Below are 144,179 nucleotides of genomic sequence, written 5' to 3'. Positions count from 1 at the left end.
TTTCTCCAGCAGCAGTGAACAAGCTATTGAGTATAGCTAAATAGAGCATTTTGCAGTCACAAGTGAGAGTTCTCCTTGCCAAGAATTTTTTACACAGTGTTTGTAAGTTCATGTAATTTAGCAGAATAAGAACTAATAACTTCATGTGTTTAGAAAATTACAGTTTCTTCCAGTAATAGTCTACAAGCAATATTCATACCCTGCCCTGGGTGACAAGCTCAGCTATCAAGGGAAGAGGTCGGAACCCAGAGGATGAGTTCAAACATATTCCTCTCTCTGCAATGCATCTGCACCGTTCAACATCGCCTCCAGAAACCACACAGAAATATTTATCTGTTAGAAGCAATTTCTCAAGAAAAATTCTTCAGGGTACTCTAAGTTTTCTGATCTTCTGGGGGAAATGCTAGCACCATGTTCCACTAATCTATGCAGCAAGCATATTTTGTATTGGGTACTGTATTGAGTTCTGGGACTACAGAATATATTAAGATACAACCCTTCCACTGAGGATCTCCAGTTAAATGACCAATCCATGTTAAGGCTGTGCCAGAGATGCGCAAATAATTCAGATTATCTCATAAACAGGATGTGTTCATTTTGTTGAATGTCAGTAAGTCTTTTATTTATTTATTTATTTATTTATTTATTTATTTATTTATTTATTTATTTGAGACAGGGTTTCTCTGTGTAGCCCTGGCTGTCCTGGAACTCACTCTGTAGACCAGGCTGGCCTCGAACTCAGAAATCTGCCTGCCTCTGCCTCCCAGAGTGCTGGGATTACAGGCGTGCACCACCACCGCCTGACTGGGGTTACATTTCATATACAAGTCATACTAAAGACTTACTGACTGGGCAGTGGTGGCACACGCCTTTAATCCCAGAACTTGGGAGGCAGAGGCAGGAAGATTTCTGAGTTCGAGGCCAGCCTGGTCTACAGAGTGAGTTCCAGGACAGCCAGGGCTATACAGAGAAACCTGTCTCCAAAAAACCAAATCCAAAAAAACCAAAAAAAAAAAAAAAAAAAAAAAAAAAAAAAAAAAAAAAAACCAAAAAACCAAAAACCAAAACCAAAAAACCCCAAAAAACCAAAAAACCAAAAACACCAGAAATGTACCCCCAAAGGCTTGGTCCCTAGTTGGTAGTTCTTATCATCAAGAAGAGATTAGGTCAAGAGGGCCCTGCTGAACTAATCCATTTATTAATCCATTGATTCATGCTCTGATGGAGTTAGGTCAGAGGTCACCTGCGATTAACCATATGCCCTGTCCTTCCTATCTGGCTTTTGCTTCTTAGCTGCTAGATGCTGAACAGCCATTCTTGCTTCTGTAATTAATAGTCTGCACCATGGATGCACGGAGCCAGATTACTGTGGACGGAAGTCTCTGAAACCGTGGGCCAGGGTAAGTCCTTCCTTGCAAAAGTTGTTTTTCTCCAGTGTTTGTTATAGTGATGAAACTAACAAAGCGATAGCGACTTGGGTGTGGGCCATGGGCCTGAATCTAGAATCTGGGGGTATCCTGGGGTACCTCTTGTCTGCTCATAGGACTTTTGACCTATGATACAAAGCTGAGTTTACATTTCCTTCAAGGCAAAGGGAAACAGCTTTGTGAAGCTCTGCAGAAGGGAAGTTTGCTGCTGTGACAGGGATGAGGAGAGCCTTTGTCCCATGTCTCAGTATCAGGACCCCAGTGTGGTAAGGGAGTCGGGAAGGTAGCTGCGATTTCAGTTTCTTTAAGGAGTTTGAACCTGTTTATATCAAGTTGCTATGACCATCCCCCCACCTCATCTGCTTATATTGTACACTTATTTGTGACCCATAGGCTCTGCCGCCTGTCCTCGTCAGACCTACCAGTCATTTTGAATTGCCCACAACCAGGTGTCCCTTCCCACACCCGCAGGCTAAGGGCACAGTGACCTGAGCTCTGGTGGACTTCGCCTTTTCTGGCTTTGTGCAGAATGCAAAGCACACAGCCACAGCAGTGCTGTTCTGTGTGTGTCCTGCAGTCCAGGGACCCAGAGGACACTCTCCCTGCTGCATTCGTTCAAGGTTAAATGGATCTCTTTATTATGGAGTTACTTTTGTTTTTGCTTGGTATAAAATGCTAAAAGAAGTTTGCTTAGTAATGTAGTCTAAAAGTCACAAAGTCAAACTTAATCCTGATATTAATTTTCATCTCAAGGTCTGCTTCCCATTCTCCGCAGGCTGGTTAGGGTGTCGAGACAGGGTTTCGCTACACAGTCTTGGTTATAGTGGGCTTACTCTGTAGACCAGGCTGGCCTTGAACTCAGAGATTTGCTTGTCTCTGCCTCCTGAATACTGGGATTAACAATGTGCCTTCATGCCCCATAGTTTTTATTCTTTGGTAAACAAAACAAAACAAAACAGATTGAGAGAAACAGTTTTTCCTAGGAATGAATACACCAATTGGTTATCCAATCGGAAATGAGCATCCCTGAAAACATGTAAGTAACATTATATAGAATGAGCAGGATATATATAACACATATTGCAAGTATCAACAATTAATGAAAAAGGAGGCCATATGTTTGAAAGAGACTAGGGAAGGGCATGTGGAAGGATTTGGAGGGAGGAAAAGGAAGGGGGAAAGACATAATTATGACATCTCAAAACCAAAAGAAACAACAATAATAAAAGAATAATATAGAAGAACAAAAATAATAAAAGAATCATTTAAAAATTATTCTTTTAAAACTGTATCTTATTCCGCTCTGTCCCGGTTACAGAGCCACAGGGAGGTACCTCCTGAGCCTTGCAAGTTTTGGAAACTTCCCACAAATCTTACAACTCATCCTGAGCATCAATTTGTTCTAAAATTCTGGGAGGCATCTATCCCAGAACCAGAGACTTGCAGAATAGACTAAGTTAGGACACTAGTTCCGTAGCCATTATTCCAGAACGCTTAATCAGGGTGAGAAACGCAGCTGGAGAAGGTAGGGCACAGGGCAGCAGGAGGGCGTCTGGGCGGGTTTTTGTCTGGTGAATGCCTGAGCCCGAGGCCCTGTCTCTTTTAGCGCTCTTCAATGCTGACAATACCTCTCCTGACTCTGAGCGCGCCACCCACTGTGGCCTCTTTGCTAGAGAATAGTCCGGAGGACAGGAGTTCAAAGCCAGTCTACAAAGACCCAAGCAGATGAAAACAGCACGGTGAACCTTTGTCTTGGTCACGTTAGTGCGGACAGATAATCCCTCTTCACTCCTACAAGGAAGCCCTCAAGTCCCGAGGCTGCAGTGTGACCCCGCGCTCTTGGGAAGAGGTCCCTCACTGCCCCTCATTTCTTCCTCTCCAAACCTGGAGAAGCCACTCCGGGAAGCGGGGAGGGATCCGAAGCTGAGGTCAGACTTGGTGGAGGGGGTGGGGAAGAGCAGAGAGCCGCAGCCCAGAGGTTGGAGGGGGTCCGGTGGAGTCCTGGGAGGGGGCAAGTATAGTGGTTAGACAGCGGGCGGCAGTCTAGGAACGAGGGAAGTGGCGAGGCCCTGCGGAGAAGTGAGAGGCTTAGTCTTAGGGAAGAAAAGTGGAAAAGAAAGTGTAAAGGTGGCCAGGGTGGGTAGGTCCCAGAGCCGGGAGCGGATCCCACGCATGCTGGGACTCCCACGCGGTGCCCCGAGGCTGGTTTCCCCTCCCGCCGCCCCTCCCCCTCCCCGCCCCTGGAGCTGCGGAGCGGCGACCGGAGCTCAGGGTTGGCGATGGCGCGGGCGGCGGGCACGCGGGGCTGGTCTGCACGGTGCGGGCGCTGGCGGCGGGGCGCGCTCCTCGCCTTCGCCGCGTGGACCGCCGGCTGGGTGCTGGCAGCCGCGCTCCTGCTCCGCGCACACCCGAGCGTCCTGTCCGAGCGCTGCACGGACGAGAAGAGCCGGCGCATCCTGGCTGCGCTGGTAGGTCCCGCCGCCGCATTGCCCAGCGCGCGTCCGGGTCGGGTTCCCAGACACCTCCTCCGGGTCCTCGGTGTCCACGTCACCTGCGATGCTGCAGCATCGTAGCGACCACTCCATCCTGGGATAAGGGAATTGGGAGGGGGGGCACCCACCAAGGGGAGAGGAGGTCCCTATGCGCGCATTAAACACTAGGCAAAAAGCTGGGACTTCCCTATGGGCGATCGGGGCATCCCTCCTTTTTCTCCAAAATTAGTCTTGAGTCCCGGGACAGTATTCATGCCGGAAAGTTTGCAGGGCGATTCCTGGTCTGTGGTGCTCACATTCAGTTCAGGTGGCCAGGTTTGGATAAAACTCCTTAGGCTATCTCGCCCCTTAAGCCACCGTCCTTCGGTGATCCCACGGGGCTGCCGGATCACCCCCCACCCCCACCACCTGATCAAACCTCATTGTTTGATTGTTGCTTGGGCTCCTCCTCCTGGTGACCTAAAGACAAGGCCTTTAGCTGTTCAGGTCTAGAGGAACCGAGGCAGACACCTCCTAAGGAGCCCAGCGCCCAGGAGCCAGCCTGGTAGACCCTGTTCCGTGCCCTGCTGTGGTCCCCTAAAGAGAAAAGATCAGAGGATTTTCCTTAACCTGGCCGGGCTGTTGGAGATACAAAGAAACATCACATCAGGTGCTGAGTGGTCGGTCTGGCCTTTCCGCTACCAAGTAAAATGCTCTTTTCTTTCTTTCTTTCTTTCTTTCTTTCTTTCTTTCTTTCTTTCTTTCTTTCTTTCTTTCTTTCTTTCTTTCTTTCTTTCTTTCTTTCTTTCTTTCTTCCTTCCTTCCTTCCTTCCTTCCTTCCTTCCTTTCTCTCTCTTTCTTTCTTTCTTTCTTTCTTTCTTTCTTTCTTTCTTTCTTTCTTTCTTTCTTTCTTTCTTTCTTTCTTTCTTTCTTTCTTTCTTTCTTTCTTTCTTGATTCTGCTTAGGAATTCATGCTTGGGAGAGACTTGAGTACAGGCAGGCAAATCTCCGACCTCTAGAAAGTAGGAGAAAGTGGCCTGTATTTGCTCCCCACTGTGATAATTCACGACCTAAAATCGTGACTACCTGAGCATTGGGTTTGAAAACTCCAAGAAACTCTTGGGGGGGGGGGTTCAGTTCACTTGTTTAAAAAGGCATTTTTTTGTTGTTGTTTTCAGATTGTAAGAATTTTGAAACGGGTTAAGTATTAAGCATTGAGTATTTTTAAAGAATTTCCCTTCCACTCCTCCTGCTTCATCACTTCTACCATAACCTCCTCCTTCCTTTTTCCTCCTAATCCTCCCCTCCTCCCTCCTCCCTCCTCCCTTCCTCCCCTCCTCCCTTCCTCCCCTCCTCCCATTCTCCCTTCCTCCCTTCCTCCCCTCCTCCCCTCTTCCTCCTCCCCTCCTCCCCTCCTCCCGTCCTCCCTTCCTCCCCTCCTCCCCTCCTCCCCTTCTCCCCTTCTCCTATCCTCTCCTCCTCCCCTCCTTCCCTCCTTCCCTCCTCCCCTCTTCCCCTCCTCTTTTCCTCCCCTCCTTCCCTCCTCCCCTCTTCCCCTCCTCCCTTCCTCCCCTCCTCCCTTCCTCCCCTCTTCCCTTCCTTCCTCCCCTCCTTCCCTCCTCCCTTCCTTCTTCCCCTCCTTCCCTCCTCCCTTCCTTCCTCCCCTCCCTCTTCTCTCCTCCCTTCCTTCCTCCCCTCCCTCTTCCCTCTTCCCTCCTTCCTCCCCTCCCCCCTCCCCTCCTTCTCCCCTCTTCCCCTCCTTCTTTCCTCTCCTTCCTCCCTCCTTCCTCCCCTCCTCTTCTCCTTCCTTCTTCCCCTCCTCCTCTCCTTTCCTCCTTTCTCCCCTCCTTCCCTCCTTTCCTCCCCTCCTTCCCTCCTTCTTTCCTCCCCTTCTCTCCTTCTTTCCTCCCCTCCCTCCCTCTTCCTTCCTCCCCTCCTCCTCTCCTCCCCTCCCCCTCCTTTCTCCTCTCCCTCCCTCCTTCCTTCCTCCCCTCCTCCCCTCCCTCCCTCCCTCCGTCTTTCAAGGAGATTGGGAAAATTAAGCCACTAAAGCATGTTTCCTAACTAAATGTTGCTGTTGTCACCTTGTTAACTTGCTTCCTGGATACAGGGACACACATGTTCTGTCTACTGCTTAACTGAAGTTTCATCAAGTTTTAAATTGCAAGATTTAAACTCTAAAAGCACTTACTCTTCTTGTGGATGGGAACATTAATTTCCCCAGTAGTCATCTAAAAATCCCCCAAATAAATTTCTGTTTTGTTTTGGTAAAGTTCGCTGACTAAGACAAGACAACAACTTGTCGTAGTTCGACTAAGACCCAGCTCCTGTTTACAAACAATATAATCTCGTAGATTACAATAGGAAGCCAAGCCCAGTGTTTATTTATTTACCTTTGGTCATGCTGAAAGAAGCCTAATGGAAATTAAATTGCCTGATAGGATTTAAGTAATTGGTAGTCATAACTTTCTCTGCATTCCAGGCTGTAAATTAAAACCAATTCTGTTTAGAAGCTTTACCAGTACATCTTCAATGCAGCCATATGGGATCATTTTTAGTTTGACAGTGAGCTGAAAAGATTGATCTGTCTTTTACAGCTCTCAATCTTAACTCTTGCCAGATTCCCAAAGCTGTTTTCCCAGTTTGTTGGAGTGTCAGGTGACCCGCTGCAGGAGGCTGTGGCTGCTCTCTGTGAGTTGATCTTCAACTCCTGCAAGTGTCTCTCTTTAGGTCTTGACATGGCCTTTCCTGATACTTTCATTCTGCATTTGCTGAGGCAAATCTGAGAAAGTATCCCGACTCACTTTACCCAAGACCTTAAATCAGGGCAGACTAAAACGCAGTTCCAGCCAGGCAGCTGCCAAGCAGAGGTGGGCATTGTGGCTTCTGAGGACTGGCTCTGAATCGCGCCTCTGTGTCCTGGCTTCCCCGGCACTTTGCATTTTGCCTGGCTTTCATCCTACATAATAAAAGCGGTTGTTATTTTTCTGACTGGCCTCCAGATTCTCATTAGCTTTCATTCTGAGTACCCAGTGCACATAAGAAATTAGAGCCAAAGGGAGGTTCTCTCTGGCAGAGCCAAGAGTCCTGGTGAGTCTCCCATGCTGGCAGCCTGTGTTCCCAGGCCCGAGTGTCAGTGGCTTTGCTGGTAGTGGGGGAAACTTACCTGCAGAATATAGCAACCAGGTGGTAAAGAACTAGGTGAGGGTCTGCAAACCCCCAGGAGTTTCCAGCATCTGCAAAGACAGGAGTTGCTTAGAAAGCCAGCTTGACTTGTTTTGAAAGCCTCGAGCCCTGGGTGCTTTGGATTCCCCATTTTCCTGCTCCTTTTGTATGACTTATCAGCCAGTCCTCGGAAGGGGCCTCCTGGCTTGGCTGTGAGGTTGTCAGGGCCTTATTTCTCTGTGGAGCTGTGTTGAGGCTCTGCTGAGCTGAGTGGCAGGAGAGCATTAAGAGCCACTCCTCAGGCTTCTGCAGGCCGCTCACTGTAGAGAACCTGGAAAAGTCCTCTGCCGGGGCCTGTCAGTGTCCACGCTGCCCAGTAGCACAGGCAGTGCTGTCTCACTTAACCCTCTCAACTCTTACAGCATTTGCTGTTCTTGCAGATGGGAACAGTTAAGCTCATTGTCCTGCTTAATAATGTTAATATCTTGAGGATTCAAGACTCTGGACAGGAGAGACCCTGAGTTGAAAGCCTCTATACTGTAAACCCTGGACATCAGCTTAGGGAACTCCTCATCCTCCACAGCAATCTTCCCACAGATTGTAATATTCAGAAACCTTAAGTGCCTCCGACTAGTTAAGTGCTATGGAATTTAGCACTATTGCCTCGTTAAAGATTCTGGAGTTGTTTTTTCTTTAAACAGGGCAGATTCTTTTCTCTCTCCCTCGCTCCCCCTCCCCTCCCCCTTCGTGTGTGTGTGTGTGTGTGTGTGTGTGTGTGTGTGTGTCCTAATAGAAACTGCACAGGCTTCAGGGAACACAGCAGTCTGGGCATCTGCCCAGAAAAATTCCCTAGCAGTGAGCAGACCCTTTCTGCAAAGGATCTTTGCCACATTTGTAGAGGAGAGTTTGCATGATGGGACGATGCTTGCTGAGATTCTGCAAGACATTGTGTGGCTTCCTGGAGAAGGACTATTCGCATGAAGTCGGAATGCTTCATCTGTAGGAATTTGGTGCTTCTTTAACACTTACTAATCTTCTAGGTGATCCAGTCTCAAATGGTCAGCCCTGGACAGGTACACATGGGCAATGCCAAATGTACTCAGTAGGGTGTATATACATGTGATATCTATGTGTATATATATAATATGTTGTATATACATGTGATATAGATAATATATACAATATTATATATATCTATATATCTATGTATATCTGTAACTATACTATTGAAAGAAGAGGTCATAAATTTGGGAAGGGAACATGGGAGGAATTGGAGGGGAGGGGAAGGTGAGAAGGATGTGATAGTGTGTGTGTGTGTGTGTGTGAGTGTGTGTATGTATGTGTGTGTGCAGGTGCGTGTGTGTGTGTGTGTGTGTGTGTGTGTGTGTGTGTGTGCATATGAATGTGTATATGCATCCTATGGAGCACATATGGAAATCAGAGTGCAACCTTGGGTGTTGTACTTACTTTGTACTTTGTTTGAAAACAGGTTCTCTTTGTTGTTTACCACCATGTCTACCAGAGGAGAGGCTCCTGTTTGTGCTCCCACCCCCAATCTTGCCACAGGAGCACTGAGATTACAGACTAGTGCTAACATACCTTCAGGTCCTTATAGTTGTGCAACAAACACGTTACCTACTACACCATCATCCAAGCCCTGGAACGGTATTTTTGATAGACTCTTCCAGTCTGGCCCCAGGCCCTGGCTTTAACTGTCCTCCATCCTGAAGTGCCCTGAGTCTCTGGACACTTGTGCTTCATCATAATTTTGTCTGGGCCTAAACATAATCCACACATCAAATGAGGTACAAGAAGAAAGGAGGAGTGGCCCCTTGTTCTGGAAAGACTCAGTGAAGCAGTATTCGGCAAAACCAGAACGGGGAAGTGGGAAGGGGTGGGTGGGAGGACAGGGGAAGAGAAAGGGGCTTATGGGACTTTCGGGGAGTGGGGGGCTAGAAAAGGGGAAATCATTTGAAATGTAAATAAAAAATTATATCGAATAAAAAAAAATTTTGTCTGGGCCTCTGCACAGCTTGCTGTGACAGAACAACCCTCTGCTTCATTGTCCGATGACCAGGCTCCCTTCACTGTTAGCACAGGGGTCAGACCAAAAAGCCCTGGCCCCTCATAACCAGGTCTGGGAAGCTGGAGAGGAGAGCTTACATTGCTCAGGAATATTGTGCCATGGACTGTGCCTCTGACTTTGTTGGACATTGTGATGTCTCTTGTGACACTAGACAATTGTCCTCATCCTACATGCCCAGAGGCAAACCCAGCCTGACACAAAACCAATCCGTGTTGTGTTCTGGTCCTGTCTATGCTGTGCTGTGGTGTTAGTGAGAGGCCTGGGCAGTTGTCATCTCTTCTGTGAGCAGCCTGGGAGCTGCAGTGGGGAGGTGGGCCCTTGTGTACTCACTCACAAAAGCATTGATTTGAAAAGCTATCAGTGTTAATCTGTTTGTGTCAAGATGGGGACTAAACCGGAAGGCTTTGCTCTAGAGCAGTCTTGATGGGATTTGCTGGCTCTGGAATCTGCAGGTGTAACTCGTGACTGTGGCAGTGACAGTCACCATTTAGAGGAGGAGAGACAGCTTCACCTGCTACTCACACTTACTTTTGACTCATAAGCAAAGGAGAACAGCTCTCTGGCTGGCCGGGGGCCCAGCCAGGGCCCAGCTTGCGACCCAGCGCCTCTTTAGATTGCATCAGGCTTTGCAGCACTGGGAGATTATGCTGCCCCATCTTCTCCTCCACCACTCGGGCACTCACTCCTTTTTTCAGTTCTGCCCTGCACCTTGTGCAAGAGCATTCTCAAATTACCAATGCAGCAACATTAGAGAAATGCTTGTGGAACTGATCCAGGCACTTTTGGGTAACACTCAGATTCTCTCGTTTAATTTAAAAGGATCCCAAGGAAGTGTCACATTTTCCTATAGGGTTTATTATAGAGGTGTGGAACTGGAAACAGGAGACAAAGGTGGGGAAACACAGATGCAGACAATGGATAACATGAATGAATGATATGTGCCTACCATCATATGGCCACATCTCCTCACCCACTGCTTGTCTTAGTACCTACCCTCCCCAGGACTTTCTGGGAAGGCCTCTGAGAAGTCTGACTGGCTGTTTCTCATGTCGGGACGGATGAGCAAGGAGGGACTGGCACTACCTTCCCACACTCGCTTCCTGCCCCTGTGCCTTGGAAAGGGGTCCCAGAGCTAAGGTCAAAGGACAGCATTTCCTCCACATTCTGTCAAGTCCCAAGAACACAGAGCAGCACAAAAGCACAACTTCAATCAAGGTCGTTTACAACAATTTTACCTGAGTGGGTTTATACAGTTTCCTTATGGCTGCTGATTTAGACATAAAAATCAGCTCAAGGAAGTTAGGAAAATGTCTCAGACAAGGTGAAGTTCTTGTTGTACAAGCTTGGGGACCTGAGCTTAGCTCCTCAAAGAAAGTCAGGCATGGCTGTGTATGTCTGTACCCCAGCATGGGGGCAGGGCAGAGACAGGCAGAGCCTAGAATCACAGGCCAGTGGGTGGGGCCAAAGCTGTGAGTTCCCCGTTTATTGAGAGAGCCTGCCTCAAAAACTAAGGTAAAGAGCAACATAAGGAGAAACTCACTCTGGACACCTCTGGCCTCCATATGCACAGGCACAGACATACACTACCACCACCATCGGCCCTTCGCCACCACCACCATCACCACAACTGCCATCACTAACTACCACCACCATCACCACCATTACCACAACCACCATCACTAACTACCACCACTATCACCACCACCACCATCACCACCACCACCACCACCATCACCACTACCACCACCATCACCACCACCACCACCACCATCACCACCACCACCACCACCACCACCACCACCACCATCACCACCACCACCACCACCACCACCATCACCACCACCACCACCACCATCACCACCACCACCACCACCATCACCACCACCACCATCACCACCACCACCACCACCACCACCATCACCACCACCACCACCATCACCACAACCACCATCACCACCACCACCACCATCACCACAACCACCATCACCACAACCACCCTCACCACCACCACCACTACTACTACCAGCAGCAACAGCAGCAGCAGCAGCAGCAGCAGCACTAGTGGAATAGTGCTATTCTCTAGCTGGGAGATCAGGCCCAGCACTTTTTTCCTATTTTAAACTTTTATTTTATTTCATGTATAGAAGCCTTAAGTGCATTTATTTATGTGCACCATGTGTGTTTCTGGTGTCTGAGTCAGAAGTGGGTGTCAGACCCCTCCTTGAATGGAACAGATGGCTGTGAGGTGCTATGTGTTTTCTGGAAACTGAACTCAGATCCTCCATAAGAGCAAGAGGGTGGCTGGCTGAGCCACCTTTCCATCTCTGGGTCCCGCCTTTCCTTCTGCAGAGCTCTGCTATGAGGTTTGTCACATGGTGTTTGACTACTGTGATCCTCAGTGTCTCTGCTTCACAGAGATCTAAAGGGCATCACAACAGGAGAGACCTGTCCGCAGGAGCCAATGGGGAGGGAGGGGCAGCTTGGACCCTTGGCTTCAGGTTTTGAGACCACTGTGAAATCTCCATCTTAAAGTGCTCAGGCAATCCATGCACCACTTTCAAGTAAGCACAGGTGTGTTCTTTGTTAACAGGCCTTTTGAACACTCTCTCTTCAGTATTCATAAAAGTCCACAACTTCTTATGAGTACTTCATGGTTTGGAATGTTTGCACAGTACAGAGGAAGTGTGGTGTGTACATTATATTTTGCATGTGGGGCAGCACCAGTCACCAGGCAGATTAGGAATTCTTAGATGTACATTGTCAGAGTCAAGCAACAGTTGTAAACGCCCCGTCATTTCAGTCTTGCTTGACACCACACGTGGCCAAATGAGTCACATGAAAGCCTGTGGCGTCCAGACAGCTTTTGGGTTTGAAATTATTTGGGTCTAAGCACCAGGAGTTTATGTTCTTGGCTTTAAGGCACATCTTTTTTGTTTTTGTTTTTTGAGACAGGGTTTCTCTATGTAGCCCTGGCTGTCCTGAAACTTACTCTGTAGTGGTCTACAGAACTCAGAAATCTGCCTGCCTCTGCCTCCCAAGTGCTGGGATTAAAGGCATGCACCACCACTGCTTGGTCTTTAAGGCACATCTTATAATCAACTCAGGAACAATAAACCTGACTAGTGTGAAACTCCCTGCCTGCCTCTGCAAAGAACATGCTGACAGATCTGATCGTGGTTCAAAGGTCATCCGTTAGCCTGGCCCTGGGCATCCTTTGTACTTCCCTCATGTGTGTCTCATGGGGCTGTGTAGACACTGCCACTGTGCAAAGAAGACTAAACAGCTAAGATAAAGAGGAGGAATAGGAGGCCCTGACCAGGTCGGAGGCATGCTGAGATTGCAGCCCAGCAGTCAGACTGCAGGCTTATGGTTTTTAGTCCAGTGGTTTGTTTAGTGCGCCACACTGCAGAGTGTCCTCAGTGGATGTAACTGCCCACAGTTATGTCGACCGGGTTACTGGGTTACCTGGAAGGAAAGCTGGGATAGAATGGAGTGGCAGGAGAAGCATGGAGCCAAGACAAATTTCCAAATATATATAGGCAGGGAGTGGGGTGGGGGATGGGGGTGGGAACCCTTCCCCCAAAGGATGGAAACCGGTTCACTTGCTCCGCAGGTGTCTAGTGTTAGGTGGTTAGTGCCTCTCAGAAAACTGCAGGTCTTTGGAGAACAATGGGCTTCACCCTGGTCTGAGCACTCCATTCTAGGTGGAGGCTGGGATTATGGCTAACACAGGAGTTACAGCTCAAAGGCTGGGAAAGGAACTTAATCTTGGTCAATGTCAAGTTTCTGCCAGGTGGCATAGCACCCCAATACGACTCTCTACATCTCCTCCCTTTTTATTAGTTTTAAGATGAGGAGGTACCGACCAAGTGGACAGTCATTCATCAAAGGACAGTGGGTATTAACCAGGGAGTGGAAGTATTTACCTGATCCTCCTAAATATTTTATGGTGTCTTTTTATGGAGGAGAGGATCTAGGCTTTCTTGTTGTTATTTTAAGGAGTGCTTTTAAACACCAACCTCTATGCAACCAGGTTTGCTTCACAGGGGACTCAGAGGCAGAAAACACGGTCCTCCCCTTGCAGTGACCAGTGCCCATGTCAGCTTGTAAGCAGACACACATAGATCTGAACTCTATGTGGCTCCTGAAAGGCAATCCACTTGTGTAGGTTTTGATGCCGGAGAGTAGATTTGTTGCCAAACAGTCTGCAAGTGTCTTTAACCGACATGTCAGTTTTCAGTCCAGGTGATTGACAATTGTCAATCCTGGGTGCAGACAAGCAGTCTGCTTAAGATACAAGGTCAAGAGTTAGAAGCAGAACAGGATTACTTTGTATCCAATTCAGTTGCAAATTAGCAACTTTCAGACACAGCGCCTGACTTCCCAGTGTGGGAGAAGTGGCTTTGAGAATCTACAGCGACTGTTACTTCTCAGAAAGATGAGGACTGTATTCTAAATTAGCTCAGCTGGCTGATAAAGATTAGTAGCCATCTTCATAACTGGAATCTCCAATATTGGATTTACTTCTAGACCACTCCATGATTGAGTCAATTGATCACATTAAAGGAAAGAGAACAGTCATTATAACTCCTCCTTTAGATTAATTTTTCTAAGTCAGTTTTAACGGTCTCCATGTTCTGTCATCCAGGCATTTTACAATGGGCAAAACAGGGTGAGAAGACACTGGGATTTTTTTCCTGTCTTAGGGCCATGTAAGGAGTAAGGTGAAACAAATGTGGGTTCATGTGTTGCGGGTGTTTTTGGAGAGAACAGGGCCTGTATTTGCTGCTAGGGAGGGGTTCACTTGTGTGGTCTTAGAAAGTGTGCTCATCTTGTGATACACACAAATCCAGAGATTTAGGCCTCATGGGAAAGAGTGAAAATGAAATTATAGAATTTCTCGCTTACCCCACACCAGGACAGTCTTCCTAGGGATCTCTGGCACGGTAGGGACAGTCACCAGATTCCCCTCCCCCTGAGTGGCTCTATCCTGGAGCCCCATGGTGTTTAGAAGTGACACCCCATCTAAGGCTTCTGTGCTTTCTTCACTGCTGCTACAATTGCTGACTGTCTCCATGCTTCCAGAGTGTCACGAGACACTGCACCCTGCGCCTGTCCACAGTGTGCGCCAGGAGGCATGCTATCCGACATCCTGAGGGCTTCAGGAACGTAAGGACCTCATGTTTGAAAATAGCAAAGACAAGTGTGTTTGGAAGGGACAGTGTCGTGGTCACGCGGAGGGGCAGATGAAGGTCCGAGGCCTCATCCAACCTAACTGACTGTTCTGGAATGGGAATGTTAAGAGTCTCTGGAAAAGCCTCCAATGTGGAGTCAAAGATGAGTGTTGTACCTGGGTCTGTTCTTCCAGGGTTCAGATGTTCTCAGGTGCAGCCAGCTCTACTGCAGAAAATAAACTTTTGACTCTGGATGTGTGGTTTTGAAGGTCATGTGCCCAGCTAGACTAAGTGACATAATCCTGATGAGATTCTCACCAAATTAGGGTTGTCCATCAGTATATGCATGGGATCAGTTCTGTAACCTCCCTGGATAACGAAAATCAACCCAAAGGTTTCGATCCCTTCTCCACAGCCTAGTGTCTACATAGTGTACACCTTTCCCTTTGCTTTGAATCACCTCTGCGTTTCCTTTGATAGCACTACAATGGAGGTACTTACTATACTGTATAATAGAGATGTGACGGCTTGTGAAACAGTGCTCATGATCTGTGCAGATGCAATATTTAATCAATGTTTCCATATTGATTAAATATGGCTGGGGAACTCACAGGTTGAGATGAGCACCCGAACCCACCTCTCGGGTGGCCTCCCACATTCTTATGGGAATTTTTGCACCTCAGCTAATTACAAAGTCCCTTGTCCCCTAGCCTGCCCTGCCATGACCCTCTGTTCCCTGTGTTCCAGTGCCGGGACTACCGCGGTGGCTGGCTCACGGGCGCCCTGTGCGAGGACCTTTGTGTGGCCGGGGAGCTGCTGTACCAACGCTGCCTGTATTACGAGCGTGGGAAGAAGGTGCTGCAGGCCCAGTGGCGCGGCCAGACCGTTGTTCTCAAATCCAAGAGGGAGGCCTTCTCCAGCTTCCCGCCCCTCACTCTGCTGGAGGAGGAGGCAGGGCCAGGTGCTCCGGGAATCCCTGAGGCTGAGCTGCTCCTCATGGTGGCTGGGGAGGTCAAGAACACGCTAGGGCTGGAGCTGCCCAACAACAGCATAGCCCCGCTGTGGCCCGCCAGGCAGGGCCCTGGCTGGCGGCAACAGCTGGCCAGTGCGTGGTCACTGCTCCAACAGGAGGAATATGTGTACTTCAGCCTGCTTCCAGATCTGAGCCGCCACATCCTACCCGTGCTGGGATCCTGTGGTCACTTTTATGCAGTGGAGTACTTGGCTGCTGGTAGCCCTCACCACAAGGCTCTCTTCCCACTGGATGACGCTGGCCAAGCCCAGGCTATTAGCCACATTGCCCTCAGCTTCCTGGACATGGTGAGCCATTTCGACAGTGACTTTTCCCACCGCCTCCACCTCTGCGATGTCAAACCTGAGAACTTCGCCATCAAGAGGGACTTCACGGTGAGTGGAAGCAGGCTGTCATGCTTGTGGTAAGAGATTCGGGTCTGTGTGGGAGGAAGTAAGTTCTTGGCTTCCGGAAGGAAGCTGGTGCAACTTTGGGCAGCCTTGTGGTTCTCGGTGATTCCCGTTCCAGACCATTTCCTTGCCAGGTTGACACAAGGATTTAAACAAACGCATCTTGGGCTCCTAGAGCAGAGGTCCAGTCCAGTGAAGAAAACCACAGGAGGCAGAGTCAGGCAGGGGCGGAGGAGATGGTTCTCTTCCTTGAGGGCAGTTCCGGTTAGTTAGTGCTGCTACAGGGTCTGTGGTCCGCTGAGGGCGGACCTCCTGGGCTGCAGGTGGTGCAGCTGTTCTTCCAGGCCAGACAGTCTGTGGCCACAGCACTGTATGCTGAGAAGAGTCGTTGCCAGCCAGCAGTACTCTTCTGGAGAGATTCTAGTCAGTTTCAAGTTTGCACGGAAGACATCTAGAGAGACAGGCGAAGTTCTGGTGCCTGCTAGCACAGAAGGAAAGTCTGACCCTGCAGCTCTGGCCAATGGAAGGCACCCTTCATCCTCAACTCCAGGGCTACGCAGCTGCCTCAGAGATACACTGTAGTGGATAAAAAGTGACAGAGAGACCTGTGTGTTTTATAAGATAGTATCCGACCCCCTCCTTTCTTGGCTAAAACTGGTGTGTCAGGTTCCTGCTGTGTTTCCTACCCCTGGTCTCATTGCCTTCATGGTCGGGTGTTGAGCCACCCAGAGGTGGCAGGAGGCCTGTGATGTCACACACGCAGGGTGGGCAGTGGGGAGGGTTGAACTTTGGCCCTCAGGCCTGCAGCTGCTTTGTTCTTATGCTGCAGGTGCTACTCAGACCAGATTGCTCACTGTGGGGATTGGCTCACGGCAGAGGAATCTCCAGCCTGGTCAGGACATTGAGTTACTGTTATAATTATTAATAACAGCAAGTTATCGCTGGGCCATGGGACTTCAGGGCAGGCTGCACTGGATTGACACAGCCTTTTAAAAGCAGCATGGAATCTAGGAAACTAAATTTGCCATCAGTATTGTATGTAATCAAACTGCTGCCCTTGCTCTCACTGGGTGCCCCCAATGCCAGTCTGTGGGTGCCCTGGAGGGGCTAAAGACCCAGCGGGCAGCTTTAAATGGGAAAAGATGGCTGTGGAGGTAGTTCTGGGGGCTCTAGCAGTGTGGGCACACTGGGCAGGAAGCTGGGGGTGGAGCTCAGTCCTGTATTACACGTTGCTGTGAGTCCACTAACATCTCTCGGAAGAAGCCTCCTAATATAATATCCTACCAGCTGCTGTTTTGGGGCTGGTTGCCACTCTAGCTAAGGCTTCCCAGTGTAGTGAGCAGAATCACACAGGAGAAAGGCAGGCAGTTGCCTTCCACTTCTAAAAAGTCACTTGAGGTATGGATATAGCCACTATGACTCACGGATGACAGAGCCACCTGAGATGGGATATAATCACAGTCTTAGGAATGTGGTAATGTGGAATCTTGCCCTCTGGGCTTGACATAGTTAGCCGTTGTCCCCTTGAGCTCTCAGCAGCTGTGACTGCCTGCATGAGAGACATCAGGGCTGTTTGTGATCATAGTGGAGAGACGGAGGAGCTCACGAGGTACACACTATTACCAGGAGTCGGCTCTTTCCTGAAGGTATATTACAGAGCTTGCTGCCAATACAAATTCTAATTTTTGTTACATATACTTATTTATTCTGCATGGGGGGCATAAATGTCACAGCATATGCAGAGAGGTTGGATGTCGATCTGTGGAAATCAGTTCTGTCCTCAATGCCATGTAGTTTGGATTCAGGTCCTTAGGTTTGGTGACAAATGCCCTTACCTGGTCATCCTTCTTATCAGCCCAGCAATGTAAAATTTCATACTGCACCTCAGACCTACTGAATCTTAGACTTTGGACAAGAACAAGGCACCAACTGTGAGCCAATCCAATACTCAGACTAAGCAGGAGGGTGGTGATTTCAAGGCCAGCCTGGGATACATGATGAGATCCTGTCTCAAACAACATACACACACACACACACACACACACACACACACACACTGACAAACAAGGCACCTTCGACGGGATCTTTAAGAACCATTGCATTTCCTGCTTTCAAAAGGTGGGCTCTAGTTTTGACCCCTGGCTGACTCCTGCCCTGAAGAGAGGGAGGGCTTGTTATAGATGAGGCACAGGAACAGAAGATTCCAAGTCTCCCAGAGCAGGCCTTCGGGATTTATGAAGTATGTGCAAATGAACAGCTCGGAAAAGAAAGGTGATCCCCAAGCAGCAGACGCTACTATGCCACGTTGTACAGGATAAGTTCTGTGATTCTCCTGATGCTGAGAAAGGCTGTGAAGGTGCTCCCGTTTGTTTTGCTGCTGTTCTTATTTTAGGCACACAGGCGCTGCAATTTATTCTAGGCTATGCAGTATAAATTAAAAATGAATCTCTCACTGGGGGCTGAGAGGAGCAGTGCTATGAGCAGGGGCACAGAGTCTGCAGACAGTGCCAGGAAGCAAGGGAGGATGGTCCTTGCCCCACAACAAATGATCAAGACAGGTTCATTGGCACACCTCTCAGTCATTTAAAAAGTGAAAAACTATTTGATTGTTTTATGTGTATGGTTGCTTTGCCTGAGGTATGTCTATGTACCACTTAAAATCTGGGGTATTTTTTGTTGTTGTTTTTTGTTTGCTTTGTTTTGTTTGTTTTTTGGCAAGGGTTCTGGGGAGGAAGTTCAAGATAGAAGTCGATCTGTAGACTACGCTGGCTTTGAACTCAGAGAACCTCCTGCCTTTGCCTCCCAAGTGCTGGGGTTAAAGGCACGTGCCACTACCACCTGGCTTAAAATATTTTTTGATCTACTTTATTTTATGTATGAGTGTTTTGCCTGCCTGTGTGTATGTGAACCATGTGTGTATCTGGCGCCTATAGATGTCAGAAGACAGCATCAGATTCCCTGGAAATGAAGCTCTGGATGGCTGTGAGCCACTGTGTGGGTCCCGGGAGCCAAGCCTGGATCCTCTCAAGAGCAACAGTGCTCTCACCTGCTGAGCCCACTCTCCTGCTCGCTCTCCAGTTAACTTGGTTAAACACCAAGCTAAGCAACAAGATCAGTTCTTAATTTTGACCAAATAACAAGACAGGAGAGATTGATAGATTGTATAGGCTTGGGATGTAACTCAGGCATAGAATCATACCTGGCATGAGTAAAGTCCTGGAGTCAACCCTCAGCATCTCAAAAGGAAAAAAAAAAATCAGCAAAACACCCACTTTTAATTAGGATTGGGGTGTGGCTCACTGGCAAAATGCTTACCTGGCTTCTGTGATGTGTCTGGGTTCCCTGAAAATAACAAGAAAAAGAGGGGACAGGAGATGGTAAGGGGACATATTGGCAGATGTGTGTGGGGACGTGGGAAGGGGACATGTTGAGGGGGGTGTGTGTGTAAGAAGAGGACATGGTGTGTGTGTGTGTGTGTGTGTGAAGGGGATATGTTGGTGTGTATATGTGTGTGTGTGTGTAAGAAGAGGACATGGTGTGTGTGTGTGTGTAGGAAGAGGATATGTTGGTGTGTGTGTGTAAGAAGAGGACATGGTGTGTGTGTGTGTGTGTAGGAAGAGGACATGTTGTGTATGTGTGTGTGTGTGTGTAGGAAGAGGACATGTTGTTTTGTGTGTGTGTGTGTGTGTGTGTGTGTAGGAAGAGGATATGTTGGTGTGTGTGTGTGTGTGTGTGTGAAGGGGATACATCTGGGGGGTGTGATGTCAGCTGGTGTGTGGGGGACATAGGAAGGGAGATGGGGTAGGTATGATCAAGATGCTTGGAACATATGTCAATGACTAAATAAAGATATAATTTAAAAAACCCGAAAAAATTAACTCCCTCAAAACAAACGGACAGCAATGGCCGATTTGCTTGGACTGAGTTCATTATTAGGCAAAGATCATGAAAGAGGTTCTTGACACTTTACTCTCATTGTTCTGCAGGTTTTAAAATAGTTTAAGTCCCTTCTGCTGTTTTACTGATAATCCCCTTGGCCCTGAGTGAAGAGAAGAAACAAAGGTAGAAATGAGGAGCACGCCCCCAAATGACACCATGACCCTCTGAGATGCTCCCGGCTGGGGGAGGAGGACTGGCATTTTCACCGTGGCCTGTGGGGACTTGTGAGAAGTCACTTCCATCAAAGATGTCACAGTTTGAAACGACTTCTTATCTCAAAGCTATCAGCTGTTGGACTTGGGCAGACTCTAGATTCTTGCAAATTTGAGCTCACTTTTTTTTTTGTATGCAGGTGGTGGAGGAAAATCTGCATAATTTATAAGTTATTCTTTTTTCTGGTTTTGAAGCCTGTTTGGTTGAAAGCCAGAAGGATAAATCTGAAATTCCGGCAGTCTTCAAGTTCTTACCCTGACAGTGGAATTAGTGGTTGATGCCCTTGGCTCAGGGCTTTTTTATGCTGATCCTAATTTCAGAGCCATTTCCCCACAGCCCATCTGGTCAGTGTGTTGATGTGGTGCCAGATGTGCCATGGACAGCAGCCCGTGACTATTCATAGTCTTGGGGCTCAATTATGTATCTCCCACAGCATTTGAAATCCTCACCCGGATAGCTGTGAGGAAATGCGAAACTTAGCAGAGTCAAAATGGAATTCTCACAGCAAACATAAACAAGGTGGGGGGGGGGGAGTAGGGTGAGGGTGGGGAGGAAGGGAGGCTCTGTTCCTGAACCCTGAGAGTGAGCGTCACATGGACTCTGTCGAATCTACTGGCTTTCACAGAAGCCACCACAGCCTCGAAGAAGACACTTCTGTGAGGACACAAGAACATCCACCCCGGGGGTTACTGTTCATTGACCCTTGGACAGATGCCATAATTGACAATCATTGTGTTTTCCTTTCCTTTCCTTTCCTTTCCTTTCCTTTCCTTTCCTTTCCTTTCCTTTCCTTTCCTTTCTCTTTTTTTCTTTTTCTTTCCTTTCTCTTTTTTTCTTTTTCTTTCCTTTCCTTTCTCTTTTTTTCTTTTTCTTTCTTTTTTTTTTTTTTTGAGACGGGGTTTCTCTGTGTAGCCCTGGCTGTCCTGGAACTCACTGTAGACCAGGCTGGCCTTGAACTCAGAAATCCACCTGCCTCTGCCTCCCATGTGCTGGGATTACAAGCGTGTGCTACCACCGCCCAGCTTGTCAATCACTGTGACCAAGGACTCTTGTTTCAAAACCTCTGGTGTTAGTCTCACTTTTGCCTCATGTACTGGGTTGTTCACACTCGTGTGCGTGAGTGTGCCTGCCTGTGTATGTGTGGAGGCCAGAGTTATTCCGCAGGAGCTGTTCACCTTTAAATAATAACAATAACAACACAATAATAATGTATTATTACTATATTACTACTACTACTACTGTTTTGGCAGGACTTCCTACTAGCCTGGAGCTCACCAAGTGCATTAGGCTGGTTAACTCGCAAACCCTAGGGATCTATTGTTTTTGTTTCTACAGGTCTGGAATTACCATCATTTCTTTTTTTCTCCCCCCTTTTTTCTTTTAACATGGGTTTTGGGGATTGAACTCAGTTCTTCAAGCACACTTTAGTAACCAAGCTTTCTTCTCTGCCGCTCCCTTATTTTTGCCGTTAAAACCTTCCCCTTCCCCTGACCTCTAACAATGAACCTGTATTTCACCTGCACACGCATCTCACCCTGCCAGCACTTTGATTCTCAAGGATCAGGATTCTTTGGAAAACAGAAGAAAAAGATTATTTCTGTTGCTTATGTTGACAAATGTCATAGACAGTCAAGAAAAAAATGGAAGGCGCGGGCTGGAGAGATGGCTCAGTGGCTAGGGAAAAACCTAGGTCGGAAAGCTCACAGCCACCTGTCACCCAGCCTCAGGAGCACCAACATCCTCTTTCAGCCTCATAAGCATTTGCGCACATGTGGCATGCTTGCACACAAACACACACACACACACACACACACACACACGTACGTACGTAAGTACAAATAAAAGTTAACTTTAAAAAAGCAAGAGAAAGCTGGGTGGAGGTGGCACACGCTTGTAATCCCAGCACTCTAGGAGGCAGAGGCAGGTGGATTTCTGAGTTCGAGGCCAGCCTGGTCTACAGAGTGAGTTCCAGGACAGCCAGGGCTATACAGAGAAACCATGTCTCGAAAAACCAAATCCAAAAAAAAAAAAAAAAAAAAAGGAACAGAGAAATTAATTTTAAGGTATTGTACATATTTCACTTTTAAAGTTCAGAAAAGATCCAAAGATGAAAATTATATGGCTGGCTACAGTCCCCATCCTTGAGTTAGTTACATGAAAGAGCTTTTTTATGGTAAAACTTTAGGACATAATCTATGATAATAGCTTGGGTCAAAGGAGGCACTTGTAAATGCCCTGGGGAAGCAAGGTCATGAGCCTGGCATTTCCCCCTGACCGGGATTTGGTGGTTCACCCCGTGATGACCCCTTCTCCAGTCACCTGTGACCTACTGACCTCAGGACAGGAAAAGGAGCAGTGAGTTCTCCTGCAGGGCCCACGCTCTGATCTGATGGCTGGCTCTCCGTGCTGTTTTGATTTCAGGTGGTAGCTATTGACGTAGACATGGCCTTTTTTGAGCCTAAAATGAGGGAAATCCTTGAGCAAAACTGCACAGGAGATGAAGACTGCAATTTCTTCGACTGTTTCTCCAAGTGTGATCTGCGAGTGAACAAATGTGGAGCCCAGCGCGTCAACAGTAACCTGCAGGTGAACAGCCCGGGGAGCTGGGGATGTGACGTTTGTGTCGGTGTGCCTCTGGGTTCATTGCATCCTGGGGGCAGGGGGGGAGCTGTTCACCACACTTTGTTTCTTACTACCCGGGTGGTGGTGGTGCCTAAGAGACTCAGTGGGGTCGGGTGGGTGGAGCAGTTCCAACGCAGCCCCTGCGGGCTTACCTCTCTTTCCTGAAGCTCTGAGGCTGCTTCTGAGAGTTCGTTTGGAGATTCTAGCAGGGGAATGCACTTACTTGCAAGCCCTTGGCTGAAGAATAGTCTTTGTCTCCAGGAAGTTGGCCACTTAGAACAGAAAGCAGGAAGCACTCGGAATGCTGTAAGGAAGGGGACACTCGCCTCGCCAGCCGGATCAGCTCCGCTAAAGTTAGTGGTCCATAAGGAGGCATGTTCTCGGCCAACGTGTCCTCATACCTAAGGCGATCCATTCTTTCTGCAAGTGTCTGCCTCCCTGGCCATTCTCACACAGGGAGAAAGAGTGAGCGCTAAGTCCCTTTACCCTGTAACTTCTCCCTAGTAATTCTGTCATTCAGTTTGCTTTCCCAGCCACACCTCTCTCCAGTCCATCCTCCCGGGAGCTTTACACATAGGGTCTGATGGGAAGCCTGAGCTGAAGCGCTCAAGGCAGGCGCTCAGGAAAGCACAGTGCAGGACTTTCCTGTCATGAAGGAGAGTCCTATGCAAGAGAGCTGTCCATGGGGCGGCCCAGCCGAGGCCAGGCAGCACGGGCTCTACCACACAGATGCACAGAGCTGTCCATGGGGCGGCCCCGGCCGAGGCCAGGCAGCACGGGCTCTACCACACAGATCCACAGAGCTGTCCATGGGGCGGCCCCGGCCGAGGCCAGGCAGCACGGGCTCTACCACACAGATCCACAGAGCTGTCCATGGGGCGGCCCTGGGGGCTCTGCCACACAGGATCCACAGACTTCTGTGTCAAGTGCCATGGTCATTGGATGTTTCATCTTCGAGAAGGCTAATCAATGATGCAGGCTTTCGGGGTGCCATCTCAGCGCCTTCCGTGGGAGCTACCCCTTGATGGGCTTGTGATTCTGCTGTCTTTTTTGGGGGGGGGGTGGTTTTTTGGTTTTTTGGATTTGGTTTTTTCGAGACAGGGTTTCTCTGTATAGCCCTGGCTGTCCTGGAACTCACTCTGTAGACCAGGCTGGCCTCGAACTCAGAAATCCGCCTGCCTCTGCCTCCCAGAGTGCTGGGATTACAGGTGTGTGTCATCACTGCCTGGCATGATTCTGCTGTCCTTAAGCCATGCAGAGAAGATTTTTTTTTTAACAGAGTCTGCATCATCTCTGATATCATCCATAAGTCTTTGCATTAAGAGAAACTAAGGACTGTCAAAAATGGCTCTGTGGATTAAGTCTCTGGCCAAACTCAACACCTTGGTTGTGATTTCTAGAACTCACATAGTGGAGAGAACCACTCCTGCAAGTTGTCCTCTGACCTACATAAACATGCATGTAGACACAAACATGTATGCACACACACATACACATAGTACATGCACACACATGCCATGCATACACAAATACATATACATACATGCGTACACAGATGCACATATTACATGTATACACACATATATACAGATATACACATATACACACAAACACACACACACACACTTCTTACAGATTCACTGAGAAGCAAGGGGAACCTTGAGCCAAAGAAAACTGTCAGGAGAGGGCAGGGGTGATGAGACCCAGACGACAAATACAAATGATTGAGGAAGGATTTAGGAAATTATCTCATATCTCATCTCATCATTTAAAGACATAATTAAGTGATGTTAATTAAAACTCAACAATAATATGCTTTTGTCAATTGGGAATAGTCATTAAGATGCTATTAAGTGCCAGTTGAAGCTTTAGGGACTCAGAGGAGTGTGTCCACCCTTATGGTGATGTTATGTTGTGGCTGCAGAGTGGATGTGGACACACTCATCCCTGTGCCTGACTACTGTCTTTGAATACAGCTCCAGAAGTGAAAATGATCTTTCTTTGGGATATAATATAAAGCACTAAATGGAAAAGGTCAGCATTTGTAACATGCTCTCGTGTTTACTCGACAGTATTTTGTTGGAAAGGCAGATGTGCTTTGTGTGTTAGAGTTCATTTGCTGTGACAACACACCTGAGATGAACAGCTTATAATGAGGGAAGTTTGGGGTCAGTCTGTGGCCATCCTGATCCTTTGCTGTGGGGCCAGTGGTGGGGCACAGCCTCCTGGCTGGGGTGTATGGCAAAGAAGAACTGTTTATGTCAATGCGGCAGGGAAGTGAGAGAGAGGAAGAGAGCTCCATCCCAGCATCCCTTGCAAGGCACATGCCAATGACCTAACTCACTCACACCTCTTAACAGCTCCACCACAGGCTGGGGTTCAGAGGAGCCGTGGCCCCTCAGGGGAGCTCAGGGTTGGGGCTGACTTGTTACTCAGCAGCCCCTGCCTGTGACTCTGCTGTAGAGGACTGGAACCATGGTATATCTTTCTAGACACTCTCTGTACAGCTTCCTCAAGGAGACCAAGGAGATGTCAAGAATGAGTTGCTTCCATGAATTAACCTCTCACTCCTCCATCCTACCCTTAGGTCATCTGTGATAAAATATTCCGACACTGGTTCTCCTCCACACACGGGAGCCCGGCCATTTCCCCGCAGCTTTGGCTGCAGCTACAGCAGGCCGTCCAGGAGTGTGCTCAGGACGGGAGCCCCTCAGGGAATTCCTGGACAGCCTCCTCCAGTGTGTTCTGGAAGCTTCGATGGCTCTTGCAGGCCACTCTGAAAGAACTGCAGGAGGCGGAGAAGTAGCCTCTCTCTTGCCTTTGTCATCAGGAGTGGACAGAGGAAGTGACCTTTAAGTGACTCCTTCTATAGTTGCTATGCAAATGAGCTGTCAGAGCCTTTGGCGTGCTCTTCTGAGGTGTACAGCTGAACCCCCCTTCTGTGACTGTGACATGAACCTCTCTTGCTCCTGCCCAGCTTGTTTCGATCTGGTTTCGTGGTGACCTCTGGCCTGTCACTGCCTCAGCAGTGACCAAAGAGAGGAGTTTCATTAGAGTTGCCAGTAGGCAACCCTCTGAGGACTGTACACATAACCTTGCCATTAGAGTCAAGAAGCGGCTGCTCTTCCTTGTTAGCCACTAGCAAGCTAACACTGTGGACATACAAATGAATATGCTTGCAAATAATTGTGTGCATATGTGTGCACCAATGAGAGTATGAGTCAGTTTGTCTATATGAATGTATATTGTATATACATGAGTATGTTTTATGCCAATACACATGGGCTTTTGTGTACATGAGTGGTATTGCACATGTACCAATGCCACTTATAATTATGAGTGTTCCTGAGAGAGAGAGAGAGAGAGAGAGAGAGAGAGAGAGAACACACCCATGAACCAGTCATTATGCCTGTAAATCTGTGCTCATGGATGAATCAATATGAGTCTACCCAGAAATGCATGTGTGTTGTATTAGTCAGGGTTCTCTAGAGTCACAGAACTATGGTTCTCTCTATATAGTAAGGGAATTTGTTGGTGACTTACAGTCTGTACTCCAACTCCCCAACAATGGTCAGCAGCAGCTGTGGATGGAAGTCCAAGGACCTAGCAGTTGCTCAGTCCCACAAGGCAAGCAGGCAGAGAAGAGAGAGTAAAACTTTCTTCTTCCAATGTCCTTAGGTAGGTAAGTCTCCAGCAAAGAGTATGGCTTAGATTAAAGGTATGTGCCACCGCGTCTTTAATCCCAGGTGACCTTGAACTCAGAGATCTCCTTGTCTTAATCTTCTGGGATTCATAGACACTATACCTCAAGATCTCCATGCCAAGATCCAGGTTAGAAACTTGTATCTCTGGGCCTCCAGACTAGGATCACAGGTGAGCCTTCCAATTCCGGATTGTAGTTCATTCCAGAAGTAGTCAAGTTGACAGGCAGGAACAGCCACTGCATATGTGTACATCCAGAAGTGAGTAAATGGTGGGTTCTCAGAGCCTGTGTGGACGGGCGGCTTTTCAATGAGTCCCTAGGACTCTTGCCTAGCTGACGAAGAAGCACTAATTTTTTTTCTGAAATTAAATGCAATAAAATGTTGTGTCCTTGGGGGCATGATTTGCTTTGGGGAGGATGTGGAATGGCAGCTTTTTGTGGTTTTCATTTTCTGGGATTTTAGGGAGCACTTTACCATGCATCGCAGCGCGCCTTCCTTCTGAGCTGGACTGAGTGTCTGCCACGATGGAGACAGTTTATATAAAACGCTGCGTGGGCTCTGACCACAGGCAGAGCTGTGGAGCAGCACGTTTGTGCAGACTCACTGACCACCCAGCCGTGGGCGTCAGACTGTGGTGCCTTGTGCTCCTTGTGGACATTCGATGCCAGTCTTCTCCAGTGGCAGATTCACACAAAGCAAGCCAAACTGTACATTGCTCCCAACAGAGACAGAAGCAGCAAGCCTTATGCTTACCATCTTGCTTCTGCTCAGAACAAGGACCCAAAACTCTATAAGTCACCGGGAACGAGACTCAAGAACAATAGGGTGTCTCGGAGATAGGGAAGGTGCGCCAGTGACTTACTAGGAGGAAAAGACAAAATTCGGAGCGTAAAACATGTATGGAATGACAGAGCCTTGCCTTTTCTCTTCATATAAGACCTTTCCAGTGCAGAGAATTGCCTCTCTAACTCCTGTGGATGCGCTTCTCATCCTGTGCACGCACGCACGCACGCAGGCAGCATCCTGCCTACTCTGAGCAGTGGCACTAGGGGATAGAGGTCATACCAGTCCTGAAGCTATGATCCTGAAGGTCACAGATGTCTGTTTCTGCAACCCCATCCTCTCATCCCACCCACTAGCAATTAGTGAGATAAAGTTGAGTTTCTTAAAGGCTATTGTCCATCCTGAACTTGAAGACTTACTTTCTGTTTCTGTTCTTTGATGGGAGCCTGGTCAGGTCACTCTGTACCAGAATTAAGGGAAACCCACATAGGAGCCCAGGTCTAGGCTAGCAGGCTCTCACAGCTAGGAACACGGCCTGGCCTGGAGAGCAAGGCTCCCATTTTCCAGGCCAGGGACAGAGGCAGCTGAGTCTCTGGGCAGGTTCCACCAGGAGTGGAAAAGTCATGGGAAAGAAGGCAGATGGGTTGGGAAGAAGGTAGGTGTGAGATAGCCCAGAAGGGGGAGAGAAAGGAGAGAGAGAGAGAGAGAGAGAGAGAGAGAGAGAGAGAGAGAGAGAGAGAGAGAGAGAGAGAGAGATCTGGGATTCCTTTGGGGCTTAGTAGCTTTTCTGCCTCTGCACTGGGAGTCAAATGACAGACCTTCCTTAGTGGCCCCCTGGCTACTGACCAGTTTTTATTTGATTCTAAATGGAAATAAATGTTTTGTTTACCATGGAGACAATGTATGATAACCCAACATAGTAGCATCCCTTTCTGCATGTTTTTGGCTACACACACACACACACACACACACACACACACACTTTGCCTAAGGATGTATTTTAAGGCAGTGGTTCTTAAACTGTGGTGAAATTCACTTTTTAAAAATGTTTAAACCTTTTCCAAATACTGCTTTTATATAATACAATAAATGGACATGGTATTATCGGTATTTAGGCTTTTGGATTTTGTTTTGCTTTAGATGCTTGGGGCCAAGTAGTTTGCCTTGAGCAAACTAGCCCTGTGCAAACTAGCCCAGCACGATACCCTCAAGTATGAACTCAACTCCATATTAGACAGGGTCTCTCTGTGTAGATCTGGCTGTCCTGGAACTCGCTCTGTAGACCAGGCTGGCCACAAACTCACAGAGATCTTTCTGCCTCTGCCTCCCGAGAGCTGAGGTTAAAGGTGTGCGTCACTACCACCTGGCCATATTTAATATTTTAAATATGACAATTGAGAATGGTTGTTGCTGACCCAACTGAGGAATAGTCATACTCATGAGGATAAAAGATGTTTTAATAACACAACAGACAAAACACTATTTTCAAGGGTTTTTCCTTAATAAAACTGACTTTTTTCTTTTCATCTTAATCAGGGTAGAGTGAGAACACAGCCCCACACTACCACAAATTACGCAGCTTCCTGCATTTGGGGACTTCACAGGGGTCAGCACATCCAGACTGCAATGGATAAGGCTTGCCCTGGGAAAACCGCCTTTGTGATCATGACAAAACTGGCTTGTTTTACTGTGAATCTTTTTGTCACAAACCAATTTTCAAAGTTTATCCTGGTTAGCATTAACACGATCTTTTGATGTAAAGATTCTGGAATCACATGCCTGTTGATTTAGGGAGGACACATATGAACAGGCTTCCTGTTCTCTTGCACAAACCTCACAGGCCACGTGAGTTCCTGGATACCTGAACTGGTCACTGAATGGGCGTCTTGCCCATATCCCAGAACAGTGAGCATACAAACACTGCTGGCGAGGATGCACTCTGGCTCTCAACCAGGCCTGCCTCCTGAGGGGCCTACTGTGTGCTTACTCCCTGCTGGCTAGTCCTTTTGGAGTATCCAGAATGCAGGGTCAGGACATTGCTGTAGGTGTTGGAAGGGGGGACTATTTTAATACTTTATCAGGAAGTTCTTCCTAGAGCAGCTAGATGTGGTGGCGTTTGGCTATAATGTTCTAAAACCAACATATGAGGAAACTCATATTGCTGTCCTGGCAAATGCTAGTCTGGCTCTAAGATCTGTGAAATTCACGTGAGAAAGTGCCTTGGAAAGAGCATGCACCTTCACAGCATGTGTACACACACACACACACACACACACACACACACAGAGAGAGAGAGAGAGAGAGAGAGAGAGAGGAACACAGAAACACACAGACACATAGACACAGACAGACACACAGAAACACAGGCACACAGACAGACACACACACACAGACACACAGAAACACAGACACACACACACAGACACACACACACAGAGACACACAGACACAGACACACAGATACACAGACACAGACACAGACACACAGACCTACACACACACACACACACACACACACACACACACACACACACAGAAGTTCTTCTTACAACTGGTTTCCCTTCCTGGACATTTGAAGAGGCAGTCTGTGCCAAGAGCAGAGGCTGATGGAACTGGTAGTGATTTTTCACTTGAAAAACCACATCTCTCTGGTGGGTGTGGCAGTGCACACCTAGGTTCTTATTACTTAGGAAGAAGAGGTAGGAAGATTGCAATTTTGAGGCTAGCCTGAGCTACCTGGTGAGTGTGAAGCCCGTTTGAGCTACACAGCAAGTTCTAAGCCACCCAGTGCTGTACAGTCCATGCTTGGTGGGTGTGGTTGCCTGTGGCTAGTCAGCACTCGGAGAGAGCACAGGGCGGGGAAGCCTGAATTAGGGCCACGTGGGAGAGAGGGAAAGATGGAAGGTTCCAGTGTCCTTCTCTCTAACTAGTGCCACCTGCTGTGGGCATTTCCGACTCCTCCCAGGAACACAGGCAGCTGAGAATCAAGCCTTTCACACATGAGCTTTGAGGGGACATTTCATAGCCATCATACATAGCTTTGATGGCTTCCTTTTGAAACGCTGTAATAAAGGTATGTCTGCCTCCTGGGCTGTGTCCTTGAACGCTGCGTGTCTGGTTTTCAGTTTTGGGTAAGTGAGCACGGTCCTGAACCTTTCCACCCTCTGAACACGTTCTACCCTCTGGACTCCAAGCCCACCCAGAAGACACTTTATAGCTGACCCCGAGTCCCTGCTCCCTGCACTCCTCAGGGTAAGTATCTCTTACCCTCTAACAATTGCTGGAGCTGAGCTCCGTTACAATGCTATGGTGGAGCTGGTGAGATTGCTCAGCTGGTAAAGGCACAGGCTACCCAGCTTGCCTACAGGTTTTGATCCCTGGAACCCATGAAAACTCACTCTAGAGGTGCAAACCCATCCAGATGACAAACTATGTAGGCACAACCTGACGGTGGGGTTGAGGTATTTCTCCTGAAAAGTCTCTCAATGTGAGTTTTGCTTTGTTTCTTTTGATGTTCTTGGCTATTTGGTTGGTTTCACATCCAGAAATAAGACTATTTATTCATCTTATATTTTCCATGAAAATTGTAGTTTCCAATGGCTATATTACAGCCCATAAAAATGATCTTATAGGCCCCGGAGAGACAGCTCAGCATTTAAGAGCCCTTGCTGTTTCCACAGAGGATCTGGGTTATGTCCCCTGCACCCATGTCATGATTCAAAACTGCCTATAACTCTAGTTCCAGGGGGGAGACGATACTTTCTTCCGGAGACCTCCATGGTCACTGGAAACCACACGGTGCACATACATACATGCAGGCAAACACTATATATAAAATAAAAACAACATAGTTTTTGAAAGATTCTGTACATGTACTTTATATTTTTATTTGTGTATGCGTGTGTGTGTGTGTGTGTGTGTGTGTGTGTGTGTGATAGCACACATGCAGTGGTAACTTGACATGTGAGAATATGATTTGTGGATGTCAATCCTGCTCTTAGCATGGGCTCCAGCAATCATAGGAGGGTAGGCAGGTTGTCAGTGTCAGGTCCAAAGGAAACTCCATTTCCACAAATTCTGGGAGCTAAACAAAAGGCAGCATTCTCGGGAATTTGTGAAGCCAGTTCTGCCTACCAAGGGAACCATTTCTCTTATCAGTAGCTGTAGGGAAAATGGCCTGCTGTGGTTTCTATTAGAATATCGAAGCACATGCTGGTCTCTGGCTCCCTCCGATCGCAAGTCCCACTTACATATTTCAGAGTCCTTGCTGGCTCTTACCAGTTTTCCTTGTCTTCCCGCTGACCCTAAACTTCCTGGAGCCCAGAAGCTTCCTCCCACTAGGTTCCCATTCTCCTCATAACCCTGCTATTTCCCCCATGCACACTCTTCTGTCTTCCTCTCTTGGTCCTCTCCTCGCCTTCGTCTCACGCTGCCCCTGCACCCTCACCCCCCTCTCCTCTGCTCCTGCTTGTCTCCTGGCCAGGCCCAGTCTGCCACCATAGTTAGGGTACTGTTTTCTTGTTGTAGAAATATTTAATCCCAACCCAGGGTTTCTATCCTATCTTTAATCATTTAATTCCTGAATAAAGCACACACACACACACACACACACACACACACACACACACTTACTTTATATTTATAATAAGCTTTAATCAGCACAACAGCTGGGCAGATATCTTTCCTCCATGGGATTCTGTCATTTCCCAGCCAACAGTCCCAGTGTATAATTTTCCCTATTTTGTCATCTAGCCTGCTCTCAACTCCTGTTAGCCAACCCACACGGCCATTATTTTAAGATTCTCCCTCCATGGCAGTGTGTCCTTCCTCACTTTGTTCTCTCCCCTCATGGCCCTCCTCTGACCCCAGGCCTGGGAACCCTAACCCCTGCCTGTGTGCCGATGCCTCTTCTGCCAAGCTATTGGCTGTCGGCATCTTTATTCACTCTGGGATACCTTGGCAGGCAAGGTCACATAGCATCACCTGGGTCTAAGTGAGGTCTCTGGAACAACCAGTGTCTAACGTATCAAAAGACCAAACCTTAACGCTTTCTCTTTCTGCTCTGGACTCTTCCAAGATGCCTCTGGCTGTTCTCTTCCTCTACAATAAATCTACAATAAAAATCAGTTTAAGGTCAGCCTCCTCTACAGAGCAAGTCCCAGGACAGCCAAGGCTACAGAGAGCAAAACAAACAAACAAACAAACAAACAAACAAACAATCAACTCCCCCAAACCAAAAACCAAATCAACTTTCCTTCAACTATGCCCTGGAATTGTCATGCTTGTTACAGGATATGTGATCACACTGTGAATCCTGACATTGTGTTATTCACTGGAAAATCCTATTTCTAGTTGTGGTGTGGCTCAGATTTAGCACACACCTTTAATCCCTCTGGCCGGAATACAGACATGCCCTTTGTATTCACCTTTAACCCCAAAGAATAAAGATAAAGTTAGTTTGTAGAAGGAAGCACCCGTGTTTGAAGGCGACGAATTGGAGAAGGATTTGACAGAATCAGATGTGCCCAGCTCTCGCGGGACCAGGGAGAACAGTGCAGAGGACAGGGGGCGGTGTCCCTGGAAGAATCTTACAGAGACAGGTTAGAAAGAACAAGTTAGACACAGGCGAAGACAGAGCAAGCCGGAGTGTGAGAAGGATCCAGAAGATCAGAACAGATTGCAGAGCTGGTTTGAGGCCAAGCAAAGCAATTCAGTCAGAGGCCAAGAGAGAAACCAGATTGAACCGGTCAAGTGGGAGAGAAGTCTGAGCCAGAAAGATGAGCTGTCCAGCCAGCTAAAGTTCAGAAAGATCTAAAAAGAGTGAATTATTCTCAGAGGCTGCAAACATTCTAGGCCTAGGTTAGATTGTGTGGAGGCTAGAAGCTTCCAGGACTAGGCCTAGGTTAGCAGACGGAGGCAGTAAACCCCAAGAGACAATTACATCAGGCAAATAAAGATACGATCACACGCGTTAGCAGTTTATACAGCTAGTGAGCGGTTTTACCAGCTGAGTTGTCTTGCCAACTTTTCTGGGGCATCTCTAAGGAAGCTCAGCTTCAGAAATGTGCTAGAGTAGTAGACACTCCCCGGGAGAAGTACAGGGGCAGGACCAGCGCCGGTGCAAATAAAAACGTACGCAAAGAACCCTGAAACCACTTCTGCACTATTTATTATTTATTCATTTTGATAACTGGATGGCTTGGTTCTTTAGTGTGAACCTTTCCCTAACAACGTTGTGTCACGGGGACAAACGGCTGCGCACTGTTACAGGCTGCAGAGAACCCTAGTCCTTCTTAAGTCATCACATTTAACAGCAGATCTCCGGAACACTGCGGGGCCCTCGGGCAGCGGCAGGGCTCCTTCCGGAAGCTTTGTCCTTCCTCTTGCTGTGGTTCTTCTGGTGATGCTTAGGATGCTGGCGTTCCCATCCGACCCTCAGGCACCTCAGGCAGAAGCTCAGATCCCTCCCCGTGCTTTCCCCTGTTTCTGCCTCTGAGGGGACTCTGCTCAGGCCATCAGAGACCTGACTATCTTCCTAGAACAGGGACACAGTTTCCTCTCCTTAAAACCACATGTGCCAGGTGGTGGGCTCAGCTTTGACAGATCATCTAGGAATACGGAGTCTGCACTTGCAGCCCAGCCTCAGTCTCCCAGGCCTCTCCTCAGGCTCTTCCAGCATTCCAAGCCCTTGTGCGGTGCCATCTCCTTCTCTTTAATCAATGCCCCTTTCATCCTGTCTAGTGTCCTCGCATTTCTTTGAAGACAGAGAGATGAAACCAGAGCGAACAGTGTAATAAGAGGTTGCATAATTTTAAGAAAGCTGCACAATTTTTTAAAATGGGCGCTTTTGATCAGTGTCCCTGCTTATTGTAAACATCCCTTCTGCTGAATTGTAAGCTTGGCTATTTTTTTCTTAAAACAGTTGTGGGAATCATCTGCAGGCCGATTCCGCTCCAAATCTTAGTTCAGGTGTCTTAGTTAGAGTTTCATCTCTATGAGGAAATACCATGCCCAAGGCAACTCTTATAAAGGACAGCATTAAATTGGGGCTTATAAATCAGATGTTCAGTCCATTATCATCAAGGCTGAAAGCAGGCACAGCTCTGGAAAAGGAGCTGAGAGTTCTACACCTAGAACTCTCAGGAAAGAAAAGACTGGATCACACGGGCTTAGGCACATATATGAGACTTAAGCATATATATGAGACCTCAAAGTCCCGCCTCCACAGTGACACACTTCCTCTAACAATGCTATACCTCCTCCAATAAGGCCACATTTCCTAATAGTGCCACTTCTCACAGACCAAACTATCATACCAGGCACTGAGCCCTCACCTAGCCTCTACGTGACTTACACGGGCACCAAGGGGTGGACTTCTCATGGTGACAGTGAACAGTACCCTGGGAACAGTACTCCTTCCTGCAACCACCCTGTGCTGGGTTGATTGGCAATTCCCCTCATAGGCTCATAGATTTGTCAGCTTAGTCCTTAGCTGATGAACTGTTTGGAAAGATTAGGAAGAGTGGCTTTGTTGGAGTAGGTTGTCCTTGTTGGGGGAGGTGTGTCACTGGGTGTGGACTTTGGGGTTTCAAAAGCCCACACCAGACCCAGTGTCTTTCTTTCTTTCCCTGCTGCCTATGGGTCAGGACATGAAGTCTTCAGCTACTGCTCTGGGACCATGACTGTCTGCTTCCTGCTGTGGTGATAGTGGACTGACTAACCCTTTGAATTGCTAAGCTAGCCCCGTTAAACGCTTTCTTTAAGCAAAGGTCATGGTGTCTCTTCGGAGCAGTAGCACGGTAGCTAAGGCACACCCTCTGACCCCTTGTCCTGCAGGGTCCCAGGCCTTCAGAGTCTCCCTTCTGTAGAGTGTTATATGCTGAGAGTTCCATCCTCAGCTCCAAGTTCCAGGAAGGCCATCAAGAGAGCATGCAGATGCAGCCTATGACAGACTGCACTCTGTGAACTCCTGTGAGGATGCAGGAGGGCCTGGCCTCTGACAGAATTGATAAGTCCTTTGCCTTACAGAAGCTTTGCATTTTTGTGAGGCCCCATTTGTCTATTCTTGTTCTTGGATCATAAGCCATTGGTGTTCTATTTAGGAAATTTTCCCCTGTGCCCATGTGCTCAAGATTCTTTCCCACTTTCTCCTCTATAAGCTTCAGTGTGTCTGGTTTTATGTGTAGGTCCTTGATCTACTTGGACTTGAACTTTGTACAAGGAGATAAGAATGGGTCAATTTGCATTTTTCTGCATGCTGACCTCCAGCTGATCAGCACCATTGTTAAAATGGTCTTTTTTCCACGATGTTTTTAACTCCTTTGTCAAAGATCAAGTGATAGCTGTATGGGTTCTCTTCTGGGTCTTCATTCTATTCCATTGATCTTCCTGCCTGTCTGCATACCAATACCAAACAGTTTTTATCATTATTGCTCTGTAGTAGAGCTTGAGGTCAAGAATGGTGATTCCCCCAGAAGATCTTTTGTTGTGGAGAATAGTTTTGCTGTCCTGGGTTTTTGTTATTCCAGATGAATTTGAGAATTGCTCTTTCTAAATCTATGAAGAATTGATTTGGGATTTTGATGGGGATTACATTGAATCTGTAAATTGCCTTTAACAAGATGGCCATTTTCCCTGTATTAATCCTGCCAGTCCATGAGCATGGGAGATCTTTCCATCTTTTGAGATCTTCTTCGATTTCTTACTTCAGAGGCTTGAAGTTCTTGTCATACAGATCTTTCACTTGCTTCGTTAGAGTCACACCAAGGTATATAATATTATTTGTGACTATTGTGAAGGATGTCATTTCCCTAATTTCTTTCTCAGCTTGTTTATCCTTTGGGTATAGGAAGGCTACTGATTAGTTTGAGTTAATTTTATATCCAGCCACTTTGCTGAAGTTTTTTTTTTTTTTTTATCAGCTTTAGGAGTTCTCTGGTGAATATTTTGGGGTTGCTTAAGTATTCGATCATATCATCTGCAAATAGTGATATGTTGACTTCTTCGTTTCCAATTTGTATACCTTTGACCTCCTTGTGTTGTCTGATTGCTCTGACTAGGCCTTCAAGCACTATACTGAATAGATAGGGAGAGAGTGGGTAGCCTTGTCTGGTCCCTGATTTTACTGGGATTGCTTCAAGTTTCTCTCCATTTAATTTGATGTTGGTTACCAGTTTGCAGTATATTGCTTTCACTGTGTTTAGGTATGGGCCTTTGATTCCCGATCTCTCCAAGACTTTTATCTTGCTGGATTTTGTCAAAAACCTTTTCAGCATCTAATGAAATGACCATGTGTTTTTTTTTTTTCCTTGTTTGTTTATGTAGTGGATTACATTGATGGATTTCCGTATATTGAACCATCCCTGCATCCCTGGAATGAAGCCCACCTGATCATGGTGAATTATAGTTTTGATGCATTCTTGGATTTGGTTGGCCAGAGTTTGGTTGAGTATTTTTGCATCAATGTTCATGAGGGAGATTGGTCTGAAGTTTTCCTTCCTTGTTTGGTCTTTGTCTGATTTAGGTATAAGCATTATTGTGGCTTCATAGAATGAGTTGGGTAGTATTCCTTGAGTTTTTATTTCATGGAATAGTTTGAAGAGTATTAGTATTAGCCCTGCTTTGAAGATCTGATAGAATTCCTCACTATACCCATCTGGTCCTGGTCTTTTTTTTTTTTTTTTCTTTTTTTTTTTTTTTTTTTTTTTGATGGGAGACTATTAACAACTGCTTCTATTTCCTCAGGACTTACTGGACTATTTAGATGGTTTATCTGATCCTGTTTTAATTTTGGCAACTGGTATGTATCTAGAAAGTTGTCCATTTCATCCAGATTTTCAAACTTTGTTGAGTATAAGCTCTTGTAGTAGGATCTGATGATTTTTTTTTTTTGAATTTCCACAGTTTCTGTTGTTATGTCTCCCTCTTCATTTCTGATTTTATTAATTTGGGTAGTGCCTTTGTGCCCTCTGGTTAGTCTGCTTAAGGGTTTATCTATCTTGTTGATTTTCTCAAAGAAGCAGCTCCTAGTTTTGCTGATTCTTTTTCTAGTTGTTTTTGTTTCTATTTGGTTGATTTCAGCTCTGAGTTTGATTATTTCCTGCTGTCTGCTCCTCTTGGGTATATTTGCTTCTTTTTGTTGTAGAGCTTTCAAGAGCACTGTCAAGCTGTTAGTGTAAGCTCACTCCATTTTCTTTTTTGAGGCACTGAGAGCTATGAGTTTTCCTTTTAGCACTGCTTTCATTGTGTCCCATAAGTTTTGGTATGATGTGTCTTCATTTTCATTAAATTCTAAAAAGTCTTTAACTTCTTTCTTTATTTCTTCCTTGACCAAGCTATCATTGAGAATAGCATTATTCAAAGTCTACATGTATGTGTGTTTTCCATTATTTTTGTTTGAACTTAAGACCAGCCTTGGGCCATGGAATAATTTCACTATTTCCATATCTGTTGAGGCCTGTTATATGGTCAATTTTGGAGAAGGTACCATGAGGGGCTGAGAAGAAGGTATATTCTTTTGCTTTAGGGTGGAATGCTCTCTATATATCTGTTAGATCCATTTGTCCATAACTTCAGTTAGTTTCACTGTGTTTCTGTTTAGTTTCTGTTTCCATGATTTGTCCATTTTTGAGAATGGGGTGTTGAAGTCTCCCATTATTATTGTGTGAGGTGCAATGTGTGCTTTGAGCTTTAGGAAACTTTCTTTTATGAATGGGAGTACCCTTGCATTGGGAGCATAGATGTTCAGAATTGAGAGTTCATCTTGGCAGACTTTTCCTTTGACCAGTATGAAGTGTCATTCCTTATTTCTTTTGACAACTTTTGGTTGAAAGTCAATTTTATCTGATATAAGAATGGCCACTCCAGCTTGTTTCCTGGGACCATTTGTTTGGAAAATTGTTTTCTAACCTTTGACTCTGAAGTAGTGACTGCCTTTGTCACTAAGGTGGGTTTCTTGTATGCAGCAAAATGTTGGGTCGTGTTTATGTATCCAGTCTGTTAGTCTATGTCTTTTTATTGGGGAATTGAGACCATTGATCTTAAGAGATATTAAGGAAAAGTGATTGTTGCTTACTGTTATCTTCTTTGTTAAAGGTGAAATTCAGTTTGCTCTTTTGGGTTTGTTGAAAGCCGATTACTTTATTGCTTTTTCTAGGGTGTGGTTTCCTGCCTTGTGTTGGTATTTTCCACCCATTATCTTTTGTAGAGCTGGATTTGTGGAAAGACATTGTGTAAGTTTCCTTTTGTCATGGAATGTCTTCTTTTCTCCATCTATGCTAATTGAGAGTTTTGCTGGGTATAGTAGTCTGGACTGATATTTATGTTCTCTTAGGGTCTGTATGATATCTGCCCAGGATCTTCTAGCTTTCATAGTTTCTGGTGAGAAGTCTAGTGTAATTCTGATAGGTCTGCCTTTATATGTTACTTGAACTTTTTCCCTTACTGCTTTTAATATTCTTTCTTTGTTTAATGCATTTGGTGTTTTGATTATTATGTGAAACAAGAAATTTCTGGTCTTGTCTAGTCTGTTTGGAGTTCTGTAGGATTCTTGTATGTTCATGGGCATCTCTTTCTTTAGGTTAGGGAAGTTTTCTTCTACAGTTTTGTAGAAGATATTTCCTGGCCCTTTAAGTTGGAAATTTTTGCTCTTTTCTATACCTATAATTCTTATGTTTGGTCTTCTCATTGTGTCCTGGATTTCCTGGATGTTTTGGGTTACAAGTTTTATGCATTTTGCATTTTATTTGACTGTTGAGTCAATGTTTTCTATGGTATCTTGAGCACATGCGATTCTTTCTTCCATCTCTTGTATTCTATTGTTGATGCTTGCATCTATGTCTCCTGAATTCTTTCTAAGGTTTGCTATCTTCAGAGATGTCTCACTTTGTGATTTCTTTATTGTTCCTACTTCCAGTTTTAGATCCTGGATAGTTTTGTTCAGTTTCTTCACTTGATTGTTTGTGTTTTCCTGTAATTCTTTAAGGGATATTTGTGTTTCCTCTTTAGGAGCTTTTACCTGTTGACTCATGTTCTCCTGTGTTTCTTTCAGGGATTTTTGTGATTCCTCTTTAAGGTCTTCTGACTGTTGACTCATGTTCTCCTGTATTTCTTTAACTGATTTTTGTGTTTCTTCTTTAATGGCTTCTACCTGTTGACCCATGTTCTCCTGTATTTCTTTAAGGGAATTATTTATGTCCTTCTTGAAGTCCTCTATCAGCATCATGAGATGTGATTTTGAATCTAACTCCTGCTTTTCCAATGTGATGGAGTACCCAGGATTTGCTGTTGTGGGAGAACTGGGTTCTGATGGTGCCATGTTGCCTTGGTTTCTGTTGGTAATAATCTTGTATTTGCCTTTGGCCATCTAGTTATCTCTGGTCTTAGCTGGTCTTGCGGTCTCTGACTGTGGCTTCTCTATCCTTCAGGCCTGTGTATCTGTACTCCTGGGATTCCCTTTCTCTCAAATGCCCTGCATATAGTTCTTTCTCCAGGAAGTATCAGGAGATGAGGTCTTTCCTGTGGCTGACTTGACAAGGGTTGAATGCCCTGAAGGCTGCTGGTTCTCGAATGCCCTGGGTGCTGCTGAACAAACAGGGCAGGTGGTGGTGGTGGAGGAGGAAGGAGGGGTAGAAGGGACGGAAGGGGAGTAGTAATCTGGATGGAGGGTGGGCTTTGGTGGTTGCTGAGTAGTGAGTCCCAATCAGAGGCTCTGGGCCTCCACAGGTGGGGTGTGGTTCTTACCGAATGCCTGGGTGCTGCTGGTTGTCTAGAAAGTATCAGGAAATAGGGTCATCCCTGTGGCAGAACTGGTGAGAGTCTACCACATTGGAACAAATGGGGCAGGTGGTGGTGGAGGAGGGAGGGCTAGGGAGGCTAATTTTTACAGTGATAGTCAAGATGAAAGAGACAGAGCAAAAGTGGAGGTTTCACTTTGTACTTGAAGAGTGAATCCAAAAGCCCATGTTTTCTTGTCTTGGTGGCAGAGTAGACATGATGCAAAGTCTCTGCCACTTTACCAAAGGACTGAGATAGCAGGGAGCTTCCTGGAGACTGTAAGACTGCCATCTTCCAGAAGGGAGACTTAGTCAATGAGAACTCAATGCCATCATAACAAACCATGTCTATGATCTCAGGCAACAATTGCACTGACACATTGGGTGTGGAGGCTTACGCCTCTAAGCCTAGCATTTGGGAGAGGGAGGCAGGAGGATCTGAGATCAGACTACATATCACAGGCTGGTCTGCACTGTAGATCGAGGCTTTGTCAACAAAACAAAGCAAAACAAAGCATAACAGAAGACTTGAACATCCAAATCACCAGTGTTGTCATAAACAATGGACAGAGTTTAAAAAAAAAGACCTGTTTTATCTATGTTCTTATACTCACATGTATATACACTATACACACACACACACACACACACACACACACTTCTTATTGGCTGTTTGTAAGGCATTGGCTATTTGAACCAGTATTAGGTCAAATGTATCCCACTTAACAGACCTTGTCTCACATTGCTTGAGGGTCTAGCATGGACCTGGCATTTGAGTATGTCATAGGCACCCTGCCATCATGAATCAGTTCTGTACAGGAGAGATTATTGACTTACATAGGTCTCCAAGGGAATTAGCAACAGGACGCCTTGGCTTGAAGTCGTCAGCTCTGACAGAGTTGTCCCTAGAGTTACCCACTAGAGTGTTACCCACTCTGCCTTGTAACTTTCTGAGGCTGAGGTACGATTCCTGAGATGGCTCAATGTTATAAAGTTCTTAAAAGTGCAACCCACCCCACATCACACCAAAGACCACCACTATCAGGCTCCTTTCAAATTCTAAGGAGGTGGTGCAGTCCTGAGTGAGTGTGTACTGCTGATGGGGAACAGCCATGTCTATGACCCCTATGTTGATATGTGCACAGCCATGTCTAAGACCCCCATGTTAACAGAGGCACAGCCATATCTAAGACTCCCATGTTGACAGGAATACAGCTATGTCTAAGACCCTCATATTGTCAGGAGTACAATCATGTCTAAGGCCCCCATGTTAATAGATGCACAGCCATGTCTAAGACCCCCTATGTTGATAGGAGCATAGCCATGTCTAAGACCCACATGTTGATAGGGGCATAGCTATGTCTAAGACCCACATGTTAAGGGCTTAGACCTAAGGGAATGCCAAGGCCCAGGTAAACAATTGATCAGTGTGCACAAAAACCAGCAACCACAGCTTTTTCCCCCCCAGAAGGCTGCAACCTGAGACTACCCCTTCCCCATGAGACCTCCTACCACATTAGCTAAACCTGCTTCCTGTTACACTGATACAACAAACCTACCTCCTTGCCTGAGTTTGTGGGTTGCTGTTGGTGGTGATATGTCTCCATTTGAGTGCACAGACCACCCGATCCCAGCTTTTCTGTAGATGTGTCCTTTCTTTGTTCCCTTGTCACCCCAGTCAGGTGACTCCCTCCACCATCCAGGTCTCAGTGAAAGATGGTGAGTCTTCCTGGTGCTTTCCTCCAATTTTATAATTCTCCAGGGGGCAATCCCAGAGTTAGAAAAGCTACACTGACTGGAAACAAGTTTTGGTTCTGTGTCTTAAACCAGAGAAGCTGGGTTTCTGGGTGGCTCCTTCACACTGTTTGGAGGATCTGAGTCCCCAGCTTCTCCTGCCACCTTCATCTTCCGTAGCCTGTGCCTCTGCTACTTCAGGTGACAGAAGAGGTGCCACACAAACAACCGCCTGTCCCAGCTTCCAGGCACCATGCTTAGGGTACAGACCAGCCGTCTCATAGCTTAGACCAGAAAGGAGCTCAGAGCATGGAGCAAAGCCATGGGCGCCAGGACCTCAGATAGGGTCTGCCTGGGTACCAGGAGCATGGCTCCGGGGCAGAGCAGGGCAGGAGGGCAGTTGTGAGGTTTCATCATTCAAGCAGGGTATGGAGGATGTCCTTGGAGAGGGCAGGGCACGTAGAATGACAGGTTTAGACTGAAGACCAGGCAGGGCGTAACAGTGGGAGGAGACTCGGAGACTCCACTTTGGGTGCTATTGCCCACGGCTCTTAAGATCTTCAGGTAGGAACTGAGCAGCCAGGAGCTGACGCTGCACAGAGGCAAAGCCCTGCCTAACCAGGGGAGGGGTCATCTTGGAAAGAAACACCAACCCTCCCCTTAATTCTTTGGTGAGGAATGTTACAAATGTTTAGAACAAGAGAGGCTTGGGCTCTCGGGTCACCAGGGAAAATGGCAATGAGGCAAAGCTATTAATAAGACGTTGAACCCTTGCCTGCCTTTAAGATCTGTGTCTGGGCCTCACTCACTTTCGGTGTCTCAGGAAGCCCAGGAGATGGAGCACATTACAAATGCAACATCTTTCCTAAGCAGCTTGGAGCCTGGAAACAATCACAACGTTCTTTTAACAATACTGTAATTTATGCAGGCCCTTGAAGGCACATTGCCAAATTTAATTCCTTAATAGTGTAATGATGAACCACGTCATGAGTGCAGAACCTTGGCCTGTCTGGGTATATTTACAACCAAAAGAAAGTGCATTCCAGGCTGGGCAAGCTCACCAGCTTTCCTGGCTCTGAGGGAAGAACTTCTCACTGCAGGGCGGATAATGATACTAGGAGTAATGTACAGTGAATTAGCAGGGAGGGATGCACGGTAAGGCGTGCTGGGTACTCTGGGAAGAGGCAGAGTAGGAGAAATAGGAGGGCATTGGCCAGGAAACAGTACAACCTGCAGGAGATGTGGAAGAGGAGGCTGTCAGAGCAAGGAAAACTAGTGAGGCTGGCTCATCATGAGAGGGCTGCGGGAGGAGATGGATGTAACCAGCAAGCAGCTGAGAGAACGGTGAGGAACCTGGGCTTCCGCTGGGGTCTGGGCTTTTCCAAAACTCCAGGAGGTCGGGTTTAACAGAGCTGATGGCCACCAGGAAGATAGCATGGCGTTCTGATGGGACTTGCAAGAAGGTTCAGTGAATTGGATGGAATCTACTGACTGACCAGTGGTGGACAGCAGAAGTTCCAAGCACCAGACCCCAGGCACCAGAAACTGAAGGCTAGGGCTGCCCTTCCTGGAGACGTGGACTTTTGAGTGGAGCAGCAGCTAGTTAAGTCTTCAACAAATAGCACAGCTGGCTGTCCACGCCCAAGCACAGCATCCACGTTCCTGGGATGTGAACTCTGTGGGTCTATGCTGGAACTAAAGCAGCGACCTTGTGGCCTCTTTCTCAGTTTCCCAGGGAAACTTATTTTCAACTGTCCCTTTTAATAAGATTATGGGCCAAGGCCTTGGAAAAAAATTCTAGTCTATAAAAATCGAGGTTATTTTTGCTCTAGTCATCAGTGTGGGGGAAGCCAAGAGCTGCCCTCCATCCAAGAGAGCACCTAGCCTGGAGTGATGCTACCTGTGTTTCCTGCGACAAGTCTTCTACTGAAAGAGTTAACTCAGGAACTTTAGAAAGGTCAGAGGCTAAGGTCATTGACTCAGACCACAAAGGGGAGGGGGAGACCGACCTAAGGGTGAGGACGCATTCTGAAGGACTGACCACGGCATTGGCCGCCTCCCTCATCCCAATTAATTTAAAGGTAACACTGTTCTGCCAATCACGTTGTGCCTAATGGCGGCTACCCAAGAACAGTACAAAAGGCCTGTGCAGCCCAGAGTGTGGGTCGCTCTCTCTTCTTATGCAGAGTGGCCCTAGCATGCTAGTTTTTTTTTTTTTAAATAAAAATTCCTCGTGCATTTTGCATCTATTTCCGTCTCCGCATGGCCCACTCAGGGGGTCCAGTAAGATAAGACTGGTCAAGTCTTACAGTATGAGTGACCCTTCAGAACCAAAGCCTCTATGGTGTGCTAGGCTCACAGCAGGAAGAAACCCCCATATTTGAACCAGGTGCTTGTTCTCTGCATGGTATAAAATTTGAGGTGCTTCTCAATCAACTTACCCAAGTATGTGGTGTAGCTGGACTTTGATACTTCTTTCTGCTATTGTTTTTAAATTATGTTAAGTAGTTTTCTTTTTAAAGAGCACTAGTTTGTTCATGTGCTCTATGTGTGTGCTTGGGTGCATGTATGTGTATCACATGTGTGCAGTGCTCCCAGAGGGAGGACCAGAGGCCGGCCAAGAGCACGAGGTCCAGTAGTATAGGAGGCATTGGCAGCTGGCCACATGTGGGTGTGCGGGGCTGGGCCTGGGTCCTTTGTGGGAGCAATAAGTGATCAATTTTTTTTTAAAGATTTATCTATTTATTATATGTAAGTGCACTGTAGCTGTTTTTTCAGACACACCAGAAGAGGGCGTCCAATCTCATTACAGATGGCTGTGAGCCACCATGTGTTTGCTGGGATCTGAACTCAGGACTTCTGGAAGAGCAGTCAGTGCTCTTACCCACTGAGCTATCTCTCTGGCCTGCTGTAAGTGTTCTTAACAGCTGAGCCAGCTCTCAAGTCCCTGCAACGTAGTTTTATTGTCTACCCTTTTCCTCTGAGGGAAAGAAAAGTGGCTAACACAGAAGAGTGAGGCTTGGAGCCAGTGAGAACGCAGTGGGTCTGAGCGATAGCCGCTACGCCTAATGACCTGCGTTCAGTCCCCAGGACCCATATTGTGAAAGCAGAAGACTGACTACCATGAGGTGTCCTCCAAGCTAGACACACACACACACACACACACACACACACACACACACACACTGTGGCATACATGGATCTATACATACATGATATTGCAGATAAATCTATCTACTCTCACATACCATAGCCTCTAGAGTTAATAAATTAATGCAGTTTTAAACAGAGATTAATGGGGCTATGTCTTACATATAAGCTAAGTGTAAGCAGAAACGTGTGACATGGCTTTGACCATCTCTTCCTCCCTCTTCCAAGATGGGGCAAGTTTGTGGTTAATGGTCGCTGTTACAGAGAGACTGATCATGAACGTGGGGTTTCTCAGACTGTGTTCTCAGGCTTTTAAGATACAGGCAGAAAGAAAGTGCTGGCATGTCAGTCAAAGAAAGCCAATTGTGGACTTTCTGATGGTCGATTGCTGAAGTCTTTGGTGCTTGATTTTGATTTATCGGCCTGAGGACCCTGGAGATCGCATGTAGGTTTCGGAACTGTGAAGACAGCTGCAGTCACAGTGTGACCTATAGACTTCCTGTCCTAAGGAGAGGTGTAAGCATCACCCTTCCACAGTCAGCCTGAGCTGGTCTGTTGGATGTCTGCTTGAGCACATCTGTGTCCTGGCTCTACCTCTTGTTCTTGGATCCATCTTCTACCGAGTTCTCAGACCTTCCCAGGGCTATACGCTCTTTGCCAGGGGCCAAATGGGAGGGACTAGGGAAGACAGGAAGTGCCAGATGGTGACTTGGAATGTGTTAGGGTGGGGCCCAGAGAAGCTTCTACTTGAGGTCAAGGGTGTGATTTTCAGGTCCTTGGCAAGAACCTCAGAAGGCAGCTGCTCCCTCTGCTGCTCCTCAGGGTCCAGATAGGACCATAATAAATCCTAATGTGGATTTTCCTTGGAACTCACAGGTCTGGGACCGCTAATGAAGTTGTCAGTACAGCCATCTCTTGAACAGCTGGATGAGAAGAGCAAAGCTGGAGACAGGGAAGTCTTGGTGTGTTTAGGGATCAGAGGACAACTTTACAGAGTCAGTTCTGGAGATCAAACTCAATCAGGCACAGGTGGTGAAGGCCTTTACCTGCTGAGCCACTCAGTATCTAGTATATGAAACTGTTTTTGAGATATAACAAAGAGATGTTTACAGTACCAGAAGTGTCCAACCCTTTGACACTGTTACACGATATGTTCTACAAATGTGCTGAGCTTCATTTACAGCTGTCCTGGGAAGCATGAGGCTGTGGCAGTAGGATGGGCATGCCCAGGTAGACTGTAACATGGAGTAACACATAAACTGGAATGGGGGTTTCAGCTGGGTGCAGGGACCTCAGTAGGCATTAGAGAAGTCAACATGAAGATGGCTGGGCCAGACTGTGCTGGGCCATGACAGTGGAGAGCAAGTGACTAGAAGAGAGATCCTGGAGCAAGACATGCTTCACTGTTAGATGGCCCTCGGTCCCAAGATGAAGCAGGGAGCTGAGTCTCCCAGGCCTGTGAAGATGGTATAAATCTTTAGCTGCATCTTGGTTAAATAAAGGAAACAGATAATCTCAGAAATGAACCCACTCTTACTCCTTAATGGCCTGAAGAGGCATGATTAAAAGTGGTTTAGAGTGGTTTTGCCCAAGTGCTATGGCCAAGATGAAGCAGTGCTACAGCTCTATGAAGACAGTCAAGGCCTCAGGAACTTGGGAGATTAGGATATATTCGCATCCCTGGAGGCTGAGTTGATTCTGGTGCTTCTCACTAAGGGAGAGCAGACAGGAAGGTGAAAGTGTGTGAGTGCATGTGTGACTATATCAGAGCGATCGTGTGTGTGTGTGTGTGTGTGTGTGTGTGTGAGACAGCATGTATATGTGAGTGTTATGCACATGTGTAAGAGAGTACATATATGAATTTGGGGGTGATGTTTGAAACTGTGTGTGTGTGAACACGTAAAGTGTCAAAGTTCATGTGTGTTCAAGTGTATGGCCATACATGAAATAGAGTGCGCTTATGTACATACGTGTGAGTGTATATGAGTGTGTATGAGTATGTGTGTGAGTATGCATGTTCTACCAGTCAGCGCCAGCGCAATGTTGAGTGAAAACCAACACCTGGGAGAGAGGAAAAGTCTGAAGGAACGTAGGGGAGATCACACAGCCTAGACCACTCTGGCCCCCAGGCGGACATTCGAAAGGGGACTCCGGCAGCACGAAGGGTGCAGGAAACCCTGACTGTCTCCAGGTGGACGTGAGTGATGCCATTACAGTCTTGGCAGTTTTCTGTTGCCTCCTGGCCCTGTGGAGGGCTCTGAAAGGCACTGTGCCCTGTTTGCACTTCTAACCTTAGGAAAACCTACTCCCCTCCACGTGCTGGTGGTGTGGAGGTTAACAGGCTATGGTCACAAGTCCCTACAATTCTCTGCTAAAGCTAGGAAGGGTGCTAATGTGAGGTGAGAGGAACACCAGCAGAGGACTCAGGCAGGCCTGGAAGGGTCACTGGGCTTCACATTTAGAGTAGAATTCACCTAAGACTTTCTTGAGAAGACTAAGGTGGGATCCTCACAAGTCTGTTTAGCAACTGTGAATTGCTTCTAAATTGCTGAGATAGACAGTGAAGCTGTCAATTTGCAGTCAGTGGGAGGGAAATGAGGAGCGGATACACAACTGGCAGACAGAGGCATTGTTCTTCCCAAATGGGCTTCATTGGCTACTGGTGAAGCAATAATGGTATCCACAGTGAATGGGACAGCTGTGGGACATCAGTGGGAAGGGGGGCTTCCTGCCCCTTTAAGCATCTGTGGTCTCTACATACAAACCTGATAGAGGGAAAAATGACTAGTTTTACATTTACGTTTACATTGGCTCCTGCTTCTTTCTTGTACAGAAATCATATACCAAGTCATTTTGTTTTGTTTTGTTTGTTTGTTTTTTGTTTTTTGGATTTGGTTTTTTTTTGAGTCAGGATAAAAAAACCCTGGCTGTCCTGGAACTCACTCTGTAAACCAGGCTGGCCTCGAACTCAGAAATCTGCCTGCTTCTGCCTCCCAGAGTGCTGGGATTACAGGCATGAGTGTCCTGCCACTGCTGCCACCACCACCACCACCTGGCTTGCCAAGTCATTATTAATTGCTCAGTGTCAAGTTGCAAGGGAGCATTTGTTAGGATTCTCTCTAGGCTCCACCCCACCGTTACCTGGCAACAGCCAGGTAGGCCTGGCCTACTATAAAAAGGGCTGCTCAGCCCCTCCCTTTTCTCTTCTCTTACTTATCTCTCACCTCTCTCACCATCAGCTTCTCCCTTGTGCCCTCTTGAGCTCTTCTCCCCTCCCCCCCCTCCACGTGGTCATGGCTGCCTGCTGCTTCTCTACTCTCTCTCTCTCTCTCTCTCTCTCTCTCTCTCTCTGCCTTTCTCTGCCTCCACTACCCCCTTAACTTCCACCCTCTGCCCTGAATAAATTCTATTCTATACTATGCCGGTGTGTGGTGTGTGTGTGTGTGTGTGTGTGTGGTCCCTCAGGGGGAAGGAATGCCTTGGCACGGGCCCATTGAGGCACCCCCTTCCCCCCACACCTCCTTATACTTATTCTCTAACTTCTTTCTCTTTTGATGATCACAACAGTATTGATCTGAACAAAGCTCTTTTCTCAATTGCTACTAGCTTTTGAAATTGAAATTGACATTAGGACTTTGAATTCCTTGCAAGAAACAAATGAGAATCGATAAAAAGGAGGTTTCTTGATGATTAAACAAAGAAATTAGTTGGAAAAACTAAAACTAAAAATGGACACCCACAGAGTGGACAAGTATCCCGTGGCAGCCTTGGTCCCTTTCACATGAGATGGCATGTCTTTCCCAGTCCTCCGAGTGCTATCACTGCAATTGGAAACGCTGGTCTGAGACCTCATAATCAGTTCTAGAATCTCAAGTGGAGATGGTGCATGTGAAGAACTTGCCTCCTTCCTACAATCCTCAAGGCCAAAGGCTCCTGAAATGTGTAGTAAGTAAGACACTAAGTGTAGTGTCTTAGTTAGAGTTCTGTTGCTGTGAGAAAGCACTGACCAAACAGACTTGGGGAGGAGTGGGTTTATTTACAGTTCACAGTCCACAAAGAAAAGGAGCCGAGGCCGGAGCCGAGGCCGGAGCCGAGGCCGGAGCTGAGGCCGGAGCTGAGGCAGAGGCAGCTTACTGTTTGCTTCCTGTGCCTTGTTCAGCCTACTTAACTTTCTTTTGTTAAAAAATTATTTGTTTGTTTGTTTGTTTGTTTGTTGTATATAAATACACTATAGCTGCCCTCAGACTCACCCCAAGAGGGCATCAGAGTCCATTACAGATGGTTGTGAGCCTCCCTGTGGTTGCTGGGAACTTACCTCACAATCTCCAGAAGAGCAGCCGTGCTCCTATCACTGCCATCTCTCCAGCTGTCAGCTTACTTTTTTCTGCAGCTCAGGAGCACCTACCCAGAGGAGTCTCTGCCACGATGGGGCGGCCTCTCCACATCGACAGTTAAGAAATTCCTCCATGTACCTGCCTACAAGGAAATGTAATGGCAGCGAGTTCTTAATTGTTGCTCCTTTTTCTCAGATGACTCACAACTTATGTCAAGTTGACAAGAACTAGCCAACACAGTTGACTCCCTGTCAACTTGACACACAAATACATTACTAGTAAACCATAAACTTTCCTTTTCCCCCCCAAAATATAACATTAATATTAACATCACAATATAAAACATCATATAACTTTTAAAGTCCCATAGTCTTTAAACTTTTCAACATTTTTAAAAGTCCAAATTCTCTTTCTTTTTTTTTTTAAAGTTTTATTCATTTATTTAATGTATATGAGTACACTGTAGTTAGATGGATGATTGTGAGCCATCATGTAGCTGCTGGGAATCGAACTCTGAACCTCTGCTTGCTCCTGCCCTGCTTGCTCGAAAGATTTATTTATTATTATTTATGTAAATACACTGTAGCTGTCTTCAGACACACCAGAAAAGGGCATCAGATCTCATTACGGATGGTTGTGAACCACCATGTGGTTGCTGGGATTTGAAGTCAGGACCTTCAGAAGAGTAGTCAGTGCTCTTAACCACTGAGCCATCTCTCCAGCCCGGCTCCCAAATTCTCTTTCAAAGTCCAATGTGTCTTTTAAAAGTCTCTCAACTGTGGGCACCTGTAAAATATAGAAACAAGTTACATAATTTCTTATTTCAAGACAGAATAACCTGGGCACAGTCACAATCTGAACAAAGCAAAACCAAACTGTAACACTGTACATGCAGCGACATCCTTTCTTTGCTTCCTGCTCTGCTGGGTGTGAGTAGGTGAAGCAGAGCTGCAGGCTCCTGCTGGGAACCCACCACCCGCTGCCAGCCCACCACCCGCTGCCAGCCCACCACCCGCTGCCAGCCACCACCACAGCGTCCCTTCTACCAGGGACTGAACCCTCAAACTGTGAGCCTAATCACTTCTCCTACCTTAACTGCTTCTGTCACATGCTTGGTCATAGCCACAGAAAAGTAACTAATATGCATACACTGTATCACCCTTTCATGGTTGATGTAACAAATGCCACACATTTAGGAGCTTAAAACAACGTAAGTGACACTTACCACTCTGGTGGTCAGAGGTCCAAAGTCAGTGTCACTGGGCTGGGGTCATGGGATCATGGGGTTGGCTTCTTTGTGAGGCAGGAGGGTCAACTTTTTCCCAGTCTTTTCTGGTTTTGGAAGCTGTGTTTCTAGGATTGTGTTCCTACCAATCCAAAAAGACACAGTATCAAACTGCCTTTACATTCTTACCTCTTTACCCATAGATAAGTCTTTTGCTACTTTGTGGGTTGTTTTTTCTTCCACCCTTTTCTCACTCTTTCAAGTCCCTAGCACTAGAAAAAAAGGACAGACTGGAAAGAGGGCGCTGTTATCATTAAACTGCTTTCTGCTGGTTAGGGGCATAAGGTTCCCTGGGGAAGTTCTATCTTCATAGTCAGGATATCTAATTCCTTCTTCTTTCTTTTTCACATGCAACTATTTACAAACTACAACAGACAGCAGCAACCAATTCCCAACAACCAAACCACCTACTGGGGCTTGAGCATTTATATATGTTCTGAAAAGTCCCCAGAATTCTAAACATCAATTGCGGAAACTGTCTGTAGCTGGCAAAATCACACCCCTCCTAGAGCATGAGGCCAATCATAGTCAGCTGCTGTGGACAATCTGAAGCATCCCCATATCCCATAGCTGAGATTAAACTGAAAACACATTCTTTTTATTAGATATTTTCTTTATTTGCATTTCAAATGTTATGCCCCTTCCTCATTTCCCCTCTGAAACCCCCTATGTCATCCCCCACTACCCCTGCTCACCAACCCACCCACTCCTGCTTCCCTGTCCTGGCATTCCCCTACACTGAGCCATCGAGTCTTTTCAGGACCAACCAAGGGCCTCTCCTCTCATTGATGTCTGACAAGGCTATCCACTGCTACATATGTGGCTGGAACAATAGGTCCCTCCAAACACATTCTTATCTCTGCATGTGTGTGTGTGTGTGTGCGTGTTTTAAAGAAAACTAAATTCTCACATTCTCACTGCAGTTCAGTGCAGCTTTTAACTCTTATCAGAGGGTTTTGTTTTTTGCAGTGAACATTGATTAATATAGAGAGCTAGCTAGCCAGACTTCAGAGAGTAAGTGAGTAACTGTGCTCAGCCCCAGATGGGAATACCTATGTCACACACTTCACGTGGCTTAGAGAACATCGAGGACGAGGCTGGAAAAGGCGAAGAGCCAGAATGGCTATGAAGTGCCGTCTTCTGCACATAACAGGGCTCTGTCTACACACACGGATCACAGTGGCTCTGGGTGACCAAGCCAGTCAAAACTCTCACACAGGTGAAAGAGGGCCTTGGAAACCCCACCCATAGCCAAGAAGCTTTGGCACCTGAAGACTGCTGGTGTGGGGACAGCCAGTTTTCTTAAGGGAAGTGGTATCTGTTGTTGCCCATGCACATGTGGACAACCTTGATTGGACTCAGTGGGCTATTAAAGGAGAGTATGAAGTTGGGAAGGGGACATGGCAGGGAGGTCTGAGAGGGGAAGAGTGTGGGGTTGATTTGATCAATATACACTGTCAACCTGAACAAAACTCTCAAAGAATGAATCATGTATTTAAAACAGAACCTCCACTGGCTTCTCGGCCCTGGAATAAAAGGGCAAAGGCAGTTTCACATGACCTGAGGGCCTTCGCACTCCTCTTCCTGCGTCCCTTCTGCTTTTCTGGTCTCCAAGCTGGCTTTGGTCACGCTGGCCACCTTTTTCCTGTTTCCTGACTATGCCGGGCCTGCTCCGTCCTAAGCCCTCAGCCTACAGAGCCCCTCCGCGGGATTTCTCTTTCTTTCTCATGTCTTTACAAAATGCTGTCTTTTTTTGGTGATGAAAGGATAGAAAATACAGCCTAACTCTCTAAGGACCCCAAGAAGTCAGAAGTTTAAAAGGCTATCTCGCTCCAAGGAAGCTCTAACTCCAGCCTTCTAAGGAGCCCCAAACACTTCACATTCCAGAGCCTGCTCTTTGTTAGAAACTAGGTGAAAGGTCGCATTCCAGAGCCCACCCTTTGTTAAGAGCTAGGCAAAAAGGCCTAGAGTAGGTGATCCTGGCCCTGTAAGGTAACTGGAAATGTACTAATTATCTGCTTATCTTGCTTCTGTAAACTGCTTACATCATTACCCCCACCCAGGAGTTCAGGCAGCTATAGACCTCCAAGAAAATAGGAAACTAATTGGTCCACAGAGTGCGGGACCAATAATTTAAACTGATAATTTAAACTGATTGGCCTAAAAACTATGGAGTGGTACAAATCAATTGGCTCGCACTATGCGGGCTCTCGATGCTAAGGAATGATTGGTTTGTGATTCTCGGGCTTTGTTGTAAACTTATAAAAGCTGTCCCATTTCTGTACTTGGTGTCCACAGTCCTTTACCCCTGTGCGGTGTACGACTGTGGACCCCAGAGCCTCTGGAATAGAAATCCTCTTGTTATTGCATCAAGACTGTTTCTCGCGAGTGATATGGGTGTCGCCTTCTGAGGTGTGGGGCGCTGGGGCACCCTCGATTATCAGGTCTTACATTTTGTTGGGTTAAAGAAGCTCTGACTACTCCAGTTTTAGGGTCTCCCTATCACTCTCTACATGTCCTTCTCTGACTTATTTTTTCCTACTATTTTTACTGCCTTTTTTCACCACTCAGAAAGGAATTCATGTTTGCTTCATTCATGACTGGATATCCAGCTGTGGACCAGGCCTGCTTATTATGGAAAATAAATGCTTACTGAACACACAAAAGAATTCTCAGTCACATCTGCAAAGTGTCTTTTGCCATAAAAGCCTGCACTCGTGGGACTGGGACTTGGGCATCTTTGTAGAGGTCATTCATCAGCAGGCCACACACTTTAGTCTCAACGGATGCACAACAATGCACAATGGGCAGTTCACTTCCTGACATAACCAGGCTGAGCTGTGCAGAGCGCAGGGAGCTTTGCTGTCTCCATGAGGACTGCAACGCTGAGAAGGCCACTGAGCGCTTATGTGAAGAGAGACGGACGCTGCCTCGTCCTCTGAAGCCAGTGGACTACCCAGTCAGAGAAAGCGAAGATCATGTGATTGTCACCTGAGAGCAAGGGTCTCCCTCTGTCCTGCTTACTACCTCTGCGACTGAGCCAGACCCCTGTCGGTTACTGCTGTCACCTAAGGCCCTAGGTCACATCTACACTGGGGCATTATGGACTCAAATAGAAACAAGGTCATGTCTACACAGGGGCATGGTGGACTCAAATAGAAACTGTTTCACCAAGCTTAATTTTGCCATTTAACCCAGCGTCACACTGTTCTGAGAAATGTTATTCTCCTGTGAAGTAAGTGCTCCCTAAGGTGAACCTGAGGGCATTTTTTTTTCAGCCTCACAGCTGCAGATATTAAAACACAGTCTCACAGATTACAAATCACCACAAGCCTTGACAAGGGCTGGAAGGAAGGTGGGAAGGAAAGGGTTTTTAAATGTGCATCAAGATTGTGACTAGAAAGGTACTTACAACTGGCTTGTTTTTACAAACAGGCGGTCTAAAGAATGGTGAATAATGTTTGCCTTTCACACCAGATAAAGTCGTTTAAGATGAAAACCCCCTTTGAGTTGCTAATGCTTGTGAAGGCTTGGAAATGCAGTTCTGGGTCCCCTCTGAGTGTGGGAATGAGATCTCTCCCTTGCAAGCTTTCCAAAGGGAAAAGAATCTGTGTGACTAGAGGAGCCAAGAGGAGGCCCCAGGGAGGGCCAAGCCTCACAGGCCTTTGCAGAAAGTCAGGGTCTCAGGGAACAGCTCATGTTTCTGTTGGAAAGGAAAGGCTGAATAGTGACAAGTGTCAGTGGCCCTCTGGAAGGCAGCTCCTGTCCTGGCTACACCACTTTTGTCTGCTTTTTAACATGGAAGGTTTGCTGCTGGCTTGGAGTCTTGGGTCTTTAGTCAGCATGATGTGCTGACTAAAAATGCAGGGCACAGCTAGCCTTCTAGGCTGAAGACTGGCAGGCCATACTGGCTATATGAGAAAACAGTAGTACTGATGGGAGCGTCCTGTTGCTTCCTGTGTGTTAGTCAGATGCAGACACCTCTCAGAAACAATTAGCACAGAGTTATGTTGTCATTGCTCTAAGATCTCATTGTCAGAGCCTAGCTCTCCTTGTCTCTATGTCTCTAGCATTCAGCATGGAGCCTGGCTCATAGCTGCAGCTCACACACATTTATTGAATGTGACAGTGTTTCTAACTATCACGCTCTGTGACTAGCAAGGAGGGTGATTGCACTCCATAAAAATGCAGTTAACATTCCCAAGCCTGATTTTCCTCCATAAAATGACCATCTAATCTTGTCTCCGAGGCTGGGTCGAAAGTTATCCCCTGTACTACACTGGGACATGAGGGTTGGCATTTCAGGTCAGAGTTCTGTGTTCTCACAGAGCGCAGCTGACTGGTGGTCCAGAGCTGGGATCCCAGCATGGGGAGGGGGGAGACCCAGACAGAAAAATAGAGGAGGATGACAGAGGAGGGCAGTCTCGTGTACACACACACACACATACACACACTCAAACACACACAGAGATAGTCACCCCACTCACACACAGAGACATATACACACTGCTCACACACAGACCACACACTGTCTGCTGTCTGTCTGTCTCTCTCTCTCACACACATACACACACACACACACACACACACACACAGAGAGAGAGAGAGAGAGAGAGAGAGAGAGAGAGAGAGAAGGCTAGGGGTCATGTTGAAATTGGCAAACCCTAAATCTTAGATCCTTAGCAGGTGGGCAGGAATGCCTGTTTTTAAATGCTGCTTTGCCTCAAAAACCTTTTCCAACGGTGCAAGGCCCCTTATTTGGGGATTCTGGCTGGAAAGAAGGTCAGCAGACTATAGATTCTTCTCCTCCAATGTACAATTTGGTTCCTTTCCAGCATGCACATTATTGTGAGCGCCTCTGTAATACTGAGGCCTCACTGGGTCATTCTGCCTTTTTTTTTTTTTGATCATCTTCCTTGATAATATTTGCACACTGACTGGGAGCTAGGAGCTGGATAGATCCCTGACAGACAGACAGGGAAAGGGACCTCAGCTAGATAACAACGGTGACAAACTTCCATCTTCTTTTTTGAAAGGAGAAAGGCCAGTGTCATCCCCAGGTCTCAGAGCTGTTACAGCTGGTCTCTTTTATGGAGCTTCTGGGTTTTGACTTAAGGTCTTCATGCTCACAGAGGAAGCACTGTACTGGCAGAGTCCTCTTCCCTGCTCTGATTCTGGGCTTCTTAAAGTGGACATTGTTCAAATACCACAGCCTTCGTCTCCTTCACTGCCCCAGACTCCACAACAGTGGACTAGAACACTGCACTAGGACAAACACCCTATGAGGACATGTACTCCAGGGGTCTCCCAGTTCCAGGATGACAGAAATGGAGGAGAACAGATAGGTCCGACCTCAGAGCTGAGTTCACACTTTTCCCCAGGCCAGGTGTAACCTTTGCTCATACAGCAGGGGGATGAATGTGTGTATTTTCCTCGTCTCCTCAAGGCGCCCACATCAGTTCTGTGTGAGTTGCTCATGTGTCTGGACCCCGGTGCCGTGCTGGCACATGCCTTCTTTCCAGTCTGTGCAGGGCACAATTGGCTGAGTTTTAAGGAGAATGCTCAACTTCATCACTCGTGGAGGAGCTCACCTGGAGAGCACATCTGGGGAACACAGCTGGGGAGCACGGCTGGAGAGCATGAAGACTCCGTGCTGCTTGCCTCCCCTTGTCAGTCCCTGAAGCACTGTGCATCTTCATGAGGAGACCTTCCGGGGAAAGCCAGAGGATAGACCCACTCTGTTGTTTGGCCTGGAAGGCTGTAGAGGCGACTAGGATGGGAGCCTCAGGCACAGGCCTCCCTAAGGCTGTAGAATTAGAGGACACTCATTCCATATGCTGTCAGGCTGAGGGTGGTCATGAGAGCACCAAGGGCCATTGGTCAGTGTTTTAGTTTCCTTCAAGTCCCTAGGATGATAGCCCAGCGAGCCTGGAAGGAACTGAGAAAGGCTTTTTGGTCCTCCCCTTGGAGGGAGCACTCCCAGGTCACTGGCACGAAGATAAGGGTCCTTGGGGATGGAGTCACACTGCAGGAGGGCAGGATTGCTGGGGTACAGCTTGGAGAGCGATGGCGACACAGACCTGGGATAGAGATAGGATACTGTCCAGTGAAGAAGTCCTAGTCCTGTGGGGTGCAGGGTCCCTGTCATACTGGCCCGGGCAACTGGGTGATGTGTGGCTTACAACAGCTGCTCTGTCTGACACCTGCTATCCTGAGCACAGGACTATGCTCTTGTGGACGTGTGGTCAGGAAGACTATAATGGCTGCCCTTCAGGCCTCAAGCAGAGGGATCCTCAAGCAGAAGGATGCTCCCCTCTGACCCGGGGAATGATGGGTCATCAAGGCAATGGGCACCTGGGTCAGCACATGTGGGAAATATGGATGGTAGGATAGACGACCCTGATGGCTATTCTAACCCCAGAACAAGGCTGCTTTTGTCTCAAAGCAGGCTGAGCTCAGAGTAAGGCTGCTGTTACCTCAGGGTAGAACCAGAAAGAGTTATCAAACCCTTACTACAGTCTATCTTAGGGTGTGATCCCATTGTCAAGAATGTTATTTTTAATCATTAAAATCACATTTATTAATTTACACACACACACACACACACACACCACAGTGGGTATATGGTGGGCCAGAGGACAATATGAGGGAGTTGTTTTTTTCTTTGTGTCATGTGGGTTCTGGGTATCAGACTTAGGTCATTAGGGTTGGTGCCAAGTACCTTTACCCAAGGTGCCATCTTTGCCAACCCAACAATGCCAGGAGGGTAGGCTCTGACCATCAAGAGTGTAATCTCTGGTTTCTCATACTGCCTTTTACAGATAGCCAGTCCTAGCAAGAAACAACTCACACTACAAAAGGTTGCTCATAAAGCAATGAAATATTCACATAGCCACCCAGATATGAGCCCACACAGGTGTCTCACATAAAAATACATAAAAATCCAGGGCACAGTGACACTGAACCACTCCTCAGTGCCTACATAGAAGTCCCCCCCCCCCCCATACAAGCACTGTCCTCCCTCATGCCTGTGTAGTTTTTGTCTACTGCCTTGAATACTCAGGATACACTGTAGTATGTCTAATAAACTCCCATCTTCTGCCTTTCTCTGGCCTGGATGAATTTGTTCACTGCATGCATGTCCCCTCAAGGCAGGAAAGGTGACCATCAAACAGGAGACCCAGCAGAAGTGCTCTGGTGTCCTGCTACCCTCCTCTGTTCTCTCCTCTTTCTGTTCTCTCCTTGCTTGCACTGGCCGTGGTGGGGACAAATTGGCTGTTCCCCTCTACTCTCTGGAGAGGCTGTCAGAGGAACTTCTTAATCAGGACACTACCCCTCTCCCCACCAAGGCCATTATAGGAGAGAACAGAGCCGGTATGGGCAGCTGTAACTAGACGCCCTCCATAATTAGTTGGCCACCCACGGAGAGCTACTTAAAGCTATTTGGGTCGTCAGTTAGCTCAAGCGAGGCATTGTAGTCCAATGAATGGGAGGCTTTGAATAGAAGGGAAAGCAGCCCTACTGGGCCCAGGATGGAGGGTGGGAAAATCTGCATAGACCTGGTCAGCTAGGCGGCACCCTCTTGCTATGTCTCTTGCCAGGGCACCCACCCCATACCCCAGCGCTCTTAATACCTCAGCAACAACTTGGTATGTTTTCAAAAACTTGGAGTCAAATATTCTTTTTTTTTTAGAATGTTTTTATTCTTTGACAATATCATATGTGTATGCAGTGTATCTTGATCATATCCACCTCCAATTTTCTCTTCCACAAAAGTTTCTTATGAATTTCTTATAAATTTATGAAATTTCCATTGAAACTTTCTGTATTCATTTTCTAGATTATGAAGGGGCTATATCTCTCCTCTCCTTCCTCCCCTCCCCCTCCCTGTCTCCTCCCCTCCCCTCCGCTCTCCTTCATGTGTTTCATAGCCAGGGCCTGTGGAACAGCAGGAGTCTCAGAGGCCGAGGAGGACTTCCGTCCAGTGGAAGGTGCCCAGGTGGAGGGGCTAATTTCTCCCTGGCATACATCTTTGCATTTCAAAGCTGGAACTGGGAACACACACTTCTAGTTGAAGAGACTGTGAGAGACAGAGGGAGGACCAGCTGGGGATGCTGTGAGGAGGAGTTAGCCTGTGTTCAGGGGCACAAGTCCACGTTCTAAAGGCACAGGGGAGATGTGCAGAGAGAGGTCAGGAGAGTGGCCACCACTTTATTTTGGATTATTTGGGAATCTGACATCATGCACCCCAAACTCATCTCTCAGTCTTCTCATGTCTGTTCCATTTCCCCATGCACTCACCCACAAAGAGAATAAGAATAAGAATAAGAGGAGAAAAGAAAAAACAAACAAAACACAAAGTTTTGTTATCTAGGTAGGAGCATAACCAGCCCCTTCCCCAAACTTCTCTCCCCAAGGGAAGTTGCGTTTTCCTCCACTTGCACCCACTCCAGAAGCCATCAACTGGGGAAGCCATGCAGATGTTGAAGATGGGCAGGGCCAGCTGTTCTGCACACGATGGCCGCACCACTTTATGCTGAACTACATTTAAGATGGTTAACATGGCAATTTTATGCCATGCATATTTTACCACAATGAAGAGAAGAACAAAAAACAAAACACATTTCAAAAGGTTATACAAATTAGAGAAAGCTCTTTGCAGCTTCAGGACTCAGGCAGGGCAGAGACAAGTCTGGGAGATTTAGGAATTCCCCCTCTGTCTTAGTTAGGGTTCCCATTGCTGTGAAGAGACACCATAATCAAGGCAACTCTTATGGAAGGCAATATTCAATTAGGACTTGCTTACAGGTTCAGAGTCTCAGTCCATTATCATGAAGGCAGGAAGCATGGTGGCATCCAGGCAGGCATGGTGCAGAAGGATCTGAGAGTTCTATATCTTGATCCAGTTGTGTCCAGAAGACTGACTTCCAGGCAGCTAGGGGGAATGTCTCTCAAAGCCCAGGCCCACAGTGATACTCTTCCTTCAACAAGGCCACACCTCCTGATAGTGCCATTCTGTGGACCCAGCATACTCAAACCACCACACCCTCCACAGAGAGGAATGTGGCAACTTTCAGAGTAGAGAATGAACTGCTGGCACAAGTCATGACATCCTGGGGCTTTCCCTTCAAGCTTGAGTAAGTTATTTTACCATTACAATTGTCTACTAATTGTCTACTATATAGACTTTGGTTAACACGTCATGGAGGTTGGAGCTGGCTGGGAAACAGGCTTTCATACAAGAGCCCCTTCCAAGCACATGAAGATACTTGGTAAAGACTCAAAAACATGTAGGAATTAAGACCTTGTAGAGAATTCCCTGGTGGAAAAAGATTCAAAGTCACAGGTGAGAACCAGGTTGGGAATTTCATGGCCTGTGAATGCTCAGGACTCTGGTTCTACCTACAGGAAGAAAGACAGGGTAATCCATGTTGCTATATTTTCTCAACCCAATTACCCGGTAAAAGAAACCTCAACTCAATCAGTAACAATACAAGCTATAAGCCTAGATTGGGCAGATCTCCCACTACACTACTCTATTTCCATCTATATTATCCCATATAACTTGCGGTTTCTCCAGGCCACCAGCTTCTCTCCAGCCTCTGTGTAGATCCTCCATAGCTCCTCCCCCTTCCCCTGTTGATCCTTTTCTTCTCCAACTCTCAGCTCCTCTTCTTTCCTCCTGCCCAGTCATTGGCTCTAGCCTTTATTTGAAAAGTTAAGGTGGGGACACTTGTATACTTGATTAACATCTCATCTGCAGCCCCTCCCAGAAGTGAATTAGCACCAAAATACAAGCCCAGGACCATCCACAACACATCTGTAGATGGTCTCTCTCCTCCACTGAAAACACTGTGCTTAGGACAGACTTGGGGTTTGGCATTCATCTGTCAGGAAGGGCTACCTATCTTTAATTCTGGGGCTAGGAAGACTTACATATCCGAATAAGGTCAGAAGCATGGTCTCTGTCTTAGGTGATTTTGCAATAGGCTGCCATGTATAAGCTGAGGAATTAAGGTATAAAACTGATCCAGGAATGCTGAGTCCAGGGCACTTCATGAGATTTCTACATGTGTCAGAGTAGGTGCTAGATTGTAGTGAAATGGCTCACACCTCTGCTAATCTCACGCATTGTGTGAGTAAAGGTCCCATGAGCAGGTGATTGGATCCAGCAACTAAGACAGAGTCCATCTGAGGAAGCAATCTGGATCAAGTGTTTATGTGTGCCCTCGAGTGTTCACACAGAAAAGAGTCACTAAAAAACATGCCTGTCTGTGTTATTTGGTTACTTGAGATTGGAACTCAGGTCACTGTGCTAACTCAGCAAGCCCCTCACACACTGAGCCATTCCCCCAGCCTCCTGTGCCTCCTTGTTAATAAGGTTTTCTTATTATCAAGAGGAGAAACAAACAAACAAACAAACAAACAAACAAACCCAGAGTGCTAGAGCCCACACAGAGAAAGTAATGTGTTTGCAGCCCCATTTATGTGAACTGTCTGTAGCTGCTGGAGACAGAAACCAGACACATGCTGGATTCGTTAGCCCCACCACTAACCACAGCATTAGGGATTCAAAAGGTTCTTTTGCTAATCTGGTTAGATCAACACTGTGGACATTCTAGACAGTATTCCTCAGATCTGTGGTCTGAAAAACGTCTCTTCACTGAAGGACTCTCCTCGGTTCTATACCTGCTGGGCCAGCAGACTGCTAGGAACACGAGCAGGAAACTGGGTTAGGGACAAAAACTTACTACTGAGAAATACCAGCCAGCAATGTCACAAATGCTACATGCAGACAAGCCCTACATCAAGTATTCAGGACACAAAACCTTGGCTGAGAGCCATTTCTGAATGAGCCAAAAATAATTGCCCCAGAGGCTTGGGGTAAAGCCAAGGAAGGCATAGAGTAGAGCCACAGAAACTTGAAACCTGGAAATGCATCAGCCCGGGAGTGGGTCCCTTCTGTCCCTACCCTACCTAGAAGGAAACTTCAAGGGAGACAATAGGCTACCTACTGTGTGCAGGTCAAATGGAGAAGACCCTTTACTGGCCATGGTGTGGCCACGTTGGCTGAGAGCTGTGAAGTTTCATTGACTTTGGAGGATACTTCAAATGAGGTAGATGGAAGGAAGGAGTGCCACTTAATGTAAGTCAAGTTATACAACTGTTCCTTAACATAAGACCTGGACAGCATTGATAAATATGTCACAATGTGACTATATCAGGAGTTGAAATGTACTCACTGGGGCTAGAGAGATGGCTCAGTGGTTAAGAGCACTGACTGCTCTTCCAGAGTTCCTGAGTTCAAATCCCAGCAACCACATGGTGGCTCACAACCATCTGTAATAAGATCTGATGCCATCTTCTGGCATGTCTGAAGACAGCTACAGTGTACTTACATATAATAAATAAATAAATCTTAAAAAAAGAAAAAGAAAATGCACACATTACACATATTCTACAGAACACTACAGTTGAGCTAACAGTCTACCTCAAATTTGCTCAAAATACAGTAGCCTAAAGCCCAGCAAAACCATCTAGCATGAAACTCCCCTTTATAAGAGAATACTGAGTATACTGTAAGATTAGTTGGGAACAGTACTGAACGTGATAGAATGGCTATATAGGCATACTTTCAATCCACCTTACAATTGGAAAATCATGACTCAGGGATGGTCTGTATATACCCCAAACACTTCACTAAGGCCTGTGGGGGACATTCTCAGTGTCTTAGTTTCCCTTCCTGTTGCTGTGATAACACATTCCAACAAAAGCAACTTAGGAGAAGGGTCCATTCTGCTCACAGTTCACAGTCCGTCATGGCGGGGAAGTCAAGGCAGAAGGAACTTGATGGATTTTGGTCACACATCTGCAGTCAGGAAGCAGAGATGCATGCTTGTGCTGAGCTCCTGTTCTTCTCCTGTGGTCCAGAACCCCATGCCAAGGAACTGTTCCATCCAAAGTGGGTGAGTCCTCCCATCTGAATCAACCTAAAATATGGGAATCCTTCAAGGCATGCCCAGAGATTAGCATGACCCAGATAATCCATTGCAGGTGTGCCTGGAGGTTTGTGTTTTAGGCAAGTCTGGATCTTGTTAAACTGTCAATCAACACTAACATCAACAGCACACTTGGTGGGCTTGTCTTCAGTAGACTGCTGAGTTGTGTACAATATTGTAAAACTTAGGATAGAAAGTAATTGAGCGAAGTTAAGAGATTTGGAGGAGCAGGAAGAGGAAGAAACAACCATTGGTCAACTGCAACCAGAAGGTCCATCTTGGAGGGAAAAAATGTCTTTTGGAAAATCTCAGAAATCCATTTGATATATAATGAATAATATAATGTAATGCAATTTAATATAATATTCATCTCTACCTTTTCATAACTATTCAGTAAATTCAACATTGTGTACCCACATTTTTTAGAGTCTGTAGGTGAGTTTTATGGTGCAGTGTTTAGCTTTGTATCCACTAATCTGGCACTTGAGCTACATAAACATAAAAATCCATAATAATAATAATAATAGTGATAGCAATAATAACAATAGTAATAATTAAAGCAGTAACAGTACTAATAAAAACAGTAATAGTAAAAAACAATGTAGTGGTAATGGTGATATTAACAACAGCAGTTAGAGTAGTGTCCTGGCTGATTTTTTTCAATTGAGGAATTACCTCTATCAGATTGGACTGTGGGCGTGTCTGTGAAGACTTTTCTTGATCAAGGATTGACATGGGAGGACCCATCCCACTGTGGGTGGTGCCATCTCTTCTCAGGTTGTCCTGGGTGCTACAAGAAAGCAGGCTGGGCAAACCATGGGGCAAGCAGAGTTCTTCCATGGCCTCTGCTTCAGTTCCTGTCCTGACTTCTCTTCATGTTGGACTACAAATGGTGGTAAGTTGAAATAAACCCTTCTTCTTCAGGTTGCTTTAGGTCATGGTGTTCATCACAGCAGGGGTAATGATAGTGACTGTAATGTCAGTGGTAGTAACAGTGACCATTATTGTAATAGTGAGAATAACAGTACTCTTCTGGTGGTAGCGACAGTGATATTAATAGTGATCGTAACTGTAACCTAGAGACACTGGCCATTATTGTAATAGTAAGGATAATAGTACTCTTCAGGTGGTAGTGGTGATACTAACAGTGATTGTAACAGTAACAGCAGCAGTAAGGAGGACGGTGCAGTGGCAACGTGGACAGAGACAGTAACAATAGTATCGTGGTGGTAGTAATACCACTAGTGGGACAGCCTTCACTGAGCCATGTGTGTGCCCCTTTGTCCAGTGAAGGACATCCACGGGCAGTACAAGGTAAGCTCTTGGCGAGACTTGTCTCTCTTCTAAGTGACAGGAGGTGCTGGCAGCTGGCTTACTAATTAGCAGTTTTTATTGCAGTAAAATATACACAGCATAAAATTTTCCCATCAAATTATTTTAAGGTATATAATTCAGTACGCCCGCAGTGCTGTGGAACCATCACCACTGCCTGAACTTTCCCTTCATCCCCAAAGGAAACTGCGTGCCCACTACTCAGCCACCCTGTCTGCCCTCTCTCTTCCCACAGACTGGAGGGTGCTGGCCACCTTATACCTTTTTCATATGCTTTAATGGATAAGAAACCTTGTAGAACCCTCTGGAGCAAAGGATGAGAAGAACCCTAGTTGACGGGACAGTCTTTCTCAGTTCATCCCCAAGTGCTTGCTGCTGTGGGGCAGAGTGAGACAAGTGGGGCAGGGCAGAACAGGAGGATTTGAAGGACACCAATATGCCACCACACAGTCAGATCATTTTTGCATCTGGTTGACACTGTCCTCTCTTAGGGTGCCAGGCATGGCATAAACTTGTTACGCAGTTGAGTATGCCTTGGCCCTTCTGTCTCTGTCTCTCAAGTGCTGGGATTATAGACTCTGCCACCACAACCATCTTTTGTGTCTTTGAGGTGGAAGCTGTGGATTTTGCTTGGAAAGCAAGCTCTCCACCAATAGAAATGTGTCCTTAACTCTAGACTGGGTTTGTTTGGGTTTTTTTTCTTTTTACGATTTTACTTTTGGTGTGTGTGTGAGTGAGTGACTCTGTGTGTGTGTGTGTGTGTGTGTATGTGTGTACATGCTCACCTAAGAAGGCCAAAAGAGGGTGTTTGAGCCTCTGGAGCTAGAGTTACACCTGACAGGGTGCTGGAAACTGAACACCAGTCCTTTGCAAGAGCAGCAAGCAATCTTAGCCTCTGAACCATCTCTCCAGCCCACAGACTGGATTGTTGATATTCCTCTGCTCTTCCTTGACCAGCAGCAATGCTCACCCACCTCTGTGTCTTGAAAGATGCACAGGCTATTTAGGGAACATGTTTTAGACTGGAGGCAAGAAAAGGACATTGTGCTGGGTATTTGTAGCAGGAGCATTTGGGCATCATTCTGTTTTAAAGTTGCTGGCTTCAAAGCCTAGAAAGTTAATACTATTCTTGTCAAACTTACACATTTTCCTTCTTCCTTATGTGATTTTGTTCAGTGACTTTGTTGTTATGAAGTGAGTACTTGTGCCCCTACAAACTCATATATTGAAATCCTTTCCCCAAATGGTGGCATTCAAAGCTTTGAGGGTGATTGGATCACAAAGATGGAGCCTCCCTGGATGGGATTAGTGCCTGACCAAGCCCGTCCAGTCACTCAACAGGTTCTCCAGCACAGGAGCAAGGATTAAAAAGAAAAAAGACAATTATACAATGCTGCAGCATGACCCCAGCCAATTCTTGGACTGAAGGTAGGTTTAATTTTTTCCAATCTGCTTTTATACCATTTTAATTACATGCAAGTACTAAGGCCAATAGTAGTACAATGAGGAACAAGCAGGGCAATAAACACAAAATAGTCAAGGCTATAAGTAAAGTTCCACGATTACTTCAGTGACAGCTATTTCCAAGAGCTTGTCAAAATGACCAATATACCTGAGCCCACTTCCTTATCCAAGCCCAAAATCTTGCCTGAAGCCTACTTCTTTTGCTCTACCCTAAGATTAAAATTCCTGCCTTAACCTACTTCTCTGTTATAACCTAAAGTTGGATTCTTGCCTGAAGCCAATTTCCTTGTCCTTGGCCAATGTCAGGTTCCTGCCAGGTGGCACGGCACCCCAATAAGGCTCTCTGCAAGTGGCCTCATAAGAAAGGCCTCGAAATGCTCTCTAACATTCTCTCTGCCATGCACAGATACCGCAAGGAGTTGGCAGCCTCTGGGGCCCCTGCTGGGAGCCACCACACTTTCAGCATGTAAAACTGTGCCCTATAAGAGGTTACTCTTTGAGCCCCAGCTTGTGGTATTATTCTGTTACAACACCAAGGATGACTGAACCATCAGTAACAAATAGGTGGGTGGAGAATCAAACACCATTCCCAGACAGTGTCTAACTATGATCCTCTTCCTGATGGTTGACTATCCAGGAAAGACTCCATCCAACCCAGTAGGGCTTCCTGGAGTAGCCTTCTGCCAGCAATACCTGCTGGGTCAGGACTGGGATGCCAGGGTGAAAAGCATCCCTGAAGCAACACAAGCTGAGAACCTTGTCCCAGTGCTATGAGAAACAATTGTTACCCCACAATAAAAGCATTATCATTTCATAATAAGAACACAGGAGACATAGACTCGGGAACTCAAGACAGTTTACTTTATGACCTTGTCAAGTTGGGTGTCAGCCTAAGAATGGCAGAAATGCTGACTGAGTGAAGGAAACAGATCACAAACCCTAACACGTGGCCTTTCTTCCCTTTTTAAATAATTGGGAGGGGTCAATCTCACAGGCCATGTAAGGTTTCTCTTTCCCAGTTGTGTCTGACTTTTTCTCAGCAAAAGACTTGCATGTGTAGGTTGCTCTCTGCAGTTTACATCTTGTTTATTTTAAAGTTTACCAGATCCTTGACCTTGCAGGCAAGCTTGGCTGCTAGTAATTTTCTCCTTTAAACTCTCCCCCTCCCTCCATCTCTCTCTCTCTCTCTCTCTCTGTATTGTGTGTGTGTGTTTGTGTGTGTGTGTGTTTGAGCGCATACACTCAGGCACAGGGTAGCTTAGCAGTTGGCATGGGTGTGGGTGGGTAGTTTGGAGCTTAAATGGCTAGGTCTAGACTAACAGCCTTTCACAGATGTCTGGTACTTTCTGTTCATTTGTAGCTGGATTTACACTGCCTCAAGGCACCTTTGAAAATAAGCCATCAGATTTTGTTTCTAATGAGCCAGTTGCAGTGTGTATGGTTTCACTTGGATCTCTTTTCCCACCCTACCTTAACTCCTGTGCATCAACCTGCATGGCCAGGTCACCGTTCACACCATCAGCATACACGTGACTGCACAGCCAGACGCTCATGGGCCCTGCACACGGCTCACTGCCTTGCTTAAAGCTATGTGCCCTTCTAATGGGTGCCACTGCTGTGTTACGTGTTGAGATGCAGAGGCGAGGGTGAGAGAGCACTGGCTTCCCCTGGTCAGTGTAAACCACTGAGAGCGAAAGCCACTCTAGGAGTCAAGTTCCAGGGGGAAGCGGTCCTTTCTTGGCTGTCTGTGGGGCAGCAGGCTGCAGCGAGGACTGCTTGCCACCCATATACACAGCATGACCTGGCGACCTTGAACAGCTTTGACATGACACAAGTTTTCCACAGCTGCCCTATCACAGGCGAGGTACTGAGGAACAACAACCCCCTGAAAAGCATTTCTAAGTGCTTAGGCTGTCACAGGCTAAGCAGTTTTTCCTCCAGGCTCCCAGTTTTTGCAGGTGCCAGGGAGAAAACAGATTAAACCCGACATTGTCCAGTGCCCTGTGATGCTGATATGATTGCTGTGGCGTTTCAAATTGAGAAACATGAGAACATAATATAGGAAGCAGAATCCTAATTCTGCATTCCCCAGGGAGCTTTTGATAGATGTGAGTAGCAGTCTCTCATGAGAACGTGCCCAGAGGGCTGGCTCTGGGCATAGCTTTCTGAATCTGAGAAGAAACTACAGAGCTGGCTGTAGCCTGGAAGAACACCTCTGTTTTCTCGTGAGTTAGGGCTGGGATTTTTACCTTATCTCTTGTGGTCATGTCAACCTTTGGGCCTTGTTTTGCTGCTGTGCACTTGAAGAGTCGGCTTTGCTTTCCTGACTCTCAGTTTTCACTGTTCATTACTAGCTTGATTCAGTACTGACAGGCGAGGTGCTACTGCGGGAGTGGACATGCAGTATGGTGTGGGAGTGGACATGCAGTATGGTGTGGGAGTGGACATGCAGTATGGTGTGGGAGTGGACATGCAGTGTGGTGTGGGAGTGGACATGCAGTATGGTGTGGGAGTGGACATGCAGTATGGTGTGGGGCTGATGAGTCTGGTTGCTAAAGGATGCTTGTCTTAGAAGGCTCAGGAAATATATCCTGAATGAGGAAATCTGGCCTCCATAGACTGTCTAACATGGGGAAATGGATCTACTTCCAGCTAAGGGATGCTTGGTAGACTCAAGTAAGTGCAGGGACACATATCTGCTTCTGCAGAGGGAAGCTCAGTGGCTGCAGCCCCGGGTTTAAAAGGTTGAAGGTCAGCATCCATGCCAACACCTGCTCTGAAGACAGTGGGAAATTTGGGACCCCAAGGGGCTAGCAGGGACTTCACCACCTGCTCTGGCCAAAGGGATGGATATTGGTCCCAAGCATAGAGCAAGATAAAAGAAGGGGAGGCTATGAACTGTAGTTCCCTTTTAAGAGCCAGACTTGTGTTGGAATCTACAGACCAAGTGAGTGATCAGAACTTCCATTTGTGGAGGATTAGAATGTTGCAGATAGAAAGTCAAAATGGTGATGTGCTACTTTTAGCACCTCAGTAGTCAACCATTGCCAACCTCTGTACCTGACTTAACATCCTTTTAACTATCAGGTTATATCTTTGGAACATATTAAGTATGAACATCCACCTGGCTTCTGCCAACCCAAAGCTACTTTCAAGGAGCATCTGAGACTCATAGCAGGGATATCCTTGTAAGATGCTTACCCTGGCCTATTGGAGTTTGTAGCTGAGGAGGTACATATAGTTAGAAGAAAGCCAAAAGACTGATGATCTCTGGCCTTGTAACTCTAACTGTACTAGAAAGGCTAGTACTGGGGGCTAGAAGCTAATGGTTTCTGGAAACTTAGCACTCTCTTGATTAATCTGTGGCTGAAAACTATGGGCTTCTTTTTTTTTTTTTTTAAACTCTCTGTACTTAAATAAGCTCTGGAGAAACTTATCTCCTTGTGCATAAATAAGGGGGGGACATGGAAATCTTTGTTACTGTTCTGTGCTTCAATAAGTGCTAAAAAAAACTCTTAAACTTTAATGCTAGAATAAGCACTGGAGAATTATGAAGAGGATTTATTGCTAGTGTTCCTTTTTCTGGCGAGTCAGCTGGCCAGGTCAGAGACTTGGAGATCATTCATTCTTTTTGAATGGGAAAGAAAATAAAGGAAAAGAAAGAAGTCATTCACATAGATAACACACACACACACACACACACACACACACACACACACACACACACCAGGTGAAGTGAAAAATGGCCACACCACCTTTCTATAATGCTATCAGCCTTTTATAGATTTTTAGACAGAAAGTTCTCTATGTAAGAAAGAATTATCCCATAGAAAAAATGCTACATAAAAGAGGAATTAGAGAAATACATCATTAACAAGTTCAAAGCAGTGTTTCATTCTGTAAGCTCATTGTAAGTCCAAAGCAATAGTTTTTACATGGCCTTGCCTTATTGTAGTACACACTTTTGGCTTCATCCTTGGACCTGAATGTTTTTCCTTGAACACAAATTTGTCCCAAGCCTATTTCTGTTTTTAGTGTAACTATGAAAACTCATTGTTTTTATTAGGCAGCCTTTACTTTATTATGAGTACTGGGCAATTCTATTCTTGACACTAACTTTATTATATTTTTCTAGTAAAACCATCTTAAAACTTTCTTCTTAAAATTGTGTAAATCAAAATCGGAATTATTTGAAACCATTAATCCATCTAAACAACATCAATTCATGAAAGTTCATTTTTATGTTGATCTGCAGGAAATCTGCTCAACAGGGTGGGTTATTGCCCCGGAATCATTTAGCTATGTCATAGTGACAGGAAAAGCATATCTTTATCAAGAAGCAATCCTGAGATGAAGTCTCTCATGACCTTGCTCTCTCAGAGCTCACCCATCATAAATCATGCTAAGATGGCAGACTACCTCCAGGAAGGCCACCTGCTAGCTAGCCTTAGTGTTTCCTAGATAGCTTTTGACATAACATGCTGTAATTATTATTGTTAGTATGACAGGGTCTAGAATCATGTAGAAGACAAAACCTCTGGGCATGTCTGTGAGAGATTCTATATTCGGTTAATTAAAGTGAGAAGCCTTGCTCTAAATGTGGGCAGCACCACTGGCTGGGGATCTGGAGAGAATGAAGGAGAAAGCAAGCTGAGCACCTGCATTCATTTCTCTCTGTTTCCTGGCTCTGAGTGCAGTGTGACACCCCTGCTGCCACAATGTCCCCCTCATTCCTTAGCTTGCTCTGTCACAGTGCCACATCCACATACTGGATGCCACCACCAATGTATTTGGTATGTATATTGTCTCATGACTTCCTATCCTGGGGCTGACTATAAGAAGGTCATGAACTTCTATAGCTGTTAGAAGATGCTATAGAAGCTTATAGAAGTTGCTATAGAAGATGTCCAGAACATCCCAGATCTGTGTCAACCAGATGATGCTGACAAAAAAGTAAGTAAAACCAATGGTTCAAAGGAAGGGTTCTTTGTATGATAGTCACAGCCAAAAAGAGTTCCAGAACCATGGGCTGTTGTTAGTCCAGAACAACAGGTTGTTAGTCTAGAACCACAGGTTGTCAGTCCAGAACCACAGGTTGTCAGTCCAGAACCACAGGCTGTTAGTCCAGAACAAGAGGCTGTTAGTCCAGAACCAAAGGCTATAGTCCAGAACCACAGGCTGCTAGTCCAGAACCACAGGCTGTTAGTCCAGAACCACAGGCTGTTAGTCCAGAACTACAGGCTGCAAGTTCAGAACCACAGGCTGCTAGTCCAGAATCTGAGGCTCTTCTGCAAGGATGTGTCCAGCAACTGTAGCAATCTCAGATTGTCACATTCTTGCCATCAATCACTATGATCAAAGACTATTGTTTTAAAATGCCCTCATTTTTATCTTTAAAGTTTGCCTATATATCAGTCTCTTTTAATCATTTACTATACATATTGCTTTTCTGTTACTGTAATAGACTAGTTGGAAACAAAGCCATTATGAGGAAAAGGGTTTATTTTGGCTTCCATTTCAAGAGATGATATGGCCCATCACGTCAAGGAAGGGCTTATCAGCAGAGGGGGAAATCATATCCATCCACACACAGGAAGGGAGCAGAGCAAGAGCAAGAGCAAGTGAGAGCAAAAGAAAGAGAAAGCAAGAGGGAGAGACAGAGAGAGTACAAGACAGAGGGGGGAGGGAGGGATGAGGGGAGAAGGAAGGGCATGACCAGGCTATAAATCTGTAGCCTGTCCACAGTGACCTGCTTCTGCTATCAAGGCTCTACCACTTAGAGGTCCCATAATTCCATAACCCTCCAGACAGTGCCACCCAGGAGGGATCAAGGTTTCAAATACATGAAACTATGAGGACATTTCTCATACAAATCCCCACATTTACTGTGTCACACATTTCCCCAAATAAATACAAACATCAGTATTCCTTTGAGATCCATCCCCAGAACTGGCTTCCTTCCTCCCTCCCTCCCTTCCTTCCTTCCTACCTTTCTTCCTTTCTCCCTCCCTCCCTCCCTCCCTTCCTACCTTCATTCCTTCCTCCCTCCCTCCCTTCCTTCCTTCCTTCCTTCCTTCCTTCCTTCCTTCCTTCCTTCCTTCCTTCCTTCCTTCCTTCCTTTGTCTGCTTTGTTCATTTATTTTATGTATGTCAGTACAGTGTTGCTCTCATCAGACACACCAGAAGAAGGCATCGGATCCCATTACAGATAGTTCTGAGCTACATCTGTGTGGGGAGCGGGCACGGTGGCCAGTCTAAAATGGCGCCTGGGCTGGTTGCCAAGTCTCATGACTCAGCAATGCTCCCCCACATTCCCCTTTAAGAGTCACGCACGCACTGGAGAAGTGCGCATGCACCCTTTGACGTCATATCAGGCCACTCCCGGGCCATCGTCTCCATCCTACCATGAGCCTCCACGTGGTGGTCGCTGATTGGTGCAGGCTGGGATATATAACTGGGGCAATGGGTTAGGATCGAGGGCTTCCTGAAGTAAGGTTTCTGAATAAACTGCATCGAGAAGAGTTTCCTGTGTCGTCTCCCTTATTTCGCTGGACGGATTTGGTAGTGACAATTGGTGGTCCATACAGGGACCTCAGAACTTGTCACAGTCAGGGCAGCTAGCTGGTAAGTCCTTGGGTAAGTGGGACAAGTGAAAGTTCTTGGGTTAAGAGACAATAAGGTTCCAGGTTTGGACTATAACTCATTATGGGTAACATATCTTCTAGTAGATCTTTGCTTGCAGCACTTAAGAGCCTGTTAGAAGTGAAAGGGTTAGAATTGAAAGAATCTACATTGCAGAAATTTCTTTGGGCTGTGGATGAAGTTGCTCCCTGGTTCGCTGTCTCAGGATGTTTGACTCTCCCTAGCTGGTATATGTTGGGAAAGGATATAGATTTTGCTAGAGAGCAAGGAATTGTACGTCCAGGTACGCAATCTATATGGAGGCTCATTTGTTCTTGCCTTGTAGATCGAGAAGGGAAGTGTGCAGCTGAGATTGAAAGAGGAAGTACAGCTCTTGAGCTAGTGAAAGAGGAGCGTTCAGTAAAGTCAGAGAAGGGTGACAGCTCTGATAGTTCTGAGGATGATGAGCTGGAAAAGTTAGTGGAGGAAATGGAGTCTGTGAAGCTGAAAGTCCAGCCCTCAGCCCCAGGACCACCTTGTCCTCCCCCATATGCTCCTTAGCCATCTACGGCATCTGGAGGACAGAGTTTGTGCCCAGAAGTTTGGAAAGAATTGAGCACCCAGGGTTGTTTCCCTGTTTTTCAAGACCAGCAGGGAAACCGTCATCACGAGCCTTTAGATTGGAAGATCATGCAGAGATTAGCAGAAGGGGTTCGTGCCTATGGCACTAGTTACTGCCTATGTTATTTCCATGCTTGAACACCTCCACCAATATTGCATGACCCCTCATGATTGGTAAAATTTGGCTCGCGCTTGCCTTTCCCCTGGGCAATATCTGGACTGGAAGGCGATCTTCATTGAACATTTGGCTGAGCAAGTGTCAGTAAATGCAGACAATGGCCAGCCTGCTTGGGGACAGGACATGCTTCTAGGACAGGGCTGCTTTGCCAATGCTCAGACTGGATACCCCCTTCAAGTGTATGATCAAATTAATCAAATTGCCACGAGAGCTTGGAAAGCCCTTCCCAACAGAGGGGAAGTGGCAGAAAATCTAACTAAAGTCATTCAAGGACCAACTGAGCCTTTTGCTAATTTTGTGGCACGAATGGTTGAAGCGGCAAGCAGAATTTTTTGGGAACGCTGATCAGGCCATGCCATTAGTGAAACAATTGGTTTTTGAACAATGTACTAAAAATGTAGACAAGCAATTAACCTGTATAAGGGCAAAGGCCTAGAGGTATGGATGAAAATATGCAGAAAGTTAGTAGGTCCCATAACTAATGCTGGATTAGCTGCTGCTGTTATGCAAGCGTCCCACAAACAATCTGGAGGTAAGCAAGGGAGTTGCTTTAAATGCGGCCAACCTGGCCATCTAAAGCGGCAATGTCCCCAGATGCAAAATCAGGAAAGACCGCGACCTAGAACGCCTGGTCTGTGTCCCAGATGTTGTAAGGGTAATCACTGGGTCAATGATTGTAGATCAGTGAAGGATATTTTAGGACAATCCTTGACAGCTGATGTGGTGGAGCCAGGCCAAAAAACAGGGCATGGGGCCCTTGTCCTCAGGGCCCTCAAATATATGGGGCAATGTCGGAAACATGGCCCAATCTCCGGCCTCCGATGCAGTGGAAGCAGTTGGCCCGCCCAGGCGAGCAACCTCAGGAAGCACAGGACTCAACCTCTGTTCCACCACCAGACTCATATTAAAACCTAAGATGGGACCTCAATTAATTGGGACTGATTTTAAAGGGCCCTTGCCGCCAAATACTGTAGGCTTACTAATAGGAAGAAGCTCAGTTACCATGCAAGGTTTAGTTATTCATCCTGGAGTGATTGATTCAGATTTTACAGGTACAGTCAAAATCATGGCTTCTTCCCCTAGAGGAGTGTTTGCAGTTTCACCCGGTGATAGGATAGCTCAATTGTTAATTCTGCCCAGTTGCCATGGACTCTTTCCTTCTCATAACAAACAAAGAGAAAATAAAGGGTTTGGCTTTTCAGGAGGTTGTGCAGTGTATTGCTCCTTGGAGCTGGGGGCTCAACCTTTGTTTTCCTTAGAAATTAATGGTAAAATCATACTTGGGCTTCTGGATACTGGAGCTGATAAAAGTATAATCAGTAAAAAAGACTGGCCAAAGAATTGGCCTTTGCAAGTATCAGATCAAATGTTAAGAGGATTAAGATATGCACAAGAACCAGAAAGGAGCACACACATTTTGAGGTGGAAAGATGAGGAAGGCCATGTTGGGGAGTTTCAACCATATGTTCTGGAAGTTCCTATTTCCCTGTGGGGAAGAGACCTCTTGACTGAAATGGGATATGTACTCTCCAATGAGGGGGTCTATAGCTCACAATCACAACAAATGATGCAGAAGATGGGACATAGGTCTGAACAAGAGTTGGGAAAATATTCCCAAGTCTGCACCTCCCCAATCCCTGTAACATCTAAAGAACCCACAAGAAAGGGATTGAGTTTTTCCTAGGGGCCACTGGGGAGGCTCTCCCCATTACATGGAAGTCTGAGGATCCAGTATGGGTTCCTCAGTGGCCTTTACCCTCAGAAAAATTACGGGCCTTCCACGAGTTAGTGTAGGAACAATTGAGCGTGGGCCATATTCAAGCTTCTACCTCTCCTTGGAATACCCCAATTTTTGTTATTAAGAAGAAGTCAGGAAAATGGAGGCTCTTACATGATTTACGAGCAATTAATAAGCAAATGATGCCCATGGGCCCAGTGCAAAGAGGTCTGCCTCTTCCATCCACTTTGCCAAAGCAGTGGCCTTTGATAGTTATTGATATAAAAGATTGTTTTTTTTTCTATTTCACTCTATGAGAAAGATACACAAAGGTTTGCTTTTACAGTCCCCTCAATAAATCATGCATCTCCAGATTTACGTTATGAATGGGTGGTTTTACCTCAAGGAATGGTGAATAGTCCCACCATATGTCAATTATATGTTAGAAAATCTTTAGAAAATGTGAGGCAGCACTTTCCTAAGCTTACATGTTTGCACTATATGGATGATATTCTGTTATCTGGGCCTACTGAAGAGATGGTGAAGGAAGCTTATCGAGTGATGATACAGGATCTTAAGAAAAGAAATTTATATATAGCACCTGAAAAGGTTCAAAAAGATCAGGTAGTTAATTATTTGGGAGCCAAAGTATATCCTGATAAGGTGCAACCACAAAAGATTAGTTTAAGAACAGATCATTTGCATACCTTAAATGATTTCCAGAAATTATTAGGAGATATACAATGGGTTCGTCCCTATCTAAAATTAACAAATAAAGAATTACAACCCCTGTATGATATTTTGCCAGGAGACCCAGATTTGACTTCTCACCGTTCTTTAACAAAGGATGCTAAAAAGGCTTTGAGTCTTGTGGAATCACATATTGAACAGGCTGCTCTTGCCAGGCAAGAAGTGAATTCTCCTATTTTGTTATGTATCTTACCAACTGAAGTACAACCTACAGCAGTGCTATGGCAACATGCTCCCTTGTTGTGGGTACATCCTAGAATTTCTCCAGCTAAAACGTTGTCTCATTATCCTACTGCTGTTGCTCAGTTAGCGTTAATGGGAATTCAACAATGTTTATAGTATTTTGGATCAGAGCCTGCGAGTTTAATTATCCCCTATTCCTTTCAACAATTCGAAGTACTTACAGCCACAGTTGGTGATTGGGCTACAGTGTGCTGTATGTTTGGTGACACTATTGATAATCATTATCCCAAGGACCCATTGTCACAATTGGTTAAAGAACATCCCATAATATTTCCAAAAAGGACTTCCACCGTGCCTTTGAAAGATAGCCCTGTAATATATACTGATGGCTCAAAGACAGGAGCGGGAGCTTACATTCTTTCTGGCTCGCTAGTTATTTCATTCCCACCTGCGTTGCCACAGGAAATTGAGCTACAAATAGTAATGTGTGTCTTTGAATGGTTTCTTGATTCCTTCAATTTGATTTCTGATTCTTTATATGCTGTCAATATTTTAAAACATTTGGAGATTACTGGACAAATAAATTTGAAAATACTATTGGGGATTTATTGGTTCAACTACAAGCCATGATTTGGTAAAGAGATCATCCGTTTTTTGTACAACATATTAGAGCACATACTGGATTGCCAGGACCACTGGCTGAAGGTAATGATTTGGCAGATAGAGCCTCTCGCTCTATTTTTGTGCTTTTTAATTCCACCCCTTTTGATTGTGCTCAAAAGTTTCATTCCAATTTTCATGTGAATTCAAAGACGTTAATGGCTAAATTTAAGATCACTAGGGCAGAAGCCAGGGATATAGTAAAAAGTTGTACCTCTGTGCCTCTTTACTTCCTCAAGCCTCTTTGGGTGTTAATCCACGAGGCTTGCGCCCTTTGCATGTTTGGCAGATGGATGTGACTCATATACCAGAATTCAGATTAAGATTTGTGCATGTTTCTATAGATACTGCCTCTGGTGTAATTTTTGCCTCCCTCTATAGTGGAGAGGCTACTAAACATGTTATTGCTCATTGCCTGGAGGCTTGGAGTGCATGGGGTATGCCCAGCTCTCTGAAAACCGATAACAGTCCAGCATATACTTCTTCATCCTTTGTTGCCTTCTGCCAAGTTATGGGAATTTCCTTAGTACATGGCTTACCCTATAATCCTCAGAGTCAAGGGTATCATCAAACGTGCCCATCGCACGTTCAAAGAATGTCTTCTTAAACAAAAAGGAGGAATTGGCCAAGGAAGAACCCCTAAAGAACGTGTCTTTCTTGCTCTTCTGACTTAGAATTTTTTTCAATTGGATATACAAGGGCGCTCCGCTGCTGAGCGTCATGCTTATCCTGATACCACTGAAAAGGGACAAGTGATGTGGAAGGATATTTTGACGGGCAAATGGCATGGCCCTGACCCTGTGTTAATCTGGGCGAGAGGGTCTGTTTGTGTCTTTCCACAGGATCAAGACAAACCACTGTGGATCCCTGAAAGACTGACGCTTGTAATCGCCACGTGACCTATTTCACAGCACAAGGAAGATGAAGCCATGGATACTGTTGGTGGGACTGTTCCCACTGATGCTTCCTGCCTTACCTTTTGATGGAGATATAGCTGCCTTTCAGGACCGAAGCCATGTCCCATCTGAAGGAGTGGGTGGGCATTGGGTCCCTAGCCATATGCCTGACTCTGATTAGCTTCCTTATATTGAGGTGTCTGTGTAAAATGAGGATGAGACAGTCAAGATAACAAGCGCTAATGGTGCAAGCCTTCGCGGCTATCGAGGTGTGTCAATCCCCTCAAGTGTGGCTTGGCATGCTAGAGAAGTAGTCAATGATGGGTAAGATCTCATGGACGTGTTACCAACTTAAGACAGAGAGCAAACCAGAGAGCTGTTTGTATCTTGATGATGGGTAAGGAACAGTGTTGCACGGGACAACCTAAGTCAGGCATTCTCTCTGCCATTTTTGTAAAATAAAGAAGGAGGAAATGTGGGGAGCGGGCATGCAGCCAGTCAAAAATGGCACCTGGGCTGGTTGCCAAGTCGCATGACTCAGCAATGCTCCCCCACGTTCCCCTTTAAGAGTCACATACACACTGGAGAAGTGCGCATGCGCCCTTTGACGTCATATTAGGTCACTCCCAGGCCATTGTCTCGATCCTATCATGAGCCTCCATGTGGCGGTCGCTGATTGGTGCAGGCTGGGATATATAACTGGGGCAGCAGGCTACGATCAGGGACTTCCTGAAGTAAGGTTCCTGAATAAACTGCGTCAAGAAGAGTCTCCCATGTCGTCTCCCTTATTCTGCTGGACGGATTTGGTAGCGACACATGTGGTTGCTGGGACTTGAACTCAGGACCTCTGGAAGAACAATCAGTGCTCTTAACCACTGAGCATCTCTCCAGCCCCATCATAGAATTTTCTTTGAGACAGAATCTCACTATATAGCTCTATCTGGTCTACAACTCAGAGATATGTCTGCCTCTAGTGCTGTTATTATTAAATGTGTGTACCACAACTCCTAGACAAGAATATTTTTAAGAAGCCAAATTGCACAAACTATTCTTATATCTTACAAAGTTCTAGTGAGTTATTTGAAGCTTAGTTTTATTATGATGTAATCTGGAATTTAGTGTTACTTTTAGTTATGTTATGATGACCCAGTGTGTGTGTGTGTGTGTGTGTGTGTGTGTGTGTGTGTGTGTGTGTATGTACATGCGTGTGCGTGCACCTATAATAATGATCTGGCTTGTAGATTTATTTGATTAAACTTCACTGTTCAACAAAAAGATGCAATGTTTCAAAAAACTGTTATGTGTAATTTCCTTCTTTATGTTTAAGCATATTCGGTTTCTTAAAGTACAACTGTGTGTATACTTCAGCACATGGTAATTCCTCTAGTAAGCCTGTCTGTGATGATTTGGATGGGGCTTTGTGGGAGTGTGCTTGTCTAGGGCATACAAGACCCTTCGTCTCCAGTACTAAAATAAATATTAGTACATGTTAAAGGACATACAGTTTCATGCATCATGTCCTAGAACAAGAAAAGAATTAAGTGTAAACTAGTCTAATAGGGGTGAACATGGGATTTGATAAGTAGAAGAGAAAGAACTAATGTGTAGACGCCTGTCTGGGCAATTGTGTTAACATGCAAATGAATATCTTGAAGCCTCCACATTCTTTCCAGATGAGGACAAGCTGCATAGGTCATCAGAGTCCAGCATCCCAGACATGGACACTCACTGACACTGCTCTGCCACATACCAGTGCCACTACCAGCCTCCTGTCTGTGAAGGAGGAGGCGCTGAACATCTTGATCTTCCAGGGGTTCTGGGCTTTGTGGTACTCACCATCTTAGGTATCAGATGGGTTATGCTGCTTGCAAAGAAACCTCTCTCCTGGTGTACTGTCTTTTAACTTCAGCCCCTTTCCTACACAAGACCACCCACAGGGCAAGTTGTGTAAGAACAGTTTGGGAAATACAAGGACAGTCTGATTCTCAGGCCAACAGTGCCCTTTGCCCTATCTGAGAGGAGCATGCTTCCTTGTTACTGGGAAAGAAACATGGGCATTGAGTATTTCAGACCTTGCTTGTCTAACTCACTGGTGGTGTGCTCTGAGTGATAGTCCAGGGCTAGGCGCAGACGCCTAAGTCAGACACTGACCTTCTCTCCGAGCAGAGAAGAAGGAGCTCCTCTGTCATACCTTTGGAGCTGCCTTGTGATGGGCTCAGTTTCCTGCTTGGTTGTAGCTGCTTAGTTTTTCTTTCTGGAAATCTGTAGGATTAAAAAACAAAGCTCTCCACTGTTCTGAACCTTCACATGCTAAAAATGTCATCTACAAGTGTTAGATTCTTCTGTCAAAATATTCCTTACCACTCCTTTCAATAATTCTATCTTAAAAATAGTTTTCACTTCTCTTTTATATTTTAGGATCCCCAACTTTTCTCTACCTTACTTCTTTTTCAAGGTTTTCTTTTTGGTCTAGTTTCTGGACCTTTCCTCCTCTAGATATTCTTTTCTGTCTATGCCACATTTTGGTGTTTTTCTCAGTCATTTTTATTTTCTCAGTATTAAACTGCTGTGATGAACAGCATTATAACATGTGGCTTTATGTTTGCATTGTTAAAATTGTCTTTCTCCTTCGAGTCAAAATTACATTTAAAATAATTTATATAGCAGGTAACCAGGCAAATATGGGAAGTAGCACATTTCTGAGAGTAAGGCTGGCCCTGTGGTATGTAATAATGTTCAATGAGTGGAAAAAAAAGGCCCAGCACATGAGCTTGACCCCAGCACAGAAGACTCAGCACATGAGGGCCTCAGCTTGACCTCCAGCACAGAAAAGGGGGAATAAAGACAGCAGTGTAGAGACAGTATGACTGAAGTAGTCATCAGTGGAGTGCTGGCCAAACTATCACACATCTATAGAGGGAATTCTAGATAACGCTCAGTTACAAAGCAGACCTCCAAATACTGACTACTGAACGATACTGAAAGATGAAGCCACAGAGGGTGGGTGTGGAGGACCAGGGATATTCTTGTACACATGTAAAGTGTCACTAGGTACACAAGATGTTGATAAGACCTGACATTGGGGAGGAAACTGCACATGAAAGAGATAAGGGTCAGGAAGAAATGATTGTCCTCTTTTATAACCCATGAATTATGACATTTAAAATGTTATATAAACAAATCACGTAAGAAAGTAAGATGTAGCTAGGAGACCTTTAATCCTAGTGCTCAGGAGGCGGAGGTAGGTGGATCTCTGTGAGTTTGAGGCCAGCCTGGTCTACAAAGTGAGTTCCAGGACAGCCATGGCTACTTAGAGAAACTCTGTCTCAAAAAAATCAAAACGCTGGGCAGTGATGGCATATGCCTTTAATCCCAGCACTTGGGAGTCAGAGGCAGGTGGATTTCTGAGTTCAAGGCCAGCCTGGTCTACAAGTGAGTTCCAGGATAGCCAGGGCTACACAGAAATCCTGTCACGAAAAACAAAACAAAACAAAAAAATCAAAAAAGGAAGAGAAAAAGAAGTTATAGATAGATAGATAGATAGATAGATAGATAGATAGATAGATAGATAGATAGATGAATTAAGATGCATGGGCCTGACAGGTAAAAACATAAAATTCTGTGAAGCACCACTCTTTAAGGAACTAGAGGGAAATCCTAGAGTCAACATGAACTGTCAACTATGGAACTGTCTGGCTCTGTAGTCTGTGCCCGACCTACCCAATATATTCTGTCTATAAAGAAAGTCAAAGATACTATACAATAGGTCCTGAGATACTGGGCTTGCTTTTCTTTTAGGTCTCAGGAATGGAAATTACTAACATTTTGGAGAAAGAAGGAAGGAATGTTGTCTTAATTTGAACCATTTCTAAGCAACTGAATAGTCCTCTTAATTACCAGATTTCTGAATTCATAGGATACACCATACAGCTGGGCAGGAAATACCCTACATCTTTCCCTAGTCCAGAACCACCGTTGTTTGACTGATCATCCCATGATCACAAACTGCTCTGCCCTCATTTCTAATTTTTCTACATATTTTAAATTTTGGTTTATCCACCAAGAGTTCTTTAATTGCTGGTTTTGAGAAATAATATTACTCGTGTTCACAGATAAAATATTTCCCTCTTCTGTGAGAAAGTTAACGACAGCGTTTTGGAAGTTGTCCTCTTTCCATAGCCTTGCTTCTCTACGTGGCTGACTTCTGCCGAGTCTGCTCCCCATCCTGGAAGTCAGGGTCCCTTTGAAAATCAGATCTTCAGGGCTGGATCTGAGGTTTGAGTTCTGAGCAGTTGGATGCTTTTGAGCATCACACAGTTCATGTGATCTGCAGAGCTTTGTAGATGGGCGTCCTGGATACTGGGTGTGTCTTTAGATTTTCCCCTGAGCTCTTTAGATTTCTGAGTAAAGCTTTTCATCACTTGCTGGAGGCCTTGAGTTCTGAGAATAAGCTGGAGACAGTTGAGGATCTTGGTATTAGGACAGCTCTCCAGGGAATAGAATTGATAGTTGTGTGTGTGTGTGTGTCTATTTATATAACAACAAATTAACAATCTGCCAATCTGCCACCTGACTGTGTTCCTGAAGAGAAGGGTATGCTACTATTTCTAATCTTTCTCTTCTGAAATAAACAGAAGTCCTGAGTGCAGACACTAAGAAAGAAAGACTTGGGGTTATTTTCCTGTTACTTGGCTCCCAAGTTCTCAAACCTTGTCTTGAACAGCATCTGAAAGCAGCATTTCTTTCTATTTGGGCAGACCCTGGGTATAAACTGAGAGTTCCATTCTGTTTGCATTAAACCTCACTAGGAAGCGGCTCTCACATGGCTAGTCCTCTGTCTAAATCTCACATTTACTTCTTTGGTCAAGTGAAATTGGGTTTCAATCAGAGGTGATATATGACCCATTCTGATGCTCCACAGGCAAGCAGTCATGACAGATGATGGGGAGCATAGGGGTCCTGGGTGGAGGCTTTGGTAGTAAACAAAATTACATATGTCTTCCTGAACCACCAACAGTGCTACTGTTTGTAGGGTTGGAAGACTGTCAGTACACACCTGGACACAGCTGGAAAAGGCTTCAACCTGTCTCTTGCTTTAGGTAACTAATAGTGAGTTCCCCAGCCACAAGAGGGAAGCATAAGCCTTGTAGCTCATCCAAATCTCAGGGTCCTGCACCCACCCTCCAGACTTTAGGAAGGTCTACGTTTAGAGCTTGATGGATTACATATATTTTGGGTCATTTTTACCTGAAATCATGATTAGATAATAAGCCAACATTCAAAGCACTCTGGTACTTGTTGAACCAATCAATATGGGATAGTGGAGGTATCTGGAGACCCACTGTTGGGTCCCATTGCTGGAAACCATCTGCCTTTGTTTACTTTCCCTTTCCCTCTGTTTCAGCATGAAGATGGAGGATGTCTGTTTTTTTTTTTTTTTTTTTTTTTTTCCTACCGCCAACTGGTGGAAGGGCAGCAGATGTGTAAAATGAAGTCATTAGGTTGGGAAGGCCCCATCCTGTGGTTTGGCCAAGCACAGCTTCATCTCCTAACTTTCTGCTTTCCCACAGTTCTCCTTTCTAGCTGAGGTGGTTCCCCCACTGTTGGAATACCTGGGACACTCTACATCTTCAGTTTGCAAATGTCTTTTTGTTTGTCTCCCCTGTCCATTCCTCAGGAGTTCTCTCAGATCTCCTGCTCACAGAGGAAATCTTCTCGAATGATCCGGAGACAGGCACAGCCCCAAAGGCAGCTTTGTTTTCTAAGTGCCTGTGGCACCACCATATGTCCCATTGCTCTTCATCACGCCAGATGCGGTCGTCTTCTTCCCAGGACCCTGGGTCCTCCAGGCCAGAGGGCCGCATCCTTTGGCAACTCTAGGCAACAGAAACTGTAGCTTTGCAACCCTGTGGCCCTGAAACACTTAGGGGGAAGTAGGCTGGAGATACAGCTCATGGCGTCTCCGAATCTCAGCATGGCTAACATTTTACTGGGAGACTCTTTGTTGACTCAACACAGGCCTTCTTGGCCCCATCTATCGCCCCTCCCAACCCCCGTCGCATCCTTCAAATATATTCATTTGTGGATATCTTTCCATGTAATCATTTTAGATAAAGCTATCCATCAGCGTCAATGCTTTCAACACACACACACTTTCAACACACACACACACACACACACACACACACAAACGCACGCCTCCCAAGTCCACCTTGAGGATATGAGGGATTATGTGACCAAAAGCCAGGAGAAACTTCCAAAATATAATGTTAAAAAGTAAGAACTCTGAATTTAAACTGTGACATTTATAAGTGACTTTATTTTGGAAAACTTGTAAAAAAAAAAAAAAGTCTCATGGGATTTCGGCTGTACCAGGGAAAACTTGGTGGCTGGTTACACAGGAGCTGTGCGGTCAGTTCATTCACATGAAGTAAAAGATGTTAATGTGGAGAGAAGGCTAATTGCCATTGTCCTGGCTTGGCCATGTCACGCACATAGATGTTCCCATATTTGTTAGGGATGTTGCGAGTGGAACGGAATTTCTTCTTATTAGGCTGAGGCTAAGTGAGGACCGTGGGAGTCAAATCTGCAGCCAGACGGAGAAACAGCACCCAAGGGTGGTCACTGCCACAGAGTGCTCCAAGGTGCAAATGTGATGTTTCAGACATGGGACACAGTGACTATGAATTTCCAGCTAAGTGGTAGGGGCCATGGTTTTAGTACTCAAAGAAGAAATACACTTCAAAAGAGCACAAGAAGGGCTTTAAAGCTGTTTTGGGTTAAAATTGTTGCAAACTACCAAATGACTGCTACACTCGCTCCACAGCTGCTGCCCATCCATCCCACCTCTTCTTTGAAACCGGGACTTGCTTAGAGACAAACAACTACAATATTTCCTCTTTTAAGATGTAACTAAATTGCTTAAGTTTGGGTGTTTTAAGAATTTACAGGAATTTAAGCTACAAACTTGTTTAAAAAATTAAAAATAAATTTACCTTTGGTTTTTCAAAGTTTCATACATTATTCTGCCTTATTGATTATAGCCATCCACATGTCTCTCCCTCTAGCTCCCCCTACTGCCTCCTCCCTGTCTCCCTCCTAACTTCATGTCTTTTTATTGTTACTAATAACTCACTGTATACAGTTAGTTATTAGACCCGACCATATGCACACAACTGTGTGACCATGTACTGGGCTATGAACAACCTACCAGCATCTACTTCTTGAAAGAAGAGTGACTGTCCTTCCCTTAGCAGCCATTAACTGCCACTATTTCCTCCCAAAGGGCTGGGGTCTCAAGGGCTCCTTCCCATCCACACTGGCATTTTGGCTGGCTTCACTTTGTGTGGTAGCCACAGCAGTTGTGGGTTGATGCAAGCAGTAGCCATAGCAGTAGCCAGACAGACTGTCGGATTTCTCCACTGCATTTCCATCAGCTACTGCTTTTACTGCTCTTCACAGTAGGACTGAAGTTGCCTGCTTTGCAGCATGATCAAGTAGTGTTTCAAGACAGCTGTGGTGTGGGTAGGACCGCAGTGCCTGAGACTTTACCTGAATGACCGCTCTCCAGAGGCTGGTGTAATCATAAAAGGGCAGGTTCACTGTTATTATTCTGAATTTGTTCATATTTATTCCTCATTACTACTCACTATCACTTGTTGAGTTGTAACAAATATTATTCTTTATATAACATATTCATAAAAGTATATACATACATTTCTTTATGTCTTTGATATTTTCCACAACAAAAAGGTTTAGTTTTTTAAGGGATCAAAATGAGAGTCTTAGAAGAATGTTATCATCTTATTTTCACAGATACCATGGAATTCCACAGCTCGGTTCCTTCCTTGTAAATTCTGGGGACTGGGCTTCTGTGGGCGAAGGGCACTTTCTGCCTTAACATTAGAGAGATCCTGAGAAGTCATCTATGGGCTTCCAGGGAAATAACTGCTTAATCAAAACCAGAAAAAGAGTTTAATTTGGAAATCCTCATTTCTTATCCACTGATTCCCACCACTTTCCCCAAAGAGATTATACCGCCTTGTTAGAGAACCAATTTTGCATGTCTCAGACTTTCCCTCTGGACTCAAACAGCTGACCTCCACTCTGAGGCGTTTTTTTTTTTTTTTTTTTTTTTTTTTTGAGCAAAACAGCATAAGAATGAGGCAACCTGTCAAGGACTCCATGGTTCCCAGCATCAGGTGGCCATTGCGCCTTTCTTCCCAGGCAGGGCAGGTTGGGCTGGTAAGCATGCATGTGTGCCTGTGTAGAGCAAACTGCAGCAAGGAATGCTGGTTAATGTTTTCCTTAGCCACATAAATCTCATTGAGCTGATACAACAGATGGACTATCCAGTGATCCCTGAAAGGAGAGTGTGTCTGTGTCATGTTGAAGTTCCTGTCAGGCAGGGAAATAAAAAGCCATATGTTCTGATGCAAATATTTCCTGATAATGTGGAACAAACATTCTGTTTCTCATCATCCCTCAGAACAGAGCTGTACTTGAAATCAGGTTAACGAGAACTAAATTTAATCATCCTGTGACCTGATTGGGTATCCGCAGCCTGGGTTATCAAATATCCTACTTTCTGTTGCTTTCAGTTCCATCTCGCTATTTCCTTAGGGAATGCAAAACAATGGTGGCAGAAAAATAACGAATGTGGTAAATCTGGCAAGAGAGAAATATGACTAAAATTCCTTCCTTTAGTTTCATTCCTACAGCCCCATATGTAGTATGGGTGACTTTGGTTTACAAAGTACTGAAGCCAGTTCTTAGAAGGAAAGAGGCAGAGTGCTCTACTTTATGACATGTAAAATTTCTTTGTTTTAAAGATACCTTATAAAAACAGGTCATATCCATTAACTGCCATTTGTACCCATTTTCTGAGATTTCATGGAATTGCATGAGAAAGCATGTCCTTGGTTCTCAGAATAAACATCTCTTAGGCATCCAACCTTTCATTCCTCACCTCTGACCACACACATGGATCTGGAGTTCAGAGGGTGGCAGGGAAATGTGTTACTCTGGGAGACATTGGACTTCCCGATGATGAGGCTGAGTGTCTGGCTATTCTGATGGTAACCGTGAGAAATTAACAGTTATTTCTCACATAAGTCTCAGCATTGTAAGCTAGAAGATTTTTTAGGCATTGACCTTAAACCATCCAGGAATAATTTTCAAAAGAAAAGCGCTGAGAATCCCCTCTACACATCTAGATTTTAAAGAGCTTTGTCAATCAAGTATGTCAGTTCCATATCCTACCCTGAATCCCTCCTCTGTGTGTGTGTGTGTGTGTGTGTGTGTGTGTGAAGACTACTTACCCCCTTTAAAATGACCACACTAGTATGTCTTCTCTACACTTTTGTTTTAAAGTCAAATAGTAGAAAGAGCACCAGGCCAAAGCTATTTCATTCCTGTGCTAGCTTGCTTCCCATTGCTGTGAAATATCATTGACCAAAACCAACTTGGAGAAGAAAAGATGTATTTGGCTTACAGATTACGTTACATCATTGAGGGAAGCCAAGACAGGAACTTAAAGGCAGGATTCTGGAGGCAAAATCTGAAACAAAGACCATGGGGAAATGCAGCTTTCTCCCCTGGCCTGAGCAGTTACCTTTCTTACACAATACTTCCAAGAGAGGGCATTGACTATGGTGGGATGGGGCCCTCAGATAGGGGCTCTCATCTCAATTACTAATCAAGGAAATGCCCCCACAGACTTGCCTACAGGTCAATCTAATGGAAGCAATGCCTCATAAGGTTACTTCTTTCCAGGTAACTGTAGTTTGTGTCTAGTTGACAAAAACAGAAGTTAAAACCCAGGAGACATATATGTAAAATTACTAGAAACACTTTCAATAAGCAATTGATCCCCTTTAAACTCATGCTACTCTCATGACATAAAAAGTAGTACACTTTAATCTCTTAAAAAATTGACACTTTAAAAGACCGACATTTCTTTAACTCTGCGTCCTTGTAAAATTAAAACAAAAACAAAAACAAAAATCAGCAAACCATTCCCAGATTAAATACTTTCTTAGTCCAAATGGGAAGATGCACGGAATAAAAACAATCATACTTAAGCAAACCCAAAGTCCAGCAGGGCAGGGTAGCTCCAAACCTTGTAGTGCAATGCCTGACATCTGGGACTTGGCATAAGCAAGCCACTTTCTTCTTACAGCCTTAGTTGTCTTCAAGGACAGTCAGTATGGATTAGTGCTACCTTACCTTTATCCACACAAGACAGGGTCTGAAGCCCAGCAGAGTTCAGAAGAACAATTGGAGAAGAACAATTATAATACTGAAGAGTCTTATGTCAAAGGAAGAACAGGATACAAGGTACAGGGCAGTAGGATCCCTGAAAGAACTAACAGTGGGTCTCTTAGGAAGAAGACTCAACACGAACTCCCCTAATCATTAATTAACACTTAGATGGATATTCCACACAGTGTATGGATTTACTTGGGATTTCCAGAGGTTTGTCCTCCTCTGTTGTAGAGCCCAACAATCCAAGCAAAGCAGCCATCCTCATTATCAGGGGGAAAAAGAGGGTCATTGTGTCCTCACTGAATGACCCTTCAATTGCTCCCTCCTGAACCTCCCATATACAATTCTGGCCTAATCGCATGTAGTCTCATGGTCCACATTCGGTATGTGGAAAGCTAGCTGAAGAGGGACTCCATCCGAGCTGTGAGGATGCCATCACTCATATGAGGATAACAATTTCTGGAGATGTGGCTGCCATGGTCTTGTCAGTAAGCCTTCATTCACTCTTGCTCTTCAAAGCCCAATAACTCATTGACTCACCAAGTAGACCATGGTGGACTGTACTTATGTCTGCTATTGATGCTCTCTGTTTTGGGGAAACAGATGTCTCTGTTTGGGAAAGCCTCACATCATATGCTCTGATTCGGAGGGGTGGGAAGAAGGGTGCTCAGTCAAACGCGCACACACTCTCTTTTCTGTGTTTTATATTAACATTGTCTGGTGCTTACTGAGTGACATTCCCCCCACACCATGTTAGCTTTCTCCTGCTGTGACAGAATGCCTAGCATAAACAACTTAAAATGAGGAAAGTTTTATCTTGCCCAGTTTCAGTCCATCATGGCATGGGATGGCAGGACAGAACAATTCACAGAACAGGATACTCTGACCTTCCACAGCCCTTCCACCTCCTAAAAGTCTACTCAGATTTTGATCCTATTAATGGATTAAGTGATTGTTTAGGTCAGATTTCTCAAGAGACAATGGAATTACATTATCAGTCACACTCCTGGACATGTTCCTTAATCTCCTAGATATTTCCCAAGCCTATCAAGTCAAGCTTATCCACCACATAAAATGTGCTGCAGTATTTATTATCCTACACCAGGTAGCAAATTATCTCCAATCCTGTGGCTTAAAACACAAATGAAAAAAGATTTATCTCTTACAGTTTCTGTGGGTTTGAGATGTGACAGTGGCTTGGGTGTGAGATAGACGACCCAAACCGGGCTCTGTGGGAGGCATTTAGAAGCTTCTGGTGATGTCCATAAAGCTGAATGAACTGTACTTTTTCTTCTTATTACAACACTGACAATATATAGATTATGTTTCTCCATGAAATCTTAAATAATGTAGCTTTTAAATGTCTGTCTCCTATTTCTATGGGCAAGTTTGGGGTTAGGGTATTTAATAAGTCAATAAATATGCTAAGTCTAGTTACTTCTCAAAAGCTCTTATGATAACACCCGTGTTATGGAAGTTAATGGAAAGATAATTCTTTTTTTTTTTTTTTTTTGGTTTTCTTGTTCTTTATAGTTAATCATCAAAATGATACATAGTTATTTCAGGTCAACACTGGTCATATGTATGCCTAAATATAAAACTCCCTACTTTTTATTCTCAGGCCTACATCTTAGCATCTTCATTATGTATTAACTAAACTGGAAACATGGGGTACAAGCTAATGCTTCATATCAGAGTGCACATAAATCGATTTCTTAGGAACAAATTCCAGAAAGTAAGTTATATACGATAACTGTAGTTCCTGCCGCCATTTGCACCAGAGAGCTAGGCAGCCCCACAGCCTTCTGTGCACCGCCTGCCAGGAGAGAGTGATCTCCCAGCAGCATTTTCACTTCTGAGCACAGAGTTAATGTCTTCACCTTCTCTCTGAAGAGGAACAGCTAGGAGCACACAGGGCACAAGATCAGTGGAGCAGCTGGGACAGAGATCTTCAGGCTACCATTTGCACCAGGGAGCCAGGTGCCTCCACAGCCTTCTGTGTACAGACCCTGCCAGAAGAGAGTTGGTCTCCCAGGAGTACAGACACAGGCTTATAGCCCCACAGGAGGGACAAACTCCAGCTAGAGACAGTAAGACCAACTAGCACCAGAGATAACCAGATGGCGAAAGGCAAGTAGAAGAACTGTACCAACAGAAACTAAGGCTACTTGGCAACATCAGAACCCAGTTCTCTCACCACAGCAAGTCCTGCATACCCCAACACAGTGGAAAAGCAAGAGTTGGATTTAAAATCATATCTCATGATGCTGATAGAGGTCTTCAAGAAGGACTTAAATAACTCCTTTAAAGAAATACAGGAGAACATTGGTCAACATGTAGAAGCCCTTAAAAACACAAAAAATCCCTTAAAGAAATACAGGAGAACATGGGTCAACAGGCAGAAGCCCTTAAAGAGGAAACACAAAAATCCTTTAAAGAATTACAGGAAAACACAAATCATCAAGTGAAGGAACTGAACAAAACCATCCAGGATCTAAAAGTGGAAGTAGAAACAATAAAGAAATCACAAGGTGAGACATCTCTGGAGATAGAAAACCTTGGAAAGAATTCAGGAGTCAGATGCAAGCATCAACAACAGAATACAAGAGATAGAAGAAAGAACCTCAGGTGCTAAAGATACCATAGAAAACATTGACTCAACAGTCAGAGAAAACGTAAAATGCATGAAGCTTGTAACCCAAAACATCCAGGACACAATGAGAAGACCAAACATAAAGATTATAGGTATAGAAGAGAGCGAAAATTTCCAACTTAAAGGGCCAGTAAATATCTTCAACAAAATTGTAGAAGAAATTCCTAAAGAATCCCTAACCTAAAGAAAGAGATGCCCACGAACATACCAGAAGCCTACAGAACTCCAAACAGACTGGGCCAGACCAGAAAGTCCTCCCAGCACACAATAATCAAAACACCAAATGCACTAAACAAAGAAAGAATATTAAAAGCAATAAGTGGAAAAGGGCAAGCAACTTATAAATGTAGACCTATCAGAATTACACCAGACTTGTTACCAGAAACTATGAAAGCTAGAAGATTCTGGGCAGATCTCATACAGACCCTAAGAGAACACAAATGCCAGCCCAGACTGCTATACCCAACAAAACTTTCAATCACCATAGATAAACCTAGATATTTCATGATAAAACCAATTTACACAATATCTTCTCACAAATCCAACCCTACAAAGGATAATAGATGGAAAACACCAACACAAGGAGGGAGACTACACCCTAGGAAAAGCAAGAAAGTAATCTTCTTCCAACAAACCCAAAAGAAGATAACCACACAAACCTAAAAATAACATCAAAAAATATCAGGAAGCAACAATCATTATTCCTTAATATCACTTAACATCAATGGACCCAATTCCCCAATAAAAACACATAGACTAACAGAAATATTTTCCATACAAATCTTCAATTCTATCATAAAATGTTTCTATTTCCTTTTTCAATTAATTTAGTAATGATTTTAAGACTACCACTTTACTCTTTAATTTTCCATGAAGATTGTCAATTTTAATGTTTTTCTATATATCTCTTCTAGTCTATCAGAAATATTTTCCATATAATTCTTCAATTTTATCATAAAATGTTTTTACTTCCTTTTTCAATAAAAGAACATGCTTTTCAAAAAAAAAAAAAAAGGGCAACTATAGGCCAAGACTACTATAGGCCAGGACTACAACTCAATTCACTGCTCATTACTTTTTCTAATGAAAATCCTCAAATGGCCTGATGTAATTAGACCATTTAACTTCATGCTACAGTAGGTCATGTGTAAAATTTATACTCTAGTTTTAGCTAGCTCAGCAATGACATTTCCTGAGAACTCTGATTATCCATAGATCTAGTATAAAACTGCAGTACTACCTAAGAGAAGCATTTCAAAGTCTTGCCAGTTATACAAACTGACTTCCACCTTGTATGGGAGAAACACCTTCTTGCCAATAGACAGAATTTCCAACATTGGTACCAGATCAGGAAGATAAACAATTTCTTCTTCCATTTTCTATATTCTAGAGAAGGAAACACATTTCATGGGATGATACTAGATCTCACTTGCAAACTGTCCTAACGAAGACCAGAGCTTAACTACAAGAGCACTATCTTTCCTGGAGGAGAAGGGCTCAGCTCACCGTGTAGCACCTAGCCTTTCCCAGCAATAAGGGGCACACATACTTTGTGTGCTGTCCAGGGCTTGCCGGTCTTAAGAGGGGAAGCACCAGAAACAAGGTAGAATTTGGATTATAAGAACTCTGAATGTGGGGAGATGGCCCACCAGGTAAAAGTGTGTAGGGTCTGTGCAGAGGACTGGAGTTTGGTTCCTAGAACCAATGTGGCTCACAGCTCCAGCTCTAGAGAATCCTAGGGTCCTGAAGACACTTAGATTCACATGCTCATATACTCACATGTACACATAATTAACTTGTAAAAACATCTTTTTAAAAAACCCTCTTAGATTTGCCCCTACCTGTGAGAGGACGTCAGGGGAAGCCACCACTGGTCAGGAGACTGGAATTAGTGTGCAGAGTCACCTGTCTTTGTCACGCACCAGACCCATTTCTAGGTTCTCTCAGCTCAGGGGAGGTGAATGTGCTTTTCTTGTGGCCATTACCCAGCATTTTAGCCTGATCCTGCCGCTCAGTCGGATGTACTGGACCGAGCAGATTTTGGAAGCTCATCAGTTTTCTTACCTCAAGTTTATCATAATTTTCTCATGTTATGAAATTTAAATGGAAAGTGGTGGCAAAGTATCTTTACTTACAAAATGTAGTTAACAAACTATATTCATATGATTTTTTTCAGGGTTTGGTATAAATAACAATAATCACCAGAAAGCTTTTTTGAACTTGAAAATCAACTGTAAGCACTTAAAAATTGCCTTGAATAATGATACTACAAAAATATTATGGCCTAGAGTAGTGCCTGTAAATTGTATAAGTTATGTCTTAGCTGCTTTCCTACTGCCATGCTAAGATACCATGATCGAGGCAACTTAGAAGAAGAACCTTTGAGACTCGTGGTTTTAGAAGGTTAGAGTTCATGACTATCATGGAAAGAGGCATGACATCAGGCCTGGCAGCTGAAAACTTACATTTATGGACACAACCATGATGGAAGAGCTAACTGGGAATGTTATGGAATTCTGAAACCTCCAAGCCCACCCCCAGTGACACACTTCCTCCAACAAGGCCACATACCCTTATCCTTCCTAAACATTTCTACGACGAAATCAAACATATGAGCCTTTGGGGGTCATTCTCATTCAAACCACTGAAAACTATTTCTAAACTACAAAATTTGACTTTAAAAATCACAAATGTCTGCACTTCCCCCTCTTTTTGTTAGTGTTAAAAGCAGAAGGAATTCTAGTGCATCTTAGGCACTGTACGCCTGTTAATTTGTCATTATACTCTTTCCAGGGGCCATGGGACCCAGTGGTTAGCTACACTCTTTCCAGAGTCCATGGGACCTAGTGGTCAGCTGCACTCTTTCCAGGGGCCATGGGACTCAGTGGTCAGCTGCACTCTCTGGTTGGCTCTTGGTATGCCAGCCACTCTAAGCTCCTTGATGACCTTGAACCAAAGGTCACAAATCTCATCTTTTCCTGCTCTAGGACAATATCACCACTTCCTTATAAACTTCAATAATGCTTGGCAAATAGCAAAAACTTTAATGAATAACTCTTTCGATTGTTTTGAGGCAGGGTTTCTCCACATAGTCCTTGCTATTCTGGAACTTGTACACCCGGCTGACTTCAGAGATTCTCCTGTTTCTGCTTCCCAGTTGCTGGGATTAAGGTGTGTGCTCCCACCACCCAGCTAATGAATGACTTTTAAATAAAGAAATAAAGGTCGTTTGAGAGCAAAACTCTAGGATGTACTAAGGTGTTAATCTACCTTAGGAAATGAACTAGTGTGGGAAAGAAACTTGCAGGGCACCTAATAAGCCCTTCTATTTCTCTGTGCAGTTACTCTGACATCTGAAAAATGCATGCATTTGAAATTCCTTTATTGTTTGTCATCTGAAATAATATACAACATGAACACTCTAAGCATTAATACATAAGGGTCATGCATCTTTAAGTCCTCATGTTGATTCTTCATAACTATCAATAGATACTTTTATGTTAGCAGGTCCAGCATTAAAACAAATCATATGTTATTTAAAAACAGAGAGTAAACATTGGTTGGTAAATTAGTCAAATAAAAACCAACCACTGAGAAACTTGAAATTTTTATTTGCTACATTTAGTAATAAACACAATAAAGTAAAATATAAAACACATATTATAAAATATAAAACCAAACACAAATATAGAAAGCAGCTAAAATACAATGAGGAACATTTTTACATAACTATAAATATGATTCTTGGCATTAATTTTGGTCTATTTCCATAAGTTTGTTTTGGTTTGGTGGTTGACTTTTAAGCCTCTGGATATAGGCAAACATAAAATTGTTTATGGTTTAAAACTATAATGGCCCTGTAAAACAGAATTGAAAAATAAGGAATGAATTTTTGGAAGAGGTCCATACTGCAAACAAAGCATCCAAACCTAAAAAAGGAAAATTTGCTTTTTTCCAATTGGCAGTGCATTTATTTTGACTTTCAGAAATTGAAGTCTTTTAAAAATATTTATTTTATGTTTATGTGTTTTGCCTGTATGAATGTATGTGTATCATGTGTGTGTGTGTGTGTGTGTGTGTGTGTGTGTGTGTGTGTATACCTTGTGCCTGAGAGGCCTGAAGAAGGGTGTTGGACCCTAGATCCCCTTGGGACCCACATTACAGATGGTTTTGTGCAGCTACAAGGTGTTGGGAAATAAACCTGCATCCTTGACAAGAGGAGCAAGTGCTCTTGATGGCTGAGGTACCGTAAGCCCACAGAAACTGAAATCATTAATATGAGCCAAGACCTTCATTGATTCTCTCTTTCTCTCTCTCTCTCTCTCTCTCTCTCTCTCTCTCTCTCTCTCTCTCTCTGTGTGTGTGTGTGTGTGTCTGTATGAAGACAGATTCATATTGAATCCTTTTAGCATAGCAAGTCTTGCATGTATGTGAAAACTTACCTTAAATGAAATACTAGTGCTTGGAATGTAGCTCAGTTGGTAGAGTGCTTGCCTCTAGGCCTCTCAGGCCTAGATACACACTCATTCATGCAGGCAAAAACCACTCATAAACATGAAATAAAATAAATATTTTTAAAAGACTTCAGTTTCTGAAAGCCAAGATGAACAAAGCGCTGGATTCAATTTCTAGCCTGACAAACAAGAACATATCTAATCTTGCCCTCTGGAAGAAGAGGTTTAAAGTTATTTCAGGCTACATAGTGAGTTCAAGACCAACAGGGGATACATGATGCTCTGTCTACAAAGAAGAAAGAAAGAAATAGCTGTCAGTTCTAAGTAGTTCAGATTAATAGAGAAGGAGGGAAGACTAAGACTCTTAAAAGAAGTGGGAAACACTACAGCCACAGTCTAGCATGCTTAACTGAGCAATATGACGTGTTCACAGCCTAAGGGGTAATGATGGAGCAGCCTTAGGAAGAACCAGGGAAGGGTTGTCCAAGAATGACCGACCACGTGTGCCTGACTATGTTGACCACACATGCATATTTAAACACATCACTCTCAAAACCAAACATGTTTCTACACAAGCCAAAGAATGTCCTAGTTTTTACTGTGGCCTGCTGGTTATCTATCTATAACACAGACTTCATGAGAAAGGAGAGCTTAAAATGGGCTTTGAATTAAATGTACGTTCTTCTTATGCAGATAAGGTGGGAGCTAGAGGGTTCTGGAAAGCAGAGGTACTCATGGTAAAGGTACCTTGATCAACTGAGGTGTTTTGATGAATTGGTAGCAACAGCAAGCCATATTTAAACAATCACAGTTCAATTTAAACTTGCTTTTTGGATTTGGATTTGCATAGACATACACACATATATGGATTTTTGTAGTAAGATTTTCAATAAAGAGTTTTGACTTTTAAAATATATACTAATTATATGTTATCAAATATAATGAAAACCTAAAATGTTTGGACGTGAGGAAAACTCTCATCTGAAGAGCACTATTTGTGCCTTCTTTTTCTTTCCTTTATATGTTGGACAATAGTCTGTGTAGGACACACAGGCAATTCTGGACACTCAGTCCATCACATAGCTAACCCTAAGCCTGAGTTTGCTAGAGACTTGATTCATTTTCAGGGTGAGTCCATCCATTTCAGGAGCAGACACAGAGCATGGCCCACTAGCAGAACTAATGAGAACTGTGGGGCACAGAAATCTCCACTGCAATTAGGGCTCTAATTCTGTGGTGAAACTGATCTCATGCCTCTGGGGGCTTTCCGATAGTCATACATAAAAACAAAAGTGAAATTTAGTGACAATATAGAACACCATCTATCCCCTTAAATAAACAGTAAAACAATTTGCCCAAGATTATGAAGAAACATGGTGATTATAAAGCAGAATGACTTTTCTCATATAACTGCAAGTAACATGCTTACTTTGGAGACAAGCATAGGGAATACTCTCAAAATATACAGTATAAATGTTCGTACATAGTCTTTTCTTTTTCTTAAAGATTTATTTATGTATGTGAGTACACTGTAGTATTCAGACACACCAGAAGAGGGCATCAGATTCCATTACAGATGATTGTGAGCCACCATGTGGTTGCTGAGAATTGAACTCAGTACCTCTGGAAGAACAGTCAGTGCTCTTAACTGCTGAGCCATCTCTCCAGCCCCCATATTCTTTTCTTTAAAATGTCCATTATACCTTATGTTAGAGTTATATTATGAAGTGTTCATGAAAGAAATGATATTATTCTTTGAATTCACTTTAAAGTGTTACAGTAGAAGCACCTGGGCAGAACAGAGGTGATAGTGTCCATATGTTAACCACCAGCAGACCTGGGTGGCAGGCACTCAGTTTCTTCATATTACTGTCTATTATGTTTATAGTACTGTATCTGTGAAGCCCCAAAACTCTGGCAATAAAACAGAATCACTTCGATTAAAACAAGTTGCAGTAATAAAATAGTAAGGGCAAAATAATGTTATTTTCAACTATTAAAAGTGCTCCATTGAGTAAGGTGGCTCATGCCTTTGATGCCAGAACTTGGGAAGTGGAGGCAGGTGGATCTCTATGAGTTTGAGACCAGCCGGGTCTACATAGCAAGTTATGTAGGTCCAGGTTAGCTGGGGCTACAGAATGAAAGTCTTTTTTTAAAAACAATGTATCACATAACACAATTTGGTAACTTACAACATTTTGTAGAGAACAATTCACATGACATAGTACTGAAAGGGTGTAAATGACTTATGTCACCAATCAGTAGGGAGCTAATCATGGCATATCCACTTCCAATGAAATATTATGCAAAAATTAAAAAGAGAATTGTTGAGTAAACCAGTAAACCGAGAGGCCCCAGAACAGTACACATGGCCGTCTTCTGGGCCACAGACAATGTCTGGAGAAACTTCATCAGTGCTCCTAGTTGTCCCTGCAATAAGATAATGGGTTTTACTTTTAGAAGCTTATTATTTTATTTTTTATGTATGGATGTTTTGCCTGCATGTATGACTGTGTACCATGTGCAAGCATGATGACCATGGAGTCCAGAAGATGGCATTATATCCCCTGGAACTGGAGTTATATACACTTGTGAACCACAATATTGGTCCTGAGAATTGAACCTGTGTCTTCTGGAAGAGTAGCCAGTGCTCTTAACTGCTGAGTCAACTCTCCAGTCCCCAATTTTTTAAATTTGTTTACTTAACTACTCTACATTACTCATAAGCTTTTACAGAAGTGTCTAGCTGACAATTGAGTGATGGTTCTGTCCATAGATCAATATAGAAACTACAATTTTCTCATTATATTAGCCTTCCTAATAGAATGGTTTGTTAACTTTGTGTCATATATTTAGTAATCCAAAATAAGAAAGTGACATACTTCAAAGACAACACAGGACCTAGAACAGTTTTACCTCTAAAAATGCAAATTGCCTTTTCTAAAGCACATACATTATTTTCCTTCGCCACATGAGAACATTAAAATGAAGATGTTTAAAACTACATAAAATACCACAGCATAATATATGTAGGAATAAAATTATGTACCTTTTAGCTAATTCAAAGCATGTTGAAAATTCTACTAGCTATAGGAAGAAATAGCATTTGGAAAAGAAAAAATGTTTTTCTAGTTGGCTCTTAAAGAATCTGAATGTATGCCAATAGTTTTATGTGAAGAATACTTGTGGATGTTTTAGCAATGTGTTTGTTCTTAGAATAGAACAGATGGCAACAAGGAATAAAATGTTATTTCCAGATGTACAATTTTGTGAACTCGGTGCCAGGGACTCAAAGTGAGAATTAAATCTGAAGTGTCAGGGTAGCTGGCACCATGGCATTTCGAGAGTAGATTTTAACTTGATCATCTGTGGGCTCCAGTTAAGGGTTTTTTGGGGGGTGGAGGGGTCATGCCCAAGTACAAAGACATGTTAGTGGGATCATGGTCCTTCCATATTCACACTGCTGCTATGGCTGCAGTATTGGTGCTGGATTCCCAGTCTGTGATACCCCAGAACTAAATAAAAGAGAGCCTGATAGTCCTTTCTCAATGCTACTCCTCATAAAATAGTTGCTTGTTCACAGGCTGTGCTGTTCCTATTTCCTTGCTAATTTAAGCTTAGCTATCTCCACATAAGTAATTTAAGGAAAATAAGTGCATGTCACTGCAGTTACCTGGTAGACAGTCTGTTCCACACTGTACTCAGCTTCAGGAATGTTGAAGGAATTCTTGGATTTTGTTGTTAGAAACCTGCATCCAGTTGAAGAACACCATTTTGTTACAAACTAATTATATTACTAGCAGTTTTGCTTAAGAGAATTGGTCTCTCTTTTTAATATTCTTTGACAATTTCTTACATGTGTATAATAAATTTTTGGTTATTTTCATTTCAGTACTTTCTTAAATCTTCACTCTTCCACCAAAGCCCTTTAAAACAAGTCCTGCTCTTACCTTGATATCTTTATTCTTGTGACCAACTGGGTTTAATTTTGGTTACTTCCATGAGCACAGTGGAGAGTTATTTGCAAGTAATTATGTATGGGCAATTTATCTGTGACTACATCACTGAAGAACCCCTAGCAACCATCCCCCTAGCAACCATGAATAGCTCAGACTCCCTCAGACTGGGCAGGGACGCATGAGCCCTTCCTTCCCGGTCTATGCTGAAATGCCTGTTGGTGGGTCCAATCTTCCGCAGGGAAACATGGATACAGTGAGTTTCTGGGTACAGTGGCCATGCCCTGTCCAGACACACCAGTTCACAGAGCTCCCACCATCCAGCTCTCACATCTTTTCTGCTCCCTTGTCTGCAAAGTTTGGTAAACCTTGGAGGTTTCGGATAGAGCAGAGAGGGCTTTCTTAATTACCATGTCTCTACATCCACTTGGGCAAGTTATTTACATTCATTTTTAAAAAATAAATTTCTGTGTTTTAAAATTTATTTTTATTTTATTTATATTTGTTTTTTGCGTGCATGTGTGAGGGAGTAGGTTCCCCTGGAAAAGAAGTTATAGATAGTTGTGAGCTGCTATGTGAGTGCTGGGAATTGAAACTGGGACCTCTGAACATCAGCCAGTACACTTGACTGCTAAGCCATCTTTCCAGCCCAAGACCCTTATTTAAGGTTTTAAAAGTCCAGCCTAGTATGAATTTTTCCACATTCTTTACCTGGTTCTTAGAGCTAGATTGCCTCTGGTGTGCAGCATTGGGACGATGCTTCGTAGAAGCCCTTGAAGACTCAAGACATAATTTCTGTCTGCGGCTGTCTGCTGCTTTGCTTTCTGTTAGGCTGTGTTCAGCTGCATTGACTTCTTTAACTTGATTTGCTAATTGTTGCTGTTGGAGCTGGGAATTTTCAGTTTCTAAGTCTGATTCAAAAATGTGTGGCTGACTTTTGAGTTTTAGGGACTCGTGGCTTTTTCCTAAAATTTGTGTGATGAATCTGCTTGTTAGATTGTCTTTTCCACTTATGTGGATGTCAACATCATTTTTCATCATGGCTAAACTGTTATTTGACATCTGTGTCATGGCACTAGTATACAATGGTCTAGCTTCTTTAAGGTACACAGTCTGTCTTAAATCAGAAGAGGGCTGTTCCTTCTTTTGATCATAGAACTCAGTGTCCTTTTTTTGCAGAGGTTTGGAGCACTTCTGATTTAAGTTGTCAGCAAGTACTCGAATGTTGCTATTTGATCTTTTTCGAGTGGCTGTACCTAGACTTGATTTGCCTCCCTGGGTAACACTAGTTTCCTGTGCTAATAAGGTAGGCTCTGTAACCCCGCTCTGTTTTCTTTTCAAGGTGCTAGGTGCTGAGATGGTTTTGTTCACTTGCTCGGATTTCTTTTTGAAAACTGGTATGAATGCTGGTGCTCTGTTGCTTTGTAAGCAAAAATTTTTGCTCCCAACTTGTGTGTTTTCTCTGCTGAGCTCTTCCAAATGTAGTTGTGGTGCCTTGAGAGGCCCAGAGGGCTTTCTGTCATGAAAAGACCCAGGCTGGTGGCAACTAGCTGAGAACAAGCCCGACCTCTGCTGGCTGACAACAAGCTCCACCTTGTGCTCTGCAGCTGTTGACTGTGGGATGAAATTTAGAGCTCTGGTGGGTTTCACCAACGTGGATTGAGTTACAGAAGCTCGGAAGAATTTTTTAGTAGTCAGATTGGATGGTTTGACTTTGTTTTCCTGAAAGGACAGAGATTGGGGAAATTTAAAAATGTAATAATAATATAAGTGAAAAGAGAAAAGAAATACAAAATATTGGAATAAGAATACAAAGTAACACTAAAACACACAGAACAGCTGAGAAAGAAAATATAACTGAGCCTTCTGGTGTACTTGGCACATTATAACTAAGTCAATCAACTGTAAAACTTACACACAGCTGCCGTCTGTGTCTACACTGTCTTCTAGATGTGCTCAGGCAAACTTCTGGCTCTCAGTGCCCCCTCTTCTCACTGCTCTAAGCTGTGGCCTCTCCTCTCCATGAGCAGTGTGCTCTGATACTTTAACGTCCGTCCTTGCCCTGCCTCGCTGAATAGATACTGGCATCTTGGAGTGACAGAACTATGGCTTATTTACTCTTACCTTTTCTAAAGTTACTAAGAAACACTGGCTGAAAAAAACTCTAATGAAGTGTGGATTCATTTGCATGGGATCTTTAAGTGAGATTTTGGCTTCAGGCAGAGCTGTGTGTGTTAGGACTGATTGTTTTCACTGTCTGCTACAGATCCTGGTGCCTAGCTGGTAACTCAGCTAGTTTTCAAACTGACTAGTAAGACGCGTCAAAGAGATCCAAGCATGTCCTCTTCTTTGAAAACGTTAAACTTTCCCATGCTCACACTGAGCACACACTGACACTGGAACAATACAGAGCAGGTTAGCATTAGGTTAGCACCGTGCAAAAGGAGGACAGTCAAATTCATGAAGTGCTCCCCATATTTAAAATAAAACAAACAAAAATAAATGTTAGCATTGAACCATTCTAGGCGCATCATTCACAGGCTTCAAGCTTACCACTGAACCGAGTGTCAGAACTATCACCAGCCCCTTCTTCACATTTCTTATGACTCTAGTACTCTTGTAATTCCTGCCTTATTTTCGTTTGCTATGTGTCTGCCATTATAGACGCTTCATAAAGGGCTCTGCAGTGTTTTCTTTAGGGTCAGGTTTATTTCGCCTAATATACTATTTTTTCAAGATTCAGCTATGTTGTATGATGTCTCAGAATTTCCCTTCTTGTGACTGACTATTCCATTGGAGGTCTATGGCAGTATGCTCTCTGTTCAATTATTCAAAATACTTAGTTTTAGTATTTTGAAATAAATCTACACTGGGCTTTAGTTTTTGTGAAAGAACAATTGTGCTAGTAAATTCTTGTCAACTTGCCATAAATTAGAGTCATTTGGGAATAGAGGATCTTAATTGAGGAACTCCCTTTATGAGATTGGCCTGTGAGCCTGTTGTGGAGGTATTTTCTTGATTAATCAGTTGTGTGTGGGTCCAGACCCCTGTGGGTAGTGCCACTGCTAGGCAGATAGTCCCTGGTTATATAAGAAAGCAAGCTTAGTAAGCCTTGGAGAGCAAGCCAGTATGTACTATTTCTCCATGGTACCTTCCTCTGCTCCTACTTCAATTCTTGTTCTGAGTTCCTCAATGATTGACTATTATTTGGTGGGTCAAATACTCCTCTACTGCTATCATGATTTTGTTCACAGTATTTATCAACAGAAGGTAAAATGTAGACCATAGATGTATCTTCTTACCCTTACAGATTAAAAATATGTCATGAGCAAAAATGTAAAGGTTATAGAAATAATATGCAAACCAGAACAGTTAATTTTTCCTTCTTAAACTGAGTTTCAGTTTTTGAATGAGGCTGAGATGAGACTAGGAGTTTGGGGGATCAGAATTATAAGCAGGCACAGAAAATTATAAGATTGACCCAATTATCTACTCGACATAACAAGGCACATAAAAATGAAGTGGTTTAAATTTAAGAAAAAAACAGGCCTTCAATAATATACACTTTGGGGGAACACAATTCTTATGCCTCTGAATAATAAAAAGGGGGTTACAGATGTTCTTCAGAATAGTCTCTGTACAAGGGAACTAACACAAAACTAATAGTTGTCTAATAAAACCTTGCGTAGCATTTTTTGTCAAGACATCATATGAGCAAGGGCTACCACCATCATCTCATGTCAAGAAGGAAGGCTGCTACTCAGAGTGGGCGTGGTGGACTGTGCTAAAGCTCCATTCTACTCCACTCTTCCCGTTGGTTGGTTTTCTGGAACAAGCTCCTATAAAGCCTGAAGTGTCCTTTTCTTATTTGCACTTAGGGTGCTGACTTTGTGATTGGCAGCCACACATAATCAACTGTTTGGAGACAATACCTGCGCCAGCTTTGCTAAATAGTTCAACTATAAACATGTTGATTGATCTCAGCCACAACCAGGCAGAAACTGCACTGTTGACTCACTAGATTTCTGGTTGTCCAGTGAGTACAGACATTATCTGCTCCTCTGCTATTGGAGAGTAGCAGATAATCGACCACCATGCTCACCCACAGACAGCTGTCCTTGCATTGTACATTTTACGTGAGTGCACAGATGCCTTCATAAAAATATTGCCTGGTTTGGTTGAAATTCTACCAAATACCAAGAGATTTTTGTCAAAACTGATGGAGTCACTCTGGAGTGCAAATGTTTTTCCATTGCCTTGAAAGAAACATATTTAAGTGTTGGGAACCAGAAAGCTTGGCTCAGCACCCCCAGCTGAGCTGTTTGCATAGGTTTCTTGAGAGCAAAACATCCCATGGCTTAGCTTGATTCCTGCCTTCCTGCCCAGTGTGGTATGGACTTCCCAGGTGCCTGACCTATGGCTATAATCGTTTTTTTTCCTGTTCCTGTCCCTGGCCTCTAGTATATATATTGCTGGTCTCCCAGTAAAGCTTTGGCATTCTCCTTGCAGAATGACCCGTGTCTGTGTCTTTTGTTAATCCCCCAGGCCTACGCCCAATACTCAGTACCGTGGCAGAATGGGCGCTGTCATTTAAGAACTAAGTTGAAATTATTGACAAGCAAAGGACGCTTCTTTTTTTTTTTTTATAGATCCTTGGGTTTCACAAGCTGTATGATTTTTTAAAATGTACCCATTAATTAAGATAATCAAAGAAAAACTCTAGACAGCTCTGGAGGAGGACAAATCGCATGCATTCTGAGAGAATGAGTGTCTGTGCCTGGGATATGTCACATTCACACCAGCTCTTTTTGCCAGTCTGAGAAGTGCATGTCTGGAGAGAAGAGTTTTCAGGAGACTGTTCTGCTCCCTAGGTTGTCAATGTATTATTTACTCATTATTTTAATTTTTAAAATACTGTACATAGCCAAAAGGGAGGAAACTTCTAGGTTTATATTCAAAATGTATAGAAAAAACAAAAAGGGCAGATGTGAACAACAGATGAGATCATAAATAATTCCCAGAATCTTAAACTGTCAACAAACTGAGGCTTTGTGAAGCCATGAGCTGGTCAATAAGCACATGCTTTACTACACATATCATTTGTCTAGGTCATTGGAAGATGAAGCTTGCTGACATTTAGTTTCCAGCACTGACATATAATATATAAATGAACAACTCTACATATATAAAATGGTGGAACACTATTAAGGTAACCATTAAAAGGAATTTGAGAAGTCTATCTGGGCAATGTGCTTAGATTTTTACTGAGGGAGAAAGTCCTTCTGTTGCATCCAGACATTTGATGTGGGAAAGCTCTTTTTCCTTCCTGCTAACCATTAAAATATCCATATCTATTAGCCTGCCTCTCTAGATAAGTTGAGGCAAAAAGAGAGATGCTAAGGCTTAGCAACTCATCCCTCCCCCCACTATACACACACAACACACACACAAACACCCCACCGACACACATATACACACTCCCTGTGATTGCTACACCTGGGGATAAACTAATCCAAGATGTTACAATCTTCCTATACTAGCAGTAACTGGCAGTGCTGTAAAATGTCTGGGGAGGGGGAAACTGAAATGCAACCAGAATGCCTAACTAACCAGATTTTCACTATTTATTAAAGTCAGGTGTGTTCATGGCACCACACTTGTCTATCTTGCTTAAAACAGAGCCTCTGGCTTATAAGAAATATGGAAGCTGGAAGACTGTTAGCTTTAAAACACACAACTCACAAGGAAGCAAATGCTCAAATCCAAACTGTAGACTATCCTTCCGGGCCAGCGCCCTGTCTCTAGTGAACAACAGCATAAATAATGCTGAATAATAAAACAGACAAGCAAATATAATGACCAAATGGTCCGAGATGGTCCTGTTTAGATTTTAATCTGACAAAACTCTTAAAAATAAAGAAATCTTTGCGACAAATGAGAGCCAGGGCATGTGATACTAAAGAATTATCATTCATTCTGGTGGGTATAGCAATGACAGTGGGCTATGTAAAATGCCTTTTAAATGATGCAGGCTTTACACAAGATGAAATAGCATTTTATCTGATATTTGTTTCAAACATCCATTTTATACCTCACTTATAATTCATTTTCTTTTAAGTGTTTTTGAAAATTTCCATAATTGAAGCAAACCTAGCCAGGCTAGGCACTCCTGCTAATTGAATTTTGCAAAAGATCAGCTGTCATTAGAGCGCTCGGAGCGGTTGTGCAGCCTGTTTTTGTCAATACGAAGAGCAATGGTCTCTTGGCAGGGCTGGCCACAGCTGTGGGAACCTGCTTTGGCTGCTAATTTCTCTCCTTCCTTCATGATCCATCTGGGCCCCTAAGGGCCACCTCTAACAAAGTTAACCCTGACTCCACCCTAGAATGCTCCCACAGTCCAGTCAGAGACAAGTCCTCTCACAACCTCCACTGTCACCTTAGCCCTCTTTCAGCTGAGGACACTAAGGGACAAGATGAGATCTGCTCCAGTTCCACAGTGGCAAGGGATTCTGATCTAGACAGCCTGTTCAAAGCTTCAGCTCTTGGTCAATCTAAGACTCATTTTTCTTTTCCTTTTTCTGTTATTGGGCTAAGAATCTGTCTGGGCTTCAGGTTTAAGTCAGAAATGTGTTTAACTTTATATTAGGATACTTATACTCACTGGGCAGTGGTGACGCATGCCTGTAATCCCAGCACTCTGGGAGGCAGAGGCAGGCAGATTTCTGAGTTCAAAGCCAGCCTGGTCTACAGAGTGAGTTCCAGGACAGCCAGAAAACCTTGTCTCGAAAAAAAACAAATCCAAAAAAACCAAAAACCAAACAAACAAGTAAAAAAGATACTTATGCTTTTATAATATTGAGGAAACAACTCTTAATCACAACAATTACTACTGAGAATTAAACAAGATATATATAAAATATATCTTAAGCAAGATATATATATATATAAGCAGCTGGCATACAAAAAGCAGATAAAATTGAATACATTCTAAATAGCAGCTTATAAATTGTCAATAGCAGTGTGAAGACAAGGATTTCAGTTTAAGGGCTCTCATACATTTATGAAGCAGAACTTGGCAAATTGTCTTAATTTATTATTCATAGAACAAATATGGACCTAAACTATGAAGTATGCCATAAGTAGTTGTACCGGCTGGTTTTGTGTCAACTTGACACAGGCTGCAGTAATCACAGAGAAAGGAGCTTCAGTTGGGGAAATGCCTCCATGAGATCCAACTGTGGGGCATTTTCTCAATTAGTGATCAAGGGGGAGGACCCATTGAGGGTGGTGTCATCTCTGGCCTGGTAGTCCTGGGTTCTATAAGAAAGCAAGCTGAGCAAGCCAGGGGAAGCAAGCCAGTAAGTAACATCCCTCCATGGCCTCTGCATCAGCTCCTGCTTCCTGACCGGCTTGAGTTCCAGTCCTGACCTCCTTTAGTGATGAACAGCAATTTGGAACTGTAAGCTGAATAAACCCTTTCCTCCCCAACTTGCTTCTTGGTCATGATGTTGTACAGGAATAGAAACCCCGACTAAGAGAGTAGTCAATAAAAATGCAGGATGTAAATATCCAGCAACAACTTAGATTGGATTTGGCAAGCAACCGAACTTTAAAAAATAATGCCAGCTGGATATGGTGGCACATGCCTTTAAGAAATCCCAGTGCTCAGGAGGCAGGTAAATCTTTGTGAGTTCAAGGCCAGCCTAGTCCACATAGTGAGTTCCAGGACAGCCAGATCTGCATAATGAAACTGTGCTCAAAAGAAAAGCAACACCACAGTTTTACGTATTTAAAACTGAGACTATAACACAGGTATCAAAGAAGGCATTTGTCCTCTACACTCCCTTTTCAGGAAGTGCCCTTGTCTGTAGCCACAAATGCTCAACTTGAAAAGTTTTGCATTTCAGTGGGATGGTCCTTGACAAAAAACATAGTCCATAGGCTGGTTAGTGACAGGAGATGTGAATGTGACCAGACCTGAAAAGCTGGCCTCAGCTGGAGCCATCTGGAGAGCTCAGTGGTTAGGAGCACCTGCTGTTCTTGCAGAGGGCCCAGCTGTAGTCCCCAGCACTCACAAGCCAGCTCACATCCACCAGCACCAAGCATGTACACAGTGTACAGACAGTTATGTAGGCAAAGCACCATTCACACAAAAGAAATTTTAACAAACTTTTAAAACAAAGCATACCACTGGCTTTGGTAAATTGGAACTGAGGCCGACAATGGAAGCTGAAGAAAATGGCATGGGGTGTGGTGCTTGGCCACAGAGCTCAGCACAGGAAGGTCTAATTAGCAGGGCAGAGGAGCCACAGTCCACAGAAACCAGCTCAATTAAAAACAGCTGACACAGCCCAGTCACAGAGACTGCGGCCATGTGAGGGATCTCTGCAGTGCTCTTGGCTTCTGGTAGACTTCCAAATAGTTTGCAGTGTTGGTGTGTCTGACAGAGCCCCGCAGAAGTTACAGAGAGGCATTCTTTACACACATACAGTATTGTATGTCAGTTCTGCTGCAGTACAGAAGGCACTCAATGGCTTGGTGACTTGGTGAGAAACAGGAGCTTTCCACAATGTGCTCACGGACTCATGGGGTCTGAAGGAACGACCATGCTATCCTGGTGCCAGGCTCTGGTGTTCTCAGTAGAGAGCACTGACTAAAACCCAGCAGCCCTGCGGTGGTCCTTGTCATTTAAGACAACAAGCCGAGCCATGCATGATGTACATTGTCAGGTTCAAGTCACCAGGAATGCAAGCAATTCCAATTTCTCTATTTTTCTGGTGATCATGGTGGTGGTTGTGATGGTGCTGGCGATCGGGTGTGTGTGTGTGTCTAGGTGCTTATAGCAGATCAAGGCATTGGGCCACTAAAAATGTGCTCTTTTTTTCTTTTTCTTTTTTAATAATTAACCAGTCTGATTTATATACCAATAAATTCTCAGTTCACAAAATGTTCACACAATAACTTCAGAGTCAATTGATAATGATACAGGCTGCCCACCTAGATTAGACAAGTTCTAATCATTCTATCCTTTATGATATTTATAGTTACCTGTGGCTATTTGAAGCTACATGAGATCTGGATCATCTTCCTCTTGCTCCTTTTTTTAATTAGATATTTTCTCTATCCCATCCCACCTCCCCCTGCTCTCTAACCCACCCAGTCCCCCTTCTCTGACCTGACATTCCCCTACCATGGACAATGAGCCTCTCCTCTCCAATGGGTCCAAGGGCCTCTCCTCTCACTGATGCCCGACCAGGCCATCCTCTGCTACCCATGTGGCTGGAGCCATGGGTTCCTCCATGTGTACTCTTTAGTTGGTACTGGGAGCTCTGGGGGTACTGGTTGGTTCATATTGTTATTCCTCCTATGGGGCTGTAAACCCCTTCAGCTCCTTGGGTCCTTTCTCTAGTTCCTCCATTGAGGGCTCTGTGCTCAGTTCAATGGTCTTTTAACTACTGAGGCATCTCTTCATCCCTAAGAAAGATACACTTAAGAAGCAAAGTGTTCAAGAGAGAAATCAGTGAAAATCTGAAAATATTTTGAAATAAAAGATAAATAAAAGTTTAAACAACCATCCATGATATTATTATTAAAACTATCAAATGTAAAATATAAACCAATAGAAATATAGCCTAAGTACAGAACTTTGTAATATTACTGAAATATTTTTAAAAGAATATTTGGATATAGATAAGACAGAAATAGAAAAAAACCTCAATAATATCTGTGGTTACACCTATGTACATGTATCTAAGAGTAGGCATAAGCCGACAAGCTGAAATGAGAAGTCTATAGAGATTCGTGGATCCGAGAGAGCTAAGCCGCTGCTGGGCTTGTGCTGCAGGCCTGTAATCCCAGCAGCTCAGAGGCTGAAGCGGGAGGATCAGGTGCAACCTGCACAGCCTGGTGAGACCTGGGCTCAAGGAGTAAAGGAGGGCTGAAGAGACGCGTTCAGTGGCAGAGCGCTTGCCCACTATGTCTGGGGTCCTAGGTTCAATCACCAGGTAACACACACACACACACACACACACACACACACACACACACACAGAGAGAGAGAGAGAGAGAGAGAGAGAGAGAGAGAGAGAGAGCGCTAAGATTTTTGTTTTGTTTTGTTTTTTGAGACAGGGTTTCTCTGTGTAGCCCTGGTTGTCCTGGAACTCACTCTGTAGATCAGGCTGGCCTCGAACTCAGAAATCCGCCTGCCTCTGCCTCCCAGAGTGCTGGGATTACAGGTATGCGCCACCACTGCCTGGCTATCTTTTAGAAATTAATGGTCCACCAGGCAGTGGTGGCGCATACCTGTAATCCCAGCACTCTGGGAGGCAGAGGCAGGCGGATTTCTCAGTTCGAGGCCAGCCTGATCTATAGAGTGAGTTCCAGGTCAGCCAGGGCTATACAGAGAAACCCTGTCTCAAAAAAGCCAAATCCAAAAAACCAAAAACCAAATAAAAGAAAAAAAAGGTTGTATAACACTATTTGCTTTAAATGTAAAGCTTAAAAGTAATTATATTTCTGCAGGAATAAGTGAGTAAATCAGAGATAGATGATAACTCAAAGACACACATAGGTATTTGTCTTAAGAGAAAGGTGTTACTGTAGGATACCGGGGAAAGAAGGGTCTTTTCAGTATCATTGGTTGGACAAACAGATATATAATTAACAAAGAAATCTGATTACCACATCACACTATATACAATATAAATTCCAACTGGATGTTTGTGTGACATCATGGAAAAAACATACACGATTTTGGAATGCACACACATTTTTTTAAGTGAGATAAAAGTATTGGCTATCATAAAGAAATACCCAGGTAATTTAGAGTATAAATTAAAACTGCTATTACAAAACACCATTAAGAGAAAGAAAACATGTTGCAGAATGGAGGGAGACAAAGTGATCTACATAGCTGATAAAGAACTTAAGCCTAGCATATGGTCAGAATACCTATAAATGACAAGCCCTTCAAAGCAGTATCCAAATAACCAACATACATATTCCATCAAGTACATGAACGTTAAAAACACATGATAATGAGCATGTCTGCCAGAACTGCTGAGGTAGAGATTGACAATACCACATATGAACAAGCGCAAGGAACAGTAGCAAGGGGTTCACAAAGCACTGCAACCACTTTGGGAGGTAGCCTGCCATATGTCTAAACTTGGCATACTATACGGATTCTACATTGATGGGATTCATGTACACAAGCCTAGAGGATGCGCACTGGAATGCTCACTACCACATTATTGCAAATAGCTCTCCAACAATCCAGCTGTCAAGCAACAACATTCTGGACGAATAAGCCAATATGGCATCATCGTGTCACTACATAGAAATGAAAGTGCATGACCATAGCTTAGTAGAACAACATGAATGAGTGTCACAAACACTGTTCTAAAGTGAAGAGTCAGACATACAAACACAATGCTTTCTCTTTCTAACACAATGCTTTCATTTGCATAAAGTTCAAAACTGGGCATAACTAAAACCTAGTTTTTAATGCTATATACTTACTAAAGACCAAGAACACTCCCCAGGACATGCCAGTGTTACCTTTCTGAACACAGGTTGGGGTTATAACAGGGAGAGTGACAGCAGGATGCTGCACTGCATCACATGAATAGTGACTCAACAAGGTGTATGTGTGCACATGAGGCTTTGTGTCTAGGCTTGCTGCATCTTGTTATGCCATACTTGGTTGATATCACTGGGAAGCCTACTCTTCTCTGAAGGGAAATGGAAGAGGAGTGGGTCTGGGGAGATGCTTCGGATGTTTTATATAAGATCATTATCACCACTACCACCACCACCACCGCCACCACCACAAAAGTCAGATTCTAAAACTCTCTTCCCCTAAGAATTTCCAGCCCTAGCAAACATAAAAACTCAGAATCTGATTTCAAGTTGTACCTTCTTCCTTGTTTCTGCTAAATCTAGGGTGCAGCAAAAAAAACCCAAACACCCATTTCTTCTTTCACTTTTCTATCTGCAGGGAGCCAGATAGTTTACTGGAGTCAGTCCAAAGGCAACCACTGGTGACTGTTTTCTCCTGCTGCGGGTTTCAGAGAAGTCCTCTTCTGACTCCACCTAGTGGGCAGCAGGCGCTCAACGGCTACTGCTCAGGCCTGTATGCATAGCTCATCTGTCCATATGAACACTTAACTAAACTCTTTTTAACCTCCAATAACCCAGCTCATGCATATCTAGATATGTCAGAAACTACTGTGTACCATATAAAACACAATACTATCCCATGGCAGGGCAAACAGTTAGGTACCAGTAACAACAAACAATAGCTGGGGGATGCTAGACTGAGAAGGGCTCGCTCGTGAGAAGAATCTGAGAGATCCAAACAAGGGTGATTAGTGTACCACACTGGATGAGAGGAAGCACACCTTACCTGCAGATGTGGTCTGGTTAGCTCCTGTGTGTAATAGCATGGCTTGTTTGTCATCTTTATGGGAAATCCACATAAATGCGGCAGTTTTGATTTTAAATCTAAAAGGAAGCTTTTCAACACACCATCCAAATCGACTCTTGGGAAAAACTGAATGGGCTGACTTCTGATGCAGCTGAGAGGGTACCTGAGCACGGTTAAAGAACGACATGACGTTTTCTGTCTATAAGACACAGCAGTTCTCATTTTTAAAAAGGTGGTAATGTTGACAGGACAGATAAACAGTTTCTGTTTTTATATTATAGTCTACAGATGCCAAAGTCAAAAGGTTTTCCTTCTAAGTTTATTTTTATTCACAAAGTAACAAAGTTTGTGTGTATGTGTGTGTGTGTGTGTGTGTGTGTGTGATGCAGTAGGCTTTGATATGGCACAATCATGGTGAATCATTGTGTCTTCATTATGTAAATAGAAATGTAAGAGTAGATTACAATGCTTCACAAGAGATTTGTAATGAATGTGCCATCACCTGTACAGAGTATAAAGACAAAATAGAGGACAACAATATGCTACTATTTTCAAAAACAAGGAAAAACTTGGCACAGAGAAGAAACACATCACCAATTATTTTCAAACTTCAGTAGCAGTCCTTCAAGCAAAGTATCTTTTCCTACTGAGAAATCTAAACACTTGGGATCGTATTGGCGCCTAATGAAAGGGAATTGCTGGCTAGTGTCAACTGTAAGTTTAATGTGGATTATCTGGGTTAGGAAAGAGCACAGGGAGAACACTAGAGCTCTTCTATTTCTAAATCCCAGGCTGCCAGAGTGGTGAAAGCCATACTAAGTACGATTGAAGAGCTCATCCTAAACACTTGTATTCTGTGTTTGTGTATATTTTTAAAGCAATCTTAAGAAAGTCATTTTCTGGGTCTGGAGAGATGGCTCAGTGGTTAAGAGCACTGACTGCTCTTCCCAAGGACCTGAGTTCAAATCCCAGCAACTACATGGTGGCTCATAACCATCAGTAATGAGATCTGATGCCTTTTTCTGGGATGTCTGAAAACAGCTACACTGTACTTACATATAATAAATAAGCAAACAGATAAATAAATAAATCTTTAAGAACGTCATTTTCCTAAGTCAATGCAGTCTGTTTCAAGTGCAAGTCAAATCTAAAAAAGGAAGAGCTCAGTTACTTTTAATTTAATCCTTTCAATAACATCCAAAGAACACTAGGCGGAGCCCTTGGCTAAGAAAAATTTCATGACTGGTTTCTTACATTCTATTAAGAAATAAGTGCCTGTACTTTTTTTTCTATTCTGAATTTTCTTTTCTCACTTAAGTTTTTTGCAATAGTCTTTAAGAAAAATTCCTTCTAGCCTTGAATTGTTGTAATTCCATTACTGAGGAAGCTGAGGCAGAAGGATGACCAGTTCAAGGATAGCCTGGGTTACCTAACAAGATCTCCCTCGTGACACCAACGTGGTTTCATATTAGAAACAATTAAGCTATGATGTGTCTTTTATTGGAAGATGGGAGGGCTAGAATGCAGCTCAGCTGTAGAGTGAACGCCTATCTTGCAGAAAGTGCTGGATTCAATCGTACCCTTGGCATAAACTGGACATATGGTGCATGTCTATAATCCCACTTGAAAAGTACAGACAGGAACGACAGAAATTCAAGAATAGTCTGGGATATCTAGTAAGTTCCTAGCCAGGCTACACAGACCCATGTCCACAACAAAACAAAAACTCCAAAAAGAAAGAGCACAAAAATTATTGTTAATTATAACCTCTAAGCTAAACTTAAAACAACTGTGCAGAAAAAGTGGCTCCATTAAATGACAGCATGATAGTGACAGCATGGGGCATGGCCAAGGTCTGGCTGATCAGGCAGACAGAAAGTATCTGCTATCACTAGCGTGCAAAGGATACGTGAAGGTCCTTGTGTTAATTGTTTTGAAGTAGATGCTGCAGTATATTTTCATATCCCCACAGTCTTCTGGAAGTTTGTAACCATACTACAAATTAAGCACACAATGTAAATCATTTTGGAGGAGGCTATTCTTAGGTTACATGGCAAGAAAGGAGATCAAATGAAATTTTGTGTGACACATATTTGCTTCCTACCAGGTCATCCCAGTGCCTCTGGAAATCTTCAAAGGAATGAAAAGGACAGTCAGGGGGTGCTGTATGAAGAATATTTATTATCTGACCCATTTTCATACTATAAAAAATGAAATTTGATACATTATGTCAATGTTTAAATACAGTTCAATGTTATTTGATAAGCTGTGATTTAGAAAGTATTCCAAAAGACCTAGAAAATATGTTTCTATCCAAATATAAACAACAAACACTTGTACCTAGTTAAAAATACAATTGCATTAAACCTTTTATACTATGGTGTATATTTTAAGATATATTTAGCATCTTTGAAATACAAATAAGCTGTGGGAATCCCTTAATCAAATTAACATAGTCATTACTTCACATATGTACATGTTTTGTGGCTAAAATACTAAAAATCTATTCGTAGAGATGTCCAAGAACAGTCTTTGATACTAAGTATAGTGTGTTGTACAATGGATGTTTTTAATTTATTCCTCATGTCTGAGATTATCATTAATAAGCATTTCTTTCATCTAGTCCAAAGCTCCAGCCTACGTTTTGTAACTGCACTTATGCTGTTTTTATGAGTTCAATTTGACAGATGATACATATAAGATTACATGAATTTGTCTGTCTAGCTTTTTTTAAAATTTAATAACTTGTTCCAGGCTTATTATTCATATTGTCACCCATGACAGGACTGCCTTTGTTAAGGCTGAAGTTTGCTACCCCTGTACACAAACCACATCTCTTTCTATTCTACCTAGGGGGGACACTTAGGTTGTGCCCACATTTCAGCTACTGTGAATGGAGCCCCAAGGAATGTGAGAGTGCAGAGACAGCTGACATACTGACTTTATTTCCTTTGGATATATATCATATAGATATTATTATTATTAGGATAAAGATCATATGGTAATTACATTTCAAAAATTCCTTTTACCTTTGTGAGAAACTTCCATATTGTTTTATACAATATTTGTGCTAATTTACATTCTCATGACCAGCATGCTTGCACTCCCTTTACATATCATACTTACATCATTTCTTTCATATTTTTAACTTTAAGGATTTCATACCTAACCACATTGCATGTCCATCCTTTCTACCCTATCTCTGCCCCTCCCTCAACTCCTTTATCCTCTCAACCCTCCCTAAAATCTGATCTCTTTTCTATTTGTTAGATATATAAGTGTATGTGTGTGTATTTAATGAATATATCACCTAGTGAATCCAAATAATACTGTACTTATTTTCATGTTTACTGCTGATGTTTTTGGACCAAAAACAACAAGAAAAGAACCCCCTCCAAAATTGGTTCTCGCTCCCTCAGCAGGCCTTGAGTGCCTACAGCCTTTCATATAGAGGTGGAACCTTAGGAAATTTTCTTCCAGTCCACATTGGTGTGTTGATTGGTGTGGTCCTTGCAGGTTTTGCACAGGCAACCGCAGTGTTGAGAGTTCATGGGTGCAGCATTGCTGTGTAGAAGAATTCCTACTCCTCTGTTTCTAACAATCTTTTCACCAAAATTTCCACGGTGTTCCCTGATCCATGTAGGTGTTGTATTACAAGTTTCCCTTTTGGGGCTGGGGACGCAAGTCCCTTATTCTCTGTATTTTGATCGGATTATGGATCTACTAGTCTCTGATGCAAAAAGAAACTTCTCTTATAAGATGTGAGAGCTGTAGTTATTTTCTCTGAGCATAAGGATGAGTATGTAGAAGACAATTAGAAGCTATATTACTTTAACAATATAGGTCCCTTCCGCTATAGCTTCTTGGGTATATTTACAGCACCAGGCAGGAGTTACTTCCAATTGAATAGCTGCAGTTCTAATTAGGCATTGCTTGGTTGCCTTCAGGATACAAGTGCCATTATTGCATTGATGTCTTCAAGCCCTGTTATTACTGTGATTCTCGGGCTTTACAGCTGAGTAGGACTTTTGATAACTTTTCTCCTTAGGCATCTGGCATAACACCTCCTGACACATGGAAACTAGTTTCAGGGAGTCTTTATGCAGTCAGGAGCAATGGACTCCCTGATCACTCAAGAGAAGTAGCCCCTGCCGGACACTAAGGTTTGTGTTAAATATTCTAAGCTAAATGTTCCTGGGGGGAGCATTACACTGCTTCGTGGAGTAACTGCATCAGAACATATTCTTTCTATTTATATATATCATATGTGGAATATACATACACACATATACACACACATATACATATATATTGGTGGTTTGCACATACTTGACCCAGGGAGTGGCACTATTAGGAGCATGTGCTAGTTGGAGGAAGTGTGACACTGTAGGCATGGGCTTTAAGACTGTTCTTTCCTGGAGGCCATCAGATCAACATAAAGAACTCTCAGCTCCTCCTTGCACCATCCCTGCCTGGATGCTGTCATGCTTCCTGTCTTGATGATAATGGGCTGAACCTCTGAACCTGTAAGCTAGCCCAAATTAAATGTTGTCCTATATAAGAGTTGCTTTGGTCATAATGTCTTTTCACAGCAATGGAAACCCTAAGATAGACAGACAGACAATATAAACTTTTAGTTTTATAAATTCCCATTTATCAACTGTTAGAACTAATTCCTGGACCAATGGAGCCCTAGTATAAATGTCCTTTCCTACGCCTGCATCTTGTAGAATACAACCTGTTTTCTACTAGCAGTTTCAGGCTTTCAAGTTTCTCATTGAAGTCTTTGATCTATTTAGAGTTAATTTTGTGCATGATAATAAAATGAATCTAGCATCCTTCTTCTACATGTGTAGATCCAATTTTCCTCAGCAGTGTTTGTAGAAGATGCTGTTTTTCCTTCAATGTGTATTTTTGGCATTTTGGTCAAATATCAGGTGGCTCTCACTATGCACATTTGAGCCTGGGTCTTTTATTCCATTCCATTGATCTACATTTCTATTTTTGTGCCAATACCATACTATTTATATTACTATCAGTGTATAATATAACTTTATATCTTGTATGGTAACCCCTCCATTATATTTTAAATACAGGATTGCTGTCATCATCCATGGTTTTTTGTACTTTCATATGAAATTCAGAGTTTTTGTGTCTGTATGCCATATAAAGTTTAATTGAGATTGCACCGAATCTGTTAACTGTAGGTAAGATGATCAGTTTCACAGAATCCTACCAATCCATGAATATGGGAGGTCTTTCCGTTTTCTAGTGATTTCTTCTCTTTATTTATTAAGAAACTTAAATTTTTCACTGTAGAGATCTTTCACTTTCTTGGTTAGGTTTATTCCTGTTCTTTCCTACTTTGTTTGTTTTGAACATACTGCCAATGGGCATGTTTCTGTGGTTGTCTTTCTCAGAACATTTGCTATTGGTGTATAGAAATATGTTAATTTTTGTAAGTTAATTTTATATCTAACCACTTGTTGAAAGTGTTAATTATTTCTAATTTTCTGGTGCAATATTTAAGATCTCTTATATATAATACCATACCATCTGTAAATAAGGATACTTTAACTTTTTATTTGTATCCCTTTAGTTTCCTTCTCTTGTCTTAACACTCTAGCTAAGGCTTCAAGTACTATATTGAAAAGAAATGGCAATAGAGCATATCACTTTCATTTTTTATTTTAGTGTGACTGCTTTCAGGTTTTTCCCATTTAGGATGTTGGCTAGTGGGCGTGTCATTATATGTTATTAGGCTGAAGTATGCTTCTTCAAGTTCTACTCTCTTTACGACTTTTATCATGAAGGGATATTAGATTTTGTCAACATCCCCTTTTATATCTATTGATATTTTTCTTTCTAATAATGCCATTTATAACAGATATGAGGTGATGTCTCATTATAATTTTACTTTGGATTTCCCTATTATGATTGCTGAAGGTTTTTTTTTTTCGTGTATTTATTGGCCATCTGGATATTTTCTCTATTTAAGTTGAGTGTAGTGGTTCCTGCTTTTAGTCCCATCACTCAAGAGACAGGGGGAAGGTGAAATTCTATGAGTTAAAGATCTAATAGCAAGTTCTAGGACAGCAAGGCCTGTGCAGTGAGATCCTGTCTTAAAAAAGAAGAAATGTCGATTTCTTTGTTCATTTGAAAAGCAAGTTGTTTTCTTGTTACTGAATTGAGTTCCTGTATGTCTGTCTTGATGTAGATGGAGTGTTTGCTCTCTCCTAAATTTAATTAACATTGTAACCATTTTAAGATGTAATTAGGTTGTAAAGGTTCTGCTCACAATGAGTATATTGATGCAATTATCCCAGGCTTGAGTTCCTTATAAAATAGTAATTTTTGCCTTTTTGTGTGTTTTTCTGACCACCTCTTTGCCTATTCACTAGGGAATGATGATGAAGAAACCCTTATCAGAAACTTAATGTGCTGGCACATGGGTCTCAGACTACCCAGCTTCCAGACTTATATGGGAAATGTTTGTATTGCTTATAAATTATCCAGTATTTGGCATTCTATTACAGAGGCATAAAATATTCTAAGAGAAACATGGTTTAGAACTATTTTCACTTCCTTCAGGGTGATCCTCATTCCTTTGGCTGTTTTCTTTGGTGTGCAAATGCTTTTTAATTTGATGCAGTTTTACTGATCCATTTCTACTTTTGTAGTACAATGTTTTGGGCATTATACAAAAACTCATCCTCAGATCAAAGTCACAAAGTTTTTCTGTTTAGCTATATTATTAGAGTTTTGTATAAAGTGAGAATTAAGGACCTAATTTAATTCTTCTACTTGTGGATATAGCTTTCACAGCATCACTTTTGGAAAAGACCATCTTCTCTTTTTTGTCTTCATGGAAGTGTTAATGAAAATCCATTGATCATAACTGCATACCTATGGATATGCTGTTCTCTTCTTTAAGTTTATATGCCTGTGTATATGCCAGTATCATATGGTTTTAATTACTGCAAGTTTGTAGGATGGCTTAAAAATCAGAGTGTGATGCTTCTGATATTGCTTTAGCCCCTTGGGAGTCTTTTATTTCTATATGAAATTAATTTTCCCCTAGTTTTTGAAGAATGACATGTTTTGGTCAATAATATAACATCTATAGATTACTTCTAGTATTGTGAATGTTTTTACAATTCTAATTCTTCTAATCCGTGACTGAGTTCTCATTCCAATTATTTGTGTCTTTGTCAATTCCTTTTATAAATGTTCTGTAATTTTAACTTTCACTTCTTTGGTTAGGTTCATTCTACAATTTCTTTTGGGTAGATATTTTGAATGAGATTGTTTCCTTGTTAAAGTATAGAGATGATGCTGGGTTTTCCTATTGTTGGTGTTTTGAGACATGGTCTTGCTATGTAATCCAGATTTGCCTTAAATCCACTATCCTCCGACCTCAACTTCCCACATTCTGGAATTACAAGTGTGCACCAGATATATGGATATTTATAAGTTGATTCTGTAGCATGCATCTTTTAAGTTTCACTTCATAGTTCTAGGTTTTGATGGGATCCTTATGGTTTTCTATTTGTAGCATCAAATTGTCAGTCAACAGAAATCGTTACCTTCTTCCTTTCCAATTGCAATGCCTTTAATTTTCTTCTCTTTCTTATGGCACAGGCTAGGAATTCTAATACTATACTGAATAGAAGCTATAAAAGTGAAATTCTTGTCTTGTTCGTGATATTCATGGAAAGCTTTTAACTTTTTACCATCCAAGATGGCCTTATTGTGGCTTACTATGTATGACCTTGTTTATATCCTAATAACTGAAATGGTGAGGAAACACTGAGGTGAACTGCTGCAAATAATGTGCCAATCACAAATACACACAAAACTGAATTACAAAATGTTTCCACCAGTGAGAAGTCTGTGAAGAAGGAAATGAGTCAGAATCATGCCCCTCCCCTCAGTATTTTACCATGCTCTTAATTTTCCTGAGCAAGTTAAAATTTCTTAATAGTTTTTTGTCTCAGAAACAATTCATTTTTTCTAATGATAATTCAAAAAAGTATGTTTACATTTAATATAATAAATCATTATTAGGTAAAAAATCATAAATTTTGGTATTAAGACTATTATGATATTGAGAAATTTGGTAATTTTAGTATTTATTAAAAGATCTAAGAAAAATGTAAACACAAAACAAATTAGTTTATTAATTCAAAGGGGGTAATTTATGGTTTCCATTTCCATAACAACAGTGCTCAGTCCTTTTCACTCTTGCTCTTTATGTATGTAAGTGTTTTGCCTCCATGAATGTATGTGCACCCGTGTGTGGCTGCTCAAGAGGCCCGAGGATGCCAGCTCCTCAGGAAGCACGTCTGTGATGAGAACTGAGCTATGGTCTCTGTGAGAGCAGCAAGTGCCCTTCATTATTGAGCCGACTCTCCAGCCTTGACCCAGGGCTTTATAGTCCTATAATTATGTTTTTAAAGTTCAAAGTAGTTTATAGTTTTGCATAAAGTGTTAAAGAAGCAACATTAAAGAACATTATTATATTTTGAATCCACTCTTAATGGTTAATCTTCATTTTCAACTCAACTGAACTTAGAATTATCTGGGGGATTGCTGAGGAACACTTCCTGGTGTCTCTGTGAGAAAAACCCTAGAAAGATTAACTAAAGATTAACTAAATGTAGGCATCACATTCCCATAGCCTGGAGACACAGACAGAATCAAAGGGAAAATATAAAGCCTGCCAAACCTCTGCCTTCTCCATTTTCTGCTTCTTGACCTTTGATGACATAAACTACGCTGTCTCATCGTGACTTCCATAACACGATACTTTGATAACTCCCTTAAGTGTGCCTCTAAGATATTACAGTCGCAGTGGTGAGAAGTGGCCATTATGCCAGCTCCACATCACTACCTCAGATCTTACCTGGGTAAAATATAGCACCAGTTGTTTAAAATGGAATGTCTCTCAATGACAGCATTCTGGTTGGTATGAAAATCCTCTATAATATGCTGAGAAATATCAAACTCCTGTAGCTTTTAAATGAAATAAGATTTCAGTATGCAAGTCCTCAAAGAATTTTTCTCAGAAAAAGAAACATTAAAACAATACAAACTGACAGTAGTTTATAAATGCTTTGAGATTTACTTTCCATGAGGTAATCAGTGCTCCAACATATCCTACCTCTCCCTGCACAGTACACCAAACAGGTTAGCTCATGCTTTCCCGTTCATCTTCTAAAGTCTAACTCGTACTTTATGCTAGATCCAATCAATTGTATTATGTTAACTTATAGAAATCAAATCCACCTAAAGGATTTGTATTTCTGTGAATGTTTATATATGTGGAGATGTGTGCATGTGTGAGAGGAGGCCAGAGGACAACCATGGGAATGTCTTTTTCTTTCTTTCTTTCTTTCTTTCTTTCTTTCTTTCTTTCTTTCTTTCTTTCTTTCTTTCTTTCTTTCTTTCTTTCTTTCTTTCTTTCTTTCTTTCTTTCTTTCTTTCTTTCTTTCTTTCTTTCTTTCTTTTTTGCCAACTAGAAAGGCCCAGGCATCTACTATTTGTCTCTGTTACTTCAGTGCTAGCATTACAAATATGGACCACAATTTCAACTTATTTCAATGTGTATGGATGTAGTTGATTGCCTAGTAAGGCCAGGGAGGGTGTAGACACCCTACAGCTGGGGTTGTAGGTGATGGTGAACAACCTGGTATGAGTCTTGAGAGAACCAAATTCAGTTTTACAGAAAAGCAATATATTCTTTTAGCTTCTGAGCCAACTCTTTAGCCTCAAGAGGTAAATATTTTGATATGATATACTGTGCTTGAGAAATCTGATCCTAAACTATGCTATGAAAAAAGAAAAGGAAGGAAGGAAGGACAGTAGGAAGGAAGGAATAATAAATAAAGATGGCTGGGGCAGGAGTGTCCCCATACACTGGCACCACGTAGAATGACTGGCTTGAAAGAAAACAGAATCTAAAATGCAATTCTAAAGGTAGGCATTAAAGTAAAAGGTTTAGAATGTGTGGGTTCTCACATCTATCTACTTACACAGCTTGAGTACATACCAACACTACTCAGAGGCTCAGGCCCCAACGCTAGTCCTTATCAATGTAGATTATTTTGAACACTAAGTTCCTCAACTATTAATACACATCTCAAGAGAATGCAACCCTTGTATTTATCCACTTCAGAAATATTTTAAAAGTATCCCTATTCAAAACCAAACTCATGAGAAGGCACTCATAAATAAATATTTCTTCTACCTTAAAACAACAATTTAGAAGAATTTGGGTTTAGTTTTCTAAGCAATGTTGAGATTTTACAGATATTTGGGTTGGAGAAACTTTGATTTAGAAATAGGAATCTATTGACACTGTGAAGAAGCAAGACTGGAAACAAGGCCTATGTGGATATTAGTTAAAAGGCTGAGGCAAAAGAATAGGTCCAAGTCAGAATACTGGACACTGAAGCCAAGGTCATTGCAGAAACCAAGGCAGGTAACAAGTTAGACAGTGGAAGTGAAAAAGAGAAGTACCAAAGTAACACAAAGTCTATATGGAAGAAACTCACTGCCTTTCCTCACTGTCCTTTGATGGCCAATAGTAAATACAAAGGAAGAAGATATCTGCTGGGGTTAGTGACACACACCCACTTTTAGATATCATCAAGTCTGGGTGTGTGATGGCTTAAATGAGAATGTCCCCATAAGTTCCTATGTTTGAATACTTGGTCACCATCTGGTGATGCTGTGGCTTTGCTGGAGGAAGTATGTCACTGAGGGTCGTCTTTGAGGTTTCAAAGCATCCTACCATTTCCAGTTTGCTCTCTTTGCTGTACTTGTGGTTCAATATGTGAACTCTTAAGTTTTCTGCCTACCACCTGCTATTTCTACAGCAGAAAGTAGATGAACTCTTGAATGAATGAAATTTGTTAACCCGAGCACTATCATGTCAAGGACTCTGAGGCCTCAGACACAGGGAGTAGCCAACCTTTGCTGGCTGAGGTTCAGAGGCAGGGTAAAGCCTTCATCTGTTCCAAGTACATGTATTTATGAACAACTGACCAGTGTATGTAGAAATGATCAAACACAGCTTTTTCCTCTAGGATGAGAGTATCCTGAAACTGCTCTTACAGAGATCTACTGAGATTAGCTAAAACTGCTTCCTTGTACAGTTGCATGCCAGAAACTTACCGCCTTGATACAGATGTATAGAATAAATGCTCCCTGTTTCCAGGTTCCTGCTACAGTTGGTGCCCTTCATTAGACTGAGTACAGCCCATCTGATTCCACCTAGCCTTTCTGTGCATGTGTCTGTGTTTGTTCTTTATTCTTTCTTTCATCACTTCAGTTAGGTCAATTCCTGAATCTGTGCAGTGTGCTGTACTTTGCTCTACAGTCATGGACTCTGACCTTTTGAAACCATAAGCCCAAATACACTCTTTGGTAAGATGCCTTGGTCAAGGAACTGAATCACAGCAATAGAAAAGTAAGTGGTACAGGGTGTCGTGAATATAATCATGAGAAAGGGTGGAAAGGGACACAGTCACAACTATGCAAGAACATGTAAGAGGTATTAGTATTTAGGCTGAAAATGAAACCTAGAAAACAGTGATATCCAAGTGGCTAAAGATATAGAAAAGCCATGGATCAATAGGATTGGACTTTGAAGAAAGAAGTTTCAGAAATCAAGGAAAGAGATGAGGCTTTAAGAACTAAATGGTACAAAACAGTTTACATGTTTCAATGACATCAAAGACAAATTTGCTCAGACAGCTCTTTCATATGAATCTTAAAGTAATGTAGCTCTTATCTAACTCTACCACTAGCCAATCAACTGAATATAAACAATAGTTAAATATCATCTCAGCTACATTTTGAGCACTGCACCTTTTGCTACCAGGATCCCTGCTGCTGCTGCCATGCTTCCTGCTAATGGACTAAGCCTTGGAAATTGTAACCAGGCTCCCAATTAAATGATTTCTTTTATGAGTTGCCATGGTAATGGTGTCTCACCACAGCAACAGAACAGTGGCTAAGACAGTATCTAATTCTACCAAAGGGCACCCAAATGTGACCAAGGAAGCTATGACTAAGTAGAGAAACTATGATACTGAATAGTGTTGAAAGAAAAACTCTGAATGTTGACTCTCTCACTATCTTTGTGACCTACAACAATTATTTAGCTCTCAATTTGCTTAGTTATAACAATTTTGATCTTCTGTATGTATCTATGTCATATAAAGCATTTGATGTACTTTATCTCATTAACCTGCTCAAATCTGTACAAGCTATATACCATTGTCTTCAATTTTCCAAAAAATCTGAGATTAAGGGATATGATGAAGAATGCTCAAAGTGGCACTGATATTAAATGAAGATTTGAGAATTTTAATGTGATTTAAAGCCAACTCTGAATGTTTTAGGTGTGCAAATATTAATGAGTATTTTGTAAATGTTCTCATCTTTATGCTGACTTTTCTTCTGACCTTAAAATCTTTGGAAGGAAACACTTTGTACATGTACATAATGATTCTCAATAAATAACTTTCTGTAGAATAAAAACAAATTTGTTTCCAGGTGCTTAATTAAAACTTAAAGGCAACAGTTAATATTATATAATGCCTTTCTGAAACATGCTCCTCGTGTAGTTACAGATTAAATTATAATCTGAATGTATCAATTTGTGGTAGTTTATACATATAAATTTCTATCTAGACACTTTTCTGAGTTGTAGAAAAATAGTATAGTTTAACAGTCTAAAAATGGAAAAATTATAATTATTGGGGGAAATGTGTGGATTTTTCTAATTAAAAAATAAGGGCTGAAGTATCATTTTTTATAATTAATCATGATAAACTATCTTTAAAGGTTCTCTAATAAGATCAAAGATCAGTGTTTAAAAAATTACTGGAATTTCCTTTTTTTGTCAAAATCTTTTCCAACTTTATTAAAAATATCCCAAAGAGGTTGATGACCATTATTTTTACAGTTTAAAATTTGAAATCACTAACAATATAAAAATAATTAACAAGATAATTTTTCCGGTAATAACTATCATATAAACTATCATCATCCTTTTGTCAATTGTTTCTTTTTTTATTAGATATTTTCTTTATTTACATTTCAAATGCTATCCCCTTTCCTAATTTCCCCTCCAAAAACCCCCTATCCCATTCTCCCTCCCCCTGCTCACTAACCCACCCAGTCCCCCTTCTCTGACCTGGAATTCCCCTACCATGGGACAATGAGCCTTCATGGGTTCAAGAGCCTCTCCTCTCATTGATGTCCAACCAGGCCATCCTCTGCTACCCCCATGTGGCTGGAGCCATGGGTCCCTCCATGTATACTCTTTGGTTGGTGCTTAAGTCCCTGGGAGCTCTGGGGGCGGGGTACTGGTTGGTTCATATTGTTGTTCCTCCTATGGGGCTGTAAACCCCTTGGGTCCTTTTCTGGAATTTCTACTTAGAAGAATAGGTTTTAAATACTGAAATTATCTATAATTTAAATTAGAAGGTGGTTTTTCAGTCCATTCAAGCTTCAGTTTCTAAAAATTTTGCAGTAGTGACTGACAAGTGTTATGTAACTTCTATGAAAGAAAGGTTAGAAAGACACAGACCCTTTCCTCTACAACTTTCCAGCATAATGATGCACTTGTATAAATACCAGTATGAAGAAAGAGAGGTGAGCTGTGAGAGCTGTGAAGTCTTCACAGGTGGTGATGATGAATTCTGTCATGAAAGATGATCTGGAGAACACATACTGAGCGTTCAGAACAGCCTGAGCTAAAGAATGGAGGAACATTCAACAGCAGCTAGATGAGACTACATAGAAGGAAAGCGTGGATCAATTTGATGAGGACCTCGTCCATCATAGGCAGCTGTTGGGATTTCACTATGTAGTCACTGGAGAACATGGCGCATTTTTAACACCAGGAAGAGATGTATACAAGACAAGCAGGAGTGGGGAGTGGCACCTAGCAGCAACATCTGTCACCCCATAATCACCAGGATTGACTAGGCTGATAATGTTGGCTAGGCAGGTGTCTCCTTTCTCCCTCATCATTTAATGTGTGTCCTACCTAAAGCTTCATGCTGGGTTGAGCAGCCTTTACTGGCAGAGGAGAAACTTTCTTTGGCCAAGTGTATGATTAGTTGTGCTACCCTAATAGAATTTCCAAAGAAGTTTTTCACTCAGCACTATTGATACTTTGCGTCAAATAATTCTTTGCTGGGTTGGAGGTGGGTTTGTTCTGTACATAGTACATTCAGAAGCACTCCTTGCTCCTGCCTGCTAGATGCTAGTGCCAAATCACACTCTCCTTCCCCACACCTTGGAAACCAAAAAACACCTTCTAGGCATTGTCGAATGTTTCATGGAAAGCAAAAGCATTGTCTCCTCCTCCATCCTCCTCTGTGGCCAAGGAACCAGTGGCACCCAGTAAAGGAAACATGTACAAAGTGACTACTAATGCATAAGGCTCCATGTGAGAGGGAACTAGTAATATAGAAGACAAAGACAGACGACATTTGTATAAAAAGAGATGCAAAAATGCTCCTAGAATGTCAAGGGCAGAAGATGAGTGTATTTACTATGACATGAAACCATTTTTAATATTTGGAAGTGAAAAAAAGACAAAAATCGGTGCTGAGGCCAGATAAGACACATTTTGGATGTGTCTAATGATATTTTTGACAGGAATAATATGATAAAACCTTTTTCAATTGAGAAAAATGACATTTCAGAAATATAGAACAACATAGACATGTCCAATACTTAGCAGCATGCATTTTATTTATTATTTTTTTAAAATATGGATATGATTTCTCTTGACTATAATCCTAGTACTCAGGAGGCTGAGGTAGGAGGGTACTTACAAGTTTAAGGCTAGCCAGGCAGATACCAGCTGCTAGCCAGCTTGAGCTATAATGTGAGACTATTTCAAACTACCAAAGCCAAACAAATTGGAAAAGCAAATGCCCACCACGTCCTTTTCTTTTTTTTCTTTTTTCTTTTAAAGATTTATTTATTTATTTTATGAATATGAGTACACTGTAGCTGTACAGATGGTTGTGAGCCACCATGTGGTTGCTGGGATTTGAACTCAGGACCTTCAGAAGAGGAGTCAGTGGTCTTAACCGCTGAGCCATCTCTTCAGCCCCCACCACACCCTTTTCAACGCTAGCACAGTAATGGGTTTCACTAAGACATTTGATGTGTCTACTTGTACTGTATTCTCAGTTGCCCCATGAGTGTTCCTTGTCAACCCTGTACACGTGCTAGTTCTCTCCTCTTGCTTCTCACTCCAAATATGTGTGTATACATGTATATCCTACATATGAGAGAGAATATTGCATGTGTTTTGGCAACAAAACCTTTTATATCTGCTTCCATCTTAATAATTAAAATCAAGTAGCATATTAATAATAATAAGAAGAAGATATTAATCATATAGTAAATATAGGAATTTATAGAAATCAAATATTTTGTACCTCAGGTGGTGGCAATCTGATAGTATAGACTTCTATACTTAGACAAACTTGAGTTTCTGTTACATTGATATCTAATACTGAAAAAGAATTAACCATGTTTTCTGGGGTTAGTATTCCATCCTATCAAGTAAAAGATTTACAGTAACACATATTACTTTATATATCAGTATATACATTGAGAACAGTTTTTTATATATATATTTAGAAAAGTTCAAATAATGAACCATAGGTTTGGCAGTCTACAAATTAAACTTCTAAGACAAAAAACTTGAAACAATATAGATATGTGTGGGAGGGAGGACCTACAACAGGGTAACAGTAAGAAAAATAATACCCCCTACAGTTTAAAGGACTCACTAAATAGTCTCTGCAAATCTGACATCTATTACTAAAGTCCAGTGAGATCTCACACCAGGCTTCATGAACACAGCTGTGCTGACATGTCAGAGGAATGGCATCTGGAGAGACCTTTGGGAGCTTCAGGTATACAGACCACATTATTTCTTGAATTGGGGAACAGTGAGGAGGCTGCATTTACTTTGTAATACTTTAGTGAGTATACACTTAAAATTTCTGAGTTTTATCTAAGTATATTACATTTAAACAAAATAAAAATAATCTTCTAACAGTAGCCCCCCAAAAATTTCTCTTCTAAATGTTGTCTTGCTGCTCTAGCTAAGATTTCATCCTAGTGTAATAAAGCTAAATTTAGTTAACAAACTGATTCATTTGGAGTGAGATCAGAGTGACTGATACTGTCTAACTGAAACACAAAACCAGTGCAGACAGGAGACGCAGTTCAGCAGGACAGGTTACTGTGGGTTACAGATGAGGATCTGAAAACTACGTTCGTTGGTGGGGAACCTGACATGTCTGATTTAACGCCTGCTGGAGGCTTATGGTCCCCAACCCTGCTACTTCAGCCCTACTGTATAGGGAGCAACTTATCTTCAGTGCATCTATGCAACAATCAATTAGACTGGATGTTGCAATGTAGTCTATCTTTAAGATTCGTAATGTTCCTTTAGAGAATATTTTCAGGATAGAAATAAATTCTAATAAAAATAAGTTTTAACATAAGAAATACAATTTTGGTAATATAATTTAGGAAAATATATTTAAATACTTGCAGAATTAAAGATCTTCACAATTATTTTCTTAAGTAGGGAAATTAAAATACAGCTTTTCTTTCAATAAGTGAATTTTTTCCTCAAGTAGGTAAATATATGTTTTGAATGAGAAGTAACTTTCTGGGTGAAATTCTAATTATAATTGTGTGTTAGTATTTTCTGACACACAATAATCATCAAGAGTATAACAACCTAACATGGGTTTTTATGATTAACAACTGATAATCATATTAATGCTTTGTCTATTATTTTATACATTTTTTACTTACCAACTGCACTTTGCTTTCCCATATTAGAAAGAAAATCTCGGCCTTAAAAAATTCACAGGATATACCACATTATTATAATACTGAAATAATCATTATTGATAAATATAACCATTTGAAGAAAAAGTATCAAAGCTATGAAAACTATAAAACAAATATGTAATGACAGCTCATAGAAAAATAGAATCATTCAAAAATATCTCTTCATTGAAAAGGACCAATATACCCAATACTTCATTCAAAATGTTATATCTTTCTATAAAATATTAAGAAAACCATCAGACTTCAGTAAAGATTCAGGATAGCCCTTTAGGTCCAATGATACTGGCATTCTGTGTTTATTTTATCACATCCTTCATAACATTTATTCTTGAGTATCAAGCATTAAATGATAAAAGCATTTTAAAGCAGCATCAACAGGCCTCTGTATATTATCCCCATGAAAGAAGATTATTGTGGGCTTGTCTGAGAATGTTTAGAGTTGGAGCTAAAACTATTCTCTAAAAGTAAGAATCCTTGAAATAAAAATCAGAGGTACATTAGAAGTAACGTAGTTCAGAATGTCCTAGTGACTGGCAAACACAAAGTCACCTTGTACCAAGAGATGACCTGTCCTATTCCAGACTGGAGCGAGTCTAGCCACGAGTGAGTACGAAAGGCAGTTCTGAAGAATTGCAGGAGTTACTCGTTGTGGAGCCTCCATCTAAAACATTGAAGAAAATATAGGGAAATTGAGAAAACTGCGATGTATCTATAAACTCGGGTAATGTCTGCAGGTTCAGATTAATATCCAATAAACTAAGCAGTTCTATATTAAAATTATAGTTGTTCCCACACCTAGTACTGTTTAGTTATAAGGCTAAAGAAAGGAAATAGACACTCCTTTCGAAGCTACCACCGTGGCAGTGTTGTATGGTCAATTTCCGGCTGAAGCTTCAGCACAAGCCCAAGAGCTGTGCACGTCTTCAGCCATGTGTCCTGCGCCTCACAGAGGGATGCAAGCATGAGGGATACTGTGGCTTATTTCATTTTCTTCCCTGTAGTTTAAGATTAGAAATGGCTAAGTACTATATTGATTCTACCGATCCATGAGCATGGGAGGTTTTCCCATTTTTTGAGGTCTTCTTCCATTTCCTTCTTCAGAGTCTTGAAGTTCTTGTCATACAGATCTTTCACATGTTTGGTAACCAAAAGCAATATACAGATTCAATGCAATACCCATCAAAATCCCAACTCAATTCTTCACAGAGTTAGAAAGAGCAATTATCAAATTCATCTGGAACAACAAAAAACCCAGGATAGCTAAAACTATTCTCAGCAACAAAAGAAAATCTGGGGGCATCAGTATCCCTGACCTCAAGCAATACTACAGAGCAATAGTGTTAAAAACTGCATGGTATTGGTACAGTGACAGGCAGGAGGATCAATGGAACAGGATTGAAGATCCAGAAATGAACCCACACACCTATGGCCACTTGATCCTCGACAAAGAGGCTGAAAACATCCAATGGAAAAAAGATAGCCTTTTCAACAAATGGTGCTTGTTCAACTGGAGGTCAGCATGCAGAAGAATGAGAATTGATCCATCCTTGTCTCCTTGTACTAAGCTCAAATCCAAATGGATCAAGGACCTCCACATAAAGCCAGACACTCTGAAGCTAATAGAAAAGAAACTGGGGAAGACCCTTGAGGACATCGGTAAAGGGAGAAAGTTTCTGAACAGAACACCAATAGTGTATGCTCTAAGAGCAAGAATTGACAAATGGGACCTCATAAAATTATAAAGTTTCTGTAAGGCAAAGGACACCATCAAGAGGACAAATCGGCAACCAACAAATTGGGAAAAGATCTTCACCAATCCTACATCAGATAGAGGGCTAATATCCAATATATATAAAGAACTCAAGAAGTTAGACTCCAGAAAACCAAACAACCCTATTAAAAAATGGGGTACAGAGTTAAACAAAGAATTCTCACCTGAAGAACTTCGGATGGCGGAGAAGCATCTTAAAAAATGCTCAACTTCATTAGTCATTAGGGAAATGCAAATCAAAACAACCCTAAGATTTCATCTTACACCAGTCAGAATGGCTAAGATTAAAAATTCAGGAGAGAGCAGGTGTTGGAGAGGGTGTGGAGAAAGAGGAACACTCCTCCACTGCTGGTGGGGTTGCATAATTGGTACAACCACTCTGGAAATCAGTCTGGCGGTTCCTCCGAAAACTGGGCACCTCACTTCCAGAAGATCCTGCTATACCACTCCTGGGCATATACCCAGAAGACTCCCCACCATGTAATAAGGATACATGCTCTACTATGTTCATAGCAGCCCTATTTATAATTGCCAGATGCTGGAAAGAACCCAGGTATCCCTCAACAGAAGAGTGGATGCAAAAAATGTGGTATATCTACACAATGGAGTACTATTAAGCCATTAGAAACAATGAATTCATGAAATTCTTAGGCAAATGGATGGAGCTAGAGAACATCATACTAAGTGAGGTAACCCAGACTCAAAAGGTGACTCATGGTATGCACTCACTAATAAGTGGTTATTAACCTAGAAAACTGGAATACCCAAAACATAATCCACACATCAAATGAGGTACAAGAAGAAAGGAGGAGTGGCCCCTGGTTCTGGAAAGACTCAGTGAAACAGTATTCGGCAAAACCAGAACGGGGAAGTGGGAAGGGGTGGGTGGGAGGACAGGGGAAGAGAAGGGGACTTATGGGACTTTCGGGGAGTGGGGGGCTAGAAAAGGGGAAATCATTTGAAATGTAAATAAATTATATCGAATAAAAAAAATTAAAAAAAAAAAAGAAAGAAATGGCTAAGTACAAGTTTAACGTCTAGCCTGGCGGTGGTGGTGCATGCCTTTAATCCCAGCACTTGGGAGGCAGAGGCAGGCAGATTTCTGAGTTCGAGGCCAGCCTGGTCTGAGTGAATTCCAGGACAGCCAGGGCTACACAGAGAAACCCTGTCTCGAAAAAGAAAAGAAAAGAAATGGCTAAGTACAAAAGCACACATGGAACCAAATATTTAATTTTTTAATAAATGTTTTAAATGTAATTTTATTCAAAATTAATCTTTAATATTAAGACTTTCATTGCTGACTCTCAAGTAATAGGAATCAGATTCTTCTTCCCACTGAAAGTCTCTTTAAAAAAAGAAAGAAAGGAAGAAAACCTGGGCAAGTTATTTTGCAACAATGATTCATTGAATACTGGACATTATGGAACAAATAATTATTCTCCATGGTGGGGACCAACAAGATGAGGCCTGTCTTGTTGGTTTTCCTCTACAGAGAATAACATGTCCCATAACTCCCTCTGGCTTACTGTATAAGGCGTATTTCTAGGCTATGTCAAGGGAGAGCAATCTAGAGAGTCTGTTAGTCTCTGAGAAGTGATGAGAAGAGCCGAGGGCTCACGGGGAGCCAAAGACGTTAGGGAGTGCTGGAGAGGCCAGCTCTGCAGAGAAGAGAGAGATAGCTCTGCAGACCAGCACAGTGCTCCCTGAATTTTTCTGCTAAGTAAGGATTAGCACACTGTGAAGAAATTGTTGAAGGTTAGAATGAAACCCAACATTGTTTGCTATATAAGCATGGAGTAAAATCCAGAAAACATCTGTCTTGGAAACTGTAAGAAATGCAAGCAGAAAAGTGAGAGAGCCAAGACTTGTCCTCCAGTATCAATCACTGGGAAATCCACAGTTACAGTCAGAATTTGATACCCTGATGCCTCAAACAGAGAGCAAGAATTTAGTAGATTTATCATTATCAATCATCAAAAGCCATTTAACAATTATGGACAGCTTAATACAATAAGACCAGAATACACACTCTTGTCAAGATGACAAAGGACGTTTACTAAATCTATGAGAAATTATACTCTTGACCTTAGAAAAACACGGTATTTTTTTTAAAAATTAAAGATTTATGAAATATCTTTCTAAATAATAACTGGATGAGAAACCAGCAGCAGAAAGACTCTGGGAAAGCCTCATTTGGAAACCCTGCAGCCTATTTGTAACAGGTGTTAGGAAGTCAACGGGACAACTACTCAGAGAACAGGCACAACTCTAACTATGTCTAAGTCAGAAAAGAACGATGTTCTCAACTCAGTGGAATCAGTGATCACTTAAACAGAAGAAAAGAAATACTATAAACTAAAAGCAAAAAAAAAAAAAAAAGTCAATGAAATACAAGTTGTAAAACAACAGAAAAAAAAAGTCAATGAAACCAAGCCCCCTCCTTAATCCCCGCTGAAGTTTGGTCTTTTGCTTGCTATTGTAATGTGAAGTGTGGGTCCCCAAGACTTGGAGTCCGCACATAGCCCCTGTAACCCTGCCCCTAAGTTATTTCTGATTGGTAAATAACGACACAACAGCCAATAGCTGGGCAGAAAAGACATAGGTGGTTTAGGTTTCCTGGGCTTGGGGTCGGGAGAGGAGCAACAAAGGAGAAGAAGGTGAACGGAGGAGAAGCTACCATGGGTTAGAGGAGGAAGAAGCTGCCATGAATTAGGTGGGTGATCCACAAAAATATGGCCCTGAGGGTTGGTCAATTGGAGTTAAGAGCAGTCCAGATGATAATAGTAATAACTCGGGGTTATCAATAGGAAAACAGATTCTAACCGCATGGAGGCTAGTCAGCTGCTCAGTTCTTCTTTTGTTTAAGGGTTATTGTAAATATAAAGGCCGTGAGTGTGTCTCTCACCCAGGAACTAAAAGGTCTAAGGTGGGGTAGAAACCCCAGGACAGGATTAAAGTAATTTCCCATCAATGACTATCAATTCTCTGGGTAGACTGATCAGAGATTTAAAAAAAGAAAAGAAAAAAATCAAAAGATGACACATATATCTAATGTTAAAAGTCCAAAAGGATATATCACGTCAATTTTATGGCAAAAGAAAATAAGAGACTACCAAAGCAATTTTGAGAATTTAGATGAAAAGAACGTAATCCTTGAAATAAATAACAGTATCCTTATTCCCTGTTAAAATAAAATTGCAGTTAAACTTTTCAGAATCTAAATTCTAGATAACCCTATGGATGAGTTTCACAAAACATTTAGGGAAGAAATAATAAAATTAGATATGACTTCTTTCAAAAAGTTTTCTTGTTTGTCTTGTTCGTTTTTGACCTTTTGAGGCAGGGTCTCTCTGGGCCTTGGCTCTCCTAGAACTCACTCTGTAGGTCAGGCTGGCCTCAAACTTATGGAGACCCACATCCTCTGTTTCTCAAATCCTTGGATTAAAGACATGTGACACCAGGCCTGGCCAAAAATAGATTTTTTTTTTTTAAGGGAAGGGATATTTGTTTTTCCCTAGACGATTCCTGATGGCAGACATCTTACCTGGTCCATAGCTATGATGGATAATGTTAACTGTCACACTGACTGACTAGACAAGTACTAAAGAATGCTTCTGGGTGTGTCTGCGAGGATTTCCACAGAGAACTGGTTGGAACCCACTCTGAGCAGTGCAGGGCCATGTCCTCAGGTGGCAGTTGGGGCGGGGCTGAGAACCCTCGAGGAAAGAGTGGAAAGCGGAGTGCAGGCCTTCTCTCTCCTCCCGCTGGGGCGGGGGCATGAGGTGAGCAGCTCTTCTCAGCTTCATCTTCCCACCACAGTGTGCTCGGGCCTCTGAAGCTGTGACGGACTGCCCAACCCTGACACTAATTTTCTGTCTTTAAAGAAACTCGCCATTATTATATAATTTTATTTATATATTAGCTATGTAATTTTGGCAATAATGCCATCTCTCAGAATTTCACTTTTTTTCCTGTCTAAAAATTCAGGAAAACCATTAATTTCTTCCTGTGTTTCCATAAATGTGCACAAAACAATTGTTTGGAAAAATATTGGTCTTTTTCCATGCATATTAATAACGTGTAAAAAAAAATACTCCAAATTTTGTTTGTTGACTGAGCATGTTAGACTTTGGCTATTTATTTATTTATTTATTTATCTATTTATTTATTTATTTATTTTTGGCTACTCAACATACACTAGGGTCATCTGGAAATAGGGAAACTTGGCTGAGAAAATGGTTTCATCAGATGGGCTGCTAGGCAAGTCTGTGGATCTATTATTATTATTATTATTATTAATGATTGAAGTGGGAGGGCCGGCCCAGTTATATAGGAAGGCAAGCTGAGTGAGCCATGCTGCAGGCCTGGAAGCAGAGCTCCTCTGTGGTCTGTGCGTCTGTCCTGCCTTGGTCGGGCCCTGAGTGCCTGCCTAGGCTTCCCTTGACGATGCACTTTGGTATGGAAGTGTATGTCAACAAAACCTTCTCTCTCCTAAGTGGCTTTGGTCATGGTGTTTTATTTCAGCAACGGAAGCAACCTGGAACACTGCTATACAACCAATATACCACCTGCATTATTATTATTCTAAACACATACCTTAGCTCCGCAGTTTTCAATATAGGCATTAAGTCTCCCAGACTTGAAAAATGGTATCTATAACAGAAAGTCCACATTTGTAAAAAGGACTAAACACAGACATAAAACAAAATATTGTCACACATAAACATCTTAAACAGAATACAGCATAGAGCATAGATTCTGACTCTCCTTCTAGCCTTCCATTCTCTATCCATTTGAAGAAAGACACTGTGGTAACCACTTTTTCCCCAAAGTAGGATCTGTGACAGGTACATTGTCAAGGTGAAGTTGCCTGATATTGACATGATCTCCATGTCATGTAAAGGAAAAAAAGGAAATAAATTTCACATAATAAGACTTAACCCCTTTTAAATATACAAGACATGCTTAGACATGAATAACACATTCTGTCCAGACATGGGACTAAATAGAAGTTTAAATGAAAACTTCTAAACACAGTAGATCTAGACATGGACCTAAATAGAGGTTTAAATTTAAAAGTTTTAAAGAGGAGTATTATTTAACTTAGTAGATATTGTTTTGCTAAACAGATAGGTATCAACCTGTCTTCTATACATGTTTACATGCATAGACCAGCACAGCTCTCAGCCCTCACCATAGAAACTTCTTCAAGTGGAAGATGGTTACTAAAACAGAGACGCACAGCTGGTCAATGCAGAGAGTAAGTGACTATGAACTGCTCAGACCTAAATGTGATAACTATATCATACTCCCTCCACCTTGGCTCATGGGACATCACAGTGCGTGGACAGACAGAAGATGGAAAGAGACAGAGGTCAGGGAGGACTGCTGTGGAATAGCGTCTTCTATGTGACAGGGCCATTGGACTCACAAAGTCACCACAGTTGTGTAGGCCTGCACAGAATCAAGACAGCCAGCATGCCAGCATGGATGTGGGGCACATGAGGACCCATACCCAGCTCAGAAGCTATTGCGCGACGGTTCCTAGGGAAGAGGAACGTACTTTCTTTACGGGTGTGTGATCTGTTAGGTGGCTATGTAGATGAACCAACCCCACAACTGTATGGGCAGCACTAGTTAGAGTCTAAGGAGATATGAAGCTGAGAGAAGGATGGGATTATATCTGGAAGGATCTGAACAGGAAAACTGGAGGGAGAGTGTGACAGAAAAAAGTTGTATGCATTTAGATATTCTCCATGAATAACAAAATGATCTGCTGAGATGAGAAACTTAAGTATAACTAAAATATCGATAAAGATGAATTAAAGCAAATTCTGTCTTAGATATTATACTATAACACATTCTGTTTATTAGTGGTCTTTATCTCTGCATTTATGCCAGATAAAGTTGAATATTAATTTAGAATCACAAAATAGATTTAAACATTAGGCATATCAGTTAGTGGGGTATTCATTCAAACTAAAATATGGGGTAGTTAATCCTCGTAAACCATCTTTAATTTCTGATGCCATACTTGAATTATTGTTTACCATTACTGTCTCAAATAATCAGTAATACTAACCGACATCACTACTGAAATCTGGTTTAATATCCCAGGCACAGGTGCTGTAAGAATATCTTCATGTAAAAGCAGCAACTGCCTGTGGAGGAAAAAATACATTATTTTCAAACTGAATGTTACTGGAATACTTACTTAGAAATAGTTTAAAAATCTCACTTTCTACTTATTTTGTTATTTTCAAAGGTCTCAGAGGTGATTTGTAGTAAGTATAACTAAATTACACCGAAACAGGGAGGGTGCAGACTTCCTGATGCACTTGGGGGATATCAAACAGGGTACACTTCCAGACTGCTTTCCTCATTCTGCCCTGAGCATTTTGTCCTGTTCAGGCATCTTACTGTATAGCTTAGGACACCTTTAACTTGAGATACTTATTTCTTAGCCTCTAGACTGCTAGAATTATAGGCATGCTCTGTTACATCCTGCTCGCTCCTAGTATTCTTAAAAGTTTTATTCTTTAATGTTTTGCCTGCATGTATGTCTCTGTGAGAATGATGGATCCCACAGAAGTAGAATCACAGACAGTTGTGAGCTTACATGTGGGTACTGGGAATTGAACCCAGGTCCTCTGATGGAGCTGCCAATGTTCTCAAATGCTGAGCCATCTCTCCAGCCCCAAGAATTAAAAAATAAATTAAAGCACACAAGATGTCACAAATATAAAAGTCAACAGTGAGATATCTACCTCAAGTATTTTAAGTCCCCCTTTAAATACAACATACCTGGGTTCTTTGCTTCAAAGTGTATATACAGATTTAATAAGTATTTTGAAGAAAAATCTTTTAAATAACAATAATGGGGTTTTTAAAGTTTAAAAACTTAGTTAGAAGACATATGTTTTCACCTGCACATCTTTATCTGAGCACTCCTAATGTCTATCTCTGCCACCCTGCTACTCAATAGTATTTGAATAGCGCAGAGTTTGTGTAAATCTGGAAGGATGATGAAGAACAGGGACTGTAGCCTGGACTCATTCATATCTTCTTGACTGTGTTTCAGGAACAAGACCTTCAAAATCAAATAACAATAAAGAGTGTATAAACAGTTTTAGCCATAAGGCTTCAATACTAACTCAGCAGATAATAATTGATGTCATGTTAGAATAAGAAAATAAAGAATAAATTAGTAAACTTTAGCCACAAAAACATCACCCTTTCACCTCCACAGTTTCTCACTATTTCTAATCACTGGTATTTAGCAGTTTTATTGAGATATTATTCACCTGCAATTATCTAGTTAGTGCAAAGTTCAATGCTTTTTCTTTACTGTATTCATGGGGTTATGCTCTGTGCAATCAATTAGGACACTTTCATCACTCTCCCAAGATTCTAAATATTCAGTTCTACAACACACATTAATGGTTCATTTAAATACAAATAATAATTTTAAAATACCTAATTTGTTAAGTGCGTAAGTCTTTTCTTGGTACTTGCCATATTGTGTTTATTAATAATTTTATTCTACTGATCCTGGCTATCCTTAAAGTTTTGTTATCAGAAAAACAAAAATTTATCCTCTCATAATTTAAGTATAAAAACATATAACCAAACCAAAACCTATTTTAGATTCTCTGTATAAAGTACTTCAAGGTTAAAGAATATATTATTCTTTTATTTTATATGAAAGAAAATGTTAGCTGGAGATTCTGTTAAGTATGTTTTATTTCCAACAATTTACCTGGCTGTAAACCTCTACTTGGGGTGCAAACCTTTACTTGGTGTGCAAACCTCTACTTGGAGTGCAAACCTCTACTTGGGTGCAAATCTCTACTTGGGGTGCCTTTTAATGCTAAGTCACATTCTGCCTTTGGTGTGTCTATCACACATCTCAGAAAATGAAGAGCAGTCTAGGGAAGGTCAGCTACCCTGAGGTGCACATATATACACCAGCGGGAGGAAATCCGCATTACTGAAGGCTAAACTTGACACAAACATATCCCCTTTCTTTAAAAAGGAATGACAAGCCCTGAAATCCGATGTGCGTGTGTGTGGACGCCAGTCTGATCTCTTTAACCAAAAGCCTTTGTTTTCATGGGAGGAATGCTGACCATGGCCTTCGGCTGGAAGGCATCTAGCTCCCTTAAACCACAGAGGGAAGCATTTGACATTTTCTTCGGCAATATTTGAGTGCTGGATTTACTAATGCTTCCCACGGGCCCTCGGAACCAACCCTCTACCTCCCCGTGCCCCCGTTTCGGCTCCACGCTCTCAGTGACGGCAGTACCTCCATCGTCTTAGACAAATTTAAAAGGCGAGTCCAGAAGTGTCTGATTTATTTTAAAAATCTACACACGCGCGTTTTAACGGAATAGTAGTCTTCTCCTGGCCCTAAAGCTAGCGCCATTCAGCTAGAGCTCGCTGTGTTCCGCACCGCGGTGGGGTCTCGGGCGGGCGCCGGGCTTCCCGGGGCGGACAGGAGGGTCTCGCCAGCCTGGGGCCGCTCACATAACTTAAATATAAAAACCTAGCCGGGAGCTCTGCTGTTTCAGATTCGCTCTATAAACCACTCCAAGGTTATGAATATTTCTTTTTTTAGTTTGCACCCCCTCTTCGGGAGGCGAGGGAGGCCAGGCCGGCGCCCAAGCCCGCTCCCTCGACGGCCACCACCGCAGCCCGGCCTCTCTGTACCTCCGTCCGTCTGTCGCGCGGCGCTCTGTCCCCTCCTCAGCTCTGTCCTGCAGCCGGACTGTCCGGGCGCTGCTGGGATGCTCTGTGCTCGAAGCAAGCCTCGTGCTCCAGTCAGAACCTGTTCTCTTCAGACAGCTCCCGCCAAATGCCACGCACTCGAAATCCCATCGGGCCTTGCGCGCCAGGCTGGCCTCTCCCATCAGGCCCTGCGCTCTGCGCTGCTGCCGAGTCCTGGACTCCATTTCCGCTGTCTGGTGGCGGCTGTGCTCCTGAGCCTCCTGCTCTCCCGTCACATTTCCAGCTCCTGTGAGGACAGGGGCGCTCCAGGCAGTCTCCTGCTCCCCGCGGGGACCGCACTGGGGTCAGGCCCCGACAGCCTAGGACTTGGCTCAGCACAGGCAGCATCCATTCACGGCCAGGCCTCGCAGAGGGCTCTTGTCCGAATCGAGCCTTCATCAGCCCTCTGCGCCCACTGGGCGCTGTGCTCGCGCCAGGTCTAGAGCTTCCAGAGGCTCTGTGCGTATCCATGCCTCGTTACGCCCTTGGCAGCTGCTCCAGCACATTTATTGTTCCCAGCATGCCCTCTGGTGACAGCATGCCACATGCTTTGTTTTCTTACATGATACTTCGGTGCGTTCTCAGCATCGGCAGCAGTTTTCAGCATGGCCTGCTATGTCAACATGTCCCAAGTCCTACTATCTGTACATGCAGAGCATGTTCTGTTACCACTCAGTACTACCCCTGTGCTTTCCCCCACCAAATCCAGAGTTCAGTTAGCACCTTGCAGGTCACCGAGATGCCTAAGAGTGGTGCTCAGGTCAGGGCAAAAGGACCGCCGTGAAGCAGCAGCGTACAGTTGGCTGGGGTGAGTAGATGGTAGGATGTCTGGCTACGGGACACCTTTCTGCTCAGATTCTCTTTGCTCTGTGCAACTAACAGAATTCCTTTTGTGGGGATAAAGCTCCACCACTGTAAGGTCTTAAAAAGCTTGAAATGCTCTCCTCTGACTCTTTAACAGACAGTTATTAAGCACACACCATACTCGGTTGCACTTCTAGGTGTTTGACACAGTAAGCAAACAGTATTTTCTGTCCCAGAACAATTTACTCGCCGTAGGAAAAATGTAATACCAGAATGAGCTCGTTTCTTGTTAGAACCACAGAAAATGAAAGTTGGTGAGTAATGAGAGAATTGTTCCCTTTTCTATTAAGTTCTTTGTCAAGACTCCAAAGAGCTTTCTCCTTGAAGACATGCAAATTACTGAGACAAAATTTACCTGTAACATCCTTCAAGACTGCAACAACTCAGTTAAGATGTGCTTATCAGAATTCATGCCCAGAAAAAAGTGAGCTCAGCCTAACTGCATATCAAGGCCTCCAACACTAATGGATTTTGTATATAAGCAACTCACAGGAAGTTCTGCTTCTTAAATATGCTAATAGTTAGAGGTACTACAATTCTGAATGGAAAAAAAAGTCTCATTTTAGTGTGGCCTTGTTTAAAAACAAGTGATAGTTTTCTAAGCAAAGCCAAACAACTCATTGGTGATGGATTTGGTTTTGAGGATCGTTGAGATAATCCCCTAGTTTCTGGCCTGAGTGACATCATTGTGTCTAGTCCTGTGTCTGTCAAGGATCCTAATCACTTTGCATAATTATGTATGGTGAATGGAATTCTATTTATATTATTTTAATATTGTTCTTGCTTGCTGCAGGGGTCTCTGCGACCACCCTGGCCAGCAGAGTGACAAGCCAGAGTAGGTAAGAAGGCAGTTGGGTTCATCACGACTCAGTAGTCAGTGTTGGTTTAAACTTCTGAAGTTTGACCTCAAGTAATTTATTTTAGGACTATTTAAACACAACAGAATTTGGTGAAAATTTATTCTGATGATAATCAACTCAATTCCATGATCACAACAGAGTATATATAAATCTTTTTCACTCTTTGTAAAGTGCATAAAAATAGGTCCTACAGATGACTGAGGAAAACAAGCTTCTGAGCCCATGAGAAAGGTGTAGGTGTAGGGGAGTGCCCAGTACCAGAAGCATCTCTAGCCACATAAATGGAGCAAAGGCCAGCAGGGCTGGTAAACACAATTGCTCCCAGCCTTCTGTGTGGGTAATGGGTATAGCGTTCCTTCCTTTAAGAAACAACTCCGTATACTGAACATGGGAACACAAAGACCTCCATGCTTCCTACAGTTTATGCTGAAGACAATGGAGCTGGAAAATAAATTTACCATTTAAACTAATACCTATAATAATTAATTACTTACACTGCCCTGCTCCAGTTCCAAGAGAAACACACAGGCAGATGCGCCAGAAAGAGTTCTCAGGGCTTGAAAACGAAATGCTCGCCATTGGCCCGTGTGTGCTCGGCCCTCAGCTGTCATGTATACTTTCATATTGTAAGCCCATGCAGAGGAAACAGACCATGTAGAGGCACAGTGTAGAAGTTAGACCTGGTCCCAGTTCTTTCCTCTGCGTTTGTTGCCTCTCATGAGCCAAGTATCCTCTGCTATGCTCTCCAATCCCATGTTGTTTGGTCCCAGTTCATAGGACCAGGTGATCATGCACTGACCTCTCTGTAACCTTGAGTTAAAATCAGTAATTCCTCTTCTTCAAACATTTGGTTATTTGTTTACAACTATAAAAAATTAAGTAATATAAATGAATTTATAGCACAGTGTCCTATAAATAATAACTTGTCATTGTCTGAAGTTACTGTGATAAATGGCTCTAGATCACAAATGAACTCCAGATGCTTTAAAAAAATGTTGTCTACTTTTTAGATTATAATTTTATTACAGTGTTTCTCCCTTCCCTCCCTCTAAACCCTTCTATATATCCATCTTCACTCTCCTTCAAACTTATGGCTTCTCTTTTCATTAATTGTTATTAGGAACACACACACACACAGACACACACACACACACACACACACACACCGTTCAGTCCATATACTTGTATGCATGCTTTCAGGAATGACCGTTAGAATTGCAGAACCAGTCAGTGTGCTTTTCCCTATGAAGGACCCCATCTCCAGATACTTTTACTAGCTATATTATGGTCTGATATGATAGTTTATTGTACTTTAATTCTTCATTCTGACCCTGAAAGAATCTCATTAGCTTTGTTGGTGTTTATAAATAGTCACGGGATAAAACAAATTCAACCTATAGAAAGATGTTTTATTTTTAAATGAATACATATTTTAGAAAAGTTAGGAATTACTTGTGTTAGATGGACAATTATTTAGATATAACTAAATATGCACAATAGACAGATATTTCTGGAAAGGAAAAGATATACTATATTAACATGATACTCAAAAGTTTTGTGGGTGGGTTGGTGTCCATATTGCTCCATTGGGGTTCCTGCCTGGCTACAGGAGCGGCCTCTTCAGGTCCCATATTTCCAATGCTATGTGACTCACAGCTAAGGTCACCCCTATTGATTCTTGGGTACCTCCTTTATCCCAGGTCTCTGTCTCTTCCTGGAGATGCCCTCTGCCTTTCCACTCCAGTCAGTTGCAGGTTTCCATTCATTCTCCTGGCCATTTGGCCACGTCTCCTGTCTCTTCCTACACCTGATCCTGAACCCCCCCCACACACACACATTCTCCTCCCCATCCCCTCTTCCCACCCAGTTTCATCCCTCCATCTGCCTCTTATGACTATTTATACCCCCTTCTAAGTGAGATTCAAGCTTCCTCACTTCTGCCTTCCTTCTTGTTTAACTTCTTTGGGTCTGTGTAGTGTAGCATGCATATCCTGGATTCTATGTCTAATATCCACTTATAAGTGAGTACATACTGTGCTTGTCCTTTTTGGGACTGGGTTACCTCACTCAGGATGATATTTTCAAGATCCATTCTTCAGCTGAGGGACATGTAGGCTGTTTCCAGTCTCTGACTATTACAAATAAAGTTGCTATGAACATAGCTGACATGTGTCTTTGTGGGATGGTGGAACATCTTTTTGGGTATATGCCCAGGAATGGTATAGCTGGGTCTTGTCATATTCCCAGTTTTCTGAGAAACTGCCAAATTGATTTCCAAAGTGGTTGTACAAGTTTGCACTCCCACCAGCAATGGAGGAGTGTTCCCCTTGCTCCACATCCTTGGAGCTGTCATTTGAGTTTTTTATTTTAGCCATTCTGACTAGTATAAGATGGAATCTCTCAAGTCCAAATGGATCAGTGACCTCAACATAAAACCAGATACACTAAATCTCATAGATGAGAAAGTAAGAAAAACCCTAGAACACATTGGTACAGGAGACAGTTTCCTGAACAGAACACCAGTGACTCATGCTCTAAGATCATCAGTTAATAAATGGGACCCTAGGAAACTGCAAAGCTTGTGTAAGGCAAAGGACACTCTTAATAGTTCAAAACTGCAGCCAACAGATTGGGAAAGGATCTTCATCAACCCCACATCTGACAGAGGGCTAATATCCAAAATTTATAAAGAACTCAGGAAGTTAAACACCAACAACCCAAATAACCCCAAAAATGAGGCCCAGAGATAAACAGAGAATTCTCAACAGAGGAGTCTCAAATGGCCAAGAAGCACTTAAAGAAATGCTAGGTCTTTAGTTATCATGGAAATGCAAATCAAAAACATGAATTCAAAAGGCACACTTATATGCAGATTTTCTGTGTTCATATCTAAATTGAAGTCCATTTTAGTAGAAATGTTTATTTGGTAAGGAAAGCAGGAGAAGAAGAGGTGGGGCAAATACTGGAGTATGTTTTTATTTGCAGAAGGTTAAGAGTGGAATTGATTTTCTAAATGTTTATTGCAATATTCGTGCTGTAGTAGACAGATGGCATTTGTAAATATTGGTGAACTTTTAAATCCTTTGGTTTCTGTGTGTATGTTTGCCTGTGTGCAGTACCTTGCCACTGTAGACTGCTTCCTCATACCTGTGTTTTAGGGAAAGGAAGTCTTACTGAGTAAGAATAGCAATTGCATTGGGTAATCTTTACTGATGCCAATGAGCTAAACTCACTGTCAAACGTGAACTAATGGCTTGCAACAGTTATCATACATCTCATAAGTAAAGATGAGATTCGGGTCACCAATCTCAAAATGGTTTTGTTTTTGTGTGTATATGTGTACTGGTTTTGATTTGTGTATATACATGCACTGGTGGGTGTGAAGGTACGTGCACATGTGTCAAGGCCTGAGGTTGATGTTACATGTCTTACTGAATTGTTCTTTACCTTATTTATTTAGCCAAGCTCTCCCATAGAACTTGAACTTGCCATGTTGGCTGGTCTAGCCAGCCAGCATGCCCAAGGCATTTTGTGTCTCTGCCTCTCTGCCTCCCTAGAGCTCAGGTGGCAGGAGGTTGTCACACCCACTAGCTTTTAAGTGGATCCCAGGCATTCACACTCCTATCCTGTCCTGTCCTTTGCCCAGCAAGCATTTCACTCACTGATATATCTCCCCGGGTTCAAAGCTTTGTTTTGAAATATATAAGGAGTTATTTGAAACCAACATTTGAAGCACTGTCATAACCTCAAGAGAAGCCTGTGCTGGAGGCCGTAGGGAGATTCTGTCCTATGACAGCCAGGGCTTCAAGGGAAAAGGTGTAACAGGGTTCATTATATGCATATTTGTGAAGAAACGATAAGTCAGAGATCAATAATCAAAGGATAAAATAGGAAAAATAAATGCCTTTTAAACAAAAAAAAAAATCAATGAAATTATAAAAAGAGAGGAAGAAGAAAGAAACCCAGGCAAACTAGAAGCTGATTTTTTGTCCTTTTGACAAAGTGAACAGAACTGGCAAACTTCTAGTAAAACTGACAAAGGAAAAAAAAAAAATCCAACATACTACCTATTACTAATGTTGGGAATTCAACAGAGGATATAACTACAGATCCTACATTATTAAAGATTATTAAGAGACTAACATGATCAGATTCTTACACATAGATTGGACACACAATTAAAAAGTTCAAATGGGGTTTGGATGATGGCTGTGGTGGATTGAATATGCTTGGCCCCCGCGAGTGGCAGTATTTGGAGATGTGGCCTTGTTGGAGGAAATGTGTCACTATGGGCGTGGGCTTTAAGACCTGTACCCTAGCTGCCTGGAAGCCAGTCTTTTCCTAGTGGCCTTCAAATAAAGATGTAGAACCCTCAGCTCCTGCCTGCCTGGCTTCCATGCTTCTGTCTTGATAATTATGTATTGTTGAGATTTTAATGAAATTATCCTTCAGAAACAGGAGAGATGGCTGAGTTGTTTACAGTATGTGCTCCTCTTGCAGAGGACATGGGTTCATTTTCCAGCACTCACATAAAGCTGCGCACAG

General features: G+C 43.2%; 2 protein-coding genes across 3 annotated transcripts; one reads left to right on the top strand and one right to left on the bottom strand.

The window, feature by feature from the left end:
- Nucleotides 1-3,706: 3,706 nt before the first annotated feature.
- On the top strand, nucleotides 3,707-25,325 carry Dipk1c (divergent protein kinase domain 1C). Of its 2 annotated transcripts, XM_052155970.1 has the most exons (4): nucleotides 3,707-3,895; nucleotides 15,071-15,730; nucleotides 22,319-22,483; nucleotides 25,107-25,325. In XM_052155970.1, exons 1-4 carry the CDS (start codon nucleotides 3,707-3,709, stop codon nucleotides 25,323-25,325), a joined length of 1,233 nt encoding a protein of 410 aa, XP_052011930.1. The 2 variants fall into 2 exon arrangements, with proteins under 2 accessions (XP_052011930.1, XP_052011931.1); XM_052155971.1 differs by lacking the exon at nucleotides 22,319-22,483.
- A 46,938-nt stretch (nucleotides 25,326-72,263) lies between these two features.
- C13H18orf63 (chromosome 13 C18orf63 homolog) lies at nucleotides 72,264-136,204 on the bottom strand. Its single transcript, XM_052156012.1, has 13 exons — nucleotides 136,071-136,204; nucleotides 135,227-135,305; nucleotides 133,741-133,797; nucleotides 127,923-128,034; nucleotides 127,335-127,376; nucleotides 125,936-126,012; nucleotides 119,365-119,474; nucleotides 112,564-112,660; nucleotides 112,369-112,454; nucleotides 110,439-110,622; nucleotides 98,736-99,754; nucleotides 97,750-97,819; nucleotides 72,264-72,371 (listed from the first exon to the last, which is right to left on the bottom strand). The coding sequence occupies exons 1-13, from the start codon at nucleotides 136,202-136,204 to the stop codon at nucleotides 72,264-72,266; spliced, it is 2,175 nt and encodes a 724-aa protein (XP_052011972.1).
- Between the last annotated feature and the right edge of the window lie 7,975 nt (nucleotides 136,205-144,179).

Source organism: Apodemus sylvaticus, chromosome 13 (genome assembly GCF_947179515.1).
Source record: "Apodemus sylvaticus chromosome 13, mApoSyl1.1, whole genome shotgun sequence".
In the NCBI taxonomy this organism is placed as follows: domain Eukaryota; kingdom Metazoa; phylum Chordata; class Mammalia; order Rodentia; family Muridae; genus Apodemus; species Apodemus sylvaticus.
Note: the sequence above shows the minus strand (reverse complement) of the source record. Positions and strands in the feature narration are given on the sequence as shown.

Bases quoted from the DNA above. Each gene is read 5' to 3' on its own strand.
- Dipk1c (XM_052155970.1), top strand. From the start codon at position 3,707: ATGGCGCGGGCGGCGGGCACGCGGGGCTGGTCTGCACGGTGCGGGCGC. The intron at 3,896-15,070 runs GTAGGTCCCGCC...CCTGTGTTCCAG, and splicing joins GGCGCATCCTGGCTGCGCTG to TGCCGGGACTACCGCGGTGG. The intron at 15,731-22,318 runs GTGAGTGGAAGC...TTTTGATTTCAG, and splicing joins CCATCAAGAGGGACTTCACG to GTGGTAGCTATTGACGTAGA.
- C13H18orf63 (XM_052156012.1), bottom strand. From the start codon at position 136,204: ATGAATGAGTCCAGGCTACAGTCCCTGTTCTTCATCATCCTTCCAGAT. The intron at 128,035-133,740 runs GTATGTGTTTAG...TCAATGTTTTAG, and splicing joins TTGAAAACTGCGGAGCTAAG to ATGGAGGCTCCACAACGAGT. The intron at 126,013-127,334 runs GTAAGTAAAAAA...ATTCTTTTTCAG, and splicing joins GGGAAAGCAAAGTGCAGTTG to TATTAGATATCAATGTAACA.